Source organism: Lagenorhynchus albirostris, chromosome 6 (genome assembly GCF_949774975.1).
Source record: "Lagenorhynchus albirostris chromosome 6, mLagAlb1.1, whole genome shotgun sequence".
NCBI classification, from domain to species: domain Eukaryota; kingdom Metazoa; phylum Chordata; class Mammalia; order Artiodactyla; family Delphinidae; genus Lagenorhynchus; species Lagenorhynchus albirostris.
This window is the reverse complement of record NC_083100.1, coordinates 28,421,994-28,566,172: the sequence shown is the minus strand read 5'-3', so window position 1 is coordinate 28,566,172 and position 144,179 is coordinate 28,421,994. Positions and strand designations below refer to the sequence as shown.

Below are 144,179 nucleotides of genomic sequence, written 5' to 3'. Positions count from 1 at the left end.
CCAAGGGCCCCTATGCACTAATTATGTCTTATTTGAAAATCTGACCCAAGTATCTGACAATCAAAGAGGATATCTTTCATCTTGCCATTATTTTTCAGTTATGCCATCTGGCTCATATAACCAGAAGAAAACTTGGCACCTATATCCAATGAGAATGACTGTCGGTTCTCAAAACATCTTATTTTCTCTTCCTGAGAATAAGTGACAACTGATCTCAATGTATAAGTACTTATGTAAAACAAGGGACTTGGGGTAAGGGGATATTTTTTTTAAGAAAATAGGGTTGTTGGGGCTTCCCTGGTGGCGCAGTGGTTGAGAGTCCGCCTGCCGATGCAGGGGACGCGGGTTCGTGCCCCGGTCCGGGAAGATCCCACATGCCGTGGAGCGGCTGGGCCCTTGAGCCATGGCCGCTGAGCCTGCGCATCTGGAGCCTGTGCTCCGCAACAGGAGAGGCCACAACAGTGAGAGGTCCGCGTACCGCCAAAAAAAAAAAAAAATAGAAAATAGGGTTGGAAGAGCATTTTGGTGTCAACAGATATCTCTAACTATGTTCTAGCAGTATAACCTAATTTATATTTCTTTGTGTTTGTCTCTGAATTTTCAGTTCGGTTTAACAAACACTTTTTGAGCACCTGCTATATGAGATGGAATGAGCCAAGCACTAAATGAATATACCAAGTTGTATTAGTCAGCGAAATGGCTCTAGCTCTGTAAGAAAGAAAACATTGGATATCAGTGGCTTAATCCCATGGAAGTTAATTTTACCCTCGCTTAATAACTCAGTGATGCTGCTTTAGGTCAGCAGGCAACTTTCTTCCACCTGATGATCCAGGGATTTGGGTTTCACCTATCTTGAGTTCCTGGTATGCTCTAGGGTAACAAAATCTTTGGCTTCAAGCTGCCTAAGAGGAGGAAGAGTGAAGAAGGCAGGCACACTTCTTTTTTTTTAAATTCTTTTCTAAAAATTCTTTTCCATAATGGTTTATCGTAGGATACTGAATACAGTTCTCTGTGCTATACAGTAGGACCTTGTTGGTATCCATTGTATATATGTAAAAGCTTACACCTCTTAACCCCAACCTCCCACTCCATCCCTCCCCCAACCCCTCCCCGTTGGCAACCAGCAGTCTGTTCTCTGTGTCCGTGATTCTGTTTCTGTTTCATAGATAGGTTCATTTGTGTCATATTTTAGATTCCACATATAAGTGATATCATATAGTATTTGTCTTTCTCTTTCTGACTTACTTCACTTAGTATGATAATCTCTAGTTGCATGCATGTTGCTGCAAATGGCATTATTTTGTTCTTTTTTATGGCTATTCCATTGTGTATATATATATATGTACCACATTTTCTTTATCCATTCATCTGTCGATGGATGTTTAGTTTGTTTCTTTGTCTTGACTATTGTGAATAGTGCTGCTGTGAACATAAGGGTGCATGCATCTTTTTGAATTATACCTCTATTTTTAGTTTTCTGAGGAACCTCCATACTGTTTTCCATAGTGGCTGCACCAACTTACATTCCCACCAACAGTGTAGGGAGATTCGCTTTTCCCCACGCCCTCTCCAGCATTTGTCATCTGTAGACTTTTTTGATGATGGCCATTCTGACCAGTGTGAGGTGGGACCTCACTGTAGCTTTGATTTGCATTTCTCTGATAGTTAGCGACGTTAAGCATCTTTTCACGCAGGCACACTTAAAACTCCCAGCCCAGAAGTGACACCTGTCACTTCCACTTACATTCAACCAGTAAGAACAAATCATTCAGGCACCCCTGGCTGTACAATACTGACCACTGTAGTCCCTGGTTGGGTAGCCACTTTCCTGCAACAAGTTTACACTCAAGAAGGAAGGGAACAAGTTAAAGGTCTCCGTCATTCAGATTGTGTAAGATGTAGCTTCTTCCACCTTCAAAGAACCTTCCTCGGAGTAGAGAAAAAGGTCGACAAGGGAAATAGCGTGGAGGTGACGTTTGAGAAGATGATTCTTGATTGACAGACAGAACTGCCAGGTAGCGTTGGTAAGAGGGGCATTCTAGGTGGAGCGACTGACACTAACAAAGCATGGAGGTGGGGAGAGAATGTTGAGTAACTAGTTTTCCTGGAACAAAGCTTAGCAAAGGAGAGAGATAAGCTTAAAATGTTGGTTAGGGGCTTCCCTGGTGGCGCAGTGGTTGAGAATCTACCTGCCAATGCAGGGGACACGGGTTCGAGCCCTGCTCTGGGAAGATCCCACATGCCACGGAGCAACTAGGTCCGTGAGCCACGATTACTGAGCCTGCGCGTCTGGAGCCTGTGCTCTGCAACAAGAGAGGCCGCGATAGTCAGAGGCCCGCGCACCGCGATGAAGAGTGGCCCCCGCTTGCCGCAACTAGAGAAAGCCCTCGCACAGAAACGAAGACCCAACACAGCCATAAATAAATAAATAAATAAATAAATAAAAATGTTGGTTAGGTCAACATTATGTCAGGCCTTGAATGTTGGGAGAAAGAGTTTGAATTCTGTGCTTCCATTATCATGATTATCATGCATTTTTAACACAAGGGCCCCAGAACAATGGTAGCATTAATCCCTGATGAATAACAGTCACAGTCCAGACAATACATTCAGTATGAAGGGATTTCGTTTTTTCAGATGGTAACACTAATGACAGCATTGTATTGCATTCACAGGCTGTAATAGATTCCAACATTTTGCATTTGTTTCCACGTGTCTTGGTGTTTACGAAATACAATCCAAACATTTCCACTTCACTCTTACTCCTTCTCCCAGGCTTATCTTACATAGTTATCTAGAGATGCCAGGGGTAGCCTTACACACTGATAGCACACACTGGCCGTGCCTCCCCTCAGGTGTGGCAGAGGACCTTCCCAGGGCTGTGAAGGCTGAATGCCGACACCAAACACTGCACGTTCCAAAAATGTGACTGCCCCTCCCCTCCCACCAATGGCTCAGTTACAATATTAAGGTCAACAGTGGTGTGTAATTTATACTGAACATTTAATGGGCATAAATGTTTGTTTTTAAAAATTCAGGTGCAAAGAGATGGGAGGGGCACATACAACAGCATTGGGGAGCCTTAGGAAAGTAGTAACTGGACTAGAAATTAAACGTTTTCTGAAAGTGTTTAGGTTTCTGACTCTAGCGTTCCGTGAATTGTGACTCTGATGTACAGCCCTCCAAATCAACAGTGGCTTCAAAATATACCCAAGTTGAACATTTTAAAAATTCTGATTGCAGGTAGGATCTGACTGTCTGCATTGTGCTGCATATATCAGTGTATTTGTTGTCTTCCTCTTTGAAATAGGGTAGGAAGGAAAGAGACGAATTAACAAATAGGTTACAGAGAGATGCTGCCTTCGTCTCTCCCACGGAAGTCTTATTTGAGGCTGTTTGACCTGCCTTACCAGATACTTTCTGGTTCTTTCAATTCCATTTAATATAATGCAGTTTTGCAAACAGGTTTTAAGCCACCGTTATCTTGGTTTAAAATAGTCTAAATAAGTAAGATATAAACTAGAGTTTAGTTGTATAGAGCTCTTAATATTATGTACTTAATCTTTTTTGCTTCATAAAATGAGACAGTTATAAGCAATTGTTTTCACAACCATCAATATTTTTAAAATTCACATTCATAACCATTTTCCCCCACTATAAAATTAGCCACAAAATTTAAAAGATAATATTAGAAGTTGGTGAGGATACTGTGAGATGAACATTTTCATTCACTGATGCTGTTAATTTAAGTAAGAACAAACTTTCTGGAAAGTAATTTGGCACAAATGTATCAAGGGCTGAAAATGTCTGTTCCATTTGTCTCTATTATATACACATTCATAAACAGCAAAAAGACACTCTCCCCTCAAATAAAACAAAACCCAGAAAACCCAAAGTGTTAATGGTGGTTATCTCTTGGTGATAGGATAATAGGTAGTTTTACTTTGGAATTATATATATTTTTTAAATGTCTCCCCAGTGAAAAAATATTATTATTATTATTTATTTATTTATTTATTTTGCGGTACGCGGGCCTCTCACTGTTGTGGCCTCTCCCGTTGCGGAGCAGGCTCCGGACACGCAGGCCCAGCGGCCATGGCCCATGGGCCCAGCCGCTCCGCAGCATGTGGGATCCTCCCGGACCGGGGCACGAACCCGTGTCCCCTGCATCGGCAGGCAGCCTCTCAACCACTGCACCACCAGGGAAGCCCCAGAAATATTATTTTTATGATTATGGTTAAAAATCCTTTCCATCATTTAAGAATATTTATAAAGAATTCTAATAAAATCAGAAGCTATTCATAATATTCAGTGAGAATACCATATTTTATAAAGAATATAATATCAACTAATGCTATATGTACGTGTGCATATATGTACAAATATATAACCATTTGCCAAATAAATACATCTAAGGCCTAAAATGAGATACAAATGAACTAAGTCTAAAACCATGTTTATTAATCTGTTAGGATTGTTGGAATATGAATCATGGATTATTTTTAATTAATTTTATTAATTTTCTGAGCTTGTATTGCTTTCATATTCAGAAAAAAATACTTAAAAATCAAATAGAAAAAAACCTTTACAGAGAATGATTATATCACTCTAGTCACTGTATGGTTTATAAATCACGTCAAGTTGTCAGCTTCCTCATTTGTAAATTAAGGAGATTAGACTCGGTGTTTTCTAAGATATCTGCAGGGCCTAAAAGACTCAGTCTATGAAGTATACAGCCCCAATACCGAATATGAAAGCAATGGACCGCGTCTATTGTAAATCTGAAAGGACTCCGACCTTGGGTGTCATGATATAATAATCAGAGCACAGCCTTAGCATTTAAGAAACTTGATTACAATCCTGGTTGGGTCTCATTTTCCTCACTTGAAAAGTGGGGATAATAACAAAGTCCCCAAAGGATTGAAAAGGGGTTGAAATGTGTGAAATGTGGTAACGAATCTGAAGGCCTTCGCATGTTGGCTAGCATGGAGTAGGTGCTTCCTAAATGATAGTTTTCTCAATAATCCGAGACCTGATCAGTAAATTTGCCAGATGGCACGGGACTGCCGTTTGCAGTCCCTGGATCTAAACTCCCATTTTGAACCCTGCAGCTGGAAGTGGAGGGTGACCTTTGTGAGGACTAAGCCATTTCAGCTTGGGGAAGTTGAGACGGGGGTGCGGGTGGGACCTGAGTGCACGGTCTGGGTGACCAGGTCTTCGGGGTTCTCTAGTCCTGGGCGAGGAAAACTGGGCAGCACAGGGCACAGAGGCAAAGCCTGGCCTTGTGTTTCCCTTTGCTCCTGCTTGCTCACCTGCCCACCAGTCTTTCTTCCTCCTCCCCTCCCTTTCTTCAGAAAAAATGTAACATTATAGATTCCTTGGCAGTCTCCATGCTTGGCACCAGAGCTTGAATATTAAGTAAGATTGGTGCTGACCTTAAAGGAGCTTATCATCTCATCTGGGAGCAGAAAATAATAAAAAAATCGCCAGCCCACATGATCAGCCCTGAACACAGGGTAGACTGATGGTGACAACAGAAGCGGGCTGGTTTCTAGCAGGCTTTGCCTGAAGCCTCTGAGCTCCACTTCAGCCTGAGCAGCACCTAGGGTTTCAACATGGCACCAAAATTCAAGCCGCCTTCTAATTGGTCTTATACATTCCGTGATAGACCATGATAACAAAATCTATCTTTGTGGCAGGAAAGAATTTCAAAAATTCTTTGACAGAATTTACATTGCAGAGACATTTTTTGGAAATGCTATGTGGACTATTATTCTGTCACAATGGTCCGTATCAATGACATTTTAAAAAGTATGCCCATGGGCTTCCCTGGTGGCGCAGTGGTTGGGAGTCCGCCTGCCGATGCAGGGGACGCGGGTTCGTGCCCCGGTCCGGGAAGATCCCACATGCCGCGGAGCGGCTGGGCCCGTGAGCCATGGCCGCTGAGCCTGCGCATCCGGAGCCTGTGCTCCGCAACGGGAGAGGCCACAGCAGTGAGAGGCCCGCATACCGCAAAAAAAAAAAAAAAAAAAAAAAAAAAAAGTATGCTCACCTGTTAACTAGATTGGTTTCCATTTCTGGATATATTCCAGAATGCCTTAGATAAAATTCCTGTGTATAATTACTGCTGACCTTATCAAGTATGATAGGTTTAGTCACTCCATGGGAAGTGCAAAGAGAAAATACAACAGACATCAACAAAAAGCCTTTGCTATGAAGAGTATTCACTGCTTTTAGTATCTGTTTAGTAGTGGAAATGTTTTATTAGATCCACCAATAAAAATTTGGAAGGGATAGTAGGTGGGCTACAGGACATGGTGAGAGAAGACTTCTCAAAGGTAATTCCCCCTAGATAATTTTTCTTTCTGACAGAAGTAGATTTTGCTCCAGCGGTCAAAATGTGTTTGGGGTAGAGAGGGGGGCACCCCATCAGGAACTACACGTGGAGATATCAATAGCCTGGCTCCTCCAGTAAAGAACTTCTAGGAACCAAGCTTGCCAATGAGAAGTGTGTGAGGTAAGGAGAGGACGGAAATAGGCTTATGACCAGATCAGGAAGGGTGTAGACCATGCTTAAGAATTAGGAACAGCAACTTGACAACAGAAAAACAAAACAAACAAAAAAAAACAGATTAAAAACAAAGGACTTGACATTTCTCCAAAAAAGATGTACAAATGACCAACAAACATGAAAAGATGCTCAATTTCACTAATCACCAGGGGATGGCCACTGTAAAATAATAATAATAATACAATAGTCTCTGCCAGCATCACTACTCTTACACTTTGGGGCCATTATTAAGTAAAATAAAGGTTACTTGAGCACAGACACTGAGATATCATGACAGATGAGCTGATAACCAAGACGGCTGCTAAGTGACGAAAGGGTGGATTCGCTGGACAAAGGGAGGATACACATCCTGTGTGGGTTGGAGTGTGATGGCTCGAGATTTCATCACGCTACTCAGAATGGCCCGCAATCTAAAACTTATGAATTGTTTATTTCTAGAATTTTTCCATGTAATATTTTTGGACCACAGCTAACTGAAACCACAGAAAGTGAAACCACAGATAAGGGGTGGGGGGACTAATGCAATAAGTATCAGCGAAGATGTGGAAAAATTAGAACCCTTGTGCACTGTTGGGAATGTGAAATAGTATAGCCACTATGGAAGACAGTATGGAAGTTTCTGAAAAATAGAATCATCATGTGATCCAGTAATCCCACTTCTTGGTATTTATCCAAAAGAACAGAAAGCAGGATCTCGAAGAGGTATTTGTACACTTTTGCTCAAAGCAGCATTATTCACAATAGCCAAGAGATGGCAGCAACCCAAATGCCCATCAATGGATGAATGGAGGAACAAAATGTGGTGATATATACATGCAGTGGAATATTATTCAGTCTTAAAAAGGAAGTCCTGTCACCTGCTACAGCATGGATGAACCTTGAGGACATTATGCTAAGTGAAATAAGCCCGTCACAAGAGGACAGATGCTGCATGATTCCACTTACATGAGGTATCTAAAGTTGCTAACTCATAGACACAAAATAGAATAGTGATTATCAAGGACTGGGGGCAGGGGAAATGGGGAGTTGTTCAATGGGTATCGGGTTTCAGTTCTGCAAGATGAAAAACTTCAAGAGATCCATTGCACAACAATGTGCTTATAGTTAATTAACACTCCAGTGGTAAATTTTATGTTATTTTTATTTAATTAATAAAACTTTATTATAAAGGAATATCACACGAAGTGTGGTGTAATAAAAAAAAAACCTGGAAATTTTCCCAAAAGACTGGTAAATGTGAGTTCAGACATGTGATTAAAAGCTGCATTTGAAAATTCATAAAACTCTTCCTGACTAATTTCAAATGACTTATTGACACATCCAAGGCAAACAATAACTACGATTTGCCACTTTTAAACCACAATAAAAAAAAAAAAAAGAAAAGAAAGAACTGGGAAGTCTCTTGAAGGCAATGGGCCATTCCCTGAAGCATTTTAAAGCTGGGGGGGACAAGCCACACTTGCATTTGTCATAGCAACCTCTTGGGAATGTGTTTGATGCATTGGTCATGGAACGGGCTGGAGCCTGGAGAGACCAGCTGCGGGCCTGCCATGTTCCAGATACGGGTTAATGATAGTGTGACCAGCTCAGAGAGAAACAGGAAGGAGATGTGACAGCACGCAGGAATGCAGGTGTGGCTGGGAACCGCTATTGTCGTTCCTGAGGTGTGTAACCTTAAACGCTGTTCACCTGGGCACTGTTCACTGTTCACTGTTCACACTGTTAACCTGTGTTGTTAATATTGCCTGGAGAGATCATTTGATTCAAGAGGGCTCCCTGTCAGAAATCACATTAACTTCTTGTGATTGTTGTTCTGCGTGACTGGGACAAGGGTCCTTAGTGTGTGTGTCTTTTTTTTTTCTTCTTTTTCCTTTCTTTTTTTTTAACAGTAACATTAATTGATTCACTTGAATACTGTCATTCATATTCAAAGTTGCAATTCTCCTAAAGCCAATTAGAGAGAGCCCTGATTCAGGCAGTAATCTCTAGAAATTCAGCAACTTTCCATTGATCTTTCTGTTATCTCCATTCTATGGAATTTCCCAGCAATGATATCATTCTCCAGAAATGTATCCTAGGTGAAACCTTTTTGAATCTCCACATTTGAGAAAAACCGTTTCAGTGAATGCAATGGTTCCTTTGTGCAAATACATGTGACTTCTGGAGAGAAGTGTGTCACACACAACAAGCAGGTGAGAAGGACAACGTCACCTTGCAATTCAGGTGCTGGGGGTCAGATAGGGTACTTTCAAGTAAGGGACTCTGTCAGGCATACCACGCTCTTGGCATAATTCAAATTTTGACTCAAAGTAACATAGTTCTCCATATCACTGGCTTTTGGGATTACTTGTGGACATCACTGAATGCCAGAGGCCAAGAATAATTTCTTCTAAATTAATCATGAACGACCTTTGGTAAAATAATGCTGCTTGTTAAAATCATCTTTAATATTACAAGTTACAAATCATCAAATCTCTTGTGTTTGTCCTTTGATATTTCATTTACCATTTCCAAGCTTGGATAAGTTATAATTCCTCTAAAGATATCATAACTGTTCATTTCTGTTTTCTGCTACTTTGGTATGACTTGATTTATATGTTTAATTGTTAAATCTATCTAAAGACTTTTCTGTATAATGTAAATTAAATTATTTTTCAATATTGCTAGCATCAAGAAATAAATCCAGAAGGGGTTTTACTTTTCCATAAAGCAGACGATTTGCATGTTTTGTAAAGTGCTTAGCACAGTGTAAATGTGAGGTAATCTAAGCCAGAGGAAACAATTTTTTTCACTCCACCTCTCCCCTGGAAAATATTTGAAGTGCAGTAGTCACATATCTAATTTTCTTTGAAGGTACTTTTGGAGAGAATCCAGGAAAAACACCCTTTGTGTAACAGCTGAATGTTTCATCTGAAAACTTGGTCCACTTAAAAACAAATTAACTACCAAGCATGTTTAAGTGTCTATGTTAGTTACTGTGGTACAAATTATATTCAATAGAAGTTTCCTGCTGAGAAAAACCATGAAGTACATAAGATGAATGACTTCACTGGGATTATTCTCTTCAGGAGCTAGAAAATAACTACTTAGAAAGATTATACATGAGGGTAATTGCTGTTGAATGGAGAAAAACTGAGGAAAATAATTATAAGAGTGAGAAGATATTTCCTAACCATCTGCCATTTAAAAATAAGAAACAAAAAAGAAGACATAGTATGTTTTTCAGAAAGACTTGGAATTGATGCCAAAAGGCGATACACTAGTGGGATACACACAAAAGAACTTTCCACGAAGGAATCTGAGATTACTATGTGTAAAAGGTCTTTGCAGAGCCATCACTATAACATTCAGTCACCTTTATTTGACATCTTTCCATAGCTGAGGTGGAAGAACACACCCAACTGAGATGTCAGTCATTGGAAGCAGGAGGTCCGAGTAGAAAGATATTTCCTCCCACCAGGGGGGAAAAAAACAGGTGGCCATGGAGAAAAGCAATCTTTTAGTCTCCTGTTCAGTGCATTGAAGAAATATTAGTAAGCTAATAAAGGCCTAAGTTTCTGAGCATGTATGTAGACTTTATTCAGATAGCATCTCATTGATGTTCTCTTCTGTTGGAGCCGCCATATTAGCCCCTGCAACATGCCTGTCAGAGTTCTCCAGCCCTGCCTCGGAGGAGCTCATGATCTGGATGCAGAGGAAGGAGCAGCCCCGTGAATTATTCAGTGTGACTGGTTTGCTGTTGTTCAACAATGTAGGAGTTAATAACCAGACAAGACAACAGTACAAGAGATGTGAGGCAGTATGTGATTAAGGGCGCAGCTGGAAGTTATCTCCCTCTCCTCTAAACTTCCAGAGCACTTTATCTGTGCCTCTTATGGCATCTCCTCTTTTGTCTCTGATGTTACTGTTGTTCCTCAGTTATCCCCCTACTCCAGAGAGAACAACTGGTGGGCAAGCTCCGGGGCTGATTCTTCTTTGATCCCCAGCGCAGAGCCTAGCCTAGGCCTGCCTAGCATTGCTGCAGGCAAACATTTGTTATCTGAATAAAAGGAGAGACACAGACAATAAGTTTGGGTGTAAAAGGGAGGGAGGGGCATGGGTTTGTGTGAAGATTCTCACGCTGGACAAAAATAGGTTTAAAACAAATGTCTGAAGCGGACATTGTTTTCACCTGTGTAGCACCCAGTCATCTTTTTTTGTAGTAAGGACTACATGATTTTCTTTTGGGGAGCTACGACTCCCCTCTTGCATGTCCCCTTGGCCTAGACAGTCACACTCTCATGGAGACAGAACTCAGGCAGAACAAGGACAAAAATTGCCAGTGATTCATCCCAGTGGATTCATCCCAGTGGTAGCCCGACTGGGATAATGGAGATTATCCGTTTGGTTGGCCATCCTTTGGCAGATTAAAGATGGCTACCCATTCTTGGTCACGCCTCCCTTCAAATTAGGAATTTGGGAGTAACACATACACACTACTATAGACAAAATAGATAAACAACAAGAACCTACTGTACAGCACAGGGAACTATACCCAATATTTTGTCATAACCTAAATGGGGAAAGAACCTGAAAAAGAATGTATGTGTGAACTTGAAAAAGAATGTACCGAATCACCTTGCTGTACATCTGAAACTAACACAATGTTGTAAATCAACTATACTTCAATTTTAAATTAATTAATTAATTTAAAAAAGAAGTGGAGCCTATGACCCTTCCTTTCAGTCTGGGTAGGTTCTGCAACTGCCTTGATCAATAGAATGAAGGGGGGTGACTGTGCCAGTCGCAGCGCACAGCTCTTCGTAGACTGGCCTCTTCCGCCTCTTGTCTCTTGGAGCCCTGAGACACCATTTAAGTCAACTACCCTGAGGCCACCATGCTGTAAGGAAGCCAAAGCTAGCCACGTGGAAAGGTCCTGTGGAGAAACACATACCCAACCAACACCCAGCATTTCCAGCCATCCTGACCCTATGAATGTGTTTGTAAAATGAGGATAGGCCAAAATGTTTTTAAATATTATCTTAAAAAAAATTCTTTCTACGGCAAGTTCTGATTTAAATTACTTAGCTCTCCTTTGCAATCTTACTTTTCTGTGTGGCCTCCATCAGTTCTTTGTTGTTGTTGAGTTTTTTACCCCTGCAGAACTAGGATTGCCGTCTTTTTAGACAGGGAGTCTGTTTTAAGGGATTCTCTTAAGTTACTCTTCCCGTAACTAAAATCCTTCTAGGGTCCTTTGACTTGCTGCTTTGTCCTAAATTATTGGAGCTATTCAACTTTCACATTTCATCCCAAGGGGGGCTGTAGTTACCCTCATCTACAATGGCACAATATGACTTCAAAGATGCTCTTCCATGTGAGTGTGTTCTGTCTCCCCTCTCCCCTCTCCCCTCCCAGTTCAGAGTGAGCCTGGCTGTCGCCTTGGAGCTGACTTTCCCTCCAAGCCAAGACCTCAACCTAGTCTACTGACATGAGAACACCGTGGGACAAAAGAAGGAACCTGTGTTTTCTTTGGGGTTCTACTGGGTGCCTCCCTGGTCCAAAAGGGAGAGAGACCAGTTTATAACATATTTAACAATCTGCCAATCCGTCATCACCTAGGGAAGATGCAGGAACATTAAAGCAGTTTGTGTAAAGGTTATTATTAAAGTAATAGAAACACAAAGAAAAATAAGAGAATAAGAATAATAGAAAGAAAAATCACCTATGGTCTCACCATCGAAAACATAATCAGGTTTAACATTTTGATGTAGTTCCTGCAAAGCTTTTTTCTTACAAATTCTAGCAATCATAGTGAATAATTTTGAATTTTGGTCTTTTCACTTGACATGCTCTTGCAAGCATTTTCCCCTGTTACCTATCCTTTGTAATGGCTACAAGATTTTTCAAGAGAATATATCATAATTTGGGGAGTTATTTTCTTAATAACTGTACATTTAATTTGTTTTCAATCTTTTTCTAATAAAATAAATAACATGCTATGAACATCATTGTACATAAAGTTTTTCATATACTTAGGATCATATCCATATGCTAGATCCTTAGAAATGGAATTACTGAGTCAAAAAACATGGAAAATTTTATGATTTTTGATGGATATTATTAAATTGATTTCCAAAATGTTTTAAACAATTTAGACTGCCACCCCAAAGGGAAGGAATGTGTTATCTCCTTACCAACCATGGGTACAATCAGGTTTTTAAATCTTAAATTGGTAAGCATGGTATTTCACAATTTTGACTCTACTCAGAATGAATGTTCTTCCATTTGTAAAGTACTTGTTTTTTCTTTATGTTGGATGTCATTCAATGTCTTTTGTGTACTTACATATTAACATTTTAGTGTTTTTCTTATCTTTCATTCTGGGCTTTTTATATAAAGTGACATTAATTGGCTGTTATCTTTGTTGGAAATATATTTTGTCAGGTGGTTCAAATTCTAAAAAATATTATTAGTATATTACAAACATAAAGAAACATTTAGAGAATAATATAGCAAACACTCATGAACCTACATCCAGCTTTATCAAATAATGTTTTGCCATAATTTCAAAAATTTTTCAAGAAGAAAAATTACAAAAAATATATATAATCTGAATGATACTGATTGCTTGAAATTTGGTGAGACTTACTTTGTGACCTCGTATGGTATCAGTTTTTATAATTGTTTTATGTGTTTGTGAAAAGAAAAAACATTGTTACAACTTGCAGGATTCTCTATATCTCTATTAGATCAAACTAGTTAGTTTTGGGGGTTTTGTTTGTTTGTTTTTTAATATTTATTTATGTATTTATTTGGCTGTATCCGGTCTTAGTTGCAGCATGCGGGATCTTTCCTTGCGGTGCGCAGGCTTCTCTCTACTTGTGGCACACAGGCTCTCTAGTTGTGGTGAGCAGGCTCTGGAGCGCTCAGACTTAGTTGCTCCGCGGCTTGTGGGATCTTAGTTCCCCGACCAGGGATCAAACCCGCATCTCCTGCATTGGAAGGCGGATTCTTAACCACTGGACCACCAGGGAAGCCTCCAAACTACTTAGTTTTACTTTCTAAATATTCTATATCTTTCTTAAAGTTTTTTTGTCTTCTTGATCTAATAGTTTCTAATAAAGGTGTTAAAAATTTCTCACCATGATTTTGAATTTGTGAGTATCTCCTTGTCATTCTGTCAGTTTTTGCCTCATATATTTTGTAACTGTGTTGTCGGGTACATACGGATTCATGATCGTATATGATTCTTCCCTTGATTATTATGTAGCATCTCTTGTTATCTAAGTTTTTTGCTTTACATTATATTTTGTCTAATACAATAACAACTACACTGGCTTTTTGGGACAGTATTACCTCTGTTTCTGTATTTGCCTTATACCTCTCTTTCCAAACACTCTTTCCCATCCTCTTTTCTTTTTTTTTTTCTTTCAAATTTCATATGGTTTTCTTTTAGGCATAAGTCAGTGGTTTTCACCTTGGCTGCACATTAGAAATCATCTGGGGAAAAAATTAAAATAAAATAAAAATAAAAATCAACTGGGAAGTTTAAGAAAATACCTTCTGCCTATGCTCCATGCATTTTGCTGCCCCTACAGAGAAATTAATGTGGCATTGCTGGGAGCCTGAGCGTGATATTTTTTTTCCATTGTGGTAAGAAACATATAACATAAAATTTGCCATTCTAATCGTTTTAAAGTACACAGTGAAGCAGTGTTAAGTATATTCACACTGTTGTGTAATGGAGCTCCACTCTGCTTACACCACCAGTGTCATAGTGGGTAAGTATCAGCCACGGTCTGTAGGTGGCTAAACTCTTGGTCTTATGCTTTGCTATTTGAAAATGGATTCATTTTGCGTCTACATTGCAAAAGTTTAGCAGTGTAGATATCTATTTTTCCCTCAGCATTTTGAAGACATTACTTCACTGGCTTCTTTGTAGCATCTAATATTTCTGATGGGAAGACTGTTGCTTAGCTGCACATAATCTGTCTTTTATCTATGATAGCTCTTAAGATTTTCTTTCGATCCTGGATGTTTTGCACTCACCCTGTAATGATTTAACTTTGTATCCTTTTGGTATGTAGAACACATTTGATATGAGGATTCAACTTTTTCTCTTCATTTTCTTCTTTTGGGATCCTCACCATCTAACCTTAGTAGCCTTTAGTTATTTACCCATATTTTTCTTTCCTTTGACCATGAACTGGGTGAATTTCTCCCTCCAGGTCAGTACGCCACTCTTCAAATATTTCCAGCCTAAAGTTCATTCTGTCTATTGATTTTTAAATTTTAATGTCTATTTTTTTTATTTATATTTGTTTCTTTTTCAGATCCACCTGTTTTTTGTTTCACTGTTGATTTTTTTGGCTTCATTTTTTTTGTTCTTTTTTAATGGAAGTGTTATCTTCATTGATTTCTTTGAGCATCATCAGAACATTTACTTTCCAGTTCCTTATCAAACAGTTCCAGAAAATTAATTTTATCTGAAGTGAATTCATGTTCCAACTGGAGAGGTGGGGTTCAAACTCTTTTTTGTTGTTGTTGTTAGATATTTTAATGTGGTCTTGGAATTCTATTTTGCAGAAGGCTCATTTTTAGTAGAAAGTTTTTTAGTCTTTTAACTATTTCTTCTCTTTGCCTTTCCCTCCATGTTCACCCCTTCCCAACAACGTATGTTTTTGGCACATAGCACCCACTGGAGTCCCCAGTTTAGAACTGGGTACGTAGTAGTATTTTGGTATTCCTGACTTACTTTGATATTGTGGGTATCAGTCTATGGCCATACCACCCTGAACACGCCTGATCTCGTCTGATCTCGGACGCTAAGCAGGGTCAGGTCTGGTTAGCACTTGGATGGGAGGCATTGTAGACATCACAGATTTCTTCACTGCCTCATGTTGTGTCTTTGAATTCCTGCTTCCCAACATCTGCACTTTTCTGTGAACCCATACCTCTCAGCAATGGGTGAGCCAACTTTTTCTATCTGTTTCCTATGACTAGAGAGAGCCCCAGCCCTAATCCTTGTCCTCAGTGTTCCCTGTATGAAGCTGTACCTAAGGGAGCTGAAGCCTTGGACATAGGAATGGAAGACCGGTAGGTATACAGCTGCAATTCTGCTCTCTTCACTGTGGCATTTTTTGTTTGTTTCAGTTCCATGGTGGTATTTATATTTATGTTTTTTAAATTTGTTTATTGAGGTATAGTTACATTATATTAGTTTCAGGTGTACAACATAGTGATTCAAAACTTCTATAGATTATACTCCATTTAAAGTTTTTATATAATACTGGCTATATTCCTTGTGCTGTACACTATATCTTTGTCCCTCATTTATTTTATACATAATAATTGTACTCCTTAATCCCCTACGTCTATCTTGCTACAAACCCTTCCCCTCTCCCCACTAGTAACCACTAGTTTGTTCTTTATAACTGGGAGTCTTTTTCTGTTTTGCTTTATATGTTTGTTTTATTTTTAGATTCCACATATCAGTGATAACATAAAATATTTGTCTTTCTTTGTGTGACTTATTTCACTAAGCATAATACTCTCCAGGCCCATCCATGTTATTGCAAAAGGCAAAATTTCATTCTTCTTTATGGCTGAGTAGTATTCCATTGTTTATATATACCACATCTTCATTATTCATCTGTTGGTGGACCTTAGGTTGCTTCCATGTCTTAGCTATTATAAATAATGCTGCTATGAACACTGGGGTGCATGTATCTTTTCAAATTAGTGTTTTTGTTTTTTTCAGATGTATACCCAGGAGTGGAATTGCTGGGTCAAATGGTAGTTCTATTTTTAGTTTTTTGAGGAACCTCCATACTCTTTTCCACAGTGGCTGTACTAATTTACATTCCCACCAACAGTGTACAGGAGTTCCCTTTTCTTCAGATCCTCGCCAAAATTTATTTGTGGTCTTTTTGATGATAGACTTTCTGACAGGTGTGAGGTGATACCTCCTTGTGGTTTTGACTCACATTTCTCTGATGATTAGCAATGTTGAGCATCTTTTCATGTGCCTGTTGACCATCTGTATGTCTTCTTTGGAAAAATGTCTAGTCAGGTCTTCTGCCCTTTTTAAAATTGGGTTGTTTGGTTTTTTTTATATTGAGTTGTATGAGCTGTTCATATATTTTGGCTGTTAACTCCTTATCAGTCATATCATTTGCAAATATTTTCTCCCATTCAGTAGATTTCCTTTTTAAATTTTTTCAACAGTTTTCTTTGCTGTGCAAAAAAGATTTTGAGTTTAATTAGGTCCCATTTGTTTATTTTTTGCTTTTGTTTCCTTTTTTGAACTCAATTATATCATTTTGATTTTCCCTTTTCATATCCTATTTATTATTACTGTGTTTGGGACAGGTGTGGGCACTAAAGGTGGGAGGGTTTTATCAGAGCCTGAAGCTGCTTCACCACTTGACCAGACATCAGTCGTTTACTTCTTTGGGACTTATGTGATCAAATATTACTTCATTCCTCTTTTGATTCCTCTTCATACTTCAAACCTCAAAGAACTCTCTCCTCCAGACACTGAATAAATATTCTACTTTGTCTGATGATTTTACTCTTTTATTTTAATCATTTGTTTTAAAATTCTACTTAGAACACATTTTATTATAAAGTATGGAACGAGGAACTTCTTAAAGAGCTAAAATCTTCTCAAAACCATTTATTGGAAAGTCCCTTCTTTTCTCATTATCATTTCCTAAAGTATTATATATAAGATTTATTTCTAAACTATCTTTTCTGTTCCATTAATTTACCTCTCTAGTCATCTTCCAATAGCATTCTGATTTAATTATTGCAGCTTTTATATGTTTTAGTATATCAGACAGACCTAATCCCACTGCATTATTCTTTCTTTTTACAAAATATGTTTTAATTCATGTCTCAATAAACTTTACTTCTTTTTTTTTTTTGCAGTACGCGGGCCGCTCATTGCTGCGGCCCCCCAGTCGCGGAGCACAGGCTCCGGACGCGCAGGCCCAGCGGCCACGGCCCATGGTCCCAGCCGCTCCGCGGCACACGGAATCCTCCCGGACCGGGGCAGGAGCCCACGTCCACAGCATCGGCAGGCGGACTCCCAACCACTGCGCCACCAGGGAAGCCCTACTTCCTTTTTTTAATTAGAAAATCACATTGGAGGGGCTTCCCTGGTGGCGCAGTGGTTGAGAGTCCGCCTGCCAATGCAGGGCACACGGGTTCGTGCCCCGGTCCAGGAGGATCCTATATGCCGCGGAGCGGCTGGGCCCGTGAGCCGTGGCCGCTGGGCCTGCGCGTCCGGAGCCTGTGCTCCGCGACTGGGGGACCGCAGCAGGGAGAGGCCCGCGTACCGCAAAAAAAAAAAAAAAAAAATTACATTGGAATTTTTATTAGTATTTGCATTAAACCCACATATTAATTTGAAGAAATTTTGCAGAAGTATGCATGCATTAATTTATCATTTTTAAAATCTCCCATTAAAATGATTTTTCTTTTCATGTCATATTCATTTTTTAAGGTAATTCTAGTTTTTTAATTGCTTTCTCTCCCTTTTCCATTATTTTTAAAAATAGTAATTCGTGGTCCATAGGACAACTCTATCTTGTTGCTGCTTCCTATGTTGGCTGGCATTTCTATCTCTTTTTTCTTACTAGTGAACGCATTTACAGGCATGAATGTAACTGATTCTGAAAGAGTTCCTTGCCCTTTTCAAAAAACTGTGTTCAAGTTTTATTTGATAAGCTGTTAATAGTTTTTGGTTAAGTAGTTTTTAAGTTTTTATTCCTCATTACAAAAGCTGTAACCCTTAATTACAGGAAATTATGAAAACCCAAGAGAGGGGGAAATTTCAACTTGGAGATTATGTACAGGTTGCTTTATAGATGCCTTTTCTTTGAAGATGTACCTTGAAAAATAGATAATTTGACAGTGGGACTGGGAGAAAAGGAAAGATAGAAGGGCAGTCTAGAGGGCAAAAAAGGTTTGGAGATAAAAACCTTCAGCATGGCTCACAGGACATTGCTGGGTTCATGGAGTAAGGATGGACATAGATAAGACTGGAGGTGAGCTGGGATGAGATTTTGGAGATCTTGAATGTTAGGCTAAGGAGTTTGGCATTTATATTCTGCAGGAAGTGAAAAAAATCCAAGTCCCACCTTTGTCCTTAAAAAATCTCAACTTCCGGAACACAAAATTCCTGTAAAGCTCTTTTTGTACTACAGCACATAGAAGTACAATGTTATATTTGAGAATCACTATTTGTTCATTTCCTGCAAGACATGTTTGAATGTAAAATGGGAGGAAAAGCCTTGTATTTAAGTTCCTTCCTGATTTTTTTCCCCAAAGGGAAGGGGGAAAGTTACAAATTCATCCTCTACGATTGAACACAAGCAAAACTCCACCTCTGTGCCCAGCTGTAAAACACAGTCACAGAAATGGCACAATAACTATGAAGTCAGAAAAAGTAGTATATTGCTGGGAGAGCAAATTTCTAATCAGTAAAGATTCTTTGTAATGTTATCTGAAACCTGAGAGGTCTGCAGTTTTGGCTGTTTGCCCAGTAAATTGAAAGGACTTTTTTTTTTTTAATCTGGGGTTTAATTTTTCTTGGTCTAAGGCCCTCTCTGTCACTAGTGGTGAGTCAGAAGGACTGCCTGAAATAGTTCATGTGCAGCTTTTTACATTCATGTCTGATCTTCCTTGGATGGCCAGAACTGTTTATTGTTCATCTATTTATTTCACAAAAACCAGCAAAGTATTCATATATTAATAGTTTGCTGAATTGTATAAAAGGATTTCAACTCATCTGTCAAAAATGTGAGACAACAAATAGCATTGTGTGATGTGCATTTTGATGTGAACTTTAGGCTGGTAGTTAGAATCATAAGTACAAAAGTAACCAAGAAGTTTTCTTATTCCTTTTCCTTGACTGGGAAGAACTGCCCAGTGAATGCTATTAGCCAATGAAGAAAGTTCTGATAAAGATATTTTTTCAAAATAGTAATAGAAAGTAAAAACACTTACTTACAGAAGGTGGTCATCATAAACTAAAAAGACAGAATTACACATGGAATAGTGATATCCATCTTTGGGCATAAGATAGAATAACAGAAGCCCCCTCTCCAAAACTCTTAAAAGAATGAAAAATGTCAGGCAGTAAATAATGCGCTAGTGGTGTGCAAACTAAGGCAGACCACAGATTCTGAAGAATATCCTGAGGTAGAATGAGAGGGTTTTCCCACTTCTCACTTCTACCCTACCCTCTGTAGACCATTGTGGCCTCTGGAGCACTCCTCAGAGGTGCCGTTTGTGTTTCTGGAAGAGAGCTTCTATTGTCCATACACACAGGTACCAAATCAAGAGAGCATGAGAAGCTGGGCAGAAAGAGTCCAGGAAAAAATGTTGCTAAAGTTATCATTGACACCAGCCCAAAGAGAATACGTAAAGACCCCTTGCCCTAGATGTGTTTGTAGGAAGTAAGTTGGTATTGCTCTAAACTAAAGAAACAGATGGGGCTCTGGAACATTTCCTCCCTGGAGCTCCTGGACATGCTTTATCTTTTCATCATTGCCATATATCTCGCCTCAACCATTGTTCAGTGCTGGATTAGAAAGTAGCTTAAGACACAGTTCTTAAAGTTAGATTGGTGATTGCCAGGGGCTGGGGGGTGGGGGAAATGGGGAGATGTTGGTCAAAGGATACAAACTTCCAGTTATAGGTGGATAAGTTCTGGGGAGCTAGTGTCCCAGTTAGCAATACTGTATTGTGTACTTGAAAATTGCTAAGAGAGTAGATCTTAAATGTTTGCACACCAAATAAATGGTAATCATGTTAGATGATGGATGTGTTAATTAACCTTATCATGGTAATCATTTTGCAATATATATATATATGTATATCATATAATCATATTGTACACAAACTAACACAATGTTATATGTTAATTATATCTCAATAAAGCTAAAAAAAATGACATGGCTGTCAATTTCTTACGGTCTTGTGGAGATTCATTTATTCATTCAATGTATATGCAGCACCTGTGTGCCATGAATGTATGACCAGAAGGCAGAGTGTTTGCCAAATGAGAGGCGCAGCTGCCATATGCAATGGGATTTAGGAAGCTATCTTTATAAGCCGATGGCCTGGGAAGGCTTTACCAAAGGACTCATGATTTGACTGGGACTTGTGGAATGGGTAGGGTTTGAACTGGAAGAGAAGGAGAAAGTTATAGCTGGAAGTGTGGAGGCATGAGTAGGAGACCTGAGAGAACTCAAGCAAGGAAGTGAGGTTTAGGCCAGGTTGGGAATACCTGGGAGTTAAGAAATATGGGAGGAAAGGGAAAGTGTGGTAGGCAGAATAATGCATGCTGACCCCAGAGATACCCATGACCAAATATGTCAACTTACACGGCAAAAGGGACTTTGCAGATGTGAGTTACGGAACTTGAGATGGGGAGTTTATCCTGGATTATGTGGGTGGGCACAATGGAATCACAAGGGTCCTTAGATATAAGAGGAAGGCGAGAGGGTCAAAGAAGGAGATGTGACCACGGAAGCAGAGCTTGGAGGGATGGAAAGAAGGGGGCCACGAGCCGTGGACGGCAGGTAGCCTCCAGAAGCTGAAAAGGCAAGGAAATTGATTCTCCCCTGGAGCCTCCAGAGGGAATACAGTCCTGCCAACACCTTGATCTTAGCCCAGTGAGACCCATGTTAGACTCCTAACCTTCACGACTGTAAGCTATCACAGTGTGTTGTTTCAGACCACTGTGTGTGGTAATTTGTTACAGCAATGACAGGAAACTAATACAAAAGAAAAGTAACGTTAAAGAATTAATGTAAAGCACTTCATATTAATCCTTTAAAAAATATTCACAGGGGCTTCCCTGGTGGCGCAGTGGTTGGGAGTCCGCCTGCCGATGCAGGGGACAAGGGTTCGCGCCCCGGTCCGGGGCGGGGGTGGGGGTCGGGGTCGGGGTCGGGGTCGGGGTCGGGGGGGGGTCCCGGTGTCCCACATGCCGCCGAGCGGCTGGGCCCGTGAGCCATGGCCGCTGAGCCTGAGCGTCCGGAACCTGTGCTCCGCAACGGGAGAGGCCACAACAGTGAGAGGTCCGCGTACCGCAAAAAAAGAAAAAAAAAAAAAAGAAAAAAAATTCACAATATCGTGACAAAGCTGGAACTACTCTTACAGCCATTTTACCAGGAAGAAAGTGAGGCTTGGAGAGGTTGTGAAATTGCCCATGGCCTCACACATAGTAAACTGCAACTTCTCCCTGTAGTGGATCCTGAGTGGGGAAAGGGAGCTTGTCCAGAGGTAGGGCAAAAAGAAGTGAGGGGGGAAAAGTGCCAAAGAGAGAGAGAAGGACAAAGAAAAGTGTGTGTGTGTGTGTGTTGCGAGGGTGTCAATAAGGATAAACTTTGTTTACTTCTATCAATACTTCGGCTACGATGTCCAGGCTCAGTTGAGTCCCCACCTTGGTTGTTTTTAATGAAGGGGCCAGTCAAACGTTTTTCCCATTGATTTGCTCTAATCACTTTTCTTTCCAAATGTTAAAATTTGAATTTCCATTTCTTTTAAACAAATCTGTAGAATAATTTAAAACGAAAATTCTTTTTTCACTGTGGATATCCTGCACCATGTTAAAAATGGATCATTAAAACAAAAATTTTATGCTATGTGAATTATATCTCAATTTTAAAAAAATTTAGACTATGTAGTTAAGATCCCTAGAAGGAATTAAAGTAAGTGTTAAAATTTAACCTAAGGTCAAAGCTAGAGTCACTTTTTAACCAAAGGTTACCTCCTACACAGCATGTCAAGTGAAAATTATCCTGGAAAAGGTGTTGAATTGCCCAGAGTACAGCAATAATCAAGATTAGTCTAGTCTTTACCATTTCTTAGTGAATTCAGTGCAGCCAGTTCTTCCTACAGCATTGGAGTCCATCACCGTTTCTATTGTTAGGTAACAGATGAGGTTGTTGGGCTTGCATTTCAGCTCTAGGTTGTAGGAAAAATACAATTTGAGTGTGCACAGTTGACTTGGCAGAAATTAAAGACATATATGTACAATTTCTCTGTATGATTCAATTCTACTCTCTACTTCATACAATTTCATCTAATCCCTTTCCTCACTTCTATTTACTTTATAATTAAATTCTACTATCTAGTCCTAGTGAACCATAACATTCCTTCTGCACATAATACATGCCCCTGCAAAAACACAAAATCATAGTTCTTCCACATAGATATACATAACCTTAACATTTTCATATATTTCTTTATAATCATTTTTCCATATTTTAAAACACACTTGAGATCATCATGTACAAATTGCTACACACTTTCAATGTTTTTACTTTTCTGATATTATAGCTAATGCTGCAGTGGACATATATGAACACACTTCTTGGCCTTTCTCTGACTGTACTTGTTCATTTTTTAAAATTTTGAAATAACAGGTTTAAATTTTGAAACAATTACAGAAAGGTTGAAAGTACAATTCAAAGAATTTTATTTTCTTTAGTCATTTGAGAGTAAGTTATCAATGCCACATCACCCCTGAATATTTCTCTGTGTGCTTTCCTACAAATAACACTCTCCCACTTAGCCATAGAATAACAACCCGAATCCAGAACTTAACATTGATACACTACTACCGTCTAATAATTTATAGTCTCCATTCAAGTTTGGCCAATTGTTCCAATAATTCCTTTATAGCAAAAGCATCCAATTCAGAGTCAGGTATTATATGCAGTTGTCATGTCTCTGTATAGTTTTCCTATATATTGGAACATTGGTTCAGTCTTTTCTTGATCTCATGGTCTTGACACTCTGGAAGAGTACAGGCCTGTTATTTTTTTATTTTATCAATTTGGGTTTAATTTATATTTCCTCACGATTAAGCCAAAATTTATTATGAATATTTGGCAAGAAAAACAGAACTAATGCTGAGTTTTCCTCTTTGCAGTCTACCAGGTCGTATGTGATTTACATTTGTCCCATTACTGATGATGTTCACTTTGACCATTTGATCAAGGTGGTGTCTGCCAGGCTTCTTCACTGTAAAATTATTCTTTTCCCCTTTGTAATTAATAAATACTTTGTGGGGAGGTACTTTGGAACTATGAAAATATTCTGTTTCTCATCAAACTTTTAATTTACTCACTCATTCATTTAGATCAGTATGGACTCATAGATTCATGTTTTATTCATGGATTATAATCCATTGTTATCATTATTTATATCCACGTTCAGTTTGTCCCTGATTTGGCAACTGGGAGCCTGTTCAAGTTGGCTTGTGTCCTTTTGACATGTCTTCTTTATTTTTTGAAAACCTCTTTGTTTTCTGGTACAACAAAATATTCTAGGATTGCCTTGTACTTTTCTTGCACCGTCCCTGGAATCAGCCACTTCTCCAAGGAAACTTGATTCCCTTTAGTGGAAAATGGTATTTAGAAGCCAAGACCTGGGTGCTAGATGTATTCATTGCTATTGGGATGTTGCTGGCCAGTAGACAGCATACAGGTATACACACAGGCAGACATTTCCATCTAGAATTATTTCCCTAGTTATATATTAAAAAGTATAATTCACACTGACACACCTAATTCCAATCCAATATCTTTTTATATTGTTCTCCACTAGGAAAAACCAGGCTTCTATTATCTTTAAAACATTTGCTTATTTGATCAATTTTCTATATATAACTATAAGTGGATTGAATGGTGGTCCCCAAAATTATATGTCCACATCCTAGCCCCTGGAACCTATGAATGTGACCTTACTTGAAAAAGGGGTCTTTGCAGATGTAATTAAGATCTTAAGGTGGGATCATCTTGGATTATCTGGGTGGAACTTAAATCCAATGGCAGGTGTCTTTATGAAAAACACACACAGAGAAGAGAGACACACAGGGAGAAGAGGGGAAGGCCATACAAGGACAGAGGCAGAGATTGGACTTCCGCAGCCACAAGCCATCTGGCGCTGGAAGGATTCTCCCCTAGAGCCTTTGGAGCTAGCACCGCCCTGCAGACACCTTGATTTTCTAAGAACCTCACGCCTCCTCTGCTGCACCATCTCCCGTGCTAGTGCCCTCTTTCTCTGCTCCAGCTCTGACTCCCCGGCTCAAGCCACTTCCCACCTTCTTCATGGATGCCCTTCTCACCCACTGGAACTCCACACCCAACAGCAGGCCACCCTCTGTGTGGAAGCCCTCCTCGTAATGTTGCCAGATAAAATACAGGATGTCCAGTTAAATTTGAATTTCAGATAAACTACAAACAATTCATGCAAGATTTGAGACATATTTATACTAAAAAATTATTCATTGTTTATCTGAAATTCAAATTTAATAGGGTGTCAAGTTTTGTTTTATTGGCTTTTTTTTCCCTTGGCTAAATCTGGCAACCCTACCTCCTTACCCTAAGACCTCCACCTCCATGGAATGGCCTCTATACTCCACTGGGACTCTGCATTTGCACAGGGCTGCCCCTCTGATGGGCACCCTTTCCTCTCTGCTCCGATTCTGGTGCCCCATGCCGGGCCATCATGGCTCCCCACACTCCACCCCTACTACCACAGACACATGCCTTGCTTTGTCCCACCTAATAGCTTTAGGACTGAATTGTTTAGGAAGAGAAGAGAAAGGAAGGGAAGGGAATGGAATAGAAGAGGAAGAGAAGTCTGATTATACTTTTCAGTCTGCTTCATATTCTCCCTATAACAGAATACTTTTTATGTGAAGAAATGGGCTGTATTAGGGTTCTCCAAAGAGAGAGAACCAATAGGATGGATGGATGGATTGATAGATGGATGGTTAGATAGATAGATAAATGATAGATATACTGAAGATATTTATTTTATGAATTGGCTCACACAGTTTTGGTGGCTGAGAAGTCCCGCAATCTGTCCTCTGCAAGCTGGAGAACCAGGAAAGCTGGTGGAATAATTCAGTTTGGGTCCAAAGGCCTGCAAAGTGGAAGGGGGTGTGGGTGGGATGGAAGGGTAGGAGTGGGTACTGCTGTAAGTCCTGGAACGTGAAGGCCCAAGAAGCAGGAGCTTTAATGTCTGGGGTCAGGAGAAGACGGGCATTCAAGCTCAAAAAGAGAAAGCTGAGATTTTGCCCTTCCTTTGCCTTTTTTATCCTGTTCGGACCCTCAGTGGATTGGATGATGCCCACCCACAATGGTGAGGGCAGATCTTTACTCAATCTACTCAACCAAATGCTAATCTCTTTCGGAGACATTCTCACAGACACACCCAGAAATAGTGTTTTACCAGCTACCTGGGCATCCATTAGCCCAGTCTAACATTTCATGATCTAACATAAAATTAATCATCACATTGCCTACGTGAAGTATTGATTGCCCTTTGTCAGTCACTAAATGGAAAATAAATTGTGTTTTTTAAGGATTACTTGAGGATAGTGAGATTTTAAAAGACTCAAATGCTAGGAGAAATAGCATTTGAAGGGTGTCCAGTGTCCTATCTTTTGATCTCCTCATCATTTTTCAGATGCTGTCTTTGTTGATGCCTCTCATCTCTTTATATTGTGTCTACTCTGGATTTTTATGAGATTTCTGAATAAGAACCCATAAGCACCAAACTCTAAAGTTCCCACTTTTTCTCACAACTGTCATTGCCTCAGCCTCAACCAATCCTTTGATTTTAAACAAAAAGTGGGGAAGATTTAAAAGAGTTCTAGCAAGCAAAATAAAAATAAATAAGGAAACACAAGCTTTAAATGATACATTAAACAAGATGGACTTAACTGATACTTATAGGACATTCCATCCAAAAACAACAGAATATACTTTCTCCTCAAGTGCTCATGGAACATTCTCCAGGATAGATCATATCTTGGGTCACAAATCAAGCCTTGCTAAATTTAAGAAAATTGCAATCGTACCAAGTATCTTTTCTGACCACAACACTATGAGACTAGATGTCAATTACAGGAAAAAATCTGTAAAAAATACAAACACGGGCTTCCCTGGTGGCGCAGTGGTTGAGAGTCCGCCTGCCGATGCAGGGGACACGGGTTCGTGCCCCAGTCTGGGAAGAACCCACATGCCGTGGAGCTGCTGGGCCCGTGAGCCATGGCCACTGAGGCTGTGTGTCCGGAGCCTGTGCTCCGCAACAGGAGAGGCCACAACAGTGAGAGGCCTGCGTACCGCAAAAATAAATAAATAAATTTTAAAAATACAAACACATGGAGGCTAAACAATACACTACTAAATAACCAAGAGATCACTGAAGAAATCAAAAAGGAAATCAAAAAATACCTAGAAACAAATTACAATGAAAACAAGACAACCCAAAACCTATGGGATGCAGCAAAAGCAGTTCTAAGAGGGAAGTATATAGCAATACAATCCTACCTCAAGAAACAAGAGACATCTCAAATAAACAACCTAACCTTACACCTAAAGCAATTAGAGAAAGAAGAACAAAAATCCCCCAAAGTTAGCAGAAGAAAAGAAATCATAAAGATCAGATCAGAAATAAATGAAAAAGAAATGAAGGGAAAAAAAATAGCAAAGATCAATAAAACTAAAGGTGGTTCTTTGAGAAGATAAACAAAATTGATAAACCATTAATTAGCCAGAGTCATCAAGAAAAAAGGGGAGAAGACTCACATCAATAGAATTAGAAATGAAAAAGGAGAAGTAACAACTGACACTGCAGAAATACAGAGGATCATGAGAGATTACTACAAGCAACTCTATGCCAATCAAATGGACAAGCTGGAAGAAATGGACAAATTCTTAGAAAAGCACAGCCTTCTGAGACTGAACCAGGAAGAAATAGAAAATATAAATAGACCAATATGAAATTGAAACTGTGATTAAAAATCTTCCAACAGACAAAAGCCCAGGACCAGATGGCTTCACAGGCGAATTCTATCAAACCTTTAGGGAAGAGCTAACACCTATCCTCCTCAAACTCTTCCAAAATATAGCAGAGGGAGGAAAACTCCCAAACTCATTCTACGAGGCCACCATCACCATGATACCAAAAGCAGACAAAGATGTCATAAAGAAAGAAAACTACAGGCCAATATCACTGATGAACATAGATGCAAAAATCCTCAACAAAACACTAGCAAACAAAATTCAACAACACATTAAAAGGACCATACACCATGATCAAGTGGGGTTTATCCCAGGAATGCAAGGATTCTTCAATATACGCAAATCAATCAATGTGATACACCATATTAACAAATTGAAGAATAAAAACCATATGATCATCTCAATAGATGCAGAAAAAGCTTTCGACAAAATTCAACACCCATTTATGAAAAAACTCTCCAGAAAGTAGGCATAGAGGGAACTTACCTCAACATAATAAAGGCCATAGATGACAAACCCACAGCCAACATTGTTCTCAATGGTGAAAAACTGAAACCATTTCATCTAAGATCAGGAAAAAGACAAGGTTGTCCACTCTCACCACTATTAATCAACATTGTTTTGGAAGTTTTAGCCACAGCAGTCAGAGAAGAGAAAGAAAAAATAGGAATACAAATCGGAAAAGAAGTAAAGCTGTCACTGTTTGCAGATGACATGATACTATACATAGAGAATCCTAAAGATGCTACCAGAAAACTACTAGAGCTAATCAATGAATTTGGTAAAGTAGCAGGATACAAAATTAATGCACAGAAATCTCTAGCATTCCTATACACTAATGATGAAAAATCTGAAAGAGAAATTAAGGAAACACTCCCATTTACCACTGCAACAAAAAGAATAAAATATCTAGGAATAAACTTACCTAAGGAGACAAAAGACCTGTATGTAGAGAACGATAAGACACTGATGAAAGAAATTAAAGATGATGCAAACAGATGGAGAGATATACCATGTTCTTGGATTGGAAGAATCAACATTGTGAAAATGACTCTACTACCCAAAGCAATCTACACATTCAATGCAATCCCTATCAAACTACCAATGGCATTTTTCACAGAACTAGCACAGAAAATTTCACAATTTTTATGGAAACACAAAAGACCCTGAATAGCCAAAGCAATCTTGAGATAGAGAAACAGAGCTGGAGGAATCAGGCTCCCGGACTTCAGACTATACTACAAAGCTACAGTAATCGAGACAGTATGGTACGGGCACATAAACAGAAATATAGATCAATGGAACAGGGTAGAAAGCCCAGAGATAAACCCAGGCACATATGGTCACCTTATTTTTGATAAAGGAAGCAGGAATATACAATGGAGAAAAGGCAGCCTCTTCAATAAGTGGTGCTGGGAAAACTGGACAGCTACATGTAAAAGAATGAAATTAGAACACTCCCTAACACCATACACAAAAATAAACTCAAAACGGATTAAAGACCTAAATGTAAGGCCAGACATTAAAAACTCTTAGAGGAAAACATAGGCAGAACACTCTGTGACATACATCACAGCAAGATCCTTTTGACCCACTTCCTAGAGAAAGGGAAATAAAAACAAAAATAAACAAATGGGACCTAGTGAAACTTAAAAGCTTTTGCACAGCAAAGGAAACTATAAACAAGATGAAAAGACAACCCTCAGAATGGGAGAAAATATTTGCAAATGAAGCAACTAACAAAGGATTAATCTCCAAAATTTACAAGCAGCTCATGCAGGTCAATATCAAAAAAGCAGACAACCCAATCCCAAAGTGGGCAGAAGACCTAAATAGACATTTCTCACAAGAAGAAATACAGATTGCCAACAAACACGTGAAAGGATGCTCAACATCACTAATCATTAGAGAAATGCAGATCAAAACTACAATGAGGTATCACCTCACACCAGTCAGAATGGCCATCATCAAAAAGTCTACAAACAATAAATGCTGGAGAGGGTGTGGAGAAAAGGGAACACTCTTGCACTGCTGGTGGGAATGTAAATTGATACAGCCACTATGGAGAACAGTATGGAGGTTCCTTAAAAAACTAAAAATACAACTACCATATGACCCAGCAATCTCACTACTGGGCATATACCCTGAGAAAACCATAATTCAAAAAGAGTCATGTACCACAATGTTCATTGCAGCTCTATTTACAATAGCCAGGACATGGAAGCAACCTAAGTGTCCATCGACAGATGAATGGATAAAGAAGATGTGGAACATATATACAATGGAATATTACTTAGCCATAAAAAGAAATGAAATTGAATTATTTGTAGTGAGGTGGATGAACCTAGAGTCTGTCATACAGAGTGAAGTAAGTCAGAAAGAGAAAACAAATACCGTATGCTAACACATATATATGGAATCTAAAAAAAAAAAATTGGTTCTGAAGAACGTAGGGGCAGGACAGGTATAAAGATGCAGACGTAGAGAATGGACTTGAGGACACAGAGGGGGGAAGGGTAAGCTGGGACGAAGTGAGAGAATGGCATGGACATATATACACTACCAACGTAAAATAGATAGCTAGTGGGAAGCAGCCGCATAGCACAGGGAGATCAGCTCGGTGCTTTGTGACCACCTAGAGGGGTGGTATAGGGAGGGTGGGAGGGAGACGCAAGAGGGAGGAGATATAGGGATATATGTATATGTATAGCTGATTCACTTTGTTATAAAGCAGAAACTAACACACCACTGTAAAGCAGTTATACTCCAATAAAGACGTTAAAAATAAAATAAAAATTAAAAGATAAAAGAGATGCAGTATATCTGCTAAATACTGAAAATAAATCAATAATCCCACCCACAGTTATTCTTTCTGCCAAGTTCAGGTGTTCTCTTCTTTAGTCTACCCCAGACCATCCTTATCAACATTATATGCCAGCCACTCATCAGAGTCATGACCTTGGAGATCTGCTTTTCTATTCTTTTTTTAAAATTTATTTTATTGGGGAGCAGCTGATGAGGAGAGACCCGGCCGGCGATGTGGGACGGTAAGAGAACCCCTGGGGGCATGGCATCGGGCCCCCAAGTGTGGCGGGAGCCTTGAAGAAGCCTGGTTCCACGCCTCTGAAGCGACTCTTTCGCGACTGCCGCAAGTCCCAAGTGCCAAAGAGATGGATGAAACTGTTTCCGAGTTTTTCAGGAGGACCGTCTTGAAAATCCCAATGACTGAAATGATGACAATACTAAAACCTGGAATTTTTTGTCTGAAAATCAACTGCAGACTGAAAACTTCCGGCAGAGAAAGGAATCTCTTGTTCAGGACTTGGTTCTGCCTTGTGAGGAGAATCGTGCAAGTCTCAATGATGCAGCCCTTTTAGACATCATTTATACTCAATTTCATCGGCATCAGAAAGTTTGGGATGTTTTTCAGATGAGTAAAGGACCAGGTGAAGACATTGACCTTTTTGATATGGAACAATTCAAAATTCTTAAGAAAAATTCTTAAGAGAGCATTAAAAAATGTGACAGGCAGCTTCAGAGGTGCCGAGGAGAATGCAGTACGGATTCGAATTGCCTGAGGAACACAGTATAGAAAGCCGAACCAGTACAAACCTGCTTACGTGGTGTATTATTCCCAAACTCCATATGCCTTCACTTCTTCCTCCCAACTGAAAAGCAATCTACCCCTTCTGGGTCAGGCACTGACAATTGCTAGCAAACACCATCAGACTGTGAAAATGGACCTCAGAAGCCAGCATCTGGACGCTTTTAAGGCTAATGTTTTTAAACAGTATAATCAGACCTTTGAAACTCAACTCTACTACACCTCTACAAGAAAGAAGCCTTGAGCTAGATATAAATATGGATTCAAGGATCATTCATGAAAGCAAAATAGAAAAAGAGAGAGTCCAGAGAGTGACTCAAGAAATTTTTGGAGACCATCCACAACCAAGACTAGAATTTGCACAATACAAGCTTGAAACGAAATTCAAAAGTGACTAAATGGGGGCATCCTGGCTGAGAGAGAAGAACCCCTCCAGTGCCTGGTTAAGTTCTCTAGCCCCCATCTTCTGGAAGCACTGAAATCCTTAGCACCAGCCGGTATCGCAGATGCACAACTTTCTCCAATGCTCACTTGCATACCCAATAAGGCAATGAATTATTTTAAAATTAGAGATAAATAAGATGTATGTGGTTCTGTAAGCACAGCATCCTTGACTGTATTGCATATGCATTTTAGTTAATGTCTAGCTGGAGAGCTTCTATCTGCAAACTTGTTTTAGAGATTCATCCTTGATACTGATGTTTGAGAAATGTTCAGTATAATTCTTGGGACTGATTCTTTCCTCCTCTTGCAAAGCATAGCAGTTGTGGGACTTTAAGATGTGACAGGATGTCTTTTTTTCTCACTCCTGTCTCTCCTCAGTCCTGGAGAGGCCTGGTTCCAGTTGCTGGTTTCCAGGGATTTTCTCTTAAGCCTTGGATCACAGAAAGAAGCACCAAGAAACTATACCCAACTCAAAACTTTCTAGGAGAATCGTAAAATTGGTCCATTCGAAAGGTAGAATTGGACCCATTAAGTTATTATAGCAGGAGGTAGCCTATCAGTTGATTCAGCTATATAAAGTAATGATTTCATTGTAAATATGATACTTCTTATAATCTATTTTATCATACATATGGCATTTGAACTGACCGATAATAACAGGTTTGTGAATAAAGATATTTGAAAACGAGTAACAAAAAAAATAAACAAACAAAAAATTTATTTTATCGAAGTATAGTTGATTTATAATGCTGTGCTAATTTCTGCTGTACAGCAAAGTGATTCAGTTATATATGTATATATTCCTTTCCATATTCTTTTCCAGTATGGTTTATCACAGGATATTGACTATAGTTCCCTGTGCTCTACAGTAGGACCTTGTTGTTTATCCATTCTATATATAATAGTTTGCATCTGCTAATCCCAAACTCCCAATCCATTTCTTCCCCACTCCCCCTCCCCTTTGGCAACCACAAGTCTGTTCTCTGTGTCTGTGAGTCTGTTTCTGGGAGATCTGTTTTTCTTACGTCCTCTGCACACTAATGCTGCACCACTGTTTCTGTGCCCAGGCACGGGGCAGAGCCGAGCACCAGGCCTCTCTCCTCTCTGTCCACGTTCTGTCCCTGCCACAGGTGTTTTCATCTTTGCACCACAGACTTGTAGCTCCCAGCACTTCTCTTTCATCTCCCTGCTGTTTCCTGCTCCTCACATACAAAAGTGTGACACTGGACAGACAGATCTCCGTCTTCAGGCTGAAGCAACGTAAGGAGACTTCACGGCCTTGTCATCACCTAGTTAGCCCTTCTGACTTATCCATATCACTTTTATAAATTTACGGGGCAAAAATCAGAACTCAAGCAGCATTGGGGCCTAAAATGATGACCAAATTAGAAACTGTAATTTAGGGAAGCAGCTCGATTTCCTAAGTGCTCTCTACTTATGTTTTTTCATCTACTGTCCAACCAACTGCAACCATAAATTGAAGTACTGTGGTTAGAGAGCACATTGCTGATCAAATAAATCACAAATCTAAGTCAGCCGGTCAAGGCATAACATGCTCTTTTCTCTTTTTACAGTCATAGGAAGCAATAAACGACAAAGGCTTGCATGCAATAAAGCTGTTATCAGACTGTGAGAAAAAAAAATCCCATACATTAGTGGTTACATTATAGCTACACCAAGCTAATAAATTCAGATGCCTTTTACATGCTAGAGTATTTTCCCATCACAAATGACGTACCAAGTCATGTTTGTCTTTCCAAAGATTTGTCACAGTCATTCCTACCATTCCTGCGTGAATCATCCGGGCTCATCTGTTACGACTTAGAAGATTGTGGCTAATGGTCAATACAATTGAAGTGATAAATGTACAGTTGGCTCATGTGAAAGCCCCGGGGGAAGATTTATGGTGGGAGGGCAGTGATATGCGTGGGAATTTCAGTAAGTGGTGGAGCTGAGATACAGAGGGATCAGAATGAGAGGGTGAGACCCAACTATTGAGCTAAGAGAAGCAAAGTTTAGAAAGAACCACTGAATCAAGATCATGGCTGCAAAGGGAAACTTGACTCAAGGAAGGTTTCAGGTCAATGCTAACCCAGATGCCCCAGGTTTGCCCAGGGGACACCTGAGAGCCTTTAGCACTGACAGCTTCTGCTGTGAGATGAGTAATAATTCCCTCTCCTTTTCTTAGAGGACTCTCTTAAAGCCAATGAGATGACGGGTGACAAAAAAGCTTACAAAAATCTTGGTGATGTCCTACATAACTGGAAACAAATGTCGCTCCACGGCACGTGGGATCCTCCCGGACCGGGGCACGAACCCACGTCCCCTGCATCGGCAGGCGGACTCCCAACCACTGCGCCACCAGGGAAGCCTGATGTTATGTCTTTTTAAAAAAGATAATTCCTACCATTACTCTCTTTTGATGTATCATATAATTAAGGAACACTCATTTTAGTGGTGTAGCTAAAAATCAGAACCTACCAATCAATTGCCTTTGGGTTGTGCTTATCTATATCCAGACCTCTCCTTAAATTTTTCATCAACAGTAAGGAGAAAGTGGGTGCAAATGGCAGAGATCTCAGGAGCAAGAGTGGCCACTGGCATGGACAAGAGGCAAAAGGTGAGAGGTGCCCCATTAAGGTAGCTTTCATTTTTCCTCTATTGAGCTCTTTGCCTAAGTTCAGGACTGGACTTGCTGTGAGGGGAAAAGCCCACATCATTTCCCTATTATGGTAACTGAGCAACTACAGCACATACTTTATCAATTATGTTTCATTTGGGTGAAACTTCACTTTGGAATTTATCATAAGAAAAATCTTGGGAAAGATGCAGAAAGTAAATCTAGTTTTCTTCTTGTCGTTATGTTTATTTTTAAAGAATTAATTTGATCATGGTTTGGTGTTGAGGATGTCTTCAGATGATGCCTAAAAGGGTGGTGAACACAGTCCAGAGTAACTTCTTAGCTTTTTTGCCTACCTCAACATACACAAAAGATGACATTCTTAGAGCATTTCTACCTACTAAAGAATTTAAGGAAATGAAGGTCATTGTTATCATACAGGAAGAGTCTTGAATTTGTTTTAAAAGGTGAAAAATTGAAAGAGTTAGATGCTCTAACTGTTGCTAATGACTAATCTCTTGTGACTCCCTCAAAATGGATGGCAACACCCGAGGTGTGCTAATAATATAGTCTGAGATGCTCTTGTCCAGAAACCCTCTTGAGGACTCGAGATCCAGCTGAGACAACTCTTCCCACTCCAGAGTTCCAAGAATTCCACAGAACTCCTCTCACTCCAAACCATAGGATTTCTGGATAAGATGCAAAAACTTTTAAAATATATGTATAGCTTGAAAGGAAATACCTAGGCACCAGAACAGAAGATGGAACTCAAAACTAGAGCAATATGTGTATGAGATGACATCAAAGTCCTGGGGACACTGGGCCCAGTCACAGGCTGTGTATGGCTGTGTATCCATATAGGGATGAAGGCCATGACTGAGGGCTCACACCAGGTGGGGAACTAGAACCAAGACCTCTGCTTAAGAGCAGAGTCCTGGAGGTCTGGCCTACTGTGAAGAGAGCATCAGACACACCACACTGGTTGCATAAAGGAAGCTTGTGCCCTTGGCACTTTGTGCATAATAAGGAGTCTCCTCTGAGAAATTAAAAGTCCATGCAGGGGTTTCCCTGATGCTGCAGTGGTTGAGAATCCACCTGCCAATGCAGGGGACACAGGTTCGATCCCTGGTCCAGGAAGATCCCACATGCCGTGGAGCACCTAAGTCCGTGTGCCACAACTACTGAGCCTGTGCTCTAGAGCCCGTGCTCCACAACAAGAGAAGCCACCGCAATGAGAAGCCCACGCACTGCAACGAAGAGTAGCCCCCACTCGCCACAACTAGAGAAAGCCCACGTGCAGCAATGAAGACCCAACACAGTCAAAGTTAAATAAATAAAATAAATTTCTAAAAACAAAAACCTAAGCAGAGGTATAAGATCTGAATTAATACCATCCACATGGTATGAGAATCCCAAGCCCAGAAATTAGTATGAAAATGGGTCCTGAACGGGGTGGAATTCCTGAGAGCTGGGCTGGAAGCAAACACAAAATCTTTTTTTGAGGACACTTTTATAATGCAAAGCACCTGGAATATCTAAAGAAACAATGTACCTGCTAAAGATATGCTCACAATTAAAACTTACGGACTACATGAGGAAATGATCCACCATGAGGGAGAGTCGGGAGACAATAAATGAGAGAATTAGCACCACAGGAACTTGAGATAATACAGAATAAAATAAAACAATTAAGAGACAATAAGGGCTTCCCTGGTGGCGCAGTGGTTGAGAGTCTGCCTGCCGATGCAGGGGACACGGGTTCATGCCCCGGTCCGGGAAGAAGAAGCATGAGGGAATTCACCTACCTTCTTTGTATAGGATCTAAGTCAGTAAAGAGAAAACTCGAGTTTATTTCATTTGATCTTTAGAATATATCTGCACTAAAACAGGTGAATTAGATTACTTCCTTCCCAGACTTTCTTCCATTATAATTCTAGGATTTGATGACAACTTTTGTAGCTACATTCAAAAATGGTGTTAATAGGGAGGGTGGGAGGGAGGGAGACGCAAGAGGGAAGAGATATGGGAACGTATGTATATGTATAACTGATTCACTTTGTTATAAAGCAGTAACTAACACACCATTGTAAAGCAATTATACTCTAATAAAGATGTAAAAAAAAAAATGGTGTTAGCTTACCAAAATGTCCATTCAACTAGAGCTTGTACCCATTGGAGCCACGTTTATAAACACTAGCTCTTCATTTTGTTTCAACTAAGAGAAGTAACACTAACCCGATGTGATCAACTGTATCAAATTTACCCCACAATAACAACTTCCTAAAAAATCCAAATTAAAAAAAATTAAGTTGAACCTATTTCAAGTAGGCCAACAACTGATTTTCTGTCTTACACACTAGATATGTTGTTTTGCTTGTCTATTTAGGTTCTGCATTGCAGAGAAAAGAATTTAAAAGTCATAATGCTAAAATCTGGAAATAATGTACATCAGGGGGGAAAAAATCAAAGGACAGCAAATTCCTGTTGAATTCTCTGCTCTAAGTGCTGGATTCTTCTAGCACAGAGCTCTTAACTTCAAGGGCACTGTGTGTGGTTATGCGTTTATACACTGACTAGTCCTAGAGGGTGACATTCACAGTGAGCCCTGGTTGAGGACTCAAGCTTTGTAAGTCAGTTTGTGAATATATATACATATATATATATATATATATTTATTTATTTATTTATTTATAAAATAAGATAGACTGAGATGACTTCAGAAAGAAGAAATGACGATTTATTGTATGAAGGGACTCATTTCTGAAGAAACAAAGAAAAGTGACAATCCTGTACACAGTTCAGGAAAATGAAACACCATTTTGCAGAGGAAATGTCTTTTGCACAGGGCATCAGGCTGGGATAGCACCATCACCAAATTTTTGAAAGGTGGCTGTCAAATGCTGAAGCTATGTATCAAAATATGGATTTTGTATCTTTATGTGTGTGATTTTGTGTACTGGGATTGTAGTTACTTGCCCTTTAGGATAGTTTTAGGTGCTATCATTAAGTGCCAAATATACTGCCTATGAAGTTGATTAATTTACCAAATATTTCTCAAACACCACGTTATGCAATATAAGATGTGAGGTCCTATAAGGATTAAAAAGATGAGTAAGACATAGACCTTGACTTCATGTAGCTTGGACTTAATTTGGAATATAAGCATATAAGAATACATACGGTAGAGAAATACAAGATTTAAAATAAAAAGCTGAGGCTACAAGTGTATGTCAGAAAGAAATTTAAGAAAATAGAAATTTAAGGAAATAGAAATTACTGTAATTTAGTACTGAAATAATTCCTTAAACAATGTTCAGTGGTAAGGAAGAGGAAGCTCAAAATGAATAACAGGAAAAACTACAAGCTGGTTTTCACTCTGCAAGAATAGTTTCTCTTGTGCTTATACTCCCCGTCTGTGACTTTTTCAAACCACTGGCCTAAACAAATGACTCAAAAATCTAAGAAACGGGTGGACCCAGGCGGGTAGATTCTGACTCTCTCAGCCTGAGCAAGCCCATAGAAAGTCAGGCTTGCCACAAGACTGATGACGGGTGCTGTCTAGAGCTGGCTTTTGAAGACGACAGCTTCTTTACTTTCTGTCTCTGTGGCCAGCACTTTCCTCGGGAGTCAGGTAAGACTGGATTTAGAACCCGGAGCAAGTGGCCTGTGCCTTCCTTTTCTCATCTGAAAAATGGGAAAACAGTGAGCTCCTCAAGGAGGGATAATTAACATATGAAGACCATTTGCTACAGTGCCTGGCACACAGAAGTTTCAAAGAAAATATAGCAGGTGTTGAGCAGCTGTTTAGTAAGGAAAGATTGAGCTTGGAGCCAGACAGATGGAGTTTGGGTGTTGGCTATGTCACTTACAGCTTAGTAGCCCTGGGCGGGTCACTTCAACTCTGTACCTCAGTTTCCTCATGCCTAAAATGGGAATAACGAGAGCACCTGCTTTGTGGAGAGTTGTGAGGAATGAATGAGTTAATACATGTACAGTGCCTGACACACAGAAAATTCTCAATAAAAATCTTAGCCATTCATTAGAATAGGAAATAGCAAATTATTTTACCTATCTCACAAGGTTGTTGGGAGGTTAATATAAAACAATCCATAAAGGTACTTAGTGAAGCTTCTAGCTCATATTAAGTACTCAGTCAGAGTTACATATTACTTTGGTGATTATTATTACTATGATTATTGGTATTTTACTATATTGAATAGTTCTCTGGTATAAAACAGATTTCTACATTTCTAACGATGATTTATTATTCATAATTAATTAGATGCTATCATAAGTTGGTAAAAAACAGGTTTTCACATATGGCTGAGAAAAGATGTGAATTAAAAAGGGTTCCAATAATATAATTAAAGAAAACACTAAATTGATTAGCCTTTCTGGAAATGTCTTACTTTACTACTTTCCAGCTCTTTGTAATACAGATTTTCTGAGTTTTCAACATTTTGCCATCTGAGTTAGTTAAAGATATATTTATTTCTCCTGCAGTCATTTGAGTCAGTCCCCTGGTATTCAGCTAAATTGAACTCCGGTATTTTGGAACAGTATCTGTTGACACAAATACATTTGGCATCACTAGGGAATTTAAAACTACATACAGACAGCGTCATGATCCCTCACACTCAAGATGACCCAGTATTATTATGAAGTACAAGGAGTTGCTAAAAAGTTTCATGCCGTCATTTCTATACTGAGCATATGGGCATGTTAGTGTCTGGTTAGCAATGGCAGTTACAAAGATTAAATTATAGTATTGCAAACATACTTAGTGACCTATATTAGGTGCTTTGCTATTTTGCTCAAAAAAAAAATAGAAATGGGAATCTGGTAAGATATGCAGCAAGATGTGTAACTATTTAACTCACCCTGTATCTGATTTTGCGGTGATTGTGTGGGGTGAGAACAGTTCCCTCACTCACTTCCTCGCAGAGGCATATCTGATTCTAACTCACCTGGAAGAGACAGATGCCCACTTGAGATTTTGTTTTGGTCTTGCCTAGATATTTCCAGTCTACACAATTCCCTGATGGCTAAATTAAACTAAAAATCTAAGAATTCTGGAAACTGATTCACCTGGGAAGAACATTTGTGGCTCTGGGTCTTCTGCAACAACATTTTATTTTTCTAAGTAAAGAAGTAACATGAGGAGGCCCTTAGTGCTGAAGGACCAGACTTTGTCACCTTGCCTCGGTTTCAGGTTTTCATGGGGCCTGTCAGAGGTCAAGAGAGGCCCAGGCCAGTCCTATATTAAACCAAAACAAAATGAAAAAGAAGGAAAAGAAGTGCAAAATAGAAATGAAAGTTACAAAATTTGTGGTATATTTTCAATGTCAATATCTAAGGAGTAAACTGTTTCAGCCTACACATGTACACGTGTATTTATCCAGTTCAATATAATTATGCCATTCCCAAAATGATTAAAGGAGTCATTAGGGGATTTATTAAAAATATTGATACATCATACACAACAGATGTGGCCCAGTAATGAGACCCAGAATTAAGTTGGGTGGTGATATCTTCTTTCTTCAAACCTGCCAATGCTTCTCTGTAGTTATAGGTATAACCTGATGGCCTTGAGGCCCTTTGTGACAGAGGACCGGGGTCAGTGGCCCTCATGGTGTTCCCCCTTGTAGGCCCAGGGCATCTGCACTTGGGAATATCCAGCTTATATAGGTACCACTGCCTGTTTTTTTAATGTCAACTCTCTCCTGCGGTCAAAGAGTGGATTAGCCTGTTAGTCTGGGCTGAACTGGTACACTTCCTAATGGAATCCATTTGTTTTTCTCCACTTCTACGTGTTTATTGCTCTTTGAGAAAGAAGATCAGTTTGATCCCTTGTTTTCAGTGAATAACAGTCAAAGTGCAGCCTAGGAGCTTCCCTGGTGGCGCAGTGATTGAGAGTCCGCCTGCCGATGCAGGGGACACGGGCTCGTGCCCCGGTCCAGGAAGATCGCACATTGCCGCGGAGCGGCTGGGCCCGTGAGCCATGGCCGCTGAGCCTGCGCGTCCGGAGCCTGTGCTCCGCACCGGGAGAGGCCACAACAGTGAGAGGCCCGCGTACCGCAAAAAGAAACAAAAACAAACAAAAATAAAAGTGCAGCCTAGAATAGAATGACAAGTGTACAGTGATAGAATCAATAGGCCTTGGGTGGGAGGCAATGGAGGACATAGATTTTGAGCAGGAGACAAAAATAAGCGCACACATTCTTAAAGGAGGCTACTGATGAGGGCTCTTTCTACAAGAGAGGACCTCTCAGTAGCCTAAGAGGAGCCTGGAAACTAATGAAAGCCTCCTAACAGGAGCACGCTGGTCAAAGCTCGGTCCAGCCCTGGGCTGTTATTGCCCTTGCAGCCATTATCGCTAACTTGTTAGGAAGGCATGAGGTTTCCAACTGGGCTGAGTAACCGTGAGTTCACATGGGGATTGTCCACTTCCGTGAAATGTCATTTTCAGATATCAGAGGAGGATTCCATGTCTCCGTTTCCTAGGAAAAGCTAGGAATGAGGGAAAGGAGGAGGGACAGAGGGAGAGAGAAGAGTAAGATGGAATCTTGGCAGATGGCAGTCGGTGCCAGTGAGTTAAGAAGGCTTGAGCTGGGTGGAGGGAACCTGAGGACTGGGAACCTTGGCGTGAGACCCAGGGAGAGGGAACAGGCATAAGCGAAGGGAGGGATAACAACTAGCTGGCCTCAGCCTGGGGGACGAGAGGTCCCACTGTATGACCCTGTGGAGAAGGACTCATGAAAAAGTCTGAAGCTGGTTTAAAATGACAGTTTATACAGTTTGTCAGATCGGGGAGTGGGATGGCCAGTTGGGATGGTGGGGATACAAAGAAGGCTTAAGGCTTGGGGCCAGTGTCCCAGAAACCCCTCTCCCTGCTTCTCATTCCTTTCACTAAGATGCACTGCTAAATAATTTAATTGATGAATAAAAGGGTTACAAACTTTTTGATACATCTTATCTGGCTTCCATGCAGAAGCTGAGGGCCTTTGTTAAAGTATGTCAGGTCCAACTGTTCTCCAGTGGTTTCCTGTCTCCCCAGAGTATAATCTGAAGTTCTTTCCAAGGCCTGCAGGGTGCCTGAGGACCCAGCGGTGCCATGCTGCCTCTTCTGACTTCTCTGCTTCCTTTCTCCCCTCAGCCACCCTTCCAGGCCCCAGACCCCTTTGCTTTCCTCTAATGCAAACGACCAAGCCTTGGCCCTCCCTGGTCCCCAGACTCCATAGGGCTGGTACCTTCTCACTTCATTAAGACCTCTTTCTCTGAATTTATTAGTTTCCTGGGGCAGCCATAACAAATACTATACAGCCATAACAAATACAATAACAATACTATAGACTGGGTAGGCTTAAACAATGGAAATTAATTTTCTCACCGCTCTGGAGGCTGAAAGCCTAAGATCAAGGTGCTAGTAAGGTTGGTTTCCTCTGAGGGGTGTGAGGGAAGGATCAGTTCCAGGTCTCTCTCCTTGGGTTACAGGTGGCCGACTTCTCCCTGTGTCTTCACATGGTCTTCCTTCTATGTGTCTGTGTCCAAATTTCCTCTTCTTAAAAGGATTCCAGTCATAATAGATTAGGGGTTACCCTAATGATCTCACTGTAGCTTATTACCACTTTAAAGACCCTATCTCCAAATATGGTCACATTTTGAGGTACTGGGGGTTAGGACTTCAACATATAAATTTTAAGGGGGAGAGTTTTATGGGACAGTTAATCCCGTGTTAGCCTCTTATCAAAGAAGACTCCCTGACACATCCAAAGTAGTGTCCCTGTTAACTGACACACATTTATTCTTTTGTGTGTGTGTGTGTGTGTGTGTGTGTGTGTGTGTGTGGTACACGGGCCTCTCACTGTTGTGGCCTCTCCTGTTGCGGACCACAGGCTCCGGACGCACAGGCTCAGCGGCCATGGCTCACGGGCCCAGCCGCTCCGCGGCATGTGGGATCTTCCCAGACCGGGGCACAAACCCGCGTCCCCTGCATCGGCAGGTGGACTCTCAACCACTGCGCCACCAGGGAAGCCCTATTTATTCATTTTTGAAGGTCTCCTACTTCAGTGTCAACCCTAGAGGGCCAAATTCTTTGTTTTGTTAACCAATGTATCTCTAGTGCCTAGCTGATGCCTGGAAAGTAGCAGGCGCTCAATAAATATTCATGAAAGGGTGAATGCATATTATGAAACCATTACAAATTACTCTGCAAAAAGCAATGACAGAGAAAGATGTTCAAGGTATACTGTTAGGTGAAGAAAGCACATTTAAAAAAACTGCATGTGTAGCATAGTTTCATTTTAAAGTCATATACATATAATTTATCTTTATTAAAATAAGACTTAGAGAACAAAACAAAAAAATAAAATAAAGCTTGGAGAGATATGCAAAAAAATGGTAATAGTGGGTGGCTCTGGGGGTGGGATTTTGATTTCTCATTTATGTGTATTTTCTAATTTCTCTTTAGTGAATATATATTACTTCTGTAAGAGTAAAAAGACAATAAATTTATTAAAAGTTAATAGAAGATATTTACTCATAACTCGTAACTGGCTGTTACGTTAAGAGAGAAAAAATACATTATTTGTCTTTTTCACTGGGGAATGGTAGGAAACAGTACATGGGCAGTCCCTTGGAGCCCAGTGGCTGAGAGCACAGCCCACGGAATCCACGTAGCCTGGATTCAAGTCTTCATGTTCCACCTTCTAGATTTGTCATCTAGGTATACCTGTCAATTGTACTGAGTCTCAGTTTCTCATCTATAAAATGGGGTAATCGTGGTACACTCAAGACTTGGGGCTGCCTTCCATCTCTGGCCCAGACTGGAATTTGATTCTTCTGAGCTCAATGATTTAGAAATTTTAGGACACAAAAAGTCAGGGACCAATCCAAGGGTTTGACTCTCCCTTTATTCTCTGTCAAGGGCAGACCAAGCAATATCAAAAGTACCCCTCGGGCTTCCCTGGTGGCGCAGTGGTTGAGAGTCCGCCTGCTGATGCAGGGGACACGGGTTCGTGCCCCAGTCTGGGAAGATCCCACATGCCGCGGAGCGGCTGGGCCCGTGAGCCATGGCCGCTGAGCCTGCGCGTCCGGAGCCTGTGCTCCGCAACGGGAGAGGCCGCAGCAGTGAGAGGCCCGCGTACCACACACACACAAAAAAGTACCCCTCACATTGCTTCTGGGTACAGGACCTGGGATGGGGGGAATAATGAGGCACTTGCTGCCAGTGCCGAGTTTTTAAGGGGACAGCAAAACACTGATCAAGATAAACAATATTTTAATGGAATATTTTTAATGAAAATACGTTTAAAAATCTATAATGAACAAAATATCAACAATTTTAATAGAGCCAGATAAGTATTACTAATTTCTCCTTTGTTCAGGCTCCATTATGGCTCAGCGTGGCACTGCTCCCAGCCCACAGACTGAAGGTGGGGAACTTTCAATTATTCAAATCATTATTAATAGCTACTTAATTATAATTAATTATCCAAATTATCCTGAGCCTCAGAAGTGGCATTGCTCTCTCTGTGATGATTTGGCCCTCAGTCAAGGCCCCGTAAGGATACCTGTAGGGAATGTATATTTTTCTGATCCGGTTTATGTCTTTCTCCTCAGCAGACACCTAATCACAATTGCTACCTAACCACGACCTTCTTATCTCATTGACGACTCTGAGAGGCAAGTTTCTCCCTAGTCTTTTATAGAAACATAAAATGCCAGCAAAGCATGATTTCTACCCAAAAGAGCGCTAAACAGAGCTTGCAGATGTTTCAGGCCTCTCCCCTGATACTTCAGGGGAGAAGGGCACACAGACCTTGGCATACCTTGCTTCAAAAACAGGCAATAGCAAACAGCGTGTTCATTCCACCTACTTCCCAGAAGGGAAGATCCTTATGTAATGGGTCAGATGGGCCTTTGGTCCCATGTGGAGAGTCTCCCTGAGGGACTTTTATATTACTGTATCATGGGGGTTTTGTGGGTATTCGTTTCTGCATGTCAAGCACTTCACAGTACACATTCACATGGAAATTACTAATTAAAAGTAGCAGTGATAATAACATTTAGAGTGCTGTTTTCATCAATGGTTTCATTTTACATAGGACACCTCCTTTGCTGAAACCATAGATTCTAATTTGCTCTGTCAAAGTTATCACTAGAAAAATAAGATATTCTTAGCATGTAAACTATAGGAAATTTCCTCTATTACTCTTCTCCATTTGATTTAATGGACTATATGTTACTTTCAACATATAAGTTGGGACATCACAAAATAAACTGAACCTATGGCAAATTTGTTTCTGCAGAAATCTGTATTCTTTCTAGTTACCAAAAAACTCAAGAGACCAAGGGGGGAAAGGAATTATTTGAATGGTGGATAGTGCATAAGACTTAGATATGGTTGCAGTAATTTAGCATAATCCATTGTAAGGTGATGGTCTGGACGAACTTCATAACAGTGAAAAAGTTAGCTTTGAGGTTTTTTTTCTCTAATTGAAGGAATGCTGCTTACTACACCTCCCCCATATTGTTATTTATTTATTTATTTTAATTTTTAATTTTTTGGCCTCACCGTGCGGCATGTGGGATCTTAGTTCCCTATCCAGGGATCGAACCTGCGCCCCCTGCATTGGAAGCACAGAGTCTTAACCACTGGACTACCAGAGAAGTCCCTTCCCCATATTTTTAGATTAATGTCTTTACCAGAGAAGTGAAACACACTGGGATTACATATCCTTGTCTAGTAAGAAGTCTGACTACTCCAAGACCACCATGTGGTGAGGGATGTCTAGCCAGACCCAGATGTTCCAGCCTTTGCAGACCAGGCACCTGACATAGGAGTGAAGAAGCCACTGTGGACATTCCAGCCTCAGGAGACGTGACATGGAGAGGAGCCCAGCCAGCAGCCAGGACAGACACTCCAGCTGTGTGGCCCTGTGTGAGCCATCTTGGCCATGTCCAGTTGCTAGATCCACTCCCGCTGAGGCCCCAGCTGTCCTGGAAAAGGGATGAGCAGTCCCCACTGTGCCCTGCCTCACCCATAAAATTGTGAGTGTTAGAAAATGACTGTTGTTTAAAAATGCTGCAGGGGAACAGAAACTAGAAGCAGAGGCATAAAAGAGAATAGAGAAGACTGAAAAATAAAAAATAATTATAACAGTTTTCAAATTGTGATTGTTGGTGCTCTCAATTCAACTTTTTCATTCATTTATCTGTTCATTCAAGAAAAGTGTATCGAGACCGCCACAAGCTAGGTATTATACTTAGTGCCAGGGATACCAAAAAGCTGAATAAAATAGCTCTGTCCTCAGGGGAGTGGCTAGCTTAATGAGGGTGTCAAACAATCGCCACACAATGTGATACAAGGCTGCTTTACAGAAGGAACTCATGCACTGAAGATGCAGAATCTCACAGCTTTGAGGGAGTCAGAGAATCAGTGCCCAGGAGGACATGCTTGAGTTAAGCCTCAAAGAATGAGTAGAGGTTTACCAGATGGCCAAGGTGGGACAGAGCAAACTGGTTGCAAAGAACAGGGTAGACTCATTTTGGACATTGGCTTCAGCTGCTTCTGTGGTCTCAGCTTTTCTTTGCCTCTCCTGGGCAAAGCATTGATTGCATAAACAAAGTATTATTTTCAGAGGAGTATTTGATTTTATCTACGTAGTAAGTACAACTGGAATGAAACAACTCATGGGGTGTATGGCATTACTCAACCTAGGCTCATCAAATGTGTACCCTACAGAGGCCAGGTCTAGTCACTAGAAGGGACAAGGCCTTACCCGCCCCCCAAATGTAACCTAAGTCGTTGGGTTTTTCTCCAAGTGTTCTTTCTATTCAAATAAAACTCTTAAGGCAAGTTCCCTGGCCCCTACCTCCATCCAGTTTGCTGTCCTAATCCCTTCTGATAGAAAAGTTCTAGAGGTACTTCAGGGTGGATGCCATGCTATGAGTATAAAAATTGTCCTGTCCAGAACAGGACAATAGGGCCATCATGAGAAAAAATTCATGTCCTAAAGTCTATGATCTTTGTTTCTAGGAGGCAAACCTGGTTAAAAAGACATCTTCAAACTTTTCCGTGCTGTCAAGTTTAATGAAACTCCTCCTTCTAATATCAACTTCATTTGAGGAAGCTGCTGTCAAAAAGGCTCCTAGGAGATACTGAGGGGAACACGTTAAATCATTGCAAGAAAATGGTTCTAACTTCAGTAAGGCAACTTTAAGAGAATAAAACTGAAATATCTTATATGTACCAAGATGTCACACAAGGGAAACAAATGGAAATATGGAAATGCTGGGAGGAAAGGCACATTGGCATGATTAAGAAAAATACAATTGAAAGCATCTAATGTGGTTTTTTTTAAACACTCTGCCTTGTTCTAAGTGGATTTGGCAGTGAGTTATTTCCTGGGCAAGTGTAGAGGGGAGCTCTCTTATGAAACTAGTTAAGTGCAGACCACATGCTTTTACAGTCTTTGGAGCTGGGGGTAGAGCTGGCATCTGCTTTAGAAAACCAGGAGAGAAAGGCACTTCCACCCCCACTTGGAGGTGATTGAAGGAAGCACTAACAGTGGGCTGAGAAAGATTTTAGATTTCCTGTAACACTTAGACAAATGGAAGTAAATAAACCATTAAATGGCAGAGAAAAATAACCGTCCCAAGAAGGCAAAAGGAAACCCCTAGTCTCTCTTAAAACGGCAGCCTTTTTCCTAGAACTTGTCTCAGAAAGTTTGTCTCTGATATTTGCTTTGGAATTGTAGCCACAGGGGACGTTTGGGGCCAGAACTGACCTGTCCAGTGAGCATTAATTGTCCTGATGGTATGGTAAACTAAAACCTTTTCAGGTTTTTTTTAGAGCATTATTTCAACTAAATTCGCATTCTCATCTCAACGGACTTACTTGGCAGAAAGAAACCTAGATGTTGTGAGAAGAGAGAAGGTGGGAGAAGAGTTCAGAAGGAGTAGAAAAAGACACGTAGAAGAGACACTGGGTAGTTTACTACAATGGTACTGACTATACCAGTACCATTGAATGCTCTACTTACTAAAAAATCCGGATTATAATGTTCTGAAGTTGGGAATGAGAGAAGTCAAGTTGTTCCACATCAAATCAGGTATAATATTTATTCTTAACTTTTTTTGTTTACATACGTCATTGAGAATATGATGATAAGGGTAGACTCTATGTCCAGAAAAAATGTACATATTACTTACACACAGAATCCTCTTCTATAAGAACTAGTCGTAATACTCAAGATAGAATCCAATTAGTTACAACACACAAATATATAATCCTGTTCACTTGACCATCATAGACTTTCTTGCATCTAACCTAGTTTCATTCTAGAGTTTAAGCCTCTCTCCACTTTTTCTGTCCTCTTAGCTTAAGACAAGATCATTACAGAACTCCTTGTATAAAATTTTCATACGTGCTTGCAAAGGGCTATGAAATTTTATCATGATCATTCTTGAAGTTGAAACTTCTCTAATCTTTTCTTACAGATTGTTCGTTACAGAGAGTGCTTTCAATATCCAGTTTCAATATCTAGTTCTTCCTTCTGCATTAGTCATTCAGCTATATGATTACATTTTCTGAGCCTCCCTTGCAGCTCTGTGTGGCCATGTGACTAAGCTTTAAACCAATGATATGTAAGCACTGTACTATGTGGATCTTCTGAAAAATCTCCCTTCTCCTCCTTCACCCTACTGTCTGGAATGAAGTCACAATAGCTGGAGACCAATAACCATGCTGGGCCGTGAGTTTGAGATGTGATGGAGAAGACTGTCTGTTGACTCCCCTATTAGAAGATAAATTTCATGAGAACAGGGACCTTGTTTTTCTTGGTCAAAGCAACATTCTCTGAACCTAAAAAGTGTGGCCTGTGGTAAGGGCTCGGGTATTGAACAGCTACTGAATGAATAAGATGAATGAATGAAGGAGTTTACTCCAGAACCATGTAAAACACTAATCATAAAGTTCTCCCAGGGAATGTTCAGCCATCAGTAGGCATATGCAAGGTGTCAGATTCTATCACAGAATCAAACTCTTGCTTAATTCAAACCACATTACTTCTCTTTGCTTCCTTTTGCTCTCCCAGACTTGCCGCTGTCATAAAAGGATACAGTTTTTTCTTACTGCCCTCCAATGTTCTCTTAAAACAAAATATTTTCAAATCTATTTTCATAACGATGCTTCCTAGTATTTTTTTCTGCTTAGCAAGTTAAAAATTCTTTAATTTTCAAGGTCACACCTACCTATTTTTGTATGCGTGTGCTGTTAAATGCAGACACTATTTTGAAACGATCTTAGGCGTTGTCTCAAGTCTACAAGAATCATCCAAAATGGTATCTAATGACATTCCTAGGACTTCAGACAATATTATTATTGTCATGGAATGTAGTCACTAGGTCCTAAGGATTTAACAAGATGTTGTTTACTGAAACTGAACTTCATTGAATCCTTTCCCATTCCACCGTGGTTTCCCACATTTCAATCTGTTGCCTGTTTTTGTCCCCAAACCTTACTTTTGTCCCCAAATCTTTTAAACAACTAAATTAAATATTAATCATCCTTGCTTCCCTGATATTCGAGGTGACCTTTTCCTCCTGGTATCCTTTTAATAAAGAAGAGTATTCCCTGTGGTCTTTTTTTGGTCTCTTATGTGCTTAAAGCGTTTGTAAAGTTCCCACTTTTTGCAATTACATGTCATTTTCTTCTTAATTTTTTAAACTCTTCCCCCCAAAGTTGTTGCTATGTCTTTTAACTATTTGGAGGAACAAATAGTTCACATCTTCCACTTTTGTGACATACCTATTTATACCTGAGCTCCTTGGTTTTTGCTCAAATTTCTTTTCAATTTATCCAACTTTGAGGGAAGATACTGTTTCTTTTTTTGTTAGGTATATTGAGCTTTTCTGATGTGTAAACTTCTCTACACATTATCCTCTCTTTCCCAGAGTAGCTTTCCAAACAGAAGCCTATTATAATAGAGAAAAGTAGAGGTCGTCAGATGAGCTCTTCCTAAACCTGTCCTCTATCAGAAATGTCTCAATTCTGACAGACCCAGAATGGAGGTCTGTCACCCAGGTCCTCTCTCCTTGCTTTTCTCTCAGTCCAAAGCTAATCTATGCCTGCCCTGGAATGCATCCAGTTCTGCCTTCTTGGGGACCTCGCTCTGTCAATTCTGCCGTCTCCTCTAACCTCAAACTCCTTTTTTCTCTATCAGCTCTCACCCTTTAACATATAAATATACTCACATTTTTTTTTCCATCTTAAAAAATAAAAGCATTCTTAACTGTATATCTCCTTCTAATGACTACCACATCTCTCTTCTCAACCAAATGTTTGGGAAGAGAATCCTTGTCTCCATTTTCTCACCTCCTATTCATTTCTCCTTTTTTTTAGAGGGGATCACATAAAGTTCTTTATTACAGACCTACAAAAAATGAGGGAATTATGTATATTACTCTCACTTGTTTGGGTTTCGTTTTTCCTTTTTTTTTTTTTTTTTTTACAAAACAGCAGCAGGAAAGAAAAATGCAGGAGGCAGATGAGCCAGGCACTGGGGTTCAGATCAGAAGGGAGCAGGGAGACCAAGCTGTTACTGCAGGCTGGCCCCAGGACTCTGTCCCAGCATCCTGGGAGTACAGCGACAAGCCCTAGAGGGAGCAGAGAGTGGGTGGGGCGACGGCTGTCCCGGCTCGGAGGTGGCACCGCTCCTTGGGCGGCCACCCTGGCGGTCAGCCAGGTTGGGAGCACTTGAGGCTCCTGTGTTTGGAGGCCTGGTCTCCAAAGCACAGACCCACAGGGGCCAGGCAGAGGGAGGAGGTGGAAAGGGCCAGGACAGAAGGGCTGTGGGTTCTATCTGGGTCCCCCGGGACCACGGGGCCCAGGTGGGCGGGGGCAGTCAGGCCGCTTCCCTGCTTGTCAGACAATCAGCTTCTTCAGGAAGGCCTCCAGCTGGTCCTCATCCTTGATGCCCGGAGCACAGGCTGCAGACGCGCAGGCTCAGCAGCCATGGCTCACGGGCCCAGCCACTCCGCGGCATGTGGGATCTTCCCGGACCGGGGCACGAACCCGTGTCCCCTACATCGGCAGGCGGACTCTCAACCACTGCACCACCAGGGAAGCCCCACATCCCCATTCTTGACGGCCGGCACGGTGGGCACAGCTGACACCTCATACTCTATGGCGAGGTCTGTTTGGTCATCAGTATCCGGCTTGGCCATCACCACCTTTCCATGCTGCTTGGCCACCACCTTCTCTAACCTTGGCCCCAGGATCTTGCAGGGACCACACCACTGTGCATGGAGATCCACAACCACTGGTGTCTCACTGTTGACAACTCAGTCTTGAAAGTCTGGTCCGTCCTGGATGTTAAAGGCTGTTGTACAGACTCTGGTGGTGTATATTGACTGGGCTTGGCTGGGTGTTACTGTCAGGTTGTTAGGACTGTGGGGTCTGCAGGGCCCTGGAGGCAAGGGGCGCCCACTGCCTCTGAGAGGGCTTCCTGCAGATTATGGAGGCCAGGAACCTCCTCAGGAGAAGTTGCTGAGCCATCTCCCTGCAGCGAGAGCAGAGGGATGCACGGCATGGCCCTCCCCACCGGTCAAGAGCACTTCTGTTCCCTATTCATTTCTTTACTCACTGCCTGCCATACAGCTTGCACACATCCCCAGTCACCCAGTTGCGACAGCCAATGGTATTTGTAGCTTTCCTGCCCCACGGACAACACTGGACAATTACGAATGGAGCATCTACTGGCCAGGTACTGTGCCAGGTGCTCTGCTCCAGAAATGAGAAGCAGATGTGATCCCTACCCTCATGGGACTCACATGATCAGTCGTTCCTGATTGATACTCAGGTCCCTTGATTGCCACTGCTCCCTTTGGCAGGTTTACTTAAATGCCACTTAAATCTCCCTACTTTCGAAGACCCCTTCTTTCCTTCCCTTCCTTCTCTTCCTTCTCGCTTTCCTTCCTTTCTTCCTTTCCTTATTATACATGTCTTCCCAAGGCAATCACTTCTATACCTACAGCTTCAATTACTTTGTGCATACTCTAATGACAACACAATTTTAGATGTTGTTTCCATTTACATAGGATGCCTCATTTACTAAAACCATAGATTCCAAGTTGCTCCATGAAAAATGTGATATTCTTAGCAGTCAACATTAGGGAATTTCCCCAATCACATTTTTTAATTGATTTAATGTGTTATTTTTGAAAACATAAGCTGGGATATCACAGAATGGACTTAGCCTGCAGAGCTTTACTTTCAACCAGAGAGCTCCATTTCCATGCTCCACTTAACAGAACCTAAAATGATCTTCCTTCCCAAACCTCTTCCTTTTCCTGCACTATCTAAGAAAAAGTAACCACACTCTACATAGTTCCCTAAGCTAGAATCGTAGCAGCCATTTTTGCTTCTCTTTTCCCCTTCTCGCTCCGTACCTAGCCCCTAAGCACTTCTATTCTACCTCCCAAATGACCTCAGATCCTTTCCCTCCACTCCAATCTCTGCCACTGCCTTTAGTTTGAACCCTCACTCCTCTCTTAGATGAATATAAAGTCTCTTATTGGGTCTTGTTGCTTCCATCAGTCCTACTTATTGTCGAGTGACCTCACTACAAACCACCTGATAGTGACTCCTTAACTTCACAACATTCAATGGCTCTCATGTTTCTGGGAAAAAAACCAAGCTCTTTACCCCAGCATCTACTTGGGGTTAATAGACCTAGGTTTGAATTTCAGGTTTAAGTACTTTGCAGCAGTGTGACCTCAGACAATTGGGCTTTCTAAGCCTTTGTCTTCTCACCGTGCCTGAGGTCATTGAGGGCAGGACTATTTCCCACAGACGGTAGGCATGTAGGCCTGGCAGGTAGGAGGGACTAATCAATGTTGAATGGAGGTAAAGTATTTTAAAATCCACATCAAAAAATTGTTCCTCCTTAAAAAAAGAAAATCCTGATACACTATGCCACTTCCAACCAAATTTGACTTCTACCTTTATTTTCTGATAATCACAATAAGGTGCCTTTGGGGATCCACACAATCGGGGATCAAATCCTGGCCACACCCCTGATCAATCGTGTGCCCTTGGGAACGTTACTTAGTTTCTGTAAAATCTGTAAAATGAAGGTTTCTGAGGATTTTGTTCCCGAGGGTTAAATGAGTACCTCACTTGGAACGGGGTCGGGCGCATAGTGTTTGCCAAACGTTAACTATCGTTATAATCTTCATCAAATCAAGACCGTGGTACTCCACTTTGTGACTCTCAAGTTTGTATGAGAAAATCGTGCTTTAATGCGTTGTTGTTGGCTAAAGTAGGGAAACCTGGAAACTCCTGCCGTGGAAGAGAGAAACGGGCGAGAAAAAGCGAATTGCTGAATCCCAGCGTCTCAGAGGTGGGAGGGAGGAGTTCGGTACCTAATTTACCGATGAGGAAGTGGAGGGGTGACGTGTCCTCGAGTCTCATTCAAGACACAGCCACAGCTCTTTATTGAGAGTAGGACCAGGGCTCCGGTGGTTGCTATGGTTAAACTGCAGGCGGAAACTAACACTCTTTGGAAGGCAAGACAGGAGGAGCATTCAGTTACAAAAAACGGTCAAAAATTGGGGTGTAACTAAGTTCGTTGAGCAATATATCAAATGAGTCAATTGTCGACCCGGTGAAACCGAGTTTCTAACTGAACTGGCATTTTACGAACAGGGGCTTTCTACAGAGCCCACTCACTGACTCAGGACGGCTTCGATTAACAAACTCCCGCGGCGCTTCCCGCAGGATCGGAAAGCTCGGAGCGCGAGAGATGAATGGAAACCGGAGTCCGGGGCGCGCCGCTCGGGGGGCGGAGCAGCCGCGGGCGGGGGCGGGGCATTGTGAGTCACATGCCTGCGCGCTGAGGAGGGCGCGTGGAGGGAACTCTGGTCGTGATTGGTCCGTCGTAACCAGGTGACCGAAGGACACGTTCCGGTAGGCAAGGGCCGGCCAGGCTAGCTACTTTCAGTCGGGAGGCGGCGGCGGAAGGAGGAGGAGCTCCGGCTGCGCTCTCTCCCGGCAGTGGCTGTGCGTCTCAGCGCTTGTCTGGTTCCCCACCCCTTTTAAATAAGCCGGTCTGGTCGCCGCCCTCACAGACTAGTTGGCTGCGGGGAGGCGGGGGCGGCGGGGGTGCGGCCGGGGCCGGAGCCCTGCCCGGGGCCCGGCGGCTGGGCGGACTGGCGAGCGGCGGGCGAGGTCGCGCCTGCATGCGTGGCGCAGCCCCGGCATAGCCCGGGGCTGCCAGTGCCCGCCGCGCCATTGTTGGGGGAGGGGGCGGCTGCTGAGCGCGGCGGAGTCGGGGGGCGAGCGGAGGCGGAGGCGGCGAGGAGTGGAGGCGCCCCATGGGGAACTCGCTGTCTTGTTGCGTGTCCCCCAATGCCAGCCCCAAGTTGGGCCGGCGCACGGGGTCAGCGGAGCCGGACTACGAGTCTGAGGTCTACGAGGCGGCGGCCGGGGACGCGGTGGCAGTAGCTCCGGCGCCGGCTGCCGTGGAACCCGCCGAGTTGGATTTCGGAGGTGGCGAAGGCCACCACCTGCAGCACATCAGCGACCGGGAGATGCCCGAAGGTAAGAAGCAGCGGGCGCGCCTCGCTCCTCGCGGGGTCGGCGCCGTCTGCTCTCGGGCTTACCTCTGGCTTCCGCCGCCCCCAGGGTCCCCCGGGAGGGAGCCGCCGCCTAGGGCTCCTTCTTGCCCTGAGTTGGCTCTCCCAGGGCTGGGCACCGGGGACGAAGGCTGGCTCTGCCTGGCGTCCCCACCCCTTATTCTTTACCCGTCGCGTCCGGCCAGTCTCCTTTCCTCTTCCCTACCCGAATGCCCAATTCTTTCCCCCGTTCCCATTTCCCAGCCCGGCCTGAGACCCTCCAGTCCGCGGCCCTTCCTGTTCGTGGTTCTATTTAACATCTCGTGGGAATTAGCAAAGACTTTCTGGTGTATTCTCTCTTTTCTTAATGAAAACTTAAATACTCTTAACTTCGGCGTATCCATCCCGTCTCCCTATCCAGATGGCACCTAACCGAAGGAACTAGGTAAGGGCCTGATGATAGACTTCATTCGTTAAGGTAGTTGATACTCGAGACAATTAAGACAAACATTATAGGATTTGTCATTTAAATTCAAAATAGATCTGGACAGAGTCAATGTGGTGTTCTTAAGTAAAATTCTTTGGATTTTAATGTTTTCAGTCGCCCTGATAGAAGCTACTTTATCCCTTCTAACTATAATTTGAACACGATAAGAAAGAAAATGGTGGGAGGGGGCTTAAAATAACTGTGAACGGTGTGAAACGTTAATGCCACGGCTGCAGAGAATAGTTTTTTTTTTTTTTTCTTTACCAAAGGAGACCCCATGGAGTTCTGATTACTTTAAAATTCCCACTTTGACACAAGTATGTCTTCAGCTGCATAACCTTAACCGACTTCATTTACCCGTTCTAAGTGGGGGGGGGGGGCGGGGGGCGACGTGGTTCCTGAGACTGCTGGACAAAAGTTTCAAAGGAGAAAAAACATTCAGATTGTAATTTGTAATGTACAGGTTTGGGAGTTAACATGCCACATCCATTAAGCAGAAAAGTGTCTCCATGGCTCCCTCCCCCGCCCCCCCCCACCAGTAGAATCCTATTCAACTTTAAGAATATTCAGGTAAAATTCTGAAGACTAAATGGCTGGGGGGGTGGGTGTTGTCGGGGAGGAGAGGAGAGAAAGAAGAGAGGAAATGTTTGATTTTTGCCTCTAGAATTTCGGAAAGGGATGGTTCTAGGTTAAAAAAAAATTTTCTGGGTAGCATAGTGGCACTTTAATAAAGACTGTGTTCTTTGAAGTATAAAACATTGTATCATAAAGATGTTAAAGCCCCACTGGCCCATTTGTTTCATTTAAATGCCAGAGATTATTTCATTATTTCATAGACGAAATGTCTTACAGCTCTTCTGTTTAAATTTTAGTTGGGTTTACTTAATTTCCTTAGAAGTTAGAATAATTAAGCCTGTGGATTCACCCTTATGATGGACGTGGCTTTGTAAGTGGAAACTACTCCCTTTTCAGAATAGTTAGATATTGTGAAAAAATGAACAAATTATGTGAATTAATTGTAGCTTTATACACAAAGCATGTAAGTACTTGTGAAAACTGCTCTGCTTGTTGCTGTAAGGTAAGCCTCTAAAAGATTTTTAAAAACAGTGAGTAGTTGGCTAGTGTAGGATGAGAGATGAAAATTGGACCTTTATAGAATTCTTTTAAGATTTACAACGCATTTTCATGTGTATTTCATTTGGCCCTTCCATCTACAAATAAGGCCCGTGTATATTCTCCCTCTATTGCCGATGAAGAAGCCAAGACTTAGAGATCTGAAATGACTGTGTAACACAGCTACTGAACAAAAGAGACAGACTTGGGAGGTGGTAGATATGCCAAATTCAGTTCTTGGGTTGCTTAAGAAACTGTTTAGAGCGCACCTTATATTTTATAATTTATCCATAAGTTAGGCCTATCTCAGCATACTCCAATTTTGATTATTGCCATTCCAGTTTATTGTACACAACTCAGAAGCAACATTTACCTCTCCATTCTATGTCTGTACATTCATTGCAATGGATATGAATAAAAGTAGAAGTCATGAAGTAGCCTAAATTTACCAGTCAGGTAAACACGTTGATATATTTTAAAGAGTTTGTTCTGGTGAAATCCAATTGAAGCCGAGAATGCCCTGGACAGAGGGACATAAGGGGAAGCTGGTAAGCGGGCAGGTAAGGTACTAAGCATTTAGCATACGACTATGTATGTTAAGGAAGGAGTGCTAAATCAGGAACTGGAAAAATAGAGTTCATGAGTACAGAATTTACCTTTTTATGTTTTACATGATTGTTAAAATTTCATTTCAATTTGTCTTTTTTTGGGGGGCATTCAATAAAGTGATAAGAGAAACCTCAATTTCAGCATTTGCCTATTAATTACGTTTCCATAGAAACAAGGTCAGAACGCCAAATATAAAGTACAGGCACATTGGAAGTTTGCTCTTAATGTCTTTATTTCAGACAATTTTATATCAGTTTCCCTGGAAACTGAGAAATACCTACTCAGATATGAAACATTTTGGCTTTTCTATAGTGGAGAATTATTTGGTTACTTAGAGAAAATCGTACATAAATGATGCTCTGTCTTGTTCTTCAGAAACATTGGAGAAGAACAACATTTCTTCAAGCCATTTCAAAAAAGTAACTCCTAAGAACGTAGTATAGATTTCAGATAGACTCAAAAGAATTTTTTTTACTTCTTTGTCTTTAACAGTATATCTAATATAACTGATGGTAGTGTCATAATAGAAAATAAGATGCTAAGGTCGTATTATCTGATTTTATTTTTATTCATCAACTTTTCATACAGCCTTTATGTTGTGACCTTAGGAGCTTTGCTAATTTTCTGGTGAAAGGTGCTCTCTCAAGTGACCCCTCCCTCCCATTCCCCTGAAGAGTGGGTAGGGAAGGAATTGGCAATATGATGTGGAAAAACCTCTGAGCAACAGATCTTTCCTCTCTCCAGTAGCTATTTTAAACACTTTTTTTTTTTTTACTTTTTTTGGTGACAGTATTAATAAACATTTGATGTAAAAGATTTAGAAAACACAGAAAAGTCCTTCACTCACACTCAAAATATCCAGAATTTTTATGAACATTTTGGTGTTGATTCTTCCTGAACCTTTTGTATGCATATAAACGTAACACTGTGTTTATTTTACAAAGATGAGATTGTTCTTTATGTGCCACTTTGTAATGAAAAGTAATGACATGAAGCTCCTGGAACTGTGCTGACACCTAGAGAGTGCTCCAGGATGATGTGTTTCCATGCAGCTGCACATAGCTCTACAGCCTGCCTTTTACCAACTGTTTACTGGGCCATCAAATGGTTGGAGCATAATTCATTTACCCAGCCTTTATGGTTGAGCATCTTTTATAATCCCATTATAATGCTTTATTCAGGGGACACAGATAAAAACTGACGCATTGTATTGATACTTCCCTATAGCATTCTGATTGTACACTTTGTCTTACGACTTAATTAAATTCATAGGGTGAGTCATTTTGTAGTTAAAGTATTTTAACATTAAATGTTCTTTTCCCAAATTAAAGTTACCATTGGTTTTTCACTGAACATTAGATTTCCTCTTTTAGGTTTTCGTGGTTCTTGGTAACCTGTCTTGTGTCTTTGATTCTGAGTAACTATACTACTAAAGAAATCTGAAAATAACTCTGGTCTTAGGTGACAGACACATCAAAAGACAGCATTAGAAGAAATCTTAGATGATGTGGGAAAATTGGGAGAAACTTAATTGGTTTTGGGTACACTGAAACGTGATTATTAGGCACCATTCCAGAGGCAGGACAGACAGTGGTTAGACAAGACAAAGCCTGTACCCTAACTCAGGTCCTTACTTTCTAGAGATGCCTGGGGGCTGACAACACAAGAATAATGTCAGGTAGTGAGACACTGAGAAGAAAGAAAATGAAGGTAATGGGCTGGGGAGGAGGACAGTTTTACAAGGGGTGGTTAAAGACAGCTTCTCTCCTTAAGCAACCCATGAGCAGTCCTGGGAGAGCCATGTGAGGATGTGGGAGAAGAGGCTTCTGTGCAGTTCCTAAGAAGGGAATATGCTTGATGCGTGCAAAGGACAGAAAGATGGGTGGCTGCAGCTGAGTGAATGAATGCCAGGAGGAACATAGGGGATTAAGACCTTGTATGCCTAGGGGGCCTTGACAACACAATATGAATTTTAGTCTAATTGTAATGGGAAACCATTGAAGGGTTATATGCAAAGGAATGATGTTAATTAGAAAAAGGGAAGGGGGTAGAGAGGGTGGAGGGAGATGAGACCAGCTACTGTGTGAGAATAGACTGTAAGGGCGGAAGGAAGCAGGGAGGGAGACCAGTTAGGAGGCTGGTGCAGTAGCTCAGGTGAGAGCCAACAGTGGCTTGAACAAAAAAGCGATATTAATAAGGGCCTAAAATAGACTGTATTATATAGATTGCTCTTGCATTTCATTTGATTCTCACCATGTTCTGAGTTAGGTAGTGTAGTAATTTTTCTCTTAGGTATAAATTGAGTTGTCCAAGGTTTTAAAAATGAATATTGTTAGTAGGACTGTAAATTCCAAATGCATGGCATATAGGAACAGAATTTATTGATGACATTATGTTAGCTTCTTTAGAATACTACCTTTTTTTTTTTTTTTTTTTTGCTGTACGCAGGCCTCCCACTGTTGTGGCCTCTCCCGTTGCGGAGCACAGGCTCCGGACGCGCAGGCTCAGCGGCCATGGCTCACGGGCCCAGCCGCTCCGCAGCATGTGCAATCTTCCCGGGCCGGGGCACGAACCCATGTCCCCTGCATCAGCAGGCGGACTCTCAACCGCTGCGCCACCAGGGAAGCCCAATACTGCCTTTTTTCTCACCCTTTTGTTGTTGTTGTTTTAGTGTATTAAAGTAATAAAACTTTAGAGTTAAAACAGTAACACTGCATATTGTGAAATGAAATGAAGGTAACTTGCAACCCAGGAAGTTTCTTAAAAGTCCAAGAAACTGAGTAAAGTACTCTTTAGCAATATATAAAGCCAGGTGTACCTACCTATATGTCACCTCTCAGTCATGATCACTGTAAAACTGATTGAGGATTAAAATAAGGCAAAACTGAGAACCAAGGTAGAGGCAGGTACAGAAGCAGTTGGAAACCAGAGTTGGGAAGTTTGGAAGCCAGGATTGTCAGAAGCTAGGAAAGCAGGATCAAGGCTTGGGTGAGCAGTAGACTGGCAGGTGAAGAGCCTGCTATGTACCCTCTGGTGAGGCAGCCCAGCTCAGGGCTGGCTGGCAGGGACTCCCTGACTGGGGTGGAAAGTGTGGACTCAAGGAGATGAAATCATCAGTTTACATGGTAATTGTAAGAATTGTAATATTTGTGTTATGAGCCATAAAACTAATACACTGTACAGTATAGGGATGCTAGGGCAGTTCAGTAAATGCAGTGGTTACCTTTAAGTAAACTGGTGCTCAGCAGTTAGCCCAGAAACTGCTGACATCTCCTGTTTATTTGGAATATATCGAAATCAATATGTTGATATTAATCTTTCTGAAATATGCTGCTTCTGTCAGATGCTTTCTTGGTCACTTCCCTCTCCCTCTAATATTTTAACAAGGAAAAATCATTTATTGACAGTATGATAGCATAGCTTTAACACTTTTAGCCTTCAGTAATGCATTTCATTTGTTCTAAGTTGCCTATATTTTCACATTTTTAACAACTGCAATTGAGATGGATCTTAACAACTGGTAGAATCTTAGATTGGAGGAAAAACAGTATTCAGTGTCGGTGGTGTTTTACAGGTTTCCTCTGAGGAATGTTTACATTAAGACCCGAGTTTAATTTCTTTTTAATCATACTTTTTCTACATCGACCTATCATGCTGTCAAATAAGTTGCAATTTAAATTGATAATACTAAAGTGATGGGTCTTAAAATACAATTTTAATCATAACCCCTAATCATGAGCTCAAGACTATTTCTCCTGGGTAAAACATTCTCAGAGGTTTCTAAAGAAATAACTTTAGGAAGAATCCATGTAATTTCCTGAATGCACAGTAATTTCCTGAAGTCTCTAAGTTACTGTGTGTGCATGTGGTGGGGAGAGGGATGGTGGGCGGTAAAGCTTTGCTTAATAGTTGGCAGTCTTACCTTTGTGATGGTGAAGAGTGTGGTAGGTTTTAACGTAGTCTCCTTAGGCTCTTGGGAAGATAGTTAATGGAAAGTGCAGAAATATTGTGTGTATGTATGAGTTTACTGTCTAATGGCTCACAAATCCATTCTATAAAATAGTGATGTGGTATTTTTCATTAGCAAAAAGTGCAAGTTATATAGAAAATTGTTAGTTATATAGGCTATAAACAGAAGATTAATATTTTCTGAAAACCTCATGCAAACTGACAGCAGTAGGGCCCTGGTGTTTACAGTACATTCAAATGATAGGCCAATTCACCAAAGTGGAAATAACACTGATAACTGTGGGAACATGGTCAAACTGTGTAACCAAAGAAATACAAATTAGATCTACGGTGAGTTTCCTCATTCATATCAGTAGGAATTTTTTTTTTTTCAAGTATCCAAAGCAAGGGTAGGAACTCAAAATGTCATGATTGGTAGCATTATACCCTAATGTGCCCCCCACCTTCTTAGGAAGCAATTAAGCATTGTACATGGAGCCGTGAAAGTGATCTAACCTTTTGGCTTGGTCATCCCACTTCCAAAGATCTTTGCTAAGGAGATAAAACCATTATTTTAAAAAACTATATACATGAAGATTTTCCTCATAATATTTTAAGAATAGAACTTTGTAAGCAATAGGGGATTGGCTAAGTCCAGTATAGGAATAACACTTGATGGGCCAGTGTGTATTCATTAAACAATAAATATGCAACAGTGGGGTGGAGAGCACTTGTTAGTAACAAGAAGACATAAATTGTACACTAATTAGAGCTTTTTTTAACGTATAAGAAAAGCAACTAAAAGTAATGGTTGTGAATCACTGTGTTAATGATTGTGAATAATTTTTAAACCGAGCATTGTTTTGGCTCATGCAGATTTTTATTCATGATATTTGTTAAAGGAATGAGCGAGTGACTTTTACCTTTCCCCACCTTTAGTGTGATCATCAGTACTGCTGATTAACCAGGTCTCCTTCAGTTGCAAGTTAAAAGAAATTCACAGAGTTAAGCACTACTTGACCCAGGAGTTAAATGATCTCCTCAGTTCTGCTCTCCTCTGTTGATGTCTCCTGAAAAGCCTTTCCCCTCATGATAGCAAGAGGAGTGTCCAGCAGCTCAAGACAAGCTAAGGATCCTAGAGTACAGTTCTGCCTTTCTCTTTTCTTGGGAAGTCCCAGGACAGCTGTGATTGATGGGCCAGTCCTAGGTCCTGTGCCCACCTTTGAATCCCCTAGGACAGAGTAGGGAGAGTGCCGGGTTTTTTCTGGTCACTTGGGCTGAGTTTACTTTTTTTTGCATGTTGTCATTTCTTTTCTCCCAGCCTTCTTGATTTTTGTATTTAGATCTGTAGTGGCACATCTTGGTTTGGCGGTGTGTGTGTGTGTGTGTGTGTGTGTGTGTGTGTGTGTGTGTGTGTGTGTGTGTGTGTGTGTGTGTGTGTGTGTGTGTTAAAGCTTGGCGGGTGTGTGTGTGTGTTAAAGCTTGGCGGGTGTGTGTGTGTGTGTGTGTGTGTGTGTGTGTGTTAAAGCTTGGCGGGTGTGTGTGTGTGTGTGTGTGTGTGTGTGTGTTAAAGCTTGCTTCTCTTTGATTCTGGCACTTACTTTTCCTGGACTTCCATTGAAAATTGTTAACTTTTACCATGCCATAGACAGTGGTAAATAATACAGCTACTTTGCAAACATTTCTGCTTATTTTTTAGATTCAAATGTAGTCTGTTTACTTTCTTTTTTGGTATAGGTAAGTAGTCATGAATCCTTTCGGAAGCCATAGGTTAGAGGCAGCTGTGAAAGCCTCTGCCTGTCATTTTGTGTACAGCTGAAATAATTTATTTTCCCATTGTTTAATTTTTCAAATATGTAGGAGAAAAAAACTTTAAAATAATTGTATGGGTCTTTTACATAAAAATGTTGAATAGAATATTTTCTCCAAAAGCAGCTTGATAAACTTCAAATTCAGTGAAGGAATTTTCATGAAGAACAAAGCAGTTGGTTTAGCTATGTAAATTACTAGTGCTGGCAGTAACATTAAAATGGATGGCTCAGATTCCTGTTAAAATGGGAAGTCCAAAATTACTGTTCGTGCAAAATTCTTTGTGGGCGGGAAAAGGGGATTCTAGGTAGATACGTTTGTGAAATGCTGGGTTAGACAGAATTCACTACTAGACTAATTAGTTTTTAATATATCAATGTGTGTATTCTTTTGATTCTCTAAGAGGCAGGGGTATATTTGTATTTCACTTTGACCATCAAACCCCTCTTTCAAAAATAGATCAATTATTATGTGGTTTGGGAAATAATTGCCTTAACCATTACGCTTTATCTGAATCGTGGTCCAGTTTCTTAAAAGATTGGTTAATTGGTTTGAGATGGACTTTGCTAAGGAAGTGTCATAGGGCTTCTATGTTTGTTTGTTTTAAACAACAACCTTATTATCCTATGTGGTAGCTTGTGCTTGTTTTGTATTGTATTTCTGCCTAAATAGAAGACACTATCCCACCTTGGTGCGAGGTGGACTACAGGCAGACCCACCTTTTTATGTAGGTGTGGCCAGAAGTGTTTTTCAAGTAGCCCTATGATCTGCTCCAGGAAGTACTCTTATTGAAGCCCCAAATTAATCATGCAGCGTGGAATGAAGAAGTGAGAGTTCAGCTTTGGAAATAGAGGGCAAAGTTAAAAATCACTATCATGGAAGTGTTCCTATAGATTAGAACATTGAACTTTTATGTAGTCCTCTTAAATCTGCCATGATGAATAGCCCCCAGATAAACCACAGCCAGTTAAATGAGTTCATTTGTTGAATGGAGTTAGAATTAGCCATTTGATTGTCTGAAGAACATTTGCCAAAAGCAACTCACTTGGTTTTGGCATATTTGATACGTTGAGCTGGTATCTGACAGTAGTTGGCTACAGCATAACTTGCTTCTTGAGACTGTTCCTGGAATGTGCTAGTAATATCAGCTTTAAAGGAGAGTGACTGAATTTTTAATTGATAAGTAGGAGGGGAGTCACATATACGATTCATCTAAAAATGGCATCGATTATTTAGGTGCAAGTTAAAGAAGTCTAAGACATAGCCATGGTTTTATTCCACATGTATGGAGAGTTTCTACAATTTTGCTGTTTCCCAATAGAATTTTTATATTGTGCCTTTACTAAAATTGCCTTTTTGTCATTACTAAAAGCTCTTCTCAAGGCTATTAAAACTGATTTATATCAATGTGTTGCTATCTTTAAAATCACGTATTTTTCTACTCAACTAAATCACCACACCTTTTTCTCTTCTTCCTATACAGACTTAGCTTTGGAATCAAACCCTTCTGACCACCCAAGGGCAAGCACAATTTTCCTGAGCAAATCTCAAACGGATGGTAAGACAATGTTTTTTTTTTTTTCCCCTGAGAAAAAGAGTGAAAACTGTTTTTGTTTTGTGTATTATAGGAAGTATTTAGAAAAACTCTTACAGTGGTTTAAATGTTTCACTTTTTCATGTATTCACTTGTCTTATTTTAATATGTTGATGATACACTTTCCTTTAGTTGTCAGTGTTTTAGTGAGGAGAACACTTAGACTGTCTGTTTATACATTTCGCCACCTCTTTATCAACATAGTCAACTGGCCACATGATTTAGATGTGGTCTATTTCTCTGTGCTACTTTGTCCTTTTCCGCTTGCTCCAAAGAGCACATATGTTAAAGATGAATGATAGGGTTTAGGTCACAGTTAGGTTTTCATTTGATCAAATCAGAAAAATCAGTTGTTACATATGGGAATTGAGCCTTGTGATTTTGGCCCTGTTTTACCCAGTGTTCAACCAGACGAGCCTATCTCACATCCAGATTTATGCTACTCAGAACTTCTAAGCTATTCAAAACTTTCTCATCCTAATGTAGTGCTGTGCCAGGGTAATGAGAGCAACATGCCTTATGGGGTTTCCCAGAAGATTATCCTCAGCATGTGAAACTCATATAAATTTCCTCTGTCCTCCTTGTTTTAAGATGGGAATCAGAACTGTAGAATTTTTTGCACTCCTGCTTGCCTTCCTTAATGTTATGTTAAATCCTAGGTTATTTGCTAAAAAGCCATACATGACCAAGTTTTTCAGTTGATAACGAGAGCAGGAATACAAGAAGTGAACATTCCACAATATTTAAAGTGATGCAGCACAATAAAAAACGGAGGTTTGTTTTTTTGTTGTTGTTGTTTTTTTCCATTAGATCACTGGTTTTTATAAAAGGATATAACTCAGGAACAGCCAGATGGAAGAGATGCAAAGGGCCAGGCATGGGGACAGGGCATAGAGCTTTGATGCCCTCTGCAAGGGTACTACATGTTCACCAACCTGGAAGCTCCCGGGGTTTCTAACTTGCATTTTTCTAGTGTGTGTATTTGAGCCACTCATTTCTGGTTAGGATTGCTCTGTTTCTCAGTTTCTTCCAGAGCCATGAGCTGCTCACATGTAGAGGGGCTCTGGAGACAGTAAAAGAAAAGCTGCCCCATGCCTATCTCTCTCCAGCCTTAAGGAATCTGTGCCTGTGATGCCCGTCTGGAGTTAAAGGAGGCAATGTGAGCAAGAGTGTGGCCTGAGACCCTCTTCAAGCTTTTATTTTTCTGGCCTTTGTTGGAGCAAAACAGTTTTGTGTGCTGTAGATGTGTTCATTTAGGTTGGCACACTCATTTTAAAATTTACCTTTAACATAGATTACTTTCCAGTTGTGTATTTTTTCAGTAAGGTATTTGAGTAGGTTACCATTAAGTGGTTCAGGATGCTTCCAGAGACGAGTGCCTGGCCAGAAACTAGTTCTTAGGGTCGTCATCTGTAGATTGTGGTCATTAAAGTAAGCTGTGTGTAAATGAAGAATTAGAAAATACTACTGGCTAGTAGCTAGGCAGCAGGTACATTTTTTTATTAGCTAAGTTTCTCACCTGGCCTAATGTGCTTTGTCCTTTTCTTTTGTAAATGGGGAGTCCTTCATTTGTACCTAATACAGAATATCTATTAGGTCAAAAAAGTAAAACTAAGATTTTTGGTTTTATTTATCGGACTCATCTTGCTGGGTGATTTAAATTATATATTTTGTTGGAAATTATTTTTAAAAATAGAATGGAATTTTATCTCATTGTGTTATTGGTAACCCATCAAATAATTTTAGCGACTACTTTTATTTTTCTATGGCATTTGTATCAGAATTCATCAGTTAATTTTTTTTATTCTTAGTGCGAGAAAAGAGGAAGAGCAACCATTTAAACCATGTAAGTAAACAGTTGAAAAGTTAAGAAATTAATAGTTTGAATTAAAAATATGTCTGCCATGATTCCTAAAAAATATGATGGATCCAATACTGTAGAATCTTTTTTGTAGATTTTCTAAATCTCTATTTTCCTAATTATCAAATGTATTCAGGAAAGTCTTTGACTTAGTAGTGCCCATTTTTAAGGGTTCTGACATTTAAGTTAAATTTCAATAATACGGTTGTAGTATAAAGATCTGCCTTAAATTCTTTTGCCTTATTTTTTTGATCTTATTTTTTAACCAAAGTAATAAAAGTATAATAGGTAAGTTAATTTTTAGCACTGTCCATTGACTTCTTGTCATAGCAGGTGAAAGCTTAGCTTCTTCACTCCACCATGACGTTATTTCCCTCCCTCTGTTCCCTCAACATGTATCAGTTTTTATTAAATCAGAATCAATGTTTACATTACTACGACTGCAAATTTGTGTGTGCATTGCTGAGCCATATAGTTCTCTGACTGTGCCTCATCCTTGTACACCCTTCATTCTTTTTCTTAAATATTAATGACATTGGAGCACTTCTGCACTTCTCTAGGATAATCCAATCCCCCTTTTCCTAGCCAACGTGATCTCACACAGCCAGATGCAGTAAGTAGCTCCCTGCCCAGTCTCCCTGCTTTCACATTTTTCATTTTTTCTGTGGAATTAATTTCCTGACTATATTCACTTGCCTGTTTTCTAACAGCTATTTTTTTCCCCAAATGTTTTACCATTTGTCACATGCCTATCAAAAATATTTTCCATCTACTAAGCCACATCTGTTCCATTTTTTTCTTGGAGACACTTTTCCCCAATCTTTTGTCTTCCTACTCCCATATAGACTGGTGTTCCCCTAGGCCTGCTCTGTGCCTCTTTTCCTGGGATATCTGTGTGAAGTCATCTGGGATCTCACATAACTCTGCTCTCTTGTGTTGGATCCCCTATGTCCTAGATTCTGTTTCCCTCTTGTTATACTTCCTTGTTTTACTGGAGCACATTTTCCTGAGAAAAGGGCACATGGGCAGAAAGTTTATAGAGATCTAGCCTCTCTGAAACTCATTCTATTTGATAAAGTATAGAATCCTAGGTTGAAGCTAATTTTTGCAGTTCTAAAGACATTTCCCTCTCATCTTCTCATTTACAATGTTGCTCTTAAACCTGTTGACATTGTATGATACATTGTACATTACCGATTTTAGTCATTTTCCCCCATCCCTTCCTTCTCTGGAACCTTTTAGTACCTTCTGTCTCCCTGGGATTTTGAAATTTCATAATTTGGTTTGGTATAGACCTTTTTTGTGTGTTTCTTTGATATTCTGTTTTTTTCTTCCAGGTTCCTATTATTCAGATGTTGGAAGTCTTAGACTTACCAGATCGCTAATTTTTTCCCCTCCTGCTTTGCATTTTCTTTTGTCCTGCTTCCTGGAGATCTCCTTGACTATGCTCTAATCCTTCTATTGGATATATTGTTTTGTCTACCTTATTTTCAATTTATAGAGTTCTCTTATATCCTGTCATTCTTTTTTTCACTGATTCAATTTCAAGTTTTCATTTGCTCCTGAGTTTTATCACTCCCATCAATTCCTTCTTCCTGTTTTGTTTTTTTTGTTTTTTTTTAAAGCATCCTTATATTTTATTTTATTTATTTTTTGGCTGCATTGGGTCTTGGTTTCTGCGTGTGGGCTTTCTCTAGTTGCGGTGAGCTGGGGCTACTCTTTGTTGCTGTGCGTGGGCTTCTCATTGCGGTGGCTTCTCTTGTTGTGGAGCACGGGCTCTAGGGTGTGCGGGCTTCAGTAGCTGTGGCTCATGGGCTCTAGAGTGCAGGCTCAGTAGTTGTGGCACAGGGCTTAGTTGCTCTGTAGTATGTGGGATCTTCCTGGGCCAGGGCTCGAACCCGTGTCCCCTGCATTGGCAGGTGGATTCTTAACCACTGCACCACCAGGGAAGTCCCATTCCTTCTTCCTGTTTGATCTCTTACTTGGGGGCTTCCCTCAAACGTGTGATGGTCCCTGGCTGGCTGTTAAGATCTAATTGGAAGCATCACTTGGACAACTCGTTAACTGATGGGCCTCACTGCAAGGATTTGGGGACCACGCCTCTGAACTCTGAGCCTGCCTTGGGTTCTGTAAGACAAACTGGTTTCTTGTTCCTGTCTTAGTCACTCTCTGTAGGTACCGAGGTTGTGCTTCCTCTGTTCTGCCATGTCAGTTACCACTCCTTTATCTAGTCTTTTCACCTTTCAAACATTAAAAATCATCCGCTGTTTATCCTGTCTTATGTATAGCCTTTTTAAAAAATGCCTTTAATTCTAATGAGATGATATCTCTGAAAGAAGGGGGAGAGGAAATAGATTTGTGGTCAGTCTACTCAAACTTAGATTTATTCTTTGAATATAGGTTCTAAGTTTGAAGTTTTAATTCAATATAATTAACGATATTAATTCAGACAATATTTTTGATTATACCTATAATTAGAATATTATACTTTTCTACTAAGGCCTTGAGTATGAATTCTGTTCAAACCACTCACCCTACCATATTGTCCATTAATGTGCAACATAGATGGAGTATTACAAATTTTTCAGTTAAAGTCATTGATTCTTAATAAACATATCCAAAACTTGTGAAAAGGGGGAGGAAAAAAGTGAACTTCAGCTTTATTCTTTTAATGGGTTAAAATCAGAGGCAGTAGGCACAATGGGAAGATTCATTGGGTGGGGGCAGGATTTCAACAATGATAAGTTTTGGGGGTTGTTACTAGCCTCCTAGGTATGATTATTTTCTAGTCTTCACCACTAAACCTGAAGTCTACTAAGCAACCTTTCCCCTTGTAAAGATTGTAAAAGTCCATCTGTTCTGTCCTTAGTGCTGAATGAAGATAAATACTCTTATTCAGTGACCAATTGAAATAATACCTATGAACATTAAACTGTCAGTAGTGTTTTTTGCTACTTGACTTTTCTTGTATTTGCATCTTATAGCCTTAGGTTTGCCAGTGTGGTTTATTGAGGTTGTGAGCCAGCAGTGGTAAGGCCTTGATCATAAAGGACAGTTATCTCAAATTTTCAAGCAAGGTGAGAGGGAAGTAATCTGCTGGCAGCTAATATATCTAGGCTTTGCTCAGAGACTTCAATTCCGCCATCCTTTAGTGAATACTAGATGCTGGAAAGTTTGAATAGTTTCAGGAGTAGGCCTGTGGAAGTGTTTCTTTTGTAGGATCGAGCCAGTAGACTGTAAGTTGCTGATACATTAAATGAGTCCCCATAGGACTATAGACCACATCTAATTAAAAATTTTAAATGTTTTAGCACTAATATTTCCAAAGACAAATCGATATACTTTCATAATAGAAAAAAAAATTTTTAATAGAGGAAAACAGGATAAATAGCACCCGGAGCTCTACCAACTAGTCTATATTTTGGTACATTTCCTTACTATTTTTACTCCCCTCATATATATAGATTTTTGGTCAGAATTGACTTTTATTACGTGTAGTGTATGTCATATTATACCCTAATAGTAGTGACCTTAAAAGATAACCTGCTTCGTTTAGAATCAAAGTATTTGAATGAGTGAATTTTCATTTTTCATGCTGTATCTGTTTATTGAGATTCTAAAATTACACATTAACCAAATAACTTAAGGGCCATATCAGAGTTTTAGTTTAAAACATTTCTAGCTTGAAGGAGAAATTAGTCTTCCAAATAGTGGTACTTTTCAAATATGTTACATCTAGAACTTTTTGTTAATAAGGAGTAAGTGGCTTTGCATAAAGCATCTGAAGCAAGCAGAATGGTGTTTTATATACCATTTGGGTATTTCTGATGATTGGATACTGGCAATTTTTATTTAAATGCTCTGTATTTTAAAAAGCATCAACTAGATTTTCTCCCTGCCTCACCTTTCATGTATTCGTGGAGGACGCCGATGGGAGAGTGTGACAGCATGGTGAAGACTGTTTTATATTAGTAGGAGGAAGGAAGGCTCATCTGAATTAGTAAACAAACGAAAACCGAAAACAAAACCCAGCTTTAAAATCGTTTGTATTCTGTGGTATTAAAGGATGCTACTATTCCTTCCAGTTGCTTTCAGTGATTGGGATTTGGTTATTGGCCTTACTTTAAGGAAGAGAATTGTCCTAACGTAGTTTAGGCCATTTTAGTATTTGACTGTTGCCGTGTTCATGGGCTCTTCACAAATAAATGGATACTTCTAAAGTGTTTTAAAGATAGTTCATTCTCTAGAGGGTCTCAAAAAATTCTTTGTCACCTATCCAATACCACTGTAGATAAACTCTCACGAATTTGTATCTTTAGTAAGATTTACCTTCTAGTTGTAACTGATCTTAAATAATTTCTCAAACCCTTGTTGAATCCTAATTTGTTCCAGATTCTGTGCTCAGTAGCTGGAGGTAGGAGAAGAATCTTCCTAACCTGGAGAAGCTTGTTTACTTAAGAGAGTAGTACTATGCAAGCAGCTGAGACCATGGAACAGTTGGTAAATTAGATGTGTGAGTGTGCAGAAAGTGAGAAGTTTTGTGGTATGCCTGCTGGCAAAGGGATCCTAGAGGAAGATGGGGTCAAGCTTGCTGGGACAGGAGGAAGAAAAAGGCATTGCAGGCAGAGAGCAGCCTGGGTGAGGCAGGAGTGTCAGATAACACATAGAACAGAATTAGTACAATTTTGAAATGAATGGAAAGTATTCTCTGAGGTTCTCACTTGAGTAATGTAATGGCAGTCTTACTTAAACATGAAGTGAGAAGTTAAATTCTCCGAGTTGTTTTATCCGTTTTTTTGGATGCGAGAGAATCTTTAAGCAATACCTTTTTGTCCTCCCGATAAGGGAATTGAGGCCCAGAGAGACTTACGGCCCCCAGCTTTTTAGTGATAGAGCAGCTCTGGCATGCCCAGCCTCTGATTCGAAAACGTTTGTTTCGTCACACTGTCTCCTGAAGTAATACATTTATTACTGGTGTTCATTTACTGCAGTGAAATACTCCTATGTCGGTATTATATAAAGCATTACGTTTTATTGTAGTAAATGAATAGAAATAGGAAATCTCAGCTGCATTTCATTGCTTAAGGAAAAAACCCTGAAATCTTATTCTAAACTTTTTACATTATTATAAAAGGTAATTTATAATAGGTGCTTGCCAGGTTTGATTATAGGTACTATATCAAGGCAGCATTTTATAACTCATTTCTCAAAGCTCGTCTGTGGAAGTCAGAGTGTAGAGGTTTCCCATAGAGCTGCACATGATATCACACTCAGGGAGTTCATGGAGTGTAAGAAAAATCTTAATGCTTTATCGTTTGACATTTTAACCAAGGAAAAAAACACACTTTTATAGGTTTAACTTACTGTGACATTTTCTTCTATTTCCCTTCCCCTTCAGGTATCTCCAGGGCAGCTTACTAAAAAGTATAGCTCATGCTCAACAATATTTCTAGATGACAGCACAGTCAGCCAGCCTAATCTTAGAACCACAATAAAATGGTGAGTACAACTAGGTTGCCAAGGGCTGAGTGACAGACCCCCTTATCGCTAAAAGCATCCTAGCCATACATAATTTCATTCATTTGAATTGTCCTTTTCAGTGATCAGGTTAAAAAACTGGTGTCAACTATATATTGATTTCAAGGACCTAAATATGAATTTTCAGTTTCCATTGTAATCTTAGAGTGCATGATAGAAGGGAAAGCCAGTTAGCAAATAAGAAATCCCAGAAAAAGTATAAATCTTTATATGACGCATTTCTGTTGTTAAGACGTTGTTGAACATAATGAGAAAGAGAGGTACTTTTTATTGGCTATTTCTAGAAAAAGTTATTTCTTTATGAGCTGTAGTCCTAAAACAACGTATACTACTTTGGAAGCTACTCTTAGAAGAAGGAACAGATTGTCCCCTACTGGCACCAAAGTGAATCTGCATTTAAATTTAATTGGATTTTGTCAGATTTATCCCACTGTGCATTTTTTTTCCTGCACTATTTCTGTATGAAATTTTACTTCTTCCTGTCCCCCAAAGAGGGGGAAAATATATCAAACCAGTCTTAAGAAATACACACTCAAGCTTAATTTCTTTGTAGATGAAATTTGTTCAACTGAGGTTTTAACTTAATAGATAGATTTAATTTTTGTTTATATATATAAATATATCTCCAACACACAACTGTATCAATCACAGCAGAGAACAATAAAAGAGATGAGGTTTCAGAAACATGGCTGTGGTCAGGCTTATACTTAAGAAGACACGAACAGTGTCATGATGACGAAAACTATTCCTTAATTTCTGGGAGCACTTCATAGTCCACAATTGGAGACGCACTTTCAAAACACCCTAATGATGAACCTTTCAAGTTTATTTAAGAGAAAAAAGCCAAACGGGATGCAGCGCTTCTTGCCTCCTCCCTCGCGGTTGTCCACGAAACATTAACATATCCTTAGGATATGAACGTTGATTTTCCAGGACACAGTTTGGGAAATGCTATTTGAAAATATTAATATCCTTATCCTTAATTTTATTTTTCGTCTTAAGTTCATATGCTAATTATATTTTAATTGGTTTTTAATGTGCCAGCTTTTTTTTAGCTATTTAAATTATCAGTAACTTCTACTTTAATTAAAGACAGCAGGTTCACAGTCATAATAATGTAACTTTCCTCTCTTGCTTACAATAATAGTTGCAGTCAAATCATGTTTCAGCAAAAACTGAGCCCCATCTCTCTCTAAAGTCCTGAGTTTGGGCACTTATCACATAATCACTGAATGTTTTTATTCAGCCAAGACACTGAATCTGTGGGTACAAAAACCACTCTACTTTGGCTAGAGTCACGGCTTCTTTTGAATTCGAAAGAGTCTGATGTCCAGTATATAATTCAAAAGTACTTTGAAGATTAACCTTGCTCAGGGACTTCCCGGGTGGTGTGGTGGCTAAGAATCCACCTGCCAACGCGGGGGACACGGGTTCGAGCCCTGGTCTGGGAAGATCCCACATGCCGCAGAGCAATTAAACCCGTGCGCCACAACTACTGAGCCTGCGCCATAGAGCCCGCGAGCCACAACTACTGAGCCTGCGAACCACAACTACTGAAGCCCATGCGCCTAGAGCCCATGCTCCGCAACAAGAGAAGCCACCACAATGAGAAGCCCATGCAGCGCGATGAAGAGCAGCACCCGCTCGCGGCAACTAGAGAAAGCCTGCGTGCAGCAACAAAGATCCCACGCAGCCAAAAATAAATAAAATTAAATAAAATTAAAAAAAAAAAAGATTAACCTTGCTCAGACAAGTAGGTTTCATCCTTTTTTTTTCCAACCTATTCTACTTTTTGGAAGTATAGTAAATTTTAATTTGCTCTCATTAAGTTTTAAAAATGATCATTCATCACATATATTATTGGTGAAATAAAGGTTTACTGAGAAAATAAATAGGGCCAGTTGGCTTTTAGGAATGATTTTGAAAATGTTTATCATGGGGTTAGTTTTCAGTGGGGTAGTTGTTCTCAGTGGGGTAGGTGAGCCTTATTAGAATCACTTATGCAACTTTTCAAGATATATGTTTCAGGATGCACAAAGTCCACCCGCCTGCCCCTGCCTCCAAGACACAGTGTCTGCCTGTCTGTCTGTCTGTCTCTCTCTCACCCATGCACACACACCTTTTGACAGGATGGGGAATGATGTGAAGCATGAGCACATGGACCAAAGCATCCCGAGTGGTTCTCTGATCTTAACCCTAACTCATTCATTCCTAAACTTTGCTGCACACTGCAGTCATCTGGGGATCTTTAAAAACAATCCTGATGCCCAGGTCATACCCAGTGCTGGTTAAATCAGAACATCTTGAAGCAGAAGCCAGGCAGTTTTTAAAGCTTCTCAGATGAGCCCAGTGTGCAGCTGAGCTTGGGAGCCACTATTTGGTTAGAGGGCAGGAGAAAGAGAACTGCTTCTGATAATTAGTGGGACCTTGGGTAAGTCAGTTTTAAGCCTTGGTTCCCTTATCTGTAAAATGGGTTGTTTAATTAAATGTCATCTACGGTTCAGTGGTCCTTTCCATCATAAAACTTCTAATTCTGTGATTTTAAAATCAATTTGAAGATGAAACTTTGAAGCACTATAGAAGTATCCATCTTTGATGCTAACAGTGTTACAGGCCTTAATACAAGTGCTAAGATTCTATAGACCTATTATAAAATTCAGATTTGCCTTCCCTCAGTTATTTTGAGTTTCATTTTAGACACTGAGAACAAAGGGGAGCATAGAACTTAACCAGAGAACCCCTTTGTTGCCTAATATACAACATCTGTGAATAACTTAGGAATATAGTAACTTAAAAAAGAGTACTTAAGGGGCTTCCCTGGTGGCACAGTGGTTGAGAGTCCACCTGCCGATGCAGGGGACACGGGTTCGTGCCCCGGTCTGGGAAGATCCCACATGCCGCGGAGCGGCTGGGCCCGTGAGCCGTGGCCACTGAGCCTGTGCGTCTGGAGCCTGTGGTCCGCAATGGGAGAGGCCACAACAGTGAGAGGCCCACGTACTGGCAAAAAAAGAAAAAAAAAAAAAAAAAAGAGTACCTAAGGAATTGTATCTATCTGTTCGTTAATAGTTTATTTAAAATAATTTGGAAATACCTGTCTTTAATAGTATACTGTGCAGTATTATGCTGTATTATTAGCACTGCTTATTTCAGGATAGCTAGACCTATCATCAGTTTTGTGGCTATAAAATTTTGCTATTAAATTTTCTAATAATTATGTAAAAGTGATTTTAACTCATTTTGGTATATTTATTATTTACTTTTAGGGAAATAATGGAAAACGGATGGGTAGGTGGATAGCGAACTAAATCAGCTGAAATGCAGGGGCTAACCAAAAAAACGACACACACACACACACACACACACACATACAAACTACTATATGGCTTAAATTTAAGCATGTGTCTAGATAGATATAACTTGTACATGACAGAAGGTTTTGTGGGTAGAAGGACAAATGACAGGGGAAATATGTAATAATTTATATATTATAATAATCAACCAAAACATGCCTTCTAACAGCATATCTAGCATTTTGGGTCTCCTAATTTTGCTAAAAGCCGAAGAACCTAAAACAAGGGGGAAAGCACCCATGTGGTACTGTTCTGAATTAGAGGATTTCAGGGCCACTGGGCCTCTGGAAGGTCTTCCCTCCTTGCTAACCCCTTTTTAAAAATGTCTTCAGGCCTGATATGATAAAAATCAGTTATTACAATGTATTTTTTTCCCTCCACAGTGTGACCTTAGCAATATATTACCACATAAAGAACAGGTGAGCTCTTTTAAAACCTATCTTGTTATTCCAGCTAATTAATTTACAAGGTATCAAGTTTAGTGTTAGGTAATAACTATAGGCGTTACTGGCATAAGCTTTCATTATTAGAGTGCTTTTGTTACAATATTGAAGTGAATCATTTTTATCTTAGGACTCTTAATTCTTAAGTTACCGAGCATCCCAAAGAGTGTTTATTTATATGGGTTATATTGATAATTTACTGTATTAGAAATTGAAATTGAGAATTTAAAAAATTAAATCCATTGTATGTTAAAACAGGGTTTTCCTTAGCACTATGGAAATTTTGAGCTAGATAATGCTTTGTTGTGGGGTGTTGTCCTGTGTGTTATAGGATATATAGCAGCACCCTTGGCCTCTGCTCACTAGTTGCCAGTAGCACTTTCTTCCCTCCACATTACGAAAACCAAAACTGTCTCCAGCCATGGCCAGAAGTCCCCTGGGGGACGAAATCACCCCTGATTGGGAACCCCATGTTTAACATAAGTCATTTTTTTTAATGAAAAATAACTATTTTCCACGACAAAAAATGTTGAGAGAAAAGTATCTCCTTAATAGAAGACAGCTGATTCTCATATCTGTTCTGTCTTCAGTCATTTGTTTTGAAGAAACAATATGAAGAAGATCCAGCCACGTGCAGATATATAGTTGGAAAAAGGTGTATTTTTAAAGCCTTCAGATAATTTGGTATATTCTTTGATACTGTACCAAAAGTCTGCATGTGCTAGTTTCTTAAATTAGTTAAAATGGAATTCTAAATCATATCAATGAACTTGTAGTAAATACTATGTTAAATTAATACCCATTGATCTGTCATGCATACTGAGTAGATCTTTTTACCTGTACGTGACTTTATAATATTATACGTTGGTCATTTGGAAAGTATTGGTTCACATTTCTTTAGACCGTGTCAAAAACTCACTTTTGTTAGTATCACCACCAATCTTACCAGAAAAGTCTTTTAAGTATTGAGAAGTTGTCAAGTTCACAATAGAAGGTACAAGTTTTCCAAAAATCCTGATATTCTTAGCTTGATGGCTTGAATTTTATCATTGGCAACAAGTAACTTTAGAGTTATTTTCCTTGAAGTGACAGGCTCACTTTGTTCATATTTGAAAGAATGACTGTCAGTTGTACATTCAAATAACGATGGTGTTCGATGAAAAAAGTGTTTCAAATAAAGATGGTGTTCTATGAAAAAAATGACTTACCACTAAGTCACAAGTGCTTTTCCTTAACACAGCCATATTTCAGTATGTAAAAGTGCTTAATGCATACTTCCCACTTATTCAGAATATTAAAAAGAAGGACCAAGGTTTAAGGACACTATTAATTTTTACTCTTTTATCAAGGATGTTCTTAAAGCAGAGTTTTAACTGCAAGTGGCAGTGAACAATTGAATGACTTCTAATTCAGTTTGGTACCACTGCCTTGATTCATGCTCAGAAACCAGCAGTTTTACCCACTTTTGCTTTTATACATCCATAGCAAATGTCACACAGTGTGAAGGGCAGGTAGTGTCTTAGTATTCTTATAAAAGCAGTTTTGACCTCTGGGCCTCCCGAAGAGGGGATAGGGGAGAATCCCAGAGGCCTGCAGACCACATTTAGAGAACCGCTGTTTAAATGAGCACAATGTATTAGTGTGGTGAAATTTTAAATAAAAAGCCTGGTTTCTTTTAAAATAAAAAGACAATTACATTTTTAACTCAAACTATTTAAGAGACAGGAAGAAATACACAATAAGAATATAAAGAACTAAAGAGAAAAAAAATGGGAAAAAACCATGAATGTCATATTCACATTCATTGAAGTTAGAAGAATTTATTGCCCACCACCACTGCTTTGTAAGATGTTCTTGCATATTCCAGTGTGAGGTTAGAGGAGTGAAAATATATTGGCTTACTAGCATTGCCTGTTAGGGAGGGTCAGTGCTTATTAAGGCAACTCTGGCTGGTTGTTGTAGAAAAGATTTCACGGAACTTGATGTGCTGAGTAAAAATAGGTTAGGAAACCTTTCTAAGGGCGGAATCCAGGAGAAGAGTTTATACAACTGTTTGCTTTGTTGAAGGTTAAGCTTCCTCTACCCCTCTCTCTACTCCTAGCAGATATTTTACTAAGATAGTAACTCCTGAATTAATTTTTTAAATGCACATTCTTATTTTATAGAGATGCAGATAGATCCTTGGATATTTTTGATGAGAGATCACATCCACTCACAGTAAGTGTCAGTTTTATTGAAGTTGTACTTTTCTCTTACACAGTTGTGTTTATTTCATGCTGATTTGCTTTGAAATTAATTACTAGAAGAAAATTACTTCCTCCAGCTCGAAGTCAGATTCATCTTCCTTTAAGTCTTCTTCCCCCCGCCATGTTGTGTCTAGTCATTTTACCGAAGGCATGTTGTATAAGGGGTTGATGGATAAGAACCGAGTTGCACTTTGTATGAATAGTGAGCAGGTAAGTAAACATACCCAAGTAACAGAAAATGTATCTTTTGAAAGGATGATTTTCCATAGCATCAAACAATATAAATATTTGTAAATAAACCTAATATGGTAAGACCTTTAAGAAGAAAATTAGAAAACTGTTTAAATTTTAAACCAATTAAAATGACCAAGTTTTAAAATTCACTTCTTTGGGTGCTATGTGGCCATATGTGGCTGGTGACTGCTGTATAGGACAGCACATTCTTAGAGCCTTATGGTTACAGGACACTGGAAATGTGTGACAGAAAATGTGACATATGGTGATCAGCAAGACTTTTGAGCCTAAAAATATTGGGTTGGCCAAAAAATCTGTTCGGTTAGTGAATATATTGTCCAATAAAATTCTTGGTGAAAATGAAAACTGTGTCTTTTATTTTTACTTAAAACCAATTGAACTTTTTGGCCAACCCAGTAGTTTACATTTGGTTAGAATTCTGTGGGGAGGAAGGTGGAAATACATAAATTTTCTGAGGTTGTGCCTGTATTTTTCTTTAATGAATGGTGGTGAGTATTGGATCTCTGTGGTATTTTAGGATCCCACTGTTTATATTTAAAAGGCTACAAGACATGTCACCCAATCAAAATTCTTTTAAGGGGCACGTGGGCCCAAGTGTGAAGACTGCTATCTTAAGGGTACTTTTAAGTATTTTTCTTCAATGGACACTTACATTGCATGTTTTCTCCTTTTCAGCGAGAAAAGGTTCCAGAGGAATACTTTAAGCATGATCCTGAACACAAATTCATTTACAGATTTGTTCGTACTCTTTTTAGTGCCGCACAACTAACTGCTGAATGTGCAATAGTAACTTTGGTAAGATTTTTTCTTTCATAAAGCGTCTGTAGAAATTTCTGTCTTGTACACATGGTATGGTCCTGTTTTTCCCAAATGAAAGTAGGTTCCTGAAATGATCATTAGAACTTTATTAAGAGAAACCTATCAAAAGAAAGTAAAGTATACACATTTGAGCTTTAATAATCATTATGATTTTAAATGTTGCCATTGCTTTTCTCATCACAAAACAATTGCTATTAAAGGCAGCAGGAGAGATTTCTGGCTTCTCCTTCCACACCTGAGGACACACATGCACGTGCAGTGCACACACGCACACACAGACGACGCATGCTGTGGTGGTAGGGTGGGGCGATAACTGAACTATCTGGTCCACAGGCAGAAACGGGTTCCCTGTAGTTTGAAGCTGAGTCCCAGACTGTACTGCCTAGGCAGTTCTGATGTGTGTCCTGATTGAGAACTACTGCCCTCAATTCTCTGTTCCTCGGATAATGGTGTTAACCATCCCTGCTGTCCTCTTACTGCCTGCATGTGAAGTTGCCCAGGATTAGGGTGCCAGTAGTGCTTCAAAAGGCTTTACTCTAGTTAGCCTGCTAAGCTACAGCTGTAAGGACCTTTTTGTCATCCATTCTGAATTCCTATGGTAAGATTTTATCATTTGAATAATAAATCATATTCAAGTGAGAGGTAATTGGGATTGTTTTACTCCTCCCTATAGCAAACCTGTAGGGGGGAAAGTCAGCTGCAGGGCCTGCGGGGAAGGAATACTTAGGCCATTCACTGCCTGCTCCTATCAAGGCAGAATTTAGGAGAGGAGGCTTGTCCTTTTGAAAAGAGACCCCTCAGTGGGTACTGGATCAGGCACAGGCCTTTTCTTGGAGCTACAGGCCACTTGGAGTGCTTAGCACATGGTTGAGAGAGGCAGGAATGGTGCTTGCATGTGGAGAGCTAGGAAATGCAGGAAGGAGAGCATTTGGGTTGGAAGAGGGGCATTTCTTTGTAGCCAAGTTAAGCTTGATGTACCTGTGAGACAGCAGAATGGCAGTGTCTAGTAATCATTTGAATATATAGCATTGGAGCATGAATCTGAGTTAGAGGGAGGGAATTAAGTGTAGCTGTTCAAATGCAGAGAAAGTATGTAAAATAAAAAGTGGATGGGCTTCCCTGGTGGCGCAGTGGTTGGGAGTCCACCTGCCGATGCGGGGGACACGGGTTTGTGCCCCGGTCCAGGAAGATCCCACATGCCGCGGAGCGGCTGGGCCCGTGAGCCATGGCCGCTGAGCCTGCGCATCCGGAGCCTGTGCTCTGCAACGGGAGAGGCCACGGCAGCGAGACACCCGCGTACCGCAAAAAAAAAAAAAAAAAAAAAAAAAGTGGGTAGAAGATAGATCTGTAGGGACTATCAGCACTTAAGGGACAAATCCCCAGAGGAGCCGCTACAGTGGTAGGAAACCCAGCAGAAAATCATAAGAGACACCAGGAGAGGTTCAAGAAGGAGAATGTGGTCCAAACGCTAAATGCTACCAAGAAGTTGCTCGTGTCATAAATACCCACCGAATACCTACTCTGTGTCACTTTTCTCCATGTGGGGGGTGGAGGAGAGAATAGGTTGGATAAATAAAGTTCTTGCCTTTATGGAGCAACTGTGGAAGACGTAAATGTTTTTTTTTTTTAATTGGAGTACAATTGATTTACAGTGTTGTGTTAGTTTCAGGTGTATAGCAAACTATGTTTTTTTTTAATGAGTATTTTTAATTTTTATTTATTTTTATTTATTTTTTTTGGCAGTACACGGGCCTCTCACTGTTGTGGCCTCTCCCGTTGCGGAGCACAGGCTCCGGACGCGCAGGCTCAGCGGCCATGGCTCACGGGCCCAGCCGCTCCGTGGCATGTGGGATCCTCCCGGACCGGGGCACGAACCCGTGTCCCCTGCATTGGCAGGCAGACTCTCAACAACTGCGCCACCAGGGAAGCCCCAATGAGTATTTTTTAAAAGATGACTATTTCAAGTAGTGGTAAAAACCATGAAGAGAAAGCAAGGTAAAGAGATAAAGTGATTAGAGGGGCTTCCTAGAAAGATCAGGAAGAGCCTCTCTGAAGAGGTGATGTTTGAACCCAGCACCTGGCTGAACTGAGGGAGAGCAGGAACGCTGGCATGACGGGCAGAGGGGACGAGGGCAAGGCTCTGAGACAGGAACATGCTGTGTGTTCAAGGAAAAGCAAGGTGGCCATTGTGATCAGAGTGAGGAACGAGGGAAAGAACATAGGTGATGAGGTCACAGAAGGACAATGCCGTACCGCACAGGGCCTCGTAACTTGCAGGCCACGGGAAGAAGGTATTTGATGGGAAACCTCTGGCAGATCTGGAGCAGCCACACAAAGTACTCTTAATTTAAGAGGCTCTCCTGGCTGCTTTGGGGAGAACAGACTGTACTCTGTTGGGAGGCAGAGTGGAGGCAGAGAAGTTAGGCAGTGGCAGCGATACAAGTCAGAAGTGACAGACAGAAAAGCGGTCAGGGTACCAGTGAAGGCAGAGATAACAAGAAGTTCTAACAGATGGGAGCAGGATAACTCAAGTGCAGGTTTTTGGTCCCAGCGACTGGGCGTGTGGCAGTGCTCTTTCAGTATGAGGGAAGGCCTGGAGAGTGGAGCTCTGGGTGGTTTGTGTGAAGGCACCGGTGACCATGGCAAGAGTAGCCTCTGTAGAGTGGTAGCGGCAGGAGGCTGACTGAAGTGGGTTAAGGAGAGGATGGGAGATGAGGACGCCGTCTGGGGGACAGGCGGGGGACAGGCTGGGGACATGTAAGCATTCACACTGGAGGAAGCCTCTGACAGAGAGGGAGAAGTTGTTCAAAAAGAGACTAACTGTGCGAACTGTTCTGCGGAAGTGAGATGGGATCAACTTCATTCAGAGAAGAGTTAGCTTCAGTGAAAAGAAAGAAATCTCGCTTCCTCCGAGACAGGAGGGCAAGTGGGATAAATGAATATCGGCACGTGTACCAAGTTTGCCAGTATAAAGGTGAGAGGAAGTTGAGACATTGCCGGTGTCGTTTCAGTGCCTCTGATTAGTCCCACAAAGTAGAGAGTTGAAGCTTGCAGGGAGAGTCGTTCTTAGGGTACTAGAGAGTGCTGAGTTCTCTGGGGAATGGGAGCAGAATTTCACTAAGAACATATAATCTCAATACCCGTGTTTGAAAACACAGTAGAGTTTGGGGAGCGTTGGCGAATCTGAGCTGTCAATCTGATAACCCTTCAGAGAGTAAACATACTCTTTAAAACTGGACATTTTTCTTTTTGTCAAATGGCATATATACTCTTCTGCAGAGGTAACAACAAATCACAGCTTACCTCTATAATCTTTACTCAGCTGTTAACTCCATCCAGTTCTTTGTAGGATAGACATTTGATACATGTAAAAGAAACCATGAAATCATCTCACAAACCAGCAGGTTTAGAGGAGCCCCAGGGATACAGACACAGGCAGCTCTTCCCACCTTAAAACCCAAAGAATTGACTAAGCTGCAGATTATGGAAGACAGAAATGAATAATGAAATGATAATGGAGATGTGAAAAATAGGGGATATGAAAAGGACTACCCTTTGTATGCATGTGTGTTCCTTAAAAAGGCACTAAAATATGGGAATACTCCACAGTTGTAAAGCCCCTTTGTACTGCCTGTCCTGCTGTGCCACACAGCAGCCACTGGGAGGCTCTCTTGACCACCAGTTTTTATCTTCAAGTTCATGCCACAAAAGGACTGGTTACTCTGAAGAGAAGATAAAGATGTGCTCAGTCTTACCAGAATTTTACACACTCAAGCATTATGTAAAATCGCCATGCAGCCACCACCAGTCTGGTAGGTACATTGCACGTGGTAGGCACTCAAGCATTTACTGAACAGTTGAAATCGACCCTGGGCTGTATGTGCTGCCTTTTACAAGTGGGTAGGTAATAATACAATGCGTGTCTTTAGAATGCCCTTTGCTGAGATGTCCTTTCATTCCTGTGACCAAAATTGGGTTGGAAATTCACACGGGCAGAGTAGAAATATCAGACTAACAGAAACATCTGACTTATAACCGTGACCTGGCCTCTGCCCTTGGCTTGTCTGAGCAAAGTCTTTGCAGAACCTAGGAATAAAAGGCATGTCAAAAAGAGATGAAATCTGTCATTCCTAACAGTTCTTATCACAGCACTTAAACTGAACTAAAATCAAAGATCAGTGCTCTACTTTTGCAGGTTTACTTAGAAAGGCTTTTAACTTATGCTGAGATCGACATTTGCCCCACTAACTGGAAAAGAATTGTTTTGGGAGCCATTCTTCTTGCCTCCAAGGTTTGGGACGATCAGGCTGTATGGAATGTGGACTACTGCCAGATCCTCAAGGACATTACAGTTGAGGACATGTGAGTTTGTAAGGTTACGGTGAACTTTGTAACCATTTTCCAATGCCTCATTTGCTCCCATAAAGTTTACATTTTAAGAAATGTTACATTGTGCAGAGAGCTGAAATAGACATAAAATTACAGCCTTCCTTCTATCTAGCTGTAGTATAACAATTGGTATTTCCCCTCATTAATTGGTAGGTCTTGATGTGTTATTGTTGTAATATTCTGCTTGATAAATTGAAATTATTTTTCTGGTGGTTTTTGCCAAACATTTTACAAGCTCACTACCAGAACAACATGGTACAGCAAGTAACTTCACAGCTTTCTTAAAGCTGTCTATCAGGTCCAGTCCATTTTTAAGGGGCACATGCCTGGTCTTTGAAGCAAGTGGCCACTGTTAAGGTCTTAGGGCCTCTAGACTACTGACAGGTTATAATTTCAACCTGAGTCACACATTGTGTATTTGCTTTTGCTGGTCTTTTCCTCCTTTTTATCTGAGATTCTGTTGTTACAGAAACTATGATGTACAGGTAGCCACATATAAAGGTTTCAGATCCCTGTGTTCCTGTCTCCTCCCCTAAAGTCTGCTGAGTTAGGAAACACCTGCCTCTCAGGTAGGCCGGGAAGCATCACTGGGGCCTCACCCAGGGCACTCAGCAAACACAGCAGCAGCACTTTGTGGGGCCTTGAGTTAACTAGGCAGGTTCTCCTCACAGATGGCGCGCTCACATTGGCATGAAACACCAGGCTTCCAATCTGGCTCTGGTGAAGGGCCCCAAGGGTGGGAAGCAGGATGAGCCAGAGAGGTAATTCCAGCAGACTCTCGAAGTGCCCGCTTGACAGTGAAAATGTTTTTGTGGGTGGCATTCAGGGAAATGTGAAAGGACACCTGTTGATTATATTGGACAGCAGAGGCCGATCAAGATGGCAGGCAGGGGCAAGAGTTTGTTTTTGTTACCTTTGCCCCTTACTCTAGATAATTCAGAATTACCAAAGTGCATATTTACAGCTGAAGCGAGGAAAGTTGTGACTAAGAGATGGGATCAGTGACTGTCAGTAGCTGTCAAAGTGGCTTTTGGTGAAAATGTCCACTTCGGTGATAATGTAGGCCGGGTGGTCATGGTGATATTGCTGGTAGCAATCTTAGCAAACAGTGTAACAGCAGATAATGAATTTGAAATGAATAGAAGTACTTTTGGAAGTTGCAGAAACTAAAGTGACGTTGACCAACACTATCATCAGTCTTTAAACTGGTCCCTTGAAGGAAGGAAAATTTGTAATCGTGAACACCATCCCTGCCATGATGGCAGCTGAAATTTTCTCAGAGTCTGCAACTGAGCTGACTGGGGCTCTGGTTCCAGGTACAACATCAGAGAACATGCAGGGAAATGTGTGGGTGTTCATAGATGTGAGCCCAGGAGCATTGGCGGTAGTGTCCAGCTATGAAGAAACTACTTCTAAACAACGCTTTTCTGTGTAGAACAGAGAATCACCAGGAGTTATGTTTATAATAGGCTGCTTTTGTTTATGATCTTTGGAAGTCGGAAAGCATTACAGCAAAGTGTTTAATACACATTTGTTTCATCCCTCTGCTGTTGACCGCTATTTGTAATGGTCTCATTTTGAGTCTGAATTGAAAAATTGCTGCCTATCTGCTTTTCTTTAAAACTTTCTAACATCTATGTGTCTTGTTAAATATATATTTCCCTTCAAAAGAGTAAGTTAAACTGAGCAGCTGCTGTTCAGAAAATTTGCTGCGCCTGTAAATGGTATGCTCTTCAGCCATCTAGCCATTTAAAAAACAACAAAAAACACAGAAGATGCATATTCTATAGGCATAATGCTTTTCTTCAGTGATTAAAGCTCTATTAATAGACATGTTAATCCTATGAAGTACTGTATTTCCACACAATTAAAATGTATTAGTGGAGAAAATATAAAAGGGATAGTGAAGTGCATTTATTCCTGTAGTAAATTAAGTCCTGATTAGCTGATTATCAAAACATTATCTGATTTACATTTCTATAGACTTCTGGCCGTATGAACAGGAAATTAATTTTGGAAGTAGGTTCAGTTAGGTTTAAAGTTCAACAAATGAGAAACCTCATTTCTGCTCATACTCTGCTCTCCATACAGGAGAACATGGAGCATTTGTTGATTTATCCAATGGATAAAATATTAACACTTTAAAACCAAGAAACCAAATGTATTGTAAAATAATCCACTCGCATGTTTGTTTGGGTATTTATCATTTTTATATAATCAACTCTCTAAAGTGATTGCTGTGAAAAGTGGTAAGATTTACTCTAATTTTATAGTTATTTACTTAAACATTTGGCAAGCAAATGGCTGGATATGGTCATATAGCAGAAGCCTGCTCCCAACACTCTGCTTTCCCACTTCATTGAATTCGCTCCCTGTGGGCGTGTGCAGTCTGTCCTGGCACCTGGCAGGGGGCGGTAGGTCTGAACATCCTGGGCTGCCCTCCTAACACCGGGGGAAAACAACTGCTCTATCAGAGGTCCTATCGTAAAGTGGGTTTAGTCTAGCTGAGACATAATCTTACTGCCTTCCTAAGCTTAAAAAGTGCATCCTGTCCTGTCACGGTGACAACAACTCACCCTAGTAAGGTTAAGGTGAACAGAAACTTGCATTATGTCCTTTGACACAGCCCCATGCATTGTGGCGGGGGCGGGGGGGGATTCCCTTTCCCATCGAATGTAGCTTATTTATTTATTTACTTGAGATGAATCCTTGTTGCCTCAAGAGTTTTCCCCCCTCAGAGATAATAGCAGTGGCTCCCGATGGATCCATTTGTTGCCGTGGTGATGTGCCCACTCCTTTTGTTGGCTCGCCTCTACTTCAATAAGCCCCTTCCTGTCATCAGCCCGGTGAAAATGTCTGCAAGTTCTTCAGAGCTAATAAACAGCATACATCATTCCTTTCATCTGATCACTATAGCGGGGCCTTGTGAGTGAGTGTGGAGCATGAATCGTACAGCTGCACTAATGGAACTCTGAAGAATGAGCCCCTGAGTCAGCAGCATGAGTGCATAAGAGGGCCATAACCTCTTCCCCCTTGTCCCAAACTCAAAGTGCTGGGACGCAGAAAGGACCACAAATAGCTGTACCTTGTTTGAACATTAGGGTATTAATCCAGCTGGGTAGCCATTATTTGTTTCAAAACAGTATTTAGAGCCATCCTAGTAGCTCAGAATGGTATTTTTGAAGATAGCCCAGTTGACTAAAATTGTCCTGTGTTGGTTTTGTCTTCTCCTCCCCCAGGAATGAGATGGAAAGGCACTTCCTGGAGCTACTTCAGTTTAATATTAATGTTCCCGCCAGTGTGTATGCCAAATACTACTTTGACCTTCGCTCCTTAGCAGATGACAACAACCTGAATTTTCTATTCACTCCTCTTAGCAAAGAAAGAGCACAGAACTTAGAGGTAAGGCTGTGAAATCACTAACTGGGGTTTTCTGTCAGCCACCGAAGCCACATCTGTAGCTAAATTATATTAAGCAGTGATTAGGAAAATGGAAAGCTGTTAACAGTTTGAAGAGCTTATTAACCCGTTGGCATCATATTTCCTGTGTCTTTTATGGTTTATACAGGGATCTCACATTATAAAAAAAAATTGTCTCTTCTGTAACCATAATTCAGAATACTTTAAATCATATTTAATCTGTTCTTAATGGTTTTCCATTTGAACCTCTACACTTAACATATAACCATACATTAATAATTTCTTAAAATTGTATCCCTAATCATATGTACCTACATAATCTACTTACCACTCTTAACTGTCTTTTTTTTTATATATATAATTGATGTTTTGGACTATTTCTACTGTCTTGATTTTTTAAATAAATAAATTTATTTATTTATGGCTGCATTGGGTCTTCGCTGCCGCACGCGGGCTTTCTCTAGCTGCGGCGAGCGGGGTCTACTCTTCATTGCGGTGCGCGGGCTTCTCATTGCAGTGGCTGCCCTTATTGCAGAGCACGGGCTCTACAGCCCAGGCTCAGTAGTTGTGGCGCACGGGCTTAGTTGCTCCTCGGCATGTGGGATCTTCCCGGACCAGGGCACAAACCCGCGTCCCCCGCATTGGCAGGCAGATTCTTAACCACTGTGCCACCAGGGAAGTCCCTCTTAACTGTTTTTTACGCAGCTTGCAGTTCGTGTGTGTGTGTGTGTGTGTGTGTGTGTGTGTGTGTGTGTGTGTATCACAGTTCAGTCCCATGAGTTTATTAGACAAAGCATCGGTGGCTAACCTGAGAGACCTATACTTGGAAGGTAAAATGTGGGTTCAGATACTGGATGTAGAAAGTACATGAGTTTTTAATGTAAATGGTAACGTACATGGAACAAAGTAGTATTTATGGCTTATGATTTTTGGTGGGTATACAGCAAAATTCACAACTGAAATGAACACATTTAAAATTGATACTTTCTGTGGTACCTTGGTGGTACTTTAGAATAAGATGTTTTTCTACCATAAGTTATGTGCAAGTGAAATAGCACCTTTCAGCGCTTCAGTCATTAGACCTCTCCTACCTTCAGCACATACCTACCTCATTAAAATTTTCTTAGAGTATGTAATAACTAATGAAAATTGAATAGAAGTTGAATAGCTGAGTAAACACTGATTTTGCCCAAGTGTATGTCCATTACGTTTAAGGATCAAGTGTGTAGGTAACAGATGATATTGCTATTAGGAGCCTATCATTAGGAACCCAATTTTTAAGTAACTCCAAGTTATTAGGGCAAGTTATCCCTTGCCCCAGCAATCTAATCATAGCCCTTAAAGGTTATCACCTTAGAGAATTGTCAGTTAGTGTAGATATCAGCTATCCAAAGTAGCAGTAACTATGAACTATCTAAACGAATGTAGATGTGTGCCTTATCAATGATGCTTTTTTGTTTTTTTAAGGTCCGAACATTTTTTTTTCCCCTAATTGTACCTATGTTCTACCTGATTGACTTTCCTAGGCCATTTCCAGATTGTGTGAAGACAAATACAAAGACTTGTGTAGAGCTGCTATGAGAAGGTCTTTCAGCGCTGATAATTTCATTGGTATTCAGCGCTCCAATGCCATCCTCTCTTAAGGGAGAAGTGAGGGGTTGTAACATCATAAACCCCTCGTAACAAGGACTGGAGAAATATCACCTCTCCTGCTCAGAAACCAGCAAAGTTAGTATTTTCACCTTAAAGAAAGACATTGAATTCAAGAGACTCATGGACAAGCGAAGATTATGCTGCAGGAAAGAATGGGACCTCGTCAATGTAACACACTCTTCTGTCCTTTTTAATGTAAACAGAGTTACAAAAACCACTCCAAAGCGAAAAGCTCCCAATCCACGCACAAATATCTGCTTACTGTGTAGGCCGATAGCTGTGAACTATGTGAGGTTTTTTAATTAATAGTTTAAATTTTTAGACTTTAAAGACACTAACTATATAATTTTTCCTGTTTTTCTTGCCTCACTGTCCGATACTGCTGCATATTCCTTTAGAATCAGTGCAGTATTACCATTAAAAAATGTGACTCCTCTAACAACTCATAAAGCCAAACTTAGGAACAGACTGTTGTAGCATCGTTAGGTTTTGAAGGGTTCTTCCTCCCTACTATACCACTGAAGCTGCTAGTCATTATTGGCAATCAGTTTAAACCAAAAAGCTGCTGAATAACACTTGTCATCCACATTCTTTGCAGGCAGTACTTATTAGCATATTAGCATGTTTGGGATCATAAACAGAGAAAGTAGGTTATTTACTTCTATTGGGTCCGTGCTGCATTTCTTGTTAACTATGATGGTGCTTCTGATTTTGTGATGATTTTCCTCTTTGTTACATACTTGTATTAAAGGATATTTTCATAATTCCAGCCAACATGGTGGTCCAGTAATTAACAAGCCGGCAGTGAACTAGAAGGTGTCCCAGAAGTCTCAGTGAAATTGCAAGCCTGAATATAGTGTGCTTGGATACTCCAGAACACTGTTGCAGAATTATAAATGCTACAGACTGGCAAAACGTCACTTGCAAGTTTAATCGAATTTCTTCTAAACTCATTTAGGTTTGTAAATTTTAAACATTAAGCTTTTAATATTAATGTTCTGTTTCAGCCCCTCTTGAGGATAGCAAACAATGGGCTGAAATAAAAAATTAAGAGCTTAAGGTCAGAATGGCCATCATCAAAAAATCTACAAACGTGCTTGCTTCGGCAGCACATATACTAAAATTGGAACGATACAGAGAAGATTAGCACAGCCCATGCGCAAGGATGACAGGCAAATTCGTGAAGCGTTCCATATTAAAAAAATTAAAATCTACAAACTATAAATGGAGAGGGTGTGGAGAAAAGGGAACCCTCTTGCACTGTTGGTGGGAATGTAAATTGATACAGCCACTATGGAGAACAGTATGGAGGTTCCTTAAAAAACTAAAAATAGAACTACCATATGACCCAGCAATCCCACTGCTGGGCATATACCTGGAGAAAACCATAATTCAAAAAGATACATGCACCCCAATGTTCATTGCAGCACTATTTACAATAGCCAGGACATGGAAGCAAGCTAAATGTCCATCAACAGAGGAATGGGTAAAGAAGATGAACATATATACAATGGAATATTACTCTGCCATAAAAGAAACGAAATTGAGTTATTTGTAGTGAGGTCATACAGAGTGAAGTAAGTCAGAGAAAAACAAATACCGTGTGCTAACACATACATATGGAATCTAAAAAAGAAAAAAAGGTTGTGAAGAACCTAGGGGCAGGACAGGAATAAAGATGCAGACATAGAGAATGGACTTGAGAACACGGGGAGGGGGAAGGGTAAGCTGGGACGGAGTGAGAGAGTGGCATGGACATATACAGACTACCAAATGTAAAATAGATAGCTAGTGGGAAGCAGCCGCGTAGCACAGGGAGATCAGCTGGGTGCTTTGTGACCACCTAGAGGGGTGGGATAGGGAGGGTGGGAGGGAGATGCAAGAGGGAGGAAATATGGGGATATATGTATACGTACAGCTGATTCACTTTGTTACAAAGCAGAAACTAACACACCACTGTAAAGCAATATTATACTCCAATAAAGATGTTAAAAATAATGAGTTTAGAAGAAATTCAATTAAACTTTCAAATGATGTTTTGTAAGTTTGTGGCATTTACACTTCTACAAGTTTCAAAGCTTAAAATTGCACTAAGACTTTAGGGGATACCTTGTATCTTCATAGACCTGCCCATCTCTTTCTAAAGTAGTCCTTTGCAAGCCTGGGCCGCTTACCTGCTTGATCACCTAAGTTTCTTTTTTCTAGATTTGGTAAAGGAATTATGAACACCAGTGTTAATTCACATGTAATAAATTGAAAGGAACTGGACCCTAATAGTAGTGATAGAGTAAGTGATACGAAACAGCTTTTCTATCCTATGTGTTAACCTGGCTGTAGGTGTCTCACTTCAAGTTCTGCTATTTAAGAGGAATCATGTAAAACCTTAGGAACCCTTACCTCAGGCTTTAAAAGGCAGGGAGGTCCAGTAATCAGTCTTTTAGGAGATTGGTAACGATGTCACCTAAACTTGAAATGTTAAAAAAAAAAAAAGTTAGTGTTCTCAAGTATGTGAAATCTTTCTCCTCCTACCTTCTCAAATGTAATCCTAGGAATTTTGCCTGTAAACAAAGCATTTCTGGGCCAGAAATACTTTCTCTCTTTATAGCAAGGCTTCACATTATATTGAGTGCTGCAGGTTCCATCATTTTTAAAGGACAGAGACATAAATGATAAATTACGGTATATAAAATATTACAATCTACCACCTCAAAAAATACTGTTTATGGAGTTTGGAGCTTCAAATACTGATTGCAGTTTTATTTTGAAAAGAATGCTACAACTTATGTGGTTTTTCTTCCTCATGTTTATATTAAAAGAAAAGCTAATAAACTCTATTTTAATTAAAACATATGGCTACTGTATTTGTAACACTTCTCACTATTCACATAACAACTCTGTCTAACTCAAATGTTTTCAATCAGCTCTGATAGTCGGGCCTTAAAGCATTTTCAAACTAACCATAAGTTGTTTTGACCCCTGCCTTTAGTTAAGATGTAGTCATTTATTTCTTCAGCTTACGCTCTTTTCAACCTGAAGATAATCTAACTTAAAATCACTGGCTACAGTGCTCGGTGGCATAATGCATTAGATGGCATTTTTTAATTGTTTGTTATGGTGCCAAGATGGAAATGCACATTGAAAGATAAAAGTAGGTAAATACACAGAGAAAGGAATTACAGGGATACTGTAGAATCAGAACTTGAGTTGTTTGAGGGCTTCAAGCAATTGAACAGGAAAGAAAATGGAAGAACAGGATCAGAACTTGAGTTGTTTGAGGGCTTCAAGCAATTGAACAGGAAAGAAAATGGAAGAACAGGAAGCAGTAGAATTGTGGTTGCTGTTAAGAGGGTGACTTTTTTTTTTTTTTTGCGGTACGCGGGCCTCTCACTGCTGTGGCCTCTCCCTTTGCGGAGCACAGGCTGCGGATGCGCAGGCCCAGCGGCCATGGCTCACGGGCCCAGCCACTCCGCGGCATGTAGGGATCCTCCCGGACTGGGGCACGAACCCGTGTCCCCTGCATCGGCAGGCAGACTCTCAACCACTGCGCCACCAGGGAAGCCCCTAAGAGGGTGACTTTTAAACAAACCACGTAATTTGACTTTAACATGCTATTTCACTTACATTCAGTTGGAAACATACCAGATCTCTAAAGTTTCTTTTAGACCCTAGCCACTGCACTTGAGCAATATTCCATCAGTCCTGATAGTATTGCCATGTTTTCATCCACCTTAATTACCTTCCTAAGGTCAGACCTTTAACTTTGTTCTTGTTGCTGACTAGGAGAAATGATCTTACTTAGTACAGAAGGGAAAAAAATCTATCACAAGTCACTGTTTATATCAATAGTTTGCACCGCGTAATAATATGCCAGTTACTAAGCAGAAATGCTGACATATCTCGAGTGGTCGAAGGTTTAAAACAAAAAAAAATTGGGGGTAGGAACATTGGACATGACTGTAGCTTCAAGAACAAGTTGGTAGAATAAGGAGAATCACTAAAAATTGCTTTTTCCCTTCAGCTTTAATTCTAGAGGCAATACAGCCATTTTAATAAATGGGAAATTGAGGCAAATTAAGGTAAAAATTTAAACATCACTGAAAGTAGGTTCTCCAACAAATATGGGGCATGGAAACTAGTTACTAATAGGGTGGCAACTATGGCATTTTTTTCCAGGATTTTATACCTAGGAAGGGTTTGTTCCCTAAAGTAGTAAGACTATAAAAGAATATCTGACTACCTGAACTCAAATTTTATTTTTTCGCTTTTTAAAAAAATTTTTTTTTCTCTAGTGGAATACTGACAGCTGTGCAATTTTAACTCTGGTATATCGTGAACTGAACTTCATTCTTTACAAGGAAAAGACAGAGGTTTGAAATGTATGTTTGAACCAAATTAAATTGCCGTTTTTGTATGTTAAATTCATATGGTTGACCCTAAGACAACTTCTTAGGGCCCAGTGTTTCTGGTTAAGAGAAATTTTTCCACCCTGTATCAGATCCCATCATGACCCTATTCTTTGACATTTACTCCTAATGTACCCTGTATGCCCGTTATTGAAATTCAACAGCACTAAATCCTAGTTTTACAACAGGCCAAGTTTCATTTCTTAGTTTTCCCATTCTATAAAATATACCATTCTTTGATTTTTGAAAAATGCTGAAGCCAGTATTTACTGGAAAACAACTCACTCTGTATTCAGGTTATGCAATGTTTTCGAAAATGTTTACCTATAGCGTGTAGGTTAGCTAAAATCTTTCATCACCCAAGCCTTCTCTCTAACCACATGTAAAATGACTACGACTGTTCCCTCACCCAGAAGCCGCATTCTTGAGTATAGAGCTATTTGGTAAAGCACTGGACAGCTGGTAGGGGCTCTCCCAGAGGTAAGTGCTAATTTCTACGCAGAATCTGTAGATTACACCCAGCATCTATCAATCAAGTTAAGGATTAGATCACCTAAAATCTTAACTGTTAGCCACTTACCAACCTGGCCAGCCTGACACCTTGCCAGCAAGAATACAAAAGATCTAGGAGCCCTTCAGAGACACCTGGTCCCTTGTACACAGGTGCAACCTGTTTGGCTTCTGAGGCAATTTCCACTAGTCCATTTTAAATGGGTTTGGCAGATGAGATAACATGCACTTCATGTGAAACAAATGTTATGAATACCAGTTTATGGTTTAGGGTCTCTAACATGCAGAAAAAACCAGGAAAGTGAAGTAATACAGAAATTAGAAATCCAGAGTCAAATGGAAAGAGGTTAATGTTCTTTAAAAAAAAAAAAAAGGAACAGGTTAGGTGATGACTAACTGCTGTGAGGGCAGCTAAGTAATTTGAATGTGATTAGAGACAGCCTCAGAACCTAAGGTCCTCAAGAATATGTCGACCTCTACTTCAAGACCTCAAATTACTCTGCTAGCTTTTTCTTACAACATCTATTCCTTCATCTTACCATTCTCAATTCTACTGACCTTTACATCTAGCTCCTCAGATGGTGGCCCTTTATCTCCTCACTGGGGGAACCGACTCTTCCAAACACAGGGCGTCAGTGTTTCGTCCACCTCCCGCTGCACTCTCTCAGCAAGGTCATCTCAGCTTCACCCTTTGACTTTCTGCTCGTGTCCAATGTGGCAGTGCTTGATGTTGGTTACTACTATGACCCATTTCTAAAACATTATCACCAGGTTCCAGGAAATACAGGATTTATATGTCTCACAGGCTAACTGGCCCCTGGTAATCCCCTTTAATCAACTACTTGAGCCCTCCTGTGTTCCCACAAAGTAGTTGTTCCCAATTTGCTGCCCTCACTCCCCTGATCTGCCCACAACCCTAGATGTATCTCCTCAGGCTAGGCAGCAACCCCACCTTCCGAACTCCAAAACTCATTTCATCTGGCATTAGGAATAGATGCCTCACTTCTTAAGGTAACCCCTCTCATCTAAGGGAGAGGATTCCATCCCGACTGTTCAAGTCAAATTTCTATATCCAACCCCACCACCACCAGGATGGTGGTGAGGATGGGGCAATTTGACCTTCCTCAGCCCTTGACATGTCCTAGTGTTTCTCAAGATGTGGTCTCCAGACCACACCTGCCTCTCATGGGCTGAAAGTCCCTGTAAGAAATGAAGCTTCTCTAAATGCAATGTGGAATCCTAGAACAGATAAAGAACATCAGTGGAAAATCTGGTGAAATCCAAATGAAGTCTGGAGTTAACAGTAGTGCGTTAATGTTGACTTCTTAGTTTAACAAATGTGCTATGATAATATGTTAATATTAGGGCAAAATGGATATATCTTTGCAACTTTTCTGTAAGCCTAAAATAATTCTAAAAGTTTACTAAAACAGAACAAAAAGACCTAATTCTTGGATCCCAAATTAATCTCAATTCCTGGAGCTGAAGCCTGGGAATCTACATTTCTAATAGAAACCCCAAATGATTCTTATGCAGACACAAATTTGAAACCTCATCTTTCAATTCCCTTTCCATTCCACGCCTGAATGGCTGCTTCCTCCTCGTTTTACTTACCTTAACCTGATTTAATCTTTTAGATCCTCTCAACCCTAAAATATAAGTACTATCATTATCCCCCTTTCACAGATGAGAAAGTACTAAGATGAAGTACACAAATGAAGTACTAAGAGCTTAAGTAATTTGTTCAGGATCAACAGCCCATGAATGATGGAGCTGGGAGTTGAATCCCTAATCAGTCTAGCTCCCAAGTCTATGCACAGAACCATTCTACTTCCGCTCATTCTGTTGCACGTAAGAGCTCTGTAACTAAATCACTAAAAGAAGCATTATTACCTATTTCTCCAACTTCCTAAGTCAAACAGTGCCCCCCTTTCCCACTGGGGGGAATGAACAATGAGAAAGCATTGGGAAGATGTGCCAACTAGAGACCTGTACGGGTAAGGCACAGTGGCTCTTGCACCAGGATGCAGCTCAGCTGCTGTATTTTCTGTTCTCCCAAATGCCTTAACATGTACCAATCTCACAGTACTCACTTGGATGCTGAATTAATTATCTCAGGTTTACTAAGCATCTGTCCAGATTGTCAGGGAAGTGCCGACTCTAAATCAATTTACAGTTGGCCCTCCGTATCCACAGGTTCTGCATCAGTGGATTCAACCAACCATGGATTGAAAATATTTAGGGAAAAAAATTTCAGAAAGTTACAGAAAGCAAAACTTGAATTGGCCGCACACCACCAACCATTTGCATTATATTTACAACTACTTAGGATTTGTATTTGGTATTATAAGTAATCTAGACATGACTTAAAGTATAAAGGAGGGTGCGGGGGAAGATGGGAGGTTGTGCGTAGGTTATATGCAAATACTGCACCGTTTTATGTAAGGGACTTGAGCATCCATGGATTTCGGTATGGGGCGGCACGGGGGGAGGGAGACTACTGGAACCAATTACCCACAAATACAGAGGGAGAACCATATATCCTCTTATCTTATCTGGGTTCCCTGACTTGTATTTAGACCTTAATACAAAGTTGTGGATCTAACTGCTGAATGATAAAGTTTTGGGGGTTTCTGACTGCAAACCAGACACACACAAGAGCAGCACTTCTATCCAAATTGCTTCAGTACAGAGTATAGATGGAGGGTTGATAAAATAGAACACAATCTCAGGCAATGTCTCTGTTCTTACATGTATTTTCCTTCATTTCTTCAAGTGCATCATGAAACAATCACAGGATCAGCAGGAGAAACCTATGAAGTATATTCAGGTAAAACATGTTTTCATTAGTTCTCCTTCTGGTGATTGGAATTTCCTTGATTTTATTATCAATAAAAACATTGCCACTTATATTCAAAGTACATCTGAGAAATCTGATCATGAAATTAGAATGCACATACCTCCTTCAGATACTCTTAGAAAACAGTGTCTCTCCATAAAAGCATGAGAAAAATACTTGTACAGCATCTTGTTTGCTTTACCATTGCTTTAATGCACTTTAAAATTTATCTACATGAATTGGGAACAAAGAAACAAAAATAGACATTTCTTTGTTTTTCATAAATAACTACTCTCCATATTTGATAAAAATCTCAAAGCATTAGTTTAACTTCCCACAAATATAATACATACAATTTTTTTTTTCTGAAATAATAAGGTCAGCAAATTAAGTATCTTGACACTAATATAACCACATACAACTGCTTTTCTACTGACTTCCAGGAACAAAACAAAAACAGAAAACTTCTTATCAAGATGCTCTGGGTTTCCTTTTGCTAGTGTTAGGGACCCTGGAATTATAATCACCTGCCAGTAATAATTTTATAGATTCTAGTTGATTGTCTACAAATAAAATATCGCTGGCTCTGCTTTGAGTTCTGGATTTGACATGACACTGACAATACCGCATGGGACAGGCACTACACATACACGGAAATCAGAAAAAGTATTGAATGCCCTGGACTCGAACTACTGACTCAGTATGTGCCTCATTTGGCTCAGTAATAAATTCACCTGCACCAAACCCGTATCAAAAGTCACTATATCTCTCATATATATAATATATATTATTTATATACACACCCACAACACATACATACTATACATACAGTTTGTAACAACATGAAGTAATATCGTCTTCAAATGATGTACCACAGACTGAAATAAATCCTGTTAATTGTCATCAAGCTGCTAGAAGCTTTTGAGAGTTCTGAGCCAGGTTACTTACTTTCATCCTGCCTACCCTTCATTCACCCTGCTTTAATGTCTTGGTAGCTTTTGCTTTCAAAACCACCCTCCTCAACCTAGGTGTATTTCTTTCCCAGGATCACTTGATTGGACTTTGGAGGCAAGAAAGGGCATGCAGGGGGAGCAGGAAATCCTCAGCCACTGTACCTCACACCTGCCTAGATTTGTGATGTTCTCTATCCTGTTGGCCACATTCGGTGTTAGAAAGCAGTTATTCAAAGCTTTGTCCCTCCTACCCACCTTGGTCTTTCTGTAGAGCACAAAAGTGAAAGAAGCCTCTTTAGCAGGGGTAGCAGTTCATTAAAATATACAACTACATTTCCTAGCTCTGGGGTTCCCATTCTGTACTTGAGACTGCAGGTCACGGATGCTGTTATTAAGGTGCGGTGTGGGATCCATGAGGTTTTCTCCTGGCAGCCGGTGTCAGGATTAGTGCAGCCCTAGCCCAGGAGGAAACGGCCTAATGAATACCAACTTGGAAACAGTGCTGTCAGCACATTATTTAAGCTTGTACATCGCTCACAATTACACACAACACACACACAGGCTTAGCACTGGAAATGACTACGAGAAAACATGACAAAGGTTTGCAAGGATAAACCAATAAGGCACTGAGAATACTTATTTTTAGCCAATTTAGACAACTTCAAAGTGTGAGGTTAAGAATATAAATTAAAACAACTTCCTAAGTCTTGTCAACTGATTTACTGAGAAGTCACATATTAGTTCCTTCTAAATCTTTACCCCCTAAAATCTATGACGGGAGACGCTGCTTACAATTGAACCATGAAAGGGACAGCCCAAAAGCTGCACCTGTGAAACTAAACTGGGCCTTAAATCCTTCCTAAAATCACAGAGCTGGCTGTGAAGAAGTTGCTAAACCAACCCACAACCTTTCATTTTGTAATTGTTTTCATGAGTACGGATTGTTTGCCTAATAAAAATAAAAATCAGAAGAAAACAGCACATGAGATGGAAATAGGGGGCGACCATAAATAGATGGGCTTCTCTGCCCTGGGTAGCAGGAGGGGTGGTTGAGGTAAAACTTGAGGGAAGCAGGTGGGCTTCATCTTTGAGGTAAGGGAGGGGGAGAGCAGCGGTGAAAACAGAGGCTGAAAACAGAGGCAGCTCTGAGAGTTGGCCTGGACCTAGATCTCCAAATGCATTACCTGTATTGCCTCTCCTTGGCTTGGTATCCTGTGTCTTAACTGTCTTTTTTTTTTTTTTTTTTAAGTAAATTGGTTGTTCTTTTTAGGTTTGGTATGTTGCCAAAATGAAAAATAGTTGTTTTAAAAGGAAGAATTAAATCACTTCAACCACATCATCCCACAACTTTTAGATACATTCTGCGTCATCTTTACACTCCTCCACAAAAAAAAAAAAAGGAAGAGGAAAAACCCAAATTAGTCACAATGACCTAAGGCAGCAGAATAATCTATGTACTTTCTGGGAAGACATGTTAACTGAGGGAAGAGGTCAAGGTGATCTGAAAAGTTCCTCATTTGAAAAACAAGAGAGGAACTGGCCCTCAGGCAGGGGATCTATTTCAAGGTTCTAAGAAGCTTCTTCTGAACAAGTAGAGGAATTAGATGTGCAAAAAGTTCTGTAGCTCTGTGTACAAGGTTTTGTCGAATATACTGACATTTTGATTCAGAGGATGAGTGTGTAAGAGCAGTGCATTTTTATAAACGTGAATAGCTTTTGAAAGTCCATGAAAACTATAACACCAGGCTTCTTTCCACCAGCAAAGTGCTTAAATCCACTATGGAAAGTATACACTTGTTTACTTAATATCCATAATGTAAAAACTGGCCTGGGCTTAAATCTGACTTTTCCAACTTTGGTATAAATGAACCGCAAACCCCTACACTTGTTTCTCTAGGGAGACATTCCCAAATTTTAATTGTTTTTGCCATTTTAGCTTCTTAAATTTTGTTCCCACTCAGTCCTGGTCACTGGTATTCTGCTGGCCAATGCACTGTCACCCCCTTCCCCAGTAATGGCCTCACACTCTTCTTGAATGAATGGTTAAATAGATTAGGAAAGCAAACAGAATTTTTAACAGTAAAGTATGTGTGCGTGGTGTGTGTACGTGTGTATTCATCAATACATAGGCTTTCATATATAAGTGAGGGAATGGTTCAACAGATTAGAAAAGTAAACAGAATTCTCTAACAGTAAAGTGTGTGCTCATCACTATATAGGCTTTCTCAGAAGAGGAGGAAGAGAAAAATATATTGAGGCGAGGGGGGTGGGGGGAACAGCTTTCCTTTTGCTACACTGATCCATGTTTGAAAAGCTTATGCAAGGGTGTTATGGGTTTCATTTGTTTCCAGAGGCCGCAGAGAGCAGTGTCTCGATGCTTTTGGAATATCTGGCTGTAATCTAGTCCAAAGTCCAGGGACACTTATTTTCCCTCATCGCTGCCAGTATTTGTTCACAGGTAGCCAGCCTCCCTCCCCCCCCGTTCAAGCACCTCATTCAAGGGTGGGTGTGGTTTCTAATCACAGCCCTCCAGGAGAGGAGGAATAAGAAAAGCAAAAAGACTGTTTAACATGATAAAGGAGGTGGGAAGGTGGGGGGGGGGGGTGGAGCAGATAAGACAGGTGTTGGAAATTTACTTAATTACAGGAGTTATATCCATTTTAGTCCTTAAATGTAAAAAGGAACCCCCTTCAGCACTATCGCTAAGTCCTTCCAGAAGAAGGAAGTGGGTTTATTTTTACCAAAGTTTTAACACAAGTTTTAAAAAGTGGCATCACCAAAGCCTATTAAGAACCACTCACTATAGATGTTAAAAAAAAAAAAAAGAACCACCCACTCCTCAGGCACAAAGCTGCCATCTTAACAGTCTAGAATTCAAGTTCAACCAATCACCATCCCTTAGGTTCGCATTCTTCCAAATATTTATTCCGGACACTGCAATGCTACCTCTAACTTATTCAAGCAAAGCTGGCACTGTTAAGAACGAGAATGATTACAAGTACTATAGAAAAGAAACCGAAGCTTGCTAAACGAAGCTAGGACGGACACATTAGAATCTCTAAACATTGCCTAACCTTGTCACTTTCCGGAGGCCCTAACCACATTATGCTACCCCCCTCCTTGGTATGACTTAGGGTGTCCCCTAACTTAGGAACTATAAACAGGGACAAGCAGCTCACCTTAAAGCATCTTGGACACTTTAAGCAGTGGAAGGAGAAACAACCTGGAAAAGCACACGGAACAACTTCCCAGTCACAGCAACTTTCACTGTTCACATTATTTTTAAAGACAGAAGTATAGGAAATATACTTTCCCAATTTAGACCACCCAGTTCAAAGAAACCTGAACCAAGTGGAACTTCATTATAATGCCAACTTTAGGATTGTAAAGCCCCCAAAGCAAAGGTAAATTTTGTTGCCAAAATGCAACAAAGTTAAAAATTAAGAAAACTACATATAAATTAAAAACAGGGTTCCTCTTGAAAAGGCAGTAAGATAGAACAGACGTGAGCTGAGCCCCTTTGAGAAGTCCTGGGACAGGTACTCCCCTTGAAACGGTCCCTCTCCCCTCTCTCCAAGTTGCCCCGGGAGGGGGCATCAGCACCAAGAAGGTAAACGGAAGTGACCTTGGCAAAGCTACCAAACAAAACAACCTCCCTCCCTCAACTCCCGGCCCCGGTCCCGGTCCCTCGGCCTCGGCCTCCTCCTACACGTGCGACAGGGACACCTGCTTGTGATAGGCGGCGGCGGCGGCGGGGCCCGGCGGCGCGGTCCTGCCCGTGAGCGCTGCGCTCGCCTCGGCGTAGTCCCCCGCGGCCGTGGCGCCGCCGCTCTTGTGGCCCCGCCGCGGGCGGCAGCAGCAGCGGCTGGTGAAGCGCCGCCACGACTCCACAGTCTTGCCGGACCAAATCCAAACGCCCGACGTGATGCCCACCACAAGGCACATGAAGTACTTGAGCATGAGCACCCAGTACTCGGGCTTGGCGCGCGGCTGGCCAGAGTCCGGGCCGGGGCACGCGCAGGTGAGCGCAGCCTCCCAGCTCTCGCGATAGTGCTGTTCGTACAGGTAGCATGCTACCACGATGCTGGCTGGCACAGTGTAGAGCAGCGTGAAGATGCCGATGCGGATCATGAGCTTCTCCAGCTTGTCCGTCTTGGTGCCGCCCTGCTTGATGACGCTGCGGATGCGGAAGAGCGACACGAAGCCCGCCAGGAGGAAGAGCGTGCCCACCAGCAGGTAGAGCACCAGCGGGCCCAGCACGAAGCCGCGCAGCGAGTTCAGGTTCTGGTTCCCCACGTAGCAGATGCCGGCCACCGGGTCCCCGTCCACGGAGCTCAGTGCCAGCGCAGTGATGGACTTGACACTGGGGATGAGCCACGCGGCCAGGTGGAAGTACTGCGCATAGCCCGCAATGGCCTCGTTGCCCCACTTCATGCCAGCCGCCAAGAACCAGGTGAGCGACAGGATGACCCACCAGATGGAACTGGCCATGCCAAAGAAGTAGACCAGCAGGAAGACGACAGTGCACAGCGCAGGGCCCGTTGTCTCGTAGTGGATGTGGCTGTGCTCGCGGCTGCAGGCGACGCTGGCATGGCCCACGACCAGGCGCACCAGGAAGCCCAGAGACACGCACAGGTAGCAGGCTGACAGGAAGATGATGGGGCGCTCAGGGTAGCGGAAGCGTTCCATGTCTATTAAGAAGGTGGCCACCGTGGTGGAGGTGGAGATGAAGCACAGTACAGACCACAGGCCGATCCAGAAGGTGGCGAACGTGCGCTCGTCGGGGCTGAAGGACGGCTGGTAGCAGGGCACCGCGCAGTTGGGTACCTGGCCCGTCCTCACCTTGTTGTAAAGCGGGTGCGACTCCTTGAGAATGGGCACGAAGGGCTCGCGGCACTTGCACACCGACGGGCCCCCGGTGGCGCAGTCGCTCCCCGAGGCCGGCGACCCCGGCAGGCCTGAGTGGGTGGGCTTGGCCGGGAAGGGCCTGGGGGGCGCCGTGGTGGCCTCGCTGCGGTTGTAATCCATGCACAGGACCTCGGCGTCGCGGCCCAGCACCGGGAGGCGGTCGCAGCTCATGCGTTCCGGCCAGGCAAAGCCATACTGGCGCATGAGCGGCGAGCAGCCGGCCTTGGCGCGCTCGCACACCGAGCGGCAGGGCGGCAGCGGCTTGTGGTAGTCGGGCAGGCAGATGGGCGTGTACATGGAGCACAGGAAGAAACGCAGGTCCGGCGAGCAGTGGATCTCCACCAGCGGCCAGAACTGGTGCACCTCCAGACCCGCCTCGTCCTGCGTGTCGTGGTTGAACTGGTTGGGCATGTGCGTCAGGTTGTAGCCGATGCCGCGGCACATGGGCACTGTGATTTCCTGGCACACTGGGGCCTTGGAGGCGGCCGCCGCCCGGCCCGCCAGCTGCGCTAGGAGCAGCAGCAGCAGCGAAGGCGGCGCGGACGGGTCTGGCCGAGCCATAGCCCCCTCCCTCCCCTCGTCTCCCGCAGCCAGCGCGGGGCCAGCTCAGGCAGGGGAAACCGGGATCCGGGCTTCCCTCTCCGCCGACTTGTGTGGCGCCGGGACTGGCAACCTGTTGGTTTCTTTTTCTTTTAAAGAAATCCGTCCAAAGATAAACTGTTTCGGGAGGGCGCTGCCTCCGCAGGGAGCGCTCAGCTCTTCGCTGGAGAGGGCTGGGGAGGAACGGTTAGGGCTCCGATTCCAAGGAAAGTACTCTTTAAAAAAGAAGGTGGAGGAGAAGAAAAATTGCGACCACTCCCAAATAGAGAGGCGTCAACGGCGCAATCCCCGCAAGCGGTCTCCAAAACTCTAAGTTAACCTCTCTCCCTCCCCTCCCCTCCCACCTCCTGGAACCAAACTACAGACTCCCCGCCCCTCACCCCGCCTCCCTTCTCGCAGGGCCTGCCAGCCTGCACCCCAAGGTCAGAGCGCTCAGCCCCCGGGAAAAGGGCAGAGGGCCGGGAAAAGAACGGGGAGAAGGGGAAGGCGCGGGCTCTCACCTCTGAGGATCCCGAGAGAAGCAGATAGTCCGTAGCCAGCCTGGGCCCTCCGTCTCTGGGACACTTCGCTCAGAAACGCGACTCAGAGACAGGCTGGCATCGGGAAAGTTTGGCGATAGGCTGGGTACCCGAGGAGGCAGCACATGGCAGCAGGTGGGGGCGTCTCAGAGAGGGGGTCGCCCCCTGAACGAGGTCGCCGCAGACCGGTCATTCGCCCTCACCTCCTGCGGGCCCCCCCGCATGATCCGGGCGGGGCAGGACGCGGGGCAGGCCGTGCGTTCCACCAGGGTCCGGGAGCCGGACGAAGGGCGAGCGCGCCTGGCAGCACCTGGGCAAGAGGAAGGCGGTGTGCGGCGACCGGGGGATCCCGCCGCCTCACAGCACGGCGAGCAGCCAGCGCTGGCCCCGCCGGGACTGCATGGTGCGCGCCCGCCGCCGCGTCCCGCCCGCCGCTCTCCTCCTCCCCTGCAGGGGGATCCGCGCTCCAGCGGACTCCTGGGGGCGGTGGCGGTTCTCCCGGGACGCGCCGGGCTCCGCTCCTCCCCCGCGCTCTAGCACCCTTTGGCCCACCTCCGGCGGGTATTGAACTGCGCGCGGCGGCGGCGGCGGCGCTGGCCTCAGCGGAGTCACTGCCTTGAGCTGACTGGCCTCTCCCGCCCAGGCCGGGTCACCTGCTTCTAATGCCCGCCGGGAGGCTCCGCCCCGGCCCCGCCCCTTCGCGCTGGGGCTCGGTTGGTGGGCCGCCCCGCCACGCTCTCCGCGCGTCCCCGCCCACTGCCCCGCGGGCTCGGCCTCTCCCCAGGCGCCCTCCGGCCCCGCCTGGAGCTGGCAGCCGAGGAGCGTGGGCCAATCGCCGGCCGGGAAGCTATGGGGGGCGGGGCTAATGCTAATCACGCCTTCTTGAGACCCGGAGCGGGAAACCCTAGCTAGAAGTCCCTCCTGAGTTCTCTGCTGGCTCCCACTGGTGCGGGGCTCAGTTTCCCGTAATGTTCTCGCTTATGAACCCTAGCTTCCAGGACACCTACCAGGTCTCCTATCTGAAGGTAAGCATCCTTAGAGTACAGCGCTTGTTTAAAAGAACTGCTCAAAGAATCATTCTTAACCGTGGGACCTGTCTCCTCTCTGCGCTGCCCTCACCAGGTGAGCTCAAATTGAGAGAAGTACAAATGCTTACTGAGCCCCTACTGTGTGTCAGACAGCGCGTTAATCGTTCTCATCTTAATACAGGATGTCTCAGAACCTTACGACAATTCTATGAGGCAGGCACTCCTTATAGGTGAAGAAACAAGAGTTTAGAAGCATACCAAGGCAACCGAGCTAATGATAGTTCCCCCAAGAAAGCCACAACCTAGATAATCTTGTTCAGCGCGGTATTCCGAGCGCCTAACACAGAGTAGGCTCTCAAATGGCAAACCTGGGATTCGAACCGAGATAGTTGGGACGCGACATCCACAATTTTTACCACCTCCTCCCCCGTCCCCCCATATGCGACCGGTTATCTCCCAGGCTTTAACCTTTACTTTTGCATTTCGTAACAAAATCTTACTGTTGCGACAAGAAAGTGATTTTCTTTCCGTCTTTGGAAGACTCCAGACGTGTTAGTCCTTTATCAGTTTATCGGGTTAAAAATCCAGGCAGTTCGAAGTCGCCCGCAGAGAAAAGTAACTTTAGCTCCGGGCTCTGTGATGGGCAGGGGCTACACCCCCACCCCGGGGCTACCCGCTGCTGAGCCGCGCACCCGCGCGCCGCCGGGGATCCGGGGCGCACGGAGCAGCGGGTAGCCCGCGCGAAGACCTGCTGGGCGCCTCGACCACTGGGACGCACTGTGGCGCTCTCCAGATGGCTTATTATGCTGCAAGTTTTAAATGTCCTGAAAATGCCTCTTTTCTACGTGTTCTAATTAGGTTGGAAGACTGAGGTGTTTAGCATTCTTGAGATTCATTCACACGCTTACAAAGAGGGTTTGAATTGTTTCCCGATCCCCCCACCCCTTCCTTCTACTGGGAAGAAGGCAGAAAAAAGGCAGGAGGGCCTGAGTTCTTGAGGGACTCAGGACTGCACTTTAGGGCTGAGTCGTTCTTGTGTCCTGGATCCCACTTATACAGACGGGGAGACAAAATTGCAGAATAGCCCTCTTCCTCCTGCTTATCAGCAAGACTTTGTGAAAAATAATGAGGAATATGTGTATTAATCCCAGCCTCAAAATTCAAAGAAATAAATATAAATCGCTTCACAAACATCAAAACTGTTAATAAATATGTTTAAAATGTACTTTACCTCTTTCATTCCCTGGGATTCTACAGGTGCTCATATTTTTTTTTGTTTCTTTGGAACTACTTGGCACTCAGTGTCGGCAAACATCCCAGGGTTGAAAGTAGTGGGAGTTGAAAAGCTATGGAATAGCAATCAAAAAGAAAGGGAAACCCTCAGTGGAAAGTATGCACAGATTGTGAACATGCCAAGAGAGGCTGCCTCATTCTGTGGCCTGTATGCAACATGTGTATTATTGGGGATGGACAAGTGTTGGCTAATAATAAAAATTATTTGAAGTTGGAGAATGTTAATCACTCATGCTGGAATTTAGCCAGAATACACGTGTTATTTCACTTGGTTCTGACTCAAAGGATGTTATCTCCTAGTCTGTAAACCTCTCCCTTCTTAATCAACAGGGAGATGTTATTTTTGCTTGGAGATCTCTAATAATAGTAGTAATAATAGCAGGAAAACTTGGCCAGAAGAAACGTATTTTGCATTGTATAGCTTTTTGTATCATTTGAATTTTTGCTTTTCTACATATAGTGTTTCACTTTAAAGGCAGTTTAAAATATGCTGTTTAACATGTATTAGGCAGGGTGCTACATAATTCATTTCAGTTAGCTCATTTGATCCTCACATCAGATGGAACTGGCATCATAATGGCTTCCTTGAAGTTACATATTTAGTCCATGGAAAGGACAGAAATCACAATTTTCTTCTGAGTCATAGTTATTGTTTAACAAACTGGAAAACACTGAATTATTTTTAAAGATGCAATTTTTAAGCAACTAGAACATTGCCAGGCATTCTTAGCTATTAATTCACTCATCTATCCTTCCATCCATCCATCCATCCATCCATCCATCCATCCATCCATCCAAAAACACCAAATTTCTGACTTGAAGACACTACTGCTGTATTAAACATGTTGCTACAAGGTGGAATTCATGAGGTTCAACTTAAATTGTTGTCCAAGGCGTACTTATTAATTGATGAAAATACAGAGGATCATGCTAAACATTCCACCTAGTAAGACTGTGACATTTCGAAAGTTTTGAAGTATTGGTTTTGGATTTTGTAATCAGAGAATAGTTATTGCATTTCTAATCTTAGTAGACGTGTATTTATTATACATGTATAGTCTGTTGAGACACTTGAGAGTTCAATGCTATAGGAATGACTGGACAGGTAGCCTCTGTATACTCTTCAATATCTTGATAATCAAGCCTGGAACAGTATGCTGCCCATAGATGCCTTTGGTAAATATTTGTGAAATAAATGGATGAATAAATGGCAACTGAGATTAACTCTTTAAACTTTAGCAAGTGGCATTGAATCCTTGGATAAAGCTTACCTTATGAGCTATATATATCTCTGAGGTTGACCATACCCTGTTAAATGCAGCGTGAGTCCAAACCTTGGCTCTTCCTTTACTAGCTGCCACTTTGGACAAGTCACACAACAGCTCCAGGTCCTCTTTCCTCATCTGTAAAGTGGAGTTACCCCTCATAGAGTTGTAGTGAGGGGTAAATGAATTTATATGGTAAAGAGCTTAAAACCATGTCTAGCACCTTGTAACTCTATTTAAGTCTGTTATTAGTTTCTCCTGGGTTCATGCTATTTTTCTGTTTTCCCACTCTATTTTCTTTTGTGTATCACTTTAATAATGGGAAAAAAGTTACATTTTTTAGATGTACAGGCATACCTCAGAGATATTGTGGGTTGGCTTCCAGACCACTGCAATAAAGGAAATATCACAATAAAGTGAGTCACATGGATTTTTTGGTTTTCCAGTAATGTCTATAAAACTTACGTTTATACTATTCTTCAGTCTATTAAGTGTGCAATAACATTCTGTCTAAAAAAAAGTACATATTTAATTTTAAAATACTTTATTTCTAAAAAATGGTAACCATCATCTGACAACTCAGGGTTGTCACAAACCTTCCATTTGTGAAAAAGCAAATTCTGCAAAGCGCAATCAAATGAGGTATCCCTGTCCTTTATGTCTGAGCACACTCCCAGCTGTCACCAGCTCTCTCTAGCATTTAGATATTAGCTAGATTTTATGCCAAAGCAGGGATCATTTCACTTGCCCTGGATCAAAGTGCATACACCTGACATCAGCCCCAGCCCGCAAGTGTGCGAGTGTGCACAGGGCTGGCACAGGACAGACACCCACAAGCCAACTTGGAATCCCTCACAGGTATTTCCAGACTAGCTTTTCCATGTCCTAGAGCATTCCTGATAACTCCTCATCAGATCAGACACCTCTAGATGAGAAACCCAGACACTAATCAGAGGATTACCATGATGAGTCATTTATCCAGGTTCATAATAAGAATGCCTTGTTCACATTATAAGTGGAATCATTCAACTATAATCTTTAGTCCTCTCCCCTCCTCCACTGTGGTGGAGATTATAGAAAAGTAAGAGCTTCTTTCTTCTTTCCCAGAGGCGATGGAAGTACTAATCTTTCCCACTCTCAACAATGGCTCTCAGCTGCACGTTACAATCACCTGGGGAGCCTTAAGATATACTGATGCTTGGGCCCTACTGAATCAGAATCTCTGGTTGAGGGACCCAGACATTGTTTCTTGGTTTCGTTTTATTTGTTTATTTTTGTTGCCGTTTTGTTTTTAACTCTCCAGGTGATCCTGATTTTCAGCTAGGGTCGAGAGCCACTGACAGATGGTTTTGTTATTTCCTCAGCACAGCCCCAAACTTGGGCCTAGCTGGATCTTCTGCGGAAAAGGGTTAATCACATCATGATGTAAAGTGGAACACCTCGGGAGAAAGTATAGAGAAGTACATTCTAGTCTAATTGCATGTGAGTCTGTTTGGGCTGAAGGAAAGTATATGTATACGAAGTAAAAAATATGTAACAGAATTGTGGTACAGTAATGGCACAGTCAACAACAATGGTGGCCATAACAGTAACTGATGGGTATTAGGCATTTCCAATGTGTATGCACTGTGCTGAGCATTTTATATATATAATCTCTTTTACCCCCAAGAATCCCGTGAGGTTGATATTATCAACCCCATTTTATAGATGAAGAATCTGAGGTTCAGAAAGTAGCTTGCTACACAACAGCACACACCTTCCAACTTGGGTTTTCCTCGCTCCAAAGGCTATGCTGCCATTGATTGCAGGCCTCATTGTAGGCCCAGCAGTAGAGGGTCCTGAAAACCACCAGATAGTAACTCTTGAGATAAGCAACTTCCCTTGTTCCTTATCATCCCTTTCCTGGGGACCAGGTCAAATTTTCAATTCTGGTGTGGCCTCTTGTGTGGAGGACTAAAGTACGGAAAAGCTGAGGGCTCTGGATTCATCTAGAATCCAGTATAAGTCTAGAGCCACTTGTTCTTTGGGCTTTGCAGACCAGGCATGAGGTGGGGCACCCTTTAGACTAGATTTCAGGACCTTTCTGGTATCTTGGCAGAGGGAGCTTCAGTTCGGTAAATGTTGATGCTGCACGTGCTGTGAGCCAAACACTGGTGCCAGGGGTGCAAAGATGAAGAGGCATGGACTTACCAGGCAGGACATGGTGGGAGAACCGAGGAAGCACCTGGCCCAACCTGGTGGCTCGGGGAAGACCCAGGCTGTGCCTGGAAGGCTGAATATGAATTAAGCGATCTATGAGTCAGGGTTTAGTACAGGAAATAGAAACCACTCTAGGTGTTTCAAACAGAGAAATATTTAATACTGAGAATCAAACAGAGGCTTACAAAATTGATGAGCTGGAGGGGCAGAAGTCAGGGGGGTACCCCTGGGCTATTGAGTTCAAGGGCCTACCACAGTAGCTATGTTCCAGAAGTGGGGATGGTGCTGCAGCAAGGGCTCTTCACACCCATGAAACTGGTGACAAGTCACTGAAACAGGACACTGAGTCCAACAGCATTAAATGCCTCTTAACATTATTGCTCAAACCTTGCTGGCCAACAGCAACAGCAACAGAATGATGCCTTCTCCTTGCATCTGCCTCCAAATCTTACACAAGTGCACCTGATTGACCGAACTTAACTTCAGATCAAGACCCTAGCTGCAAGGGAGTCTGAAAAAAGTAGTTTTGCAGTTCTGAATCTCTTCAAGCAAATTACTAGGAGGATAGAATGGAGGCTGGAGAGGCAATCCCTAGTATCCACTATAGGTAAGGAAATTGAGAAGGACTTCCTAGACAGAGGAATCAGCACAAGTAACGGGTACAAGGCCATGAAAGAGCATGAGTCAAGTGGTGAACAGCTGGGCATGGCTATGTTATCAGAAGCATATGAATCAAGGTTTTTACCTGAAAGTGCACTCACATCTAATCAACATATTTTTGATTAATTAGATTCGTATGTACACTGCACACATGACACTCTTTTCTACTGATACAGCTCTGGATTTATTCAGCTGACTACTAGTGCAGAGGAGAAAGGAAAGGAGCAAAAAGCATGAAAAAGAATAAATAAAAGTGTTAGGTAATATTCATCCACAAAGAAAACAGAATATTAACCTTCTCCAAGCCTAATGTTGCAAACACTGTTGATTACGTGCCGAAGAGTCATCTCCCCTTTTTCCTTCCTAACAAAACCCCCGTTATTTGTTTTGTTTTGTTCTGTTTTCTTGGGGAATCCACCCTTCTCTGCATAGCCCTGTGCTTCAGGAGAGGCAGGAGCTTCAGATCAAGCCCCAAGGAGTAACACGTGATTAGTCCAACTGCTCGTGTTTCTCCCCTTCTTCTTATCAGTGTTTAGGTTACATACATGCATGGGACACAGTTCTGGCCAATAAGGTGTGGTGTGGGGGCCAATGTGAGGTAAGTCTGTCAGGAGCTTATGGGAAAGATCTTACTCCAAAGGAGAAATAGTCCTCTCCCCTGCTGGGTATTATTTCGTCTGCCTGTGATGCCTACCACTGTGGGCACCATCTTGCAACCACAAAAGAGCTAAGCTGACCCAGTGAAGAAGGATGGCATTGAGGCGGCCTGAACTGTTGGCCTCCAGACTTCCTGTTATATGATACAATACACTGCCTATTTTTAAATATATTTGAGTCCCTGTTTTCTTGCACTTGCAACCAAGAGCATTGTAACTACTACATGCAGTCTGTACACTTAGGATGAGGATCTGCCCACTTAAACTTGGCTAATGAAGTCTCTGGAGGAGATTTAAGGAGAAAAATTTATTCCCTCTTTTTTCCACCAGAAAAATTGTTATTTATCCTTCAAGAGCATTCAAGACCCACTCAAATGTCATTTCCATCAAGCTGAGTGCTTTGTTACTGCCTGTACTCCCACAGCCCTCCCACCAGTTCTCTATTACAGCACTTTACTCATATACTCTTTCAGCAAATATTTATTGAGTACCTATTTTGGGCTTGGTAGTGTTTTAGGCACAGGGGTTACAGTAGGAAACTCAATGCCTGGAGATTCCAATCTAGTGGAAGACAGAAAATGAATGAAAAAATTTAAATGTGATGACTCTTATCAAAGGGAAAAAAAAGAATTCTTGTAAAAGAGGGGGAAATAACTACCTTGAAATTTATTTTATTGTACTGTGATTCTCTGTTCATATGTCCGTTTTTTCCACTAGATTGTGTGTTCTTGTAACCTCACATCACCCACCCCTTCCCTGGGGGATTGCATTTTCCAAAGATGGCTGCAAAAACCTCTCCCATCCCACAGGTTTTTCTGCAATGTGATCTTGCCATTCCCCATAGGGGAGGGATGTAGGAGGTCCTAAGTCTCCTCCTCTTGAATCTCAGTGGGCTTGTGACGGTTTTGACCCATAGACTGTGTTGGAAGTGATGCTCTTAAACTTCCATGGATAGGTCATAAAAGGCCGTGTAGTTTCTACCTGGGTCTCTTGGGACACTTGTTTTTTGGAAGTGCTTTTTCTTGGGACACCTACATATAGATGCTCCACTTGACAGTCCCAGCTGGGTGAGCCTTCAGGTCATCCCAGGTTAGGTAAAGAAGCTTCCAGATGATTCCAACCCCCAACCTCAAGTCACCCCTAGTTGTTCAAGTCTACCCCAGATGTCATGAATCATAGGCAAGCCATCCCTGCTGTGCCCTCTCCAGATTCCTGATGCACAGTATCCGTGTGAATAATAAAATACCTGTTGGTTCACACCACTACTTTGGGGTGGTTTGTCGCACAGCAGCAATGACTGGAACCCCCCAGATCTGCCTTTCTGTGAAATTTTAACCCAGTAGACAACTTTTTTTCTTTTCACCTGACCCAGTTGGTGATCAACTTATGCACTGAAGCTTGAGAACTTTCATCCATCTTACTTTCATCCTATTGAGTGTCGCTGTTGATGATATGCATGTGAAATGTCTAATCTTTTAAAACACAAATCTTCACCATTGATCTTAATATCCTGCTGCAGTGAGTTCCCCAGTTCAATTGTATGTAGTGGGAAAAAAGTGCCTCCTTTTATCCATTTTAAACATGCTTCCTTTTCATCTCATCTTGTCCTCTTGCTCTTCTCCAAGTAAAGTGATTTCCATTTTGTGGGTACCTAGACACAGAGAACTGAGTTGAGACAATAATCTTTCTTTGGTTACCCAGAAGGCCTCGGGCGTGCTGCGAGGGGGAACAGTGGATTTTAGCTGGTGACTTAAAGGTGGTGGAACACTGTATTCTAATTAGTCACAAGTTTAGTTCCAAGCTTTCAAAAAATAGTCTAGATTCTGCAAGACGCAATAGGTGTCCTCTTGTGGTGCTGGGAAGTAGAGCACAGTAGAGAGGGAAGAGCATTGGCCAGTACATGGGCAATCCGGATTCAAGTCTCATCTTGTGAGCCAGCTATGTGCCCTTGGGCATAACACTTAGCCTCTCTGGACCTCATTTTCCTCAACTATAGAGTGAGGAGATTCAACCAGAGGGTTCTGGAGCACCCTTTTGCCTCTAACTTTGTATGAATTCTATGTATTTGCCAGTCATTTTGAAACATCTACTACATAAATCCATGGGAAGAAAAAGTTTGTACTCTAAACAGTTTGCCTTGTTAGCTTCGAAGTGGAGTTGGAGAGAACCACCACTCCCTGCTAAAAAATTTTCTAGTTTTTAGGAAACAAATGTTATCATTTTCCAAAAACACAATCCAAATTAGGTTTCAATTACCAAAAATATATCCTGCTGTGACTGTTAAGTGACAGATCTTGCAACCTGAGTCCTTTTAGTTTGGGGGTGCACCCCAGGGCTCCCATCAGCCTTGCTTTCATGAGCCTATCAATTCTCACGGTGCCATTGCTTGATGTTTGAATGGGGACAACTCCATTCTAAGTGATGAGAGTGAATGGATGGGGTGAACTGCTGCTGCATATGGCCACCTTGGGGAGGAGAAAGAATATTGTCCCAGTGAGCAGTGCAGTTGGAACTATTCAGGTGAATCTCTAGAAATCTGAAATCTCTTCCCAATTCTTTTTCTCCATACAGAAGAAAAAAAGCAGTTACCATGTGGGACTTGGGGAAAGCATTCAATCTCACTCAACCTGGACTCATTTCACTTATTGTCTGGTCTGCTTAATATTTCTTCAACAGTTGTGATTCTTAGAACTTCGTGGGCTCTAACCCACTTCTTAATCTCTGCATCCTGTTTTGTCTTGCTGAATTTTCTCTTTCCAATCCCAGGTGGGTGGGGGAAATGCTTCTCATCTCTGATTTTAAAATTCATTACAGAATCTCCACTATTGAGGTGCTACCATGCATTGGGAGGACAGATTGCTTTCACTGCTGGGTTAACAAATTCTATCAATAGCAACAAGTGGCGTGACAAGGTTCTATTTAACAGAAACTTACTTGTAAGGTTAAGAAAACCCCTGCGGTCCTTAGACAAAACTTCAGGTTAACAAGTAGGAGACTAACAGCAGTAAAAGTAATAAAAAATGTATCTAGTGTTTAGAAGAGCTTTTTGAAAATATTCTAAAGAAGAGCCCTCCACACTTTCCTTAATAATATCTCATATGTGATCACACATATCCACTTCCTTATCATCAGTATCATATGCGAGTATGTTTTGACGTTTTTGTTAAGGCTTTCAGGGAAGGCTTGAAAACAACACAGCAGCATCTGTAATGCATAATACCGTCAGTTGTATCAATGGGAAAACCGAAGATCATGTAGGATGAATCACTTGGTTATTATTTGCTTATTTAAGTTATTTGGGTAAAACAAGTCAGAAGTGTCGCTTGTTTCTTAGAGCAGTGCTACCCCTGCAAGGTTGCCTTCCTGTGCTCAGTGACTTCTTGGTTGTAGCTAAAAGGGGGACCCAGGGTTCCACACACCACATTCTGTTCCCCCTTCTGTCATTCCTGCTCACACTCTAGTGGGGGGATGAGTTTGAAGGCTTGTTGGCTTCAAAACACTTCTGTCTATGTGGGCTATGCTGTATCATTGCTTGTTGCCCAAAGGCGCTCTGCAAAGATAATTTACTGCCTAAGAAAGTGGTATATACAGAACTGGTCAAGCCATCGGTTGCACTTTTTTAAAAATTAATAAACAATTTTTTAAAGCAGTTTTAGGTTTATAGAAAATTGAGCAGATAGGGCTTCCCTGGTGGCACAGTGGTTAAGAATCCGCCCGCCAATGCAGGGGACACGGGTTCAGTCCCTGGTCCGGGAAGATCCCACATGCTGTGGAGCAACTAAGCCCATGCACCACAACTACTGAGCCTGCACTCTAGAGCCCGTGAGCCACAACTACTGAGCCCACGTGCCACAACTACTGAAGCCTGCGTGCCTAGAGCCCGTGCTCCGGAACAAGAGAAGCCACCACAGTGAGAAGCCCGGGCACCACAATGAAGAGTGGGCCCGCTCACCACAGGTAGAGAAAGCCTGCGTGCTGCAACGAAGACCCAACACAGCCAAAAATAAAGAAATAAAGTAAAATAAAATTAGAAAAAGAAAATTGAGCAGATAGTACAGAGAGTTTCCATGTATCCTCTCCTTTTCCCACTGGCAGTTTCTCCTATTATTAACATCTTGCCTTAGTGCGGTTACAATTGATGAACCAATATTCATATACCATTATTAACTAAAGTCCATAGTTTGCATTAGGATTCGCTCTTTGTGTTACACAGTTCCATAGGTTTTGACAAATAATGTCATGTATCCGTCGATACGGTATCCTACATAGTAGTTTCACTGCCTTAGAAATCTCCTGTGTTTCACCTAATCATCACTTCCTCACCCCGCCTTGACCCTTGACCCCTGACTATCACATCTTTTTACTTTCTTGCCCAGAATGTCCTATAGTTGGAGTCATTCACTATGTAGCCTTTTCAGATTGGCTTCTTTTATTTAGCAATATGCACTTAAGGTCCCTTTGTGTCTTTTCATGGCTTGATAACTCATTTCTTTTTTTTTTTAATATCCTCTTTTTTTTAGAAGAAATTACAAATAACAAAACATTAGCAAAATGAGTAGAAAGTACAGAGACTTCTTATATACTCCCCCTGCCCTCACACATGCACAGCCTTCCCCATCATCAACATCCCACACCAGAGTGGTACATTTGTTACAATAAATGGACCTACATTGACACGTCATTATCACCAATGACCATGGATTGTATTAGGGTCCACTGTTGGTACTATATTCTATGAGTTTTGACAAGTGTATAATAACATGTAACCACCATTATAGTATCATAAGAAATATTTTCACTGCCCTAAAAATCCTCTATGCTCCACCTATTAATCCCTTCCTTCTCCCAACCCCAACAACCATTAATCCCCAGTTTTGCCTTTTTCCAGACTGTCATTTAGTTGGAATCATAGAGTAAGTAGCCTTTTAAGATCGGCTTCTTTCCCTTAGTAGTATGCATTTTATGGTTGCTCCATGTCTGTTCATGATTTGATAGCTCTTTTCTTTTTAGCACTGAATAATATTCCATTGTCTAAATATACCAGAGTTTATTTATCCCTTCACCTACTGAAGGACATTTTGGTGGTTTCCAAGTTTTGGTAATTATGAATAAAGCTGCTAAAAATGTCTGTGTTTGGGTTTTATGTGACATAAGTTTTCAACTCCTTTGGGTAAATGCCAAGGAGTGCTGGAATGTATGGTAAGAGCATGTTTACTTTCGTAAGGAACTTCCAGACTGTCTTCCAAAGTAGCTGTACCATTTTCTATTCCCACCAGCAATGAATGAGAGTTTCTGTTGATCTACATCCTAGCCAACATTTGGTGTTGTCAGTGTTTTGGATTTTGGCCATTCTAATAGGCATGTAGTTTTAATTTTATCTTAATTGTTGTTTTAATTTGCAATTGCTCATTGTTGTTTTAATTTGCAATTCCCTAGTGACATATGAAATGAAGCATCTTTTTATATGCTTATTTGCCATCTGTATGTTTTCTCTGGTGAGGTAAGCAGAAGGTGCAGACAAGAGAAATTAGGGTCTTCTCTCAAGGGATGGAACACTGGGTTGACTTAGTTAAGCCCCACCAAAGGGAATACCCAGAGGCAGCCACTCAGGGGCAGAGGCAGCCACGCAATAGCCGCTATCCCATCTACGTGCTCTCAAGTCTGCGGTTGCAAATCAATGTGCAATGAGCAAGTCATTGATTACAACAAAAACCTAAACCAGTACCTCTTCCTTCCTTATTGGTCCAGTACAAGAGGGTGCACTCACCCTCTTGAGTGGTAGGAGCAATAACAGTGACAATGTAAAAATACTGCCGAACAGCTCTGCAGGATCTCTGAGGCAAAGACAAAGTGGCTTCTTGTGGGTCACTAGCAAATTCGCAACATCTTATAATAATAGCTCACTTATGGAGCCCTTGATGTATGGGAAGGAACAGCCACCCAAGGTAAGGAGGAGTCCTAGCGTGAGCTCCAGTTAACAGATGAGGAAGCAGCCATTCTGTGACGTTATCTATGTGACTAGCCCAAAGTCTCTCAATGTCCAGAATGACAGCCGGATATTAAACCTAGATTTCTATCCAGGTCCAAAGCTCTTGCCCCAGTAATACCACCTGGATTTGGGACCTGCCTAAACAAATAGCAGGTCAGTCCCACTGACTCCTGGCTGCTCCAAAGGGCTTGTTGCAATTGGCTTGAATGCCACTTCTGAGATCTGGGCCCACTGTGGTCAGAAGAACCTCTGTAGCAGCTCTCAAGCTTGGCTACACGTTGCAATCACCAGGGAAACTTTACAGAAATGTTGACACCAGGGTCCCACCCATAAAGATTTTGATTTAATTGTTCTTCAGTGCAACTTCAGCATAGGGATTTGTGTTTAACTTTTTATTGAAGTATATTATACACATAGAAACGTGAACATACCTAAGTATACATCACAATTAATTTTTAAAAACTGAAGGTACCTGTGTAACCACAACCCAGCTCAAGAATCAGAGCTTCACGAGCACCCTAGAAGTTGGCATCATGCTTCCTTTTAGCCGCTCCCCTTTCCTCCCACCCCCCAGCCACTACTCTAACTTCTAACAGCGTAGATAGTTCGGGTATAGAGATTTTCAAAGCTCCCGAACGATTCTAGTGCGCAGTCACCATTGAAAGCCACTGTCTCACTGGTAGAAAGTAGAGAAGTAGGATGAACCAAACTAAATGCATAGAAACAGATAAACCAAAATGAAAGAAAATAAGAAGAAACCCAGGCTACATTTATGCCTCAACCCAGGCTGCTACTTCCTGTGTTGCATGCATAAGTCTTATTTCACATTAGCAAGTCAATAAGGATGAAAAAATTTTGTTTTTTTAAACAAGATCTTTCATTTATAAACAACTTTTCTCAGCATTCACACCTTAGTGAAAGAACACCAGCCATCCCAAGGGCTGCCAAAATCACATTTGCTGATAATAATAAAAAAATGTATGGAGTGCTGCCTACGGATCAAGTCCCTCATTAATGCCTTGTGCGTGACCTCATTCCGTCTTCACACCTCATAACACCCAATACTAGTAGGTTTTCTTCTTTCCTCCACGTTGCAGATGAGGAAAGCTAGGCGTAAAGAGATGTGGTAACTTGCCCAAGGGTACAAAGTTTGTACCTGGGACAGCTTAAGCTGAAGAGATTTTTCATGCTGTACCACCATGGAGGTTTTAATTTTATTTTATTATTATTTTTTTATGTCAATCATGGTTTTTATTTTAGATATGTGTGTCAACTGACTTCTGCTACTAAATACCTGGACAAAGATTAATGCCACACTGATTTCATTCTTTCAATGTACAGTGGAATGAGCTGGGATGGCGGTGGAGAAAAATCACAGCATTACCTATGTGTGCTGAAGTGGACCTTGACGGTCATGTATTTTTGTTGTTGTTGTTGTTTTTGCGGTATGCGGGCCTCTCACTGTTGTGGCCTCTCCCGTTGCGGAGCACAGGCTCCAGACGCGCAGGCTCAGCGGCCATGACTCATGGGCGCAGCCGCTCCGCGGCATGTGGGATCTTCCCGGACCGGGGCACGAACCCGTGTCCCCTGCATCGGCAGGCGGACTCTCAACCACTGTGCCACCAGGGAAGCCCGATAGTCATGTATTTTTATTTCCTTCTTTCCCAGGTGAGGAAATGGGCCAAGAAAAAAAGATTTAGGATGGTTTAACAAGCTGAATGAGAGAAAATTAGAGAAAGTCCAAACACTCCTGGGGGAGAGGCTAGGTAAGGCTTTCATCGGGCAGCTAAGGGCACTGAGCTATTCTCCTAACCCACAGATGCACACGTGTGTGGCCTTAGTCAGTACAACTTTGTGGCTAGTGACATTACTATTATTATTTAATTTAACATTCGCAGCATATTCACATGTGAATATTGTTATTTGTATAATTATGAAGGTCTCTGTAGAGTGAGCTTCTAATCTAAACCAGACAGAGAACTGATGATCACAAAGTTATCTGAGTGGGAAACTGGATCTTCTCAGGTTTCCCTGAGTTTGTTCAGTTTGTTTGGATTTCATGTCGTAGGTGATCAGCTTCCTAGTGTATTTATTCTGGCAACGGAAAGTGTAGGGTGTGCAAGAAACCTCTTGGAGACGTTTTCCTTAAAAACTTGGTATTACATGTGGAAGTCTTCCTTCTTGAGCCCTTCCAGAAATCAAAACAAATCACAGAAACCGTGAGGCTTGTTGCTTTTCCATATTTCTCCTCTGTAATTATTTCGGACTTTCTTTGTATGGTTCATTGTTCTTCCTGGTTTTAGATCTCTCCCCCGCCTCTGGCTTCTGCCTCCGTAGGGTGCCCACCTACCCTTCCGTTTCGCCACATCACTTTTCCTGCTTTGTTCACTTTCCCTGGATTTTTGGTATAAAACTCCCTTCAAGCCAGAGTGTTTGGTCTGTTGCTCTCTAATTTTTTTTTCAGAGCAATTTTCCCAATCTAAATTATACTGTCAATTACTTTTCTCTTCCTAGAGCAGTGAATCACATTCTAAGAAGCCATTAGGGTGGGCGCAGCTAGATACAGAGCCAGGAGGTTGGAGCCAGTGCCGGCTTGTCACCCTCATACTCTGTTTACCCTGCTGCCGCAGGCCAAAGTGGGGCCTTGTGCTGAAGTTACCAGGAAAGGAAATGCCGTCATAACCCGTTCTTGCTACACGCATGTGCTCTGATACCTATGAGAAGGAGAGACCATGCTTTAGAGCATTGGCCTGTGCTTGGAGGTGTGAAGAAAAATTAGCTTAACCTAGGATGGCTTGATATTTGAGAGCTGGTAGATTGTATTAATGCCCCCAATCTTCATCCCTCCCTATATCTCTACCCTCTGCCATGTGACTTTGTAGTTCTTCCCATAAAGAGATAAGTGTCGTCTCCAAACCACTGATTCTGACTGTAACACCTGCTTTGGTCAATAGGATATTAGGAGAGGCTTGAAAGCGTGCTTGTGTCATTGGACGTGGTCTCTTGCATCTTTACTATTTCCATGAGAAGAGCATGCCTGGGCTGGCCCACTGGCCCCAGGAGCGGGGTGAGAGATACATGGGGCAGAGTTGCCCCAAGGAAGCTGCCCCAGCCCAGCCCAGCCTAGAACAGAGTCGCCTAGCTGACCCAGAGATGCAGGAACAAACCCAGTCAAGATGGGCAGGTCTGCCTATCCAACCTTCACATGAACTGTAGATGCAGGAGCTAGAGTAGGAAGTGCTTTTTGTTTTAAGCCTCTGAATTTTGAGGTGGTTTGCCCCCCAGCAATTGCGATGAGGCCATGCCCTCTGAGACTATTATGATGATTACCTGAGCAACTAGAAACAAAAACACATCGCAAATGTAAAATTGTGGGGAGTGAGCATGAGGGAGAGGCTGTTGACCAAGCTCTGGACCTGGAACCTGAGGACCTGAGTTTAAGTCCATCCAGGCCCCCAATTCACTCTGTAAACTTGGGCAGATAATTTAAATTTTCTGGGTCTTACCATCAAATCACAGAGCTGGCTTGCAGACTCAAAACCATGAAAGCTTGAGATAATATCGGAAAATTAATATGGGTCCCAGAACTTCATTGGTGGGGTGTTAAGAAAGGGATAGGGAAGGTGGGACAGAGGTCAGAGAATATTTTATTTGGGTATAAATATAATATTATACCCAAAGGAAAGGGCCAGATACACGGAGTTGGGAATTGGATGATTTTAAAGAACAGGTTTGATCTAAGGCTAAGAGGTAGAGTTGGAGCCCAGATATAAAATCAAGTCTCCCTTCTCTAGAGAAAAAAACACTGTCTTGAAAGTATGGGATACATGAATAAGTAAGGGAGGCGAGTGACTCTGAAAAACCTTATAGAAGATGTCTTCCTGACAGCTCTTCACTTGGAATAAAGCAAAGCTGAGGACAGTTATGAAGTCTTTGGTCAGCTAGAGAGATAACAGTCAGATATACCTGGGTGACTCCTGCCTTGGCTACCTTTACATTTTCTTGGTCGTTTGTTACCTGACCTTGGACAGGTCGCTTATCCTGCGGACTAGTGGAAATATGCTTCATTCATCCGCTGCATATTGAGCAGACGCTCCATTCCAGGAGCTGCTCTGGATACAGGGGGTGAAACAGTGAGTAAGACATGGTTCCTCAGCTGCATATCAGCTCAGCTTAGATGCACTTTCCGCACATTGTCATTCATGTCAAAACACGTAATACTAGGTCCTTTTTCAGAGGGGAAATCATAGCTCATAGAGATTAAGTGGCTTGTCCAAGATCATACAACTTAGAAAGATAAAAAATTACTCCTTTGACCTTAAAATCTGTATTGTTTCTACCGAATTATGCTGACTTTTCTTGTTAGTTGTTTGATTTTATTTACAAAAATGTTATTTTTACGTATTGTTTTAGGAGGACATCCCTGCATATGAAGTAGAGTTGGGTGCTTGGGGTTTTTTGTTGCTGTTGTTGTGGTGGTTTTGTGGAGAAGCTGTGTGATTTATAAGTCAAAGGATCCAGTTCTTGATTCCTAGGGCTATGGAAGTAGGTCTCTCTATTGAATAGGGACAGAGCTTAAAGATACAGAAATAAGGGCATGGCTTAATCAAGTATGGGTCTTCTGTTCAACAGAATATTTTGCAAACATTAAATACAACGACTATCTCTCAAACTTTATAGGTGGGAGTGTAGATTGTTATATCCCCTCAAGGAGAGCAATTTGAAAATATATTTCCAAACTACAAATGAACATGCCTTTGTTTTAACAATTTTAACTTAAGGAAATTGTTCTACAGAAATAGTCACAGATTACAAAATTATTCAGAGCAGCATTTATTCACAGTAAAATGTTGGAAATAATGTAAATGACTATCAATAGGAAACGGTTAAATAAATTACGGTACACCCTTAGAACAGACTAGCATGCAACGATGAGGAAGGTAGAAGCGGAGAAGAAGGAGGGGAAGGAAAAGGCTCTTTAAGTATTCACGTGGAACATTTCCAAGTTCTCCTGCTAAGTGACGGTGGTATCATAGTGCCCATGGAGAGGACGGACGGAGTCTCTGCAATTCCAGGAAGAGAAGATCACATAGCTTGACTTACTGGATCAGAGGTAGTGAGTTTCCTCTTAATCGATCTGTACTGACTTTTACTGACTATGTATCATATGAAATGTGCTGCGATATGTTCTATAGAAGATATAAATGATATGAGAAAGATATCAAATGATATGTACTTTGATCTAATACAGTCTAGTTGGGGGGGGGTACATGATCTTTATGTATAAAAGATAACAATTGAAACCATCCCATGATCAGAGAATGAACATGGAATCATCCTTATGTTGGGACAAGGGAAACATTTGGGCTTGAGGGAATCAGGAATCTTCAGGAGAAGTTCATTTGAGTTCGGGAAGGATTTAGATAGAATGAGAGGACTGTGGGAGCCAGGCAGGAAACTCAGCAGAGGCAGGGTCTGGAATGAGCACGGTGAGTTGGGGGCAAAGAGGACCACTTTGGCTAGAGGCGAGGAGATGGGTTCAGAGGGCAACTCAGTGCTAAAATCAGAATAATAGCTTGGGGCAACCCTGAGGAGGAACTAGGATGCCAAGATAAAGATCTGGAATTTAGTTCAGGTATCTGGGCCAGGGGCAGTGTTTGGGGGAGTGTAATCTGGCCACCGTATGACAAGTGGATTGTAGCAGAGGAGGTCTGAGGTTAGGAGACTCCTGGAGACTTGGATAGGAGTCCAGCGACAAGGTGAAGGGGCCTAAGCTAGCTCAGTGGCTGGAAAAGTAGAAAAAGAGAGGCAGACACTAAGGCATTATTCTTCAGCCTACCCTGCCTGGACATGACTTTGACATTCCCCTGCCAAGTCATAATTACTGTGACAGTTATTATGTTGGGTTTTACAGGTGTATGATGACACTGTTGATTGTGTAAGTACATCAACAGCCAAAGACAATTGTGTTCCGTCGCATCTCTTCGTCGGCAGGCTGCTGCTGCAGACTGAAAACTGATGTGGAGCCTGTCTTCCAACACACCCAGAGCTGTACCCAGCCTGCTGCTGTGTCCGTGGAGAAATCATACACATAAATCCATTCCCTGAAAACAAAGGTTACAGGGTAAAAGTGATTCTTAAAAGTTATTTTTCTAGTATTCGGCCAGAACTTTCATTGATGCTTTCATTTAAAAAGGGGTTATGAAAATAACACGCCACTATTAAAAAACAAAAACCTAAGTAGATTATGAGCGCTATCATGTAAAGGGGTCCATGCTCTAGTGTTAAGTGATAAAAGCAGTTCTCCTGACAGTATCATTATGCACTGCTTCTGCTAAAAGCATTATATATGCTTTAAGTATGAAGTCTGAGAGGCCACCCTCCAGCTAGGGCACAGGGGATGTGGGGAAGGAGGGTGCTTGCAATGGGAAAGATACTTTTTGCTTTTGAACAGTTGCAGAATTTTGCCAGCAGGTTAATGCTTATAATGAAGAGATTCTTAAAGGCATTTAGCACATCCCAGAGAAGAAGAACACCCACACTGCCTTCCTCAGGCTCAAGCCTATTAATAGGAAAACAGATGAAAATGTTAGTTAGAGAAATAAATAGAGTCAAGGAGAGCGATAATAAAGGTCACCCAGATCGTTTCTCCAGGCTGGCTCCCTGGAAGAGTCCGGTGTGGTTAACAGCTTGCACTTGTTTCATGAGCAAGTTATTTATGTCTCCAGCCTTCAGTTTCCTCAACTGTAAAACGAGGATGTTATGATAAAATGAAATAAGATATAGAAAGCCTTACTTTGCACATGGTGGCCAACACCTCCTAGGTGTTGAGTAATCACTGGTGATTATTATTGTTATTGTCCACTTGACATTCCAACATCTAACAGTGACCTTGTAGTTTCCCTTGACTCTTTAGTTATTTACTTGCTTGACCCCCTACTAGAATGTGCACCCCTCGAAAGAAGGTTTTTGAAGTTATTTTAATTGTTTTTCTCCTCCGCTGATAAAAATAATACATTCATACCGGAAAAAAAATCTAAAAATCTGCTTCATCTCAGCCCCCAAAGATAATCACTGTAGGTTGTGGTTTCTATAGATTCCTGTAAAATAAATGTTGGGGCAACTTTGAGGCCCCTTTTCTGTTATGGGCCAGATAGTAAATATTTTTGGCTTTACAGACATATGGTCTCTGTTACAACTACTCACCTTTGTCTTTATAGCACAGAAGTAGCCATAGACAACACCTAAACAAATGGGCATGGCTGTGTTCCAATAATGCTTGATTTGCAAAAACAGGCTTCAGCCCAATTTGGCCCTGAGACCATTGTTTGCCGGCTCCTGACCTAGAAATAGTGCTTGATGTCTAATAGAAGTATAATGTGAACCGCACATGTAATGTTACGTTTTCTTGTAAATACACTAAAAACAATCCAGTGTTTTTAAAAACTAAAATCAGTTTCAATATTATGTTTTATTCAATTCCATATATCCCAATGTTATCATTTCAACATGTAATCAAAATAAATAATTATTGAAATATTTTCCATTCTTGTTTTCATACTAAGTGTTTGAAATTGGCTGTGAATTTTGCACTGCTAGGTTAATTCAGATTAGCCTCATTTCAAGTGTTTCATAGCCACATGTGGCTACTGGCTACCATGTTGAACAGCTGAGCTGCAGAATCTAGAGAGACTTTGTATACGTCTAAGTACACAAATTTTAAAAAGCGAAAGTGGTATATCATATACATGCTTCTTTACTGAATAATCTTTCTTGGCTATCTTTCCTTCTCATTCCATAAAATGTATCCTTTTTTTTTTTTTTGACAGTTACTGTATTTCATTGTTTAGATTTCTCACCATCTATTTTATCAGTTCCCTACTAGTGGGTGTTTGCATCGTTCCTAATGTTGAGCTGTTATTTCAAACGGTTCAGGGATTATCTTTTTACATATAAGTGTTGACACCTGTGGGTATATGTCTTTAAAATATATTCTTGGGAGTTGAGCTGCTGAATCAAAGACTGTGATGACATTTAACTTTTTAATAACTATTGACAAGCTAGAGAGCCGGAATTCTAACTTGTTTTCATCTCCAGCGTGTTGGCACTCAATGGATAATTAACTACTAAATGAATGGATAGATACAAATCTCACACGATTGATAGAGAGAGAGAGAGGCAAAGAGAGAAAGAGACAGAGACAGAGAGACGGAGGGGGAGAAATTATATGGAATAAAGTGGGAACAGTTAATTGCACATTAAGGAGGCACAGATGGAAACACTCTGAGTTAGTATAGTGAAAGGTGTTTGCTTAATAATCAGTTAAGCGCCTCCTGAACTCAGCCCAAACTCCTATCCCTCTCAGAAAGTCTCCAGGCCTTGGGTCTCAGACTATGGCATTTTGTGTTATGCTGGGAAATTGTTCTCTACATTTGCTGTGGGCAGGACAGAGTTTCTAGTTAAGGTGGGGTTGATTGCTGCCTTTTCCCGGGGGCAATGGGAAGTCCCCTGCTTTCCAGGTTCAGATAAGCTTCTGGAATTCCGGGTCCGTGGGAGTCTCTGGCACCAAACCTGCTGCCTTTCTGGGAGGAGAGGAGGCGTCCTCCCCCCAGGTCAAGCAATCTGTCACTATGGGGCAAATGAGGTCTCACTTTCCCATGGCCAAGTACAGGGAGAGAAAATATGACTACAAAAATTTGACTTCGGGCTTCCCTGGTGGCTCAGTGGTTGAGAGTCCGCCTGCCGATGCAGGGGACACGGGGTCGTGCCCCGGTCTGGGAAGATCCCACATGCCGCGGAGAGGCTGGGCCCGTGAGCCATGGCCGCTGAGCCTGCGCGTCCGGAGCCTGTGCTCCGCAACGGGAGAGGCCACAGCAGTGAGAAGCCCGCGTACCGCCAAAAAAAAAAAAATTTGACTTCACCCTAGGTCTTGCCTGTCCCCTCACCTGCTAAGTGTCCTCCCCTTTTTGTCTCCCACACCAGCGCCTCTAGCACACTCACAGCCCTGCTGGGCCCTGGCAGGCCAGCCTCCCATCCCCCAGCCTCCTTCATCCTTCTTCTCCAGCTCATCCAACGCTCATCCCTGCTCCCGCCACCAACTGGATCCTAAGCCCTGGCTTTTCTGGGCAGAGCCTAGCTTCTTTTCCCCCAGAAGCTGCCTGGCATATAGTCGGCACTTAATAAATGTTAGTTAAGTAAAAACACAAAGCAATCCCCGGATTTCTCAGTTTGCCCCCCACGGCTTCCCCCATGCAATAACTCACTGGACGAGCACCAATCAAGCGCCAGCTGTATGCCAGGCACCGTGTCAGGTAAATAAGACACGTGGTTCCTAAGTTCACAGAGCTCATGGGCTCCGATCCTCTTCACATCCAAGACTTCACGGCTCCCCGGCGCCCATGGGTCATTCTGTACGGTTATTCACTTAAATATTTATTTGAGTGCCTATTAGGTGCTGGCAGTATGCTAAATACATACCCTCTAATTTAGCCCTCACAATACCCCTTAAAGGAAGGTAATACTGGCTCCATTCACACACAGGGAAAGTAAGATTAAGTAACTCGCTCAGATCACATAGGCCTAGTAGTGAGTGGGGCTGGCCTTCCACCCCAGGCCTGTCTACACCCTGTTCATCCTGGAGCTCCAGGGCCTGGCTGGGAAGCCTTCAACCCTGCAGGGGTGAGGGAAGAGCATTCCAGACCAAGTGCACCTGGAGCCCAGTGGGAAATCACTGCGTGGATGCGTGCGTGCGTGCGTGCGTGCGTGCATGCGTGCGTGTGTGTGTGCGTGTGTGTGTGTGTGTGTGTGTGTGTGTGTGTGGGGCCAGGGGGCTGTTATAGTTGGCTGGGGAACAAGAAGGCTGGTGAGAGAGAAGATGGGAAGAGACAGGAAGTAGCTGAGTGCAGGGTTTCACGAGTTGCTTTTCTCTGCGGCCCTAAACCTCAGTCCTCAGTGCCTCTCACTGTGACCTCTGAGGACAAACTTCTCCATCTGTGTCATCGTGCTGCTCTCCTCGGGTTTCTGAAGGAAAGCTCCCTGCGGCGCCTGGACATGAAGTGGCTTGTCCAGGCTACCCCGGTTAGCGCTGGCCAGGACTGCAATCCAAAGAACCTGAGATTACTTTTCAGGCTAGGTTGATTTTTTCTTTTTTTGAAACAAAATCTAAGTCCATGGTGCCATTGCTCCTTGGGGACTGTAATCAGAGGGCCTCAGTATTCACGCAGGAGCTGCGGTGGGCGTTACCATCAGGCCTCTGCCTTCCCTCCCGCTCCTGCGCTTCTCACAGCTGCCAAACCGGCTCCCTCCCAAGGCCATGCCTTCAGGAGCAAGGAAAGAAAAGCAAGAGCGAGTCATTTTGACAAAATAAGAGCTAATAGATCCAGGAGAAATGACCGGGATCAGAGCCACAGACATACCACTGGCCAGGTGGGTAAATCTGTAAAATCCTAACGCTCACATCCTCTTCCCTTTTCCCCACCCTCCTGCCCAAAGTTCTGATTTGAGTGTGTACTTTTCTGCCCTGATGATGTTTAAGATCTTGCCAGAGGCAGGAACACAGAGGGAAAATATTCCTGCCTATAAACAAAGGGGAAATTTTCATGGAAGGGACTTAGAACTTTGAGACTTATATTGAAATGGGCGGTAGGAAAATCTAACACTCGGGAAATAACGTTCCCAGCATTAGCTCACCTGGGCAGGGCAGCCATCGTGCATGGCTTGAAAAATGTTGCCTCGGCCAAAGGATGGTTCACTCACTTATTCAACAGTCAGTGGACCCTCACTATTTCCAGGGAACTTGACGAGATATGAAAGGCAAACACAGCTCTCTGGACCTCTAGGAGATCATAGTGCAGCAGGGAAGACCAAACATGTGCAAGAGTAACTACAGGACCTGGGAGATAGTGATCAATGACCCACCAGGGATCCTCTCACAGCTTCTGCTGTGCTGCCTGCCTGGGGTCCAGGGCTGAAGTCTCACTGGCAGTGCTCTCCTCGACAAGCGCTAAAGGGCATCCCTGAGCCTTCCTCGACCATCCACACAGCACGCCCCACTCCAGCACCAAGTTCATCCCCTGGAGAATTTAGATATTTGCATGTGAAATCTGGGCTTGGATCCCCTGCTCTGCTGGGTTGCCGAGGAAGGAAAAAGAGGTGCAGAAGTTAGGAAACTGGCTCTGGCAAGCTGTGCGCTGGAGACCCCACAGAGCTGGAGTCATCACTCATTCATTTCTTCCCTGGCCACATCCAGAAAGCCATGATGAACAGCATCTGTTCCTCACTTATGCTCAGTGTTGGAGACGCTGACCATGTTTTCCCACCTCAGAGGGTAAGAGGTCTGATAATGACCCCTCCCCACATTCTTGGTATGTCTACCTGAAAACGTCTGCTCCTACCGTCCATCTCTAACATTACTGCTCCTCTTTTCCAGATGAGAAAGTTGGAACCCTGAGGAATTAATTATTTCTTTATTTTTGGCCGTGCTGTGCGGCAGGCGGGATCTTAGTTTGACCCCAACCAGGGGTCAAACCTGTGACCCCTGCAGTGGAAGTGTGGAGTCCTAACCACTGGACCGCCAGGGAATTCCCCCTGAGTAATTGATTTGCCCAAAGACAAAGAGCCAGTTTGAGGCTGAGGTCTCCCAAATCACCATCTATGGTATCTTCTGCCTTAAAATGCCACAGCCTCCTCGTTTCAGATTTACATTTTCCCCCCAGCTCTCTTTGCCTCCATTTCATCCTGGCAGTGGCCTATGAGTCCCTGAGGAGGAATGCATAAAGCAGTCAACTTTAATCCAGCAATTCCACTCCTAGGTATTTGCCTAAGAGACAGAAAACATGCCCTCAAAAAGGCTTGGATGTGATTTTTTTTTTGTGCCTTTATTCATAATAATCAAAAACTGAAAACAACGACCCAGGTGTCCATTGACAGATGGCTACATAAAGTGTGGTTTATGCCATGGAATATTACTCACCAATAAAAAGGAATAAATTACTGATAAATGTGACCACACAGATGAATCTCTCAGACATTATGATGAGTGAAAGAAGCCAGACACGTGGACTTCCCTGGTGGTGCAGTGGTTAAGAATCCGCCTGCCAGTGCAGGTGACACGAGTTCAAGCCCTGGTCTGGGAAGATCCCACATCCTGTGGAGTGACTAACCCTGTGTGCCACAACTACGGAGCCTGTGCTCTAGAGCCCGCGAGCCACAACTCCTGAGCCCCCATGCCACAGCTACTGAAGCCCGCATGTCTAGAGCCCGTGCTGCACAACAGGCGAAGCCACCACAATGAGAAGCCAACACACCACAACGAAGAGTGGCTCCCACTCTCCACAACTAGAGAAAGCCCGTGCGCAGCAACGAAGACCCAACGCAGCCAAAAAATAAATTAATTAAAAAAAATACTTTTCTTCTAAAATAAAAAGAAAGAAGCCAGACACAAGAGTACATACTGTGTGGTTCTGCTTATGTGAAGTGCAAACAGTGTTTGCTTGGAGGGGCTGGAAGAATGGGGGGATATAAGGGGTATAGAGGAGAAGAGGATTAACTGGGATGGGACGTGAGGGAACTTTCTGGGGTGATGAAAATGTTCTGTATCTTGATGGGGGTGTGGATTATGTGGATATATGCATTTTTAAAAACTGATCAGTCTGTATATCTGTGCATGTTAATATTATATCTAAATTTAAAAAAATAGAAAAAAATATGTTGTCCATGATTGTTGCAAAACTTTATACTGAAGTAATGAAGTAAGCAAAAATTATTATTTTCTTACATTCAAATTTTGCACCTCTGAGCCAACTGCTATTAGCTATTTCATGCAGTAACTTGCCAGAGACTCTTCCTAGGCATACACTTCCACATAAATGGGTTCACCCTATCCACGGGGTTGCACCCTGCTTCACGACAATGCACAGAGCCAAAGGAGGGCTTTTTCTGCCTTAAACACCCAGATAGAGATGGCCATCTCTGAGTCAACAATTTCCTGTTTTCATGTTAAATATTAATTGTTTTTCCATGTTAGAGTGCTTAGAAAGAGTTCGTGGACACCACTAAGGGGTAAAAGGATGCTCTGATGACATCATATTTTTCTAAATACACACTGTAGTTAGTTTTTCTCTTAAGGGAGGTAGATCTTCCCATTCCACCTCACCCCAGACTACTCTCTCTTCTCCACATCTAAGGTCATGCTGTTTGATCCCTATTGCATTTTTTTTTTTTCCATTTCAGCTGTGTAAAACACTGTCACCTTTTATGGGCTTGAGACCTCTTGAGGCGCATGGAGAAAGCGCTGCTCTCCCAGAGGCTAGATCAGTGGTTCCCCAGGAATGAGGACCAAGTCTAAACACCCCAAAGACATTCCCTATGACACATTTAATATCTATTGAATGAGAAAGTACATGGAAAGGGAAAGCTACTTTTAATTAAATGTAATGCCTTTATTTATTTATGGCTGTGTTGGGTCTTCATTGCTGCACGCAGGCTTTTTCTCTAGTTGCGGCGAGTGGGGGCTACTCTTCGTTGAGGTGCGCAGGCTTCTCATTGCGGTGGCTTCTCGTTGCGGAGCACGGTATCTAGGTGCATGGGCTTCAGTAGTTGTGGCTCGCGGGCTTCAGTAGTTGTGGTTTGCGGGTTCTGGAGCGCAAGCTCAATAGTTGGGGTGCACGGGCTTAGTTGCTCCGCGGCATGTGGGATCTTCCCGGACCAGGGATCGAACCTGTGTCCCCTGCATTGGCAGGCAGATTCTTAACCACTGCACTACCAGGGAAGTTCCAAATTAAATGTAATGTCTTTAAATTGATTTGCACCTTATTAACTATGACAGAATCTACAAGCATTAAAATAATAAAAGCAGCTACTATTTTTATTTTGGCTGCACCTTGCGGCATGTGGGATCCCAACCAGGGATTGAACTCGTGCCCCCTGCAGTGGAAGCATGGAGTCTTAACCACTGGACCACCAGGGAAGTCCCTAGCAGCTACTATTTCTTGTGTACTTATTATGTGCTGGGTATTTGGCTAAGTGCTCTATGCATGTTATCTTTCATTCACCCCACAACTCTACAGAGTGGAAACCGTTGTTATCCCCATTGTATAGATGAGGAAATGGAGGCTCAGAGAGGTTCAATAACTTGTCCAAGCTCACACTGAAGGGAAGTAGTGGCCTGAAAACTCCAAGTCTGACAGGCGTGAAAGATTTAGTGCCACTCCCTCCTGCCTCTTTTATTTACTTATTCTGTGGACAGTGATTGGTCTGCCTATGAATTCTCCAGCCCCTGGCTTAAACTCAGGGCCTCCTAGGGATCTGAGACCTCCAGGAGTGGGCCACAGGCTGTCTGGGGAACTATGGAGGCACTAAGCACTCATCTTGGAGTTGAGCTAGCAATGGGCCCTCCTATGTCCAGCCTTATTCTTTTAGCATCTCGCAACCCCTGAGCCCCTGGCGCTTGTGTTTGCTTCTGCCCAGGCCGGCTTGGCCCAGTGTCCCCAGAGGATGGAGGGGTTAACCGTTGAGAACCTGTTTGCAGACCATTAGAAGCAATAATCACCTTGCTGGGTAACCTGATCTACCTCAAAAGAAGGGTCTTGATTTTAGCAAACAGTTTAAGTGGCCTCTGTGTAAAGTGGAGGGGTGGAGCGGGCCTGAATCACCTCACTGCAAGTGCATTTCTTCTGGGCAGTTGGAATTTGTGTGGTGATCAAGGCAGGGCCAAGGGCCACTTCCTGGGCCTAGGTGACCAAGCTCCCACCTTTCTGGCTGGTGCTTCCCCTGGAATTCTGAAAACGGTTCCCCTGTATCTAGTGATCTGATACAAGCCCCACATCGCTGCTTTCACTGCCCAGCCAGGGGGAGCAAGTAACTCTCTGATATCCACCTGACCAGGTACATGCACTGAATCTCTACTGTGTGCTCAAGGGCACCGTCTCCTTCCATCCTCACCGCTAAGCGTTATTGCTATTACATCACCCATTTCCCAGGTAAGAAAGACGAGACTTAGAGGCAGCTGTGTGCAGGAGCCAGTGCTGATTGGTAAACTTTCAGGAGTTCGGCAAGCTAGTGGTTAAACACAACTGTTATTAAAAATTAAATACATAAGCATATAATTAAATAAATTACATTAAAAACAAAGGTAATAAATACTCAACATTCATCACTTCCTAACTATTTCGTTACTTTTCAATAGCATCTGTGCTCTGGAGATGTTTTACCTGCATGGTGGAAATATTGTGTAATAATGTGCTACTGCACACTTCTCTTCCCAGCTCTCCATTTTGTGACATCACATCGGTGGCTTGAACAGGCCATGGTGGGGGCATTTACACCACAGAAATTGGCAAATGTACAAATGAGGACTTGTACCCTTCCCCCGCCCCACCCCAGACTGGTTGTTAAACATTTACCAGTACCTCTGTGCTGACGGAGGTTGACTAACTTGGCCAAGGTCACAAGGCTTGTGATGCGGCCAAGACTCCAGAGAGGTTACCACCACGTTCTACCTCTTAAAAAATAATAGAGGTCCCTCAACAAGTTAATTGCACGGAATAAAAGAGTTCAAGGAATGTTAATGGTTAAAGATTAAAAGAGACTTAAAGACCTATCATACAGTCAGAATATGTACACCTTATTTGGACTCTGATTAAAGTAAACAAATTGTAAAAAAAAAAAGCTAGGATATTTATGGGGTATTTGAAGATTTGAGCTCTTACTAGATATTTAATGATATTAATGAGTTACCATCATTTTTTAGGTGTGAGAGAATGGCATTATCTTTTAGAGCACTGAATATTTCAGATGAAATGATATGCTGTCCTAGAACTGGCCTTCATAATAATACTGAAGGAGAAAGTGATTGGGTACAGAGATCAGTGGTTCTCCAGGTGTGCTTCCTGACAAGCAGCATTGGCAACACCTGGGAACTTGATAATGCAAATTCTCAGGTCCCACCCAAGACCTACTGAATTAGATTACTGGGAGGGCCCAGCAATCTGTGGTTTAACAAGCCCCCCAGGTGATTCTGATGCCCGCTCAAGTCTGAGAACCACTGGTTTCCATGAAACAAGATTCACCCCGAGTTCGTAATTGTTGAGGTTGAAGTGGAGCCTGGGGGTCATACGTACGCTTGAAGTCTCCTGTAATAAAAAGGTTTTAAAAATGATGAAGCAGGATCTTCCCTGGTGGTGCAGTGGTTGGGAGTCCGCCTGCCAATGCAGGGGACACGGGTTCGTGCCCCGGTCCGGGAAGATCCCACATGCCGCGGAGCGGCTGGGCCCGTGAGCCATGGCCGCTGGGCCTGCGGTCCGGAGCCTGTGCTCTGCAACGGGAGAGGCCACAACAGTGAGAGGCCCGCGTACAGAAAAAAAAAAAAAAAAAAGGTTAAGCATATCGGTTGGAGGGAGGGTAGGTATGGCGGGGGAGGGGTCAGAGCTGCACGGCTTCTGGACGTAGAATGAGACAAATGGATTCTTCTGGATGTTGTTCACAGGCCTTGCACTGCTTCAGGTGTCTTTCTTGTCTTCTGAATTAAAACTCCAGGTTTATGGCTGCCTTAGTGACTAACTTTAACAAGCCCTCTTCTCGCCAACCCCCCACCCCTAGTCCTCGTGCTTCTCTAATCAACCCGCCCCTTCATTTGAAGCCCTAGTGTTAATAGGGTTTGACTCTGGAACCTCCAATCTACTGGAGAAGCAGCTGTTTTAATTTTCAACTTTCACCTAAAGCTGCGTGACTGTGAAATATAACCACCCACTAGACCTGCCTTATCAGCTACAGCCGTTACACGATTAATTAACTTTAAGCAGCCTCTCTTCACACAAGCTGCTTAACTTCTAGCCCATTGTAGTTCTGGTTTACTTAGCCGATGGGGCCTAAGGGCCTGTAACTGTTTACCTCCCTCTGGAGGGGCTGTCCTGGGCAGATGAATTCATTACTTGGTGTTTGCAGAGCGGCGGGAGACCAGAAAAAAAAAGCATTAGGTGAGTTTTTATTTTTATTTATTTTTGTTTAAAAGGTACTGAAAAGGAGACCCTTTGCCTTGGCCTGAACTCATAGTTATGTTGCTACCACCGACCGCAGGACATCAGTTTCCCTCCCTCCCCATCAGCACCCCCTTCCTCCAGCCTGTTTTTGTTTTTTCTCTCTCACTTCCGCTATTTCTCCCAACTGGAGAACTCTGGATTTTGTTCAGGAGGATGGAAAAGGTCTGTCTGCCCATCAGATGGGACATTTAAGGATTTTTAGTCTTTTCGGTTTAATTATCAAAAGCTTGGAAGTTCTCTGCTACCTCCTCCACCCCATCTCCAAGAAGCTGTCTCTTTTTCCTTCCTTCCTTCTCCACTTCTCTTACCTCCCCTCCCTTTTCTTTCAAAAACTGTCCTGTTGATGGGCTTCCCTGGTGGCGCAGTGGTTGAGAGTCCGCCTGCCGATGCAGGGGACACGGGTTCGTGCCCCGGTCTGGGAAGATCCCACATGCCGCAGAGAGGCTGGGCCCGTGAGCCATGGCTGCTGGGCCTGCGCGTCCGGAGCCTGTGCTCCGCAACGGGAGAGGCCACAACAGTGAGAGGCCCGCGTACCACAAAAAAAAAAAAAAAAAAAAAAAACTGTCCTGTTAAGACTTTGTCAAGAAATAGCAAGGCCATCCTTTCTGGAAACTGTACTTCCCAAAACTCTGGAGAAGGGAGAAGAAAAGGAGTAATCATTTTCTTGTAGAGAAGGAGGGGGAGACAGAGTAGAGAAAAGAACATTTTGGTGGGGAACTCTGCCTCACCTTTTTCAAATATTACTCCTGGAGCAGGGTTTCTTAACTTCGCTTTATACATCACCGAAGGTAAAATGCAGATTCTGGGGTCATGCTCCAACCCAACTGGATCCCAGTTTCTGAGTATGGACTCTGGAAATCTGTATTTATTTTGGTCACACGGCTTGTGGGATCTTAGTTCCCCGAACCAGGGATTGAACTCATGTCTTTGGCAGTGAAAACATGGAGTCCTAACCACTAGACCGCCAGGGAATTCCCCTGGGAATCTATATCTTTGACCAGCTCCTCAGGTCATTTGTATGCCCACTGAGGTTTGAGAACCAAGGATCCAGTGGGTAAGGCCCTGGGTTCTGTTTATTGATTGCCTTCTAAATGCCGGCTACTGCGCAAGGGAGAGAAATAGCTTTGGCTTTGGTTTCTGAGAGGCCTTAACTTGAAGTACCCTTTTAAAGAAATGCTACTTCATTATTTTACATTAATTGTACTTACTGGGTGCCTGGTGTATGCTAGATGCTTTCTAATCCTCACCCCCTCCCCCAATCTGTATTTTTGTTATACCCATTTTACAGATGAGGACACCGATGCTTGGAGAGGTTAAGTTTGCCTACTTCGCACCAATAAAATGTGTATTTAGATTCCTATATTTCTGGCTCAAAGCTGAGCTGTTACCACCCAAGTAGAACCGTGGTGAGAATATTTTCCACACTGAAAACTGAAACTGGGGACTTCACAGATATGCTTCTATTTTTATAGACAATGGTTCATGATATTTGCAATCAGAATGGTCTCCTTATACCCCTGGCATGCAGTAGCCTGTTTTTCACTTTGTAGGATGTTATCAAAGTCAGATGTGGCAGTCCGAGGCCTCACTTGCCAAGCCCACTGGGCAGGAGACCCCAGCCTTCCTCCCCATTACTGGGAAATTATGGATCTATTTTAAATTATTCAACAATAAAGATAAATCAGGAGTTCTCATTTATCTCCCATTCTCTTCCTGAGAAGTAACTTTTGTGACCAGTATGGGGTATTTCCTTGGAGACATTTCTCTATCCTTTTACAGATAAGATGTGTTTCTTTTCCTTAGTATACCTGGAAAATATTGTATATATCAAACTTGCAATCATCCTTTTTCACATAATGATTTATCTTAGACCTCTTTCTTTGTCGACCTTGTTCATTTTTTTTCTCTTGCATTTTTAATAGTAAAGGCTCATTGAGGAAGTTCAATGATGGGAGGGGAAGCAAGAATATCCTATAAGCCTAATTAAAAATTTTAAAAAATAGTTATTTTGGAATCCAAGTTTAGAAATGCTTTTAAAACTGTGTTTAAATATCTATAACATAAAACTGACCATTTTAACCATTTTTTGGTGTACAGTTCAGTGACATGAAGTCCTGAACAATCATTGCACAATCATTACCACCATCCATCTCCAGAACTTTTTCATTTTCCACTGAACTCTGCACCCAGGAAACACCATCTCCCCATTCCTTCCTCTTCAGCCCCTGGCAACCACTATTCTACTTACTGTCTCTATGAATCTGACTACTCTAGTGCCTCATATAAGTGGAATCATACAATAGATGCCCTCTTGTGTCTGGCTTATTGCACTTAGCATCGCGTCTTCAGGCTTCATCCAAGTTGTAAGCGTGTGATAGAATTTCCTTCTTTTTAAAGGCTGAATATAGAGCCCATCGTATGTTTGTGTATTTTGTTTACCTGTTCATCTGTTGACAGACACTTGGGGTGTTTGTACCTTTTGGCTGTTGGTAACAATGCCGCCATGAACACGGGTGTGCGGATTTGTTTGAGTCCCTGTTTTAAATTCTTTGAGGTAAATACCCGGAAGTGGAATTGCTGGATCATATGATGATTCTTATGTTAACTCATTCATTTTAAATACTACGTAATTTTCCACTGTATATTTCATGTGTTTACCGGCAATTTAGGTTCTCTTTTCTGTAAATTGCCCATTCTCTGGTATGATTTTAGTGGGATTTTAGACAATACTTATATAATCTGGATAATCTTTCTTTTATCTGTTGTATATATGGCAAGTCATACACGTTGAAAAATAAGTTTCTACATCATTCCAGATCCAAGACCTTGTCCTTATCTCTTTGATTATTTAAGGAACAATTATTGGTGAGTTTTTATTATTATAAAAATAAAAGCGCACAGACAGGCAGCCATCTGTATGCAGCACAGGGCCTGCCTCATAGTGGGTGCTCCATAAATATTTGCTGAATGACTGAATTACCTTTGACAGCCCATGGTTTCATTAGTGTTTCTTTTTTAGAACCGACTATGATCAGGCAAGTCCAGAAACTAAACTAATTCTTCCTGATACCTCACAGCACAGTTTTCCCTAAGTTTAACCTGGTTGACCAGTCTCAGAAAAAAAAAAATTAAGCCAAATTGCTCTGAAAATAGTAGGTAATTCAAGTTTCTGCTATTTGAATAGCACTCCAGGGAAACTGTACTGCAACGGGTTTTGTCAAAATGAGGTTAGTGATCAAATAACTCATAGACTAGAGAAAACAGTAGAAAAGGTACAGTGGTTCTTAATTCAGTCTTCCTACCTCTTCTCCAGGAAAGATAATGTCAATAGTAATTATAGGCTTCTTTTCTTTCTTTCTTTTTTTCTTTCTTTCTTCCTTCCTTCCTTCCTTCCTTCCTTCCTTTCTTTCTTTCTTTCTTTCTTTCTTTCTTTCTTTCTTTCTTTTTCTCTCTCCCTTCCTTCCTTCCTTCCTTCCTTCCTTCTTCTTTCTTTCTTTCTTTCTTTCTTTCTTTCTTTCTTTCTTTCTTTCTTTCTTTCTTTCTTTCTTTCTCTCTCCCTTCCTTCCTTCCTTCCTTCCTTTCTTTCTTTCTTTTTCTTTCTCCCTTCCTTCCTTCCTTGCTTCCTTCCTTTTTTCTTTCTTTCTTTCTTTGTCTCTCTCCCTTCCTTCCTTCCTTTCTTTTTCTTTCTTTCTTTTTCTTTCTTCCTTTCTTTCTGTCTCTCTCCCTTCCTTCCTTCCTTTCTTTTTCTTTCTTTTCTTTCTTTCTTTCTGTCTCTCTCCCTTCCTTCCTTCCTTTCTTTCTTTTTTCTTTCTCTTTCTTTCTTTCTTTCTCTCTCTCTGTCTCTATCCCTTCCTTCCTTCCTTTCTTTTTCTTTCTTTCTTTCTTTTTTCTTTCTTTTTCTTTCTTTCTTCCTTTCTTCCTCTTTCTTTCTTTCTTTCTTTCTTTCTTTCTTTCTTTCTTTCTTTCTTTCTTTCTTTCTTTTCTTTCTTTCTCTCTCTCTCCCTTCCTTCCTTCCTTCCTTTCTTTTTTTCTTTCTTTTTTCTTTCTTTTTCTTTCCTTCTTCCTTTCTTTCTTTTTAGTAATTATAGGTTTAATGTGTATGCAATAATTTGTATATCTGTTATTTAATTTTACTTAGTCTTCATCATAATCCTGCAAGGGAACCTTTATCATCCCATTTGACAGATGGGGAGGGCTGAGGATGACTAAGTCACTTGCTGGAGGTCACACAGCTCATGGTAAAGAGCAGAGTTGGGAATTCATCCCTATCCCTTCTGTGGCAGGCACTGAAATCTTTTTTGACTGTTATCCTACTCTGTGTTCATGGTTCCCCAACACTGGATCAGGGTTACTAACAGGAACCGTGGCCAGGAGTGGGTGGCTTTGCCTGTGCATATGTGTAGAAGGGGAGCAGGAAGGAATCATAGTTTTGTTCGGAGTCCCAGGGCTGTGTCCCAGGGTGTGGGGAGGCAGGTTGGATTGACTGATTGTCCTTGAACCTCAGGTGTTTACAGCTTCACTGGTCGAGCCCCTCCTCCTCCTGGGACTGCTTCCCTGAGGTGCTGCCAGGTCCTGGGGCTGGAGGAGGCTCCTAAGGCCAGCGTGGTGGCTCCAATTCCTCATCTCTTGGGAGTGACTCTGCTTGTCTCCTCCTGGGATGCTGCCTCTTGACTGTGGCCCACAGAAATCTCTGCCTTTTCTGACTACACTGGGAGTTTGCAGCTCATAACTTAACACAGACTTATATTCCTGTATTGCTCTCTAAACTTTGTTCCTTGTCATACCAGACAAATAGTGGGGGTCAGAGGCCTGGGTTACGTTGTTTTGTACACAACTCCCTTTAAATAGAGCTGTAGAGCCAAATATGGACGATTAAGTATATTTTTAGTGGATCATTTCAGAGCCTCTGTAACCTTAGAGGCGGCTGAGAATAATTAGTATGAACAACTGTCCTCAGGAGAAGAAAGATGCGGACGAACTCTTCAAACTGAATTTTATATTTCTGGGAAGAACACGATATATCTGTTTTTAAGTGCAATCAGCAGAACTTTAAGAGGAAAGGTCCCACAGTATCAGCTATCATTTTCCCCATTCTCATCCTAACTTCCCACTCTTAGGTGTAGCTAATTTTCTAGAAACGTCTATTCTAGGGCCTGTGAAAATAGGGAGTGCCCCTAGGGAACCCAGAGGCCGTGGTGGTGGAGGTGGTGGCAGTAAAGTTGAGGGGAAGGATCCATATTTTACTTGGGGGCCTGAACGTTAATCTGTCCTTTTGATGATATTTTTTTTTAATTGAAGTATAGTTGATTTATAGTATTATATTCGTTTCAGGTATATAACATACTGATTCAATATCTTTATACATTACAAAGTTATTATAATATTATTGAGTGTACTTCCTATGCTGTACATCATATTCCTGTGACATTTATTTTGTAACTAGTAGTTTGTACCTCTTAATCCCCTTCACCTATTTTGCCCATCCCACTGGCCCCCTTGATGATAATAATCTAAAATAGCATTTGAAATTATGACCCAAATCCTATAGGGGCTTCCTCTTTTCTGCAAGTTTGTGGATCAATTTTTTTTTTTATAAATTTTTACTTATTTATTTATTTTTGGCTGTGTTGGGTCTTTGTTGCTGTTCAAGGCTTCTCATTGCAGTTGCTTCTTGTTGCCGAACACGGGCTCTAGAGTGCAGGCTCAGTAGTTGTGGTGCACAGACTTTGTTGCTCTGCGGCTTGTGGGATCTTCCCGGACCAGGGCTCGAACCTGTGTCCCCTGCACTAGCAGGCAGGTTTTTAGCCACTGCGCCACCAGGGAAGCTCTATGGATCATTTTTAAATACAAAGAAGCCAAGGGGCTCACTCTTCTGTGATTTGCCTGTGCCGTCCTGAATCTCGGCCATCTAGATCTGTTGTGAGTTCTACTCACCCGGCTGCTCTCATCTTTGAAATTGGCCCCAGGTGATCTACGGTTACCTGTATTGGTTACAGAAGTTCTCGCTGAAAGAAGCAATGCACCTTGAAAATGGAATCCTCTCCCTCTCTCTTTGCTTCACTCAGAGTCTTTTACAACCCAGCATCCAGAACCTGAAGACCCTGTGAAGAGCCATAATTAGTGTGAATAGGAATCTTTGACAGCTTCGGAGAAAAGGAATGTAGACTAGTCTTCTTGCCCTTGGCATCCAAAGTAGAAACCCTTGACTCCAACAGGTACTTCCCTCCCAGGTGTGGAAGGCTCTTTGTTCTCATTTCCCAGGTAAAACCAGGTGTGTCTACACCAGGGAGCCCCAAACTGTGGTCGTCAGCAGAATGTGTGTGGACAGGGGTTGCTGGTTTCAATCAAGGAAGCCAGAAAAGACTGGTTTCCCTGTCATGGAAAACCTTTCTCGTCAGGAGGTGCTCCAAGGCTTGTGATTTGCACAGATGTGTTTCTGAAGCAGCAAGGTTTGTGAGCAGACTTGCTCCCTGGTCTGTGGCAAGGACCAGTAACATCATGGAGGGTTGCGCTGTCCAATGTGGGAGCTTCATTGTGGCTATGAACATTTAAATGAGTTAAAGGGAAATAAAATTCAACATTCAGGCTGTCAGTTGCATTAGCTATGAGGTTACACATGCTCAGTGGCTTCTGTACTGGACATTTCCGTCACTGTAGAAAGTTCTATTGGACAGCAACACTCTAAGGCTCACCACTTAACAGAGGCCACTTTACTGGTCCCAGACAGTGGTGACCTGCACTGTGGCCCTGAGGGACCCAAGTGAGGCTAAGTGAGGATATAGAGTCGCAGTAAATGTGCACGCAGAGCACAGGTATGGTCATTGGAGTGAAAGCTTAATGATTCTTTCAATAAACATTTCTTAAATATAACACTTGATTCAATGTCACTCAAAGGAGCATTAGAAATCCTGGTACTTGTGCAAGACACCGTTTCTGTCATCTTGGTGTTCCTAACCTATAAGGTGAAGCAGGAAATAAATAAGAATAAGCTGCGATAAACTGAAAAGTGGACAAGTGCAAAGAGGCATTATTTTCTTTGGACAGCGGAATTCGGGAAAATTCTCAGAGAAGGGGACACGCAGCACAGTTTGATGGGTGACAAAAAGCTTGGCAAATAGACAAGGAGAATTTTCCAAATAGAAGGAACTGCACAAAACTGGAGAACTGTAAGAAGTTTGCTGGCAGGGGAATGTGAAGGGGGATGAAGGAGAGAAGTACGACCAGTTGCCGCAATTTCGGGGCCTGCTGCAAAATGAACATGCGAGGTCCTCCTTAAAAAATTCTTCAGAATTTCAGGACAGCAACAGCCGAGCATTAAATCCGTAATAGGCCCATGCAAAAGCACAGCTAACGAGCCTACGAGGCCATCTGATGGCAGGAGATGGGGTTAAAGGGAAGGGCAGGACCATACCATCAAGGGCTTCTGGGTCGGTTTGGTGTTTGGACTGTGTCCTGAAGGCAACTGAGAGCCTTAGGAGATTTTTAAGTGGGGCTGAGGCAAGATCAGGCTTGCATTTGACAAAGACCATGTGGGGGGGCAGCACTGAAGGGCTTGGAGGGAAGGCTGGTTAAGAAGCGATTGAAATGGCCTGGAGAGAGAGGAGGAGATGGGAGAAGTGACAGCGGACAGAGGAAGCGACAGTGGGCCAGAGAGGAGACAGGACTCTGAAAGATGTGTGGGCGGTGAACTTGATGGCAGGACGTCAGGCTTGAAGTCTCGTTTGCTGTGGCCACGGCTGGGCTGTCCTCCACTACGATCTCGGGTGCCGCCTTCTTTGCAGGTTCTGGAGTCTTTGGGTTCCCATGACCCCTCCCAGAGCAAAAGGCTGAGGGTGGAGGAGAGTGGGAGGTACCAATGTTGCCCCCCAAGTCCCTCACCAAGAACGCTTTCGGGATGCTTCCCTGTTTGCCACATGAGGCAGACGTTGCCTTAACCCAAATCTGGGGAGAACCAAATCCATCCTGCCTCTCTACTCCAGTCCCAGAGACCCAACCTTTAGCAGAAACTCAAAACTCAATCAGCATTGTTTCCATACCGCCTCCCTTGGATTTGCATTTCCTGACTTGGGTGTTTGTGACATTCCAGGGGCCATTATCAGAGGGTTTCACTCTTTATTTCCTGATAGAATCAGGATACGTTCTTTTTTCGGGGTTGGAGGTGGGGCGGAGAGAGCCAGTGTGTTAACAAGGCATCCACCAAGAGCGGGCACAGTCCCACAGCACAGCACGGAGGGAATGAAAAATGAACCCCTTCAGCAGCCTCCTGACCACAGACAACATGGAAGGAAGCCGGTGTGTATTCAGTGCCAGGCGGTGTGTGCCGGGGCTCCTCCCTTTTCATAGGCTGTCTCTTCTCATCCTCATGACAATGCCTGAAGGTGAGCACAGGGGCCCCGCTTTTGCACATGAACACCCAGCGGTCATTGGCAGGATGTGGATTAGAACTGTGGTCTTCACACTGCCGGATGCCCACCCCCATCCCTCCCGTCTCAGCGAACACCTGGGAACAGCCCCCGGTTTCCTTCGCTTCTAGTTGACAGGTGGAAAAACAAAACAGAGGAGGCACAACACTGAGCCGGTCCTGGGTAGAGTCTGGGTAAATTGTTTCTAAGGTGAGGGTGATTTTATGTAAACCTTGCATGGAATGGATGTCTCCGTTAATTAGCTTATTTGTAAAAAAGCAAACAACCAAAAACTGGGAGTCTGGTCTGACTCAGAGAGAGGGAAGAGGGAGGCATATTTAATGCATTTGAAGGGAAATATAAACCCCAAGTAGCAGCATGAAGTTGGCACAAGTTATGAACTGGCTGCATTGGGCTGGGTGTTTCCAAGAAAAATTTTAGAAACAACAACACAGGAATATCCTTGTTCGGTGGCAAGTCTGACATGGTGAGTCTTGGCACTTTCTAGAAATTGGAGGGTGTGGAGAGGCAGGGGGGAGGAGAGAGAGACTAGCCTAACTTCAGGGTGGCTTCTGGGCTCAGAGAGCATCCCTTGTACCTGGAGTTCTAACAAGCCGGAAACACATCGATTTGGGGGGGGATCAGTGTGGAGGAGAAGAGTGAAAACCCGGGGAGCTGTGTTTCCAGCCCGAGAGCTATCTGACGAATACTCCAAATGAAGACCAGCTCAGAAGCCAAAGCTGCTTTTCCAGGCTGGTCCCACGTTTAAACTGGGATATTAATTTTACAAGTGGGAAAAAGCTCTCCTGGACACCAAAGTGTGGCTGACAGAAAAAGTCCACAACCCGTAGGCTCTGGATGAAAGGACTGGGCCTCTGGGGGCATCTTCCGGGCCGCAAAAAGGGCCAGGCTGCTCGAAGGGTACTTGAAACAAATAAAACAGTGACTCTAAAACACACCCATATGTCATGTTCTTCCAGAAAAATACCCTCTGTAATTAGTTACAAGCTTTAGAGAATAAAACCAATTTACCTGTCAAAGAGAAAGGCCGATTCCCCCCCAGCCCGAACTGCTGGGGGCCAGCATGGCCCCTTCCTTCCAGGCCCCTTCCCTCCCCACGGCTGCACCTTTCTCCTCCCACTTTCTTGATTTGTGAAGACTGGAGAAAAAAAAAAAGAAAAGTTGGGAAAATCCTCTAAAGACACACAGTGTTCCAAGCACAGTCAGACCACTAATTACTCTTAAGCCGGAGCCCCTTTTTGTGTTCTGAGGGGGGCTTCAGTGAGTAGCGACCACTTGGGTCTTTTCATGAGTTCGGGCTAACTCCTGAATGGCAGATTTTTTTTTTCTTCTCCTTTTCAACCTTTGCTTTTGCCGCCTGCCTCCTTTTCCTCATCCTCATCTTTACCTTCTTTTTTTCCTTTCTTGTCGTCTTTTTATTTTTCTCTGCTTTTTTTCTTTCTCTGTTTTTTCATTTTTCTTCTGGTGTTGTGTTTTAAGTCTCTAAATGAAACTTGACTGCCCCCATGGCCGGCTGGAGAAGCACAAAGGCCTCCCATTCCACTGGCTACAGTAACGCCATTGTGTGTCCTAACAATGCACTAATTGGTAGTGACAATTGTGGAGCTGGGGAGGAAGAGGGGGGCCGCTGAAATAAAGGGAGAGGAGGGGGACGGGAGGCCCAGGTTCCCGATGGAGAGGGGGATAGACCCACAGAGGCGGCGCCGTGCTGGGGTTTGTGCTGGGCTTTCTAAATTAATAAAAACAAAGTGGAAAACAATTATTTTGGAAAAAAAACATAGACTTTGCCGCAGACAACTTCAGGGTCCTGGGCGGGGAGCTTGAATCAGCCGACTTGCACAACCAACATTCCTGTGTTTCTGCAAATCGATGCAAAAGTGGGAGAGGCTGGTGAGAAAGGGCTCTGAGGGAAACTCCAGACAGGATGGCTGAGAGGCAGGTGCTGAGGCTGGTGCATGATGAAGTCCTCTGTTCGACCACATTTCTCAAGGAGGGGAAGCCAGAAGGGGAGAAGGCTTACATTTGCTGGCTGGTGGATTAGACTGTCACAAAGTCCAGGAGCTGCAGAAGGCGATTCTGATGTTTAAAATTGTCCAGAAGGGGAGCTGGGCAGGATGGTAGACAAGGACAAAATGATAGCCAGATAGGGCTGCTGGGCCCCCAGGCTCCATCTGCTGGAGATGCCCCCCAAACCCTCAGACCCCTAGTCACCCGGAACCAGCAGGAGCCTCAGGGCCACCTGGTGCCAGCCGGCACCCCAGCTTTGCACAGAATGACTCCCCTTCCCAGACCAACCTCCAAGGGGCCCTCTCCCCAGAAGCTTTTCCTGGCCTGGTGAGATTGGCCCACATCCTGCCCGTGCTCTCCCTCTGCACCCTGAAAGGAATGAGACTCTCTTCCTGTGTGCCAGGCCCGGTGCTAAGTGCCCTGTCCGCACTAATTCACTGAAGTCTCACAACAGCTACATAACCTGATGACTATGATTATCCCCAGAGAGAAGGAGGTAACAACGTGCCCAAGGTCACCGAGCATCAAAGCCAAGGAGCCAGGAATCTAGCAGTTGCCACAACAGAGCTGGTTAACGTCGCCCTCTTGGCTTCCGTGCTCACCTCTCTCCGTTCACTCTGCGTTTCGGGGCAGGGCTGGAGGGAGGGGGAAGGCTGTGCCCCTGCAACTCCAGCATCTAACGGAGCACTTGGCCTGTGGGAGGCCTCCCCAAAAATCTGCTGACTAAAGGGGGAGGCAGGGAGTGCTGGATTATTAGCAGACATCCTCTGTGTCCTCCTGGGTCTCAGACTTCGGCCTGCATTAGAATCCCACGCCCCCATAGTTAAAATATAGGTCTCCCCTCTCTCCCCCCCATCCCCCGGTCGTGAATGAACTGAGAATGTGCACTTGTAACACATTCCCTGCTGATGCTGGTCTGGGGACCACAGTTTGAGAGGGGCTGCTCCAGTTCTAGCATAATGTGCACACTGCACCGGGGATTCCATTCCTGCCATTATCTCTGGGATTTTTGTTGTTGTTGTTTGTTTGTTTTTGTGGTCTGAGATCAGACATTTTATTAAGGAGAAATTAAAGTTGAAAAGTTTTGACCATAATGATAGAGAATTTTAGGTTCCTTCCTGCTTTAAATAATAATCTTAATCAAACAGCCATTTATAGCTGATGGAAAAAAGATGCTCAGTGATGTGCCCAACTAGCACCTCTGCAAACAATGACATGTTTTAGAAAATATCTGGGCAGAGTCTTTTATTTGGGAAGGCTCTCTTGGAGAGCCTTTTCTCTCATACGTTTTGGCGCCTCTTAATTTTATGTCATGAATATCACATGCTTTAAAGTGAAATACTCATCCAGTGGAAGAACTGAATAAAGAACATTTTAATTCTAAAGTCTTTTTGGTGAGGGCATCTCGCGGGATGGGAGAGAAATTGAGGAACCCGCCCCTGAGGACCAGGCTGTTGGCTCAGGAGCTAATGCCTTTGGCTCCAACGTGGTGCCAGGGAACAGACGGGACCCTCTGCATGGGGGGCACCTGCCATCCTTGCACATAAAGGGTTCTGTCTTTACTCAGTTCTGTAGAGACCAACCCTGTTTCTTGAGCCGGTCCTTTCAATTAGTCAGGTGTTCAGCAACCATTGACAAGTCACTATCGTCACGTTGGGGGCGCAGCACACTCCTGAAGTA

The 144,179-nt window shown here is 42.2% G+C and overlaps 2 protein-coding genes, 1 non-coding gene and 2 pseudogenes across 6 annotated transcripts; 3 read left to right on the top strand and 2 right to left on the bottom strand.

The window, feature by feature from the left end:
- The first annotated feature begins 30,560 nt into the window (after positions 1-30,560).
- On the top strand, positions 30,561-31,574 carry LOC132521673 (centromere protein N-like; annotated as a pseudogene).
- Positions 31,575-49,628: 18,054 nt separating this feature from the next.
- LOC132522479 (thioredoxin, mitochondrial-like) lies at positions 49,629-50,619 on the bottom strand (annotated as a pseudogene).
- A 2,657-nt stretch (positions 50,620-53,276) lies between these two features.
- CCNYL1 (cyclin Y like 1) lies at positions 53,277-96,250 on the top strand. Of its 4 annotated transcripts, none has more exons than XM_060152209.1 (11): positions 53,277-53,664; positions 63,128-63,202; positions 65,050-65,084; positions 70,498-70,598; positions 74,371-74,406; positions 76,596-76,647; positions 77,607-77,726; positions 82,042-82,112; positions 85,379-85,541; positions 94,902-94,955; positions 96,010-96,250. In XM_060152209.1, exons 1-11 carry the CDS (start codon positions 53,439-53,441, stop codon positions 96,100-96,102), a joined length of 1,026 nt encoding a protein of 341 aa, XP_060008192.1. In that variant the 5' UTR covers positions 53,277-53,438; the 3' UTR covers positions 96,103-96,250. The 4 variants fall into 4 exon arrangements, with proteins under 4 accessions (XP_060008192.1, XP_060008189.1, XP_060008193.1 ...); XM_060152206.1 differs by having other exon boundaries at positions 53,286-53,664; positions 81,946-82,112; XM_060152208.1 differs by lacking the exons at positions 94,902-94,955; positions 96,010-96,250 and adding an exon at positions 87,086-88,636 and having other exon boundaries at positions 53,364-53,664; positions 81,946-82,112.
- LOC132522538 (U6 spliceosomal RNA) lies at positions 88,306-88,412 on the top strand. The gene has a single exon (XR_009541278.1). It is a non-coding gene; the product is annotated as a U6 spliceosomal RNA (small nuclear RNA).
- Positions 96,251-98,558: 2,308 nt separating the features above from the next.
- On the bottom strand, positions 98,559-101,386 carry FZD5 (frizzled class receptor 5). The gene has a single exon (XM_060151333.1). It carries the CDS (start codon positions 101,384-101,386, stop codon positions 99,623-99,625), a length of 1,764 nt encoding a protein of 587 aa, XP_060007316.1. The 3' UTR covers positions 98,559-99,622.
- Between the last annotated feature and the right edge of the window lie 42,793 nt (positions 101,387-144,179).

What these genes read in the sequence shown, in the direction of transcription:
- CCNYL1 (XM_060152206.1), top strand. Translation starts at nt 53,439, where the DNA reads ATGGGGAACTCGCTGTCTTGTTGCGTGTCCCCCAATGCCAGCCCCAAG. An exon ending in AATGTGCAATAGTAACTTTG is followed by an intron (nt 77,727 to 81,945) that starts GTAAGATTTTTT and finishes CTACTTTTGCAG; the next exon opens with GTTTACTTAGAAAGGCTTTT. An exon ending in AAAGAGCACAGAACTTAGAG is followed by an intron (nt 85,542 to 94,901) that starts GTAAGGCTGTGA and finishes CATTTCTTCAAG; the next exon opens with TGCATCATGAAACAATCACA.
- FZD5 (XM_060151333.1), bottom strand. Translation starts at nt 101,386, where the DNA reads ATGGCTCGGCCAGACCCGTCCGCGCCGCCTTCGCTGCTGCTGCTGCTC.